Source organism: Pyrgilauda ruficollis, unplaced genomic scaffold, assembly GCF_017590135.1.
Source record: "Pyrgilauda ruficollis isolate IOZ18807 unplaced genomic scaffold, ASM1759013v1 scaffold178, whole genome shotgun sequence".
Classification (NCBI taxonomy): domain Eukaryota; kingdom Metazoa; phylum Chordata; class Aves; order Passeriformes; family Passeridae; genus Pyrgilauda; species Pyrgilauda ruficollis.
This window is the reverse complement of record NW_024516764.1, coordinates 361,602-483,497: the sequence shown is the minus strand read 5'-3', so window position 1 is coordinate 483,497 and position 121,896 is coordinate 361,602. Positions and strand designations below refer to the sequence as shown.

At 39.3% G+C, this 121,896-nt stretch overlaps 1 protein-coding gene across 4 annotated transcripts; it reads right to left on the bottom strand.

Annotated features, from left to right (window-relative positions):
• Nucleotides 1–10,670: 10,670 nt before the first annotated feature.
• On the bottom strand, nucleotides 10,671–104,692 carry CTDP1 (CTD phosphatase subunit 1). 4 transcript variants are annotated; one of them, XM_041464302.1, is made up of 13 exons: nucleotides 104,302–104,692; nucleotides 90,591–90,674; nucleotides 88,028–88,121; nucleotides 86,446–86,574; nucleotides 84,969–85,119; nucleotides 79,658–79,748; nucleotides 78,366–78,532; nucleotides 75,723–76,808; nucleotides 68,540–68,681; nucleotides 66,028–66,258; nucleotides 60,079–60,244; nucleotides 41,112–41,293; nucleotides 10,671–11,706 (listed from the first exon to the last, which is right to left on the bottom strand). In XM_041464302.1, exons 2-13 carry the CDS (start codon nucleotides 90,629–90,631, stop codon nucleotides 11,565–11,567), a joined length of 2,622 nt encoding a protein of 873 aa, XP_041320236.1. In that variant the 5' UTR covers nucleotides 90,632–90,674; nucleotides 104,302–104,692; the 3' UTR covers nucleotides 10,671–11,564. The 4 variants fall into 4 exon arrangements, with proteins under 4 accessions (XP_041320236.1, XP_041320239.1, XP_041320237.1 ...); XM_041464303.1 differs by lacking the exon at nucleotides 10,671–11,706 and adding an exon at nucleotides 54,354–54,429 and having other exon boundaries at nucleotides 41,165–41,293; XM_041464304.1 differs by lacking the exons at nucleotides 10,671–11,706; nucleotides 41,112–41,293 and adding exons at nucleotides 48,134–48,151; nucleotides 54,354–54,429.
• Between the last annotated feature and the right edge of the window lie 17,204 nt (nucleotides 104,693–121,896).

Here is a 121,896-nt window from a genome sequence, read left to right as displayed (position 1 = left end):
GGAGGACGGTCTGCAGCCATGCTACTCAGTCGAGATTTTCATAATTATTCTAATTTATAATTGAAAACCTTTTCATTCTCTAACAACACTGAAGATGTGTGGTGAAAACCAAGAGAAGATGTTTTGCAATGAAAAAGAAAGCTTTGCAGTGAACCATGAAGCATGTTTTGGGGATCCCTGGCGAGTGCAGGCTGCTTCAGGGACCTGACCAGGCACACACTGGCTCTGCTGCATCCCCACACACTGGCCCAGGGCACTCCCCACTCCACACCCACATCTGTGAGACACAGAATCAAAACCCAGTCAGAAACCATGGCAGGACACAAGGTTTGCTGTGCTGGGTACAGCAGCAGTACAGCTAAATGCCTGGAAACATTCTAACATCCCTTAACATCCCCTGTGATGTTAGAATCAAGTGTGGCACAGAGCATCTCTGAAGCAGGGTCCATGTGGGGACAGCTGGGCAGGCCAGTCCCCACGTGTCACAGCAGAGACAGACCCTGCATCATGGAACAAACCCCTCCTGCAGCACAAAGCGACCCCTGCAGTGATGGTGAAGTGAGTCGGTTCATGACTCCTATGGCACCCGAAACCCTTGCAAAGAGGGCAAAAAGAAGGGGCATGAAGCCCAGCAGGAACCCCTCCCCAGTGGAGGGATGCATGGAGCATGGGTGAAGGTACCCACCTAGCAAGGAGGGGCTCCCATGCAAGAAGGCTTTTCCCGTAGGAGACTCAAGCCCATGCCTGGGCTCACTGGCGTTGTGATTCTTAGCGAAAAAAGGGGCTAGAGAAAACAGAATAAAATTCAAATCAATTATGCTGTTCAAAGTCAGTCTCTAAATTAATCCAATTATGCAGCAGCAATCTTTGCTTAATGCCCAGAAGCTAGAAATGATTGTTAGAGCAGTCATTGGGGAAATCAGTTGATAATGACAATAACCAACAATGGAAGACGCTATTCTGAAAGTAAAGTGGTGGGTGAGGGGGGAAGAGGGCAGAGAAAATACTCTATTATTCAACCTTCACTCAAAGTATATTGCTTAGCTATTACAGGATAATGCACCGGAGCTAACCAAGCACAGTGCTGCCTCCAGGTCTCAGCAAGGAAGAAGTTGAAACTTGCTTATCTAAGGAAAGCTCCCAGCACTATTATTATGGAAGTACAGCTCCTAATAACCATTGCACAGCTGTGTTCTGGAACAGTTTGCCCACACAATGTCTCTGCCTCTGTCAGGCAGGCTGCTAAAAGCCTATTTTTATATTTTCAAAATTTATTCTTCAAATCAACTTGGTGCAGAAGCTCAGCTTCAGGGCCTTGATGTTTTTCATAGAATGATAGAATAGTCTGAGTTGGAAGGGACCTTGAAAGCCCATCTAGTCTAATACCCTCCCTGCATTAAGCAGGGACATCTTCAACTAGATCAGGTTCCTCAGAGCCCTGCGCAGCCTGGCCTTGAATGTCCCCCAGGATGCAACATCCACAGCTTCTCTGGGCAACCTGTTCCAGTGTTCCACCTCTCTCTCCATAAGAAATTTTTTCCTTATATCTAGTCTGAATTTATCCCCTTCTAGTTTACAACCACTACCCTTTGTTCTATCCCAGCAGGCCCTGCTAAAAAGTCTGTCTTGACCTTTTATATAAGCCCCCTTTAAGTACTGCAAGGCTGCAATGAGGTCTCCCTGAAGCCTTCCCTTCTCCAGGCTGAACAATCCCAGCTCTATGAGTCTGTCTTCATAGGAGAGATGCTCCATATTTGTGGCGCTCCTCTGGACTTGCTCCAACAGGTGCTGAAGACCCCAGAGCAGGATGCATCATTCCAGGAGGGCTCTCACCAGAGCAGAACATAAGGGCAGAATCCCCTTCCTTGCCCTGCTGCCCATGCTGCTTTTGATGCAGCCCGGGACAGGATTTGTCTTCTAGGTGGCAAGTGCACATTGCTGCTCTCCTTCTCTTCACCCCCAGCCTGTGGTGGTCCTGGGGTTTGCCCTCACACATGCGCAGCACCTCACACAATTTTTAACATGGGTGGCCACACTGGCCTTCTGGCTTAAAGCATGAAAAGACAGAGAAGGAGCAGATGCAAACAAGAATGTAGTCTTGTTCTAATCAGTCTGTTTGCACACAGGCAGCCAGCTGAACCTGGGCCTCTTGAAAGCACGGATGAAGAACTGCATGTTGATAGTTTCAAGATGGCACATTAGAAATATTTTTTAAAATTTGGCCCAAAATGCCAGGATAATGGAAAGGAATAGGACGTGGAAATTCTACTGATTGCCCTAGATGATTTTTCACTCAGTGCCTGCATCTCAGGTAGTCTTTATGGGGGCAAAAATTGTCTGAAACAAAGGATGCTCATGAGTTTTGTGAGGGGCTTGTATTTATGCCATTGCATTAAAGTCACTGGTGTGTGGCATGATTTGTGTCCCTCTCACCCCAAATATTCTGAATCTTGATCTAGCTTTCTTGTTTTGTAAGATACTTCATAACAAGATTTCATCTTTGAGCTGTAGCTCCTCTCTTCAAACTGCATCATTCAGATCCTCTCTGCTGGAAAACATATGCACCCTCCCGTGCCCAATCTCACACATCAGAACATAAAGAATATATTTATAAGATATTCAACTCTGAAAATGATTGCATGTAATTTCTGAGGCAGCATCCTTGTTAACATTGGAAGAATCTGTTCCCAATATTGCAGCCCACGTGCTCCTCAGAAAACGTTTCTTTGAGCTGTGTCAAAATTTCACAAAAGATTTGAAGGAGTTTCATTTCAGCTCAGTGGGAAAATCTCATATTGTTTACCTCATTACACCTCGTTGCCTCAGGACTACTATTATTATTCATAGCCCCTCACATTCAAAATTGTATGTAAACCCCCATGAAGCTGTGAGCTTAGCTTAAAAATCACCAGGTATACTCATGAGCTGAGCTGCTGAGCTTTTTCACAGTGCCGCCAGGATAGGATTTCAAAGTTTGCTTCACAACCTGAAGGAGTAGAGAAGAATATTCACCTTTTTCTAAAGGGCAAATTGAAATTCCTGTAGTTCACAGACTCCACCATTTAAGTGGAAAGAGAGTTGGTAGCAGCCAGTAACAGAAGTGTGTCACAAGAGTGCTGCAGCAATATCTACAGATACAAAGGTATTAAATGATAATGATTAGCTAAACATCTCCCAAGAAAGCCAAGTGAACATCATAAGCATGAGAGCTACAAGCAGTGAGCCTTCAGTGTCATGTTAGGAAACCCTGCATGATGAATGCAGTTTTTCCTTTGTGCTCTCTAGGTTTCCAAATAATTCCCCAATGACCCAGAAGAGGATCCTCGTTAGTGTTAAATTCTTACTTCTGACCTGAAAAGTGGTCCATAATAGCTCCCAGAGATGCCAGAGAGCAGCTCCTCTGCCCTTGTGAGTTTCTTGGAGGGCTCCAGGGTTTCCATCAAGGGAGACAAAGCAGTTTCCACTCGGTAGGAGCTGCCTGTCTGGGAGCTCCATGGTGTCCTACAGCCCTTTGCAGCACAAAGACACCAAGGAATGGGGGGATCTAAGAAAAGCAACACATTTTGTGCTCTTAATACCATGAGCTGGATTCCAGATGAGGTTGCTGGGGGATGGAGCTCGTGCTGACTGTGAGGACCTGCTCCACCCAAACCCAGGCAGAGACCTGCACACAGGGGCTGTCTCATGGAATTATAGAATGGTTTAGGTTGGAAAAGATTTCTTAGCTCATTGAACCTGCTAACCCAGCACTGCCAATCCACCAATGATCAATGTTTCCTGGTGCCTGGACAACATGTTCCAATGCCTGACCACCTTTTTTCGTAAGAATTTTTTCCTAAGATCCAAGTAAACCTCCTCTGGCACAACAAAGTACATTCGTCTTGTCATATCCCTTGCTGCTTGGGAAAGGAAATCATCCTCCACCTGGCTACACCCTCCTTTTAGGCAGCTGTAAAGTGATAAGGTCTCTCCTGAGCCTCCTTTTCTCCAGACTAAATAATCCCAGCTCCCTCAGCCACTCCTCATTGGACTTGTCCTCTGGACCTTTCACCAGATTCACTGCCCTTCTCTGGACACGCTGCAGCACCTCAGTGGCAGTATTGTAGCGCGGGGCCCGAAATGTCCCGCTCCGGGCTGCTCCAGGCTGGCCGCACTCCGGGGCGGGCGAGCTGCAGCCGGGCGGCAGTCTGTCCCTCTCCAGCACGGCCAGCGTTTCTGCGATTTGCTCTCTGAGAGCAGCAGCTGTTTCTGCGCTGCCACTTGTGTCTCAGCCTGCGCTGCCCACAGCAGAGCACCGCGGCCAGGGCTCTTTCGAGCACGGCACATTTTCGGGCAGCAGCTGCTGCGGCCCCGCCGCAGGGCCCTTGGGCCCTCCTCACACCGCCTGGGCGGGCGCGGGGCAGGCCGTGCTGTCTGCGAGGAGAAAGAGCTCGGCGGAGACAGGGACGTGGTACCGAGGCAAGCGAAATCTATTAACCCTGGGGAAGCAGAGAGCAGCTGGAGGCTGCAGGCGGTCCCGTAAAGAGGTAAACGATATAACCTGGGGAATCAAACAGGCATTACTCACGGACTTGTTCCTCAGCGCTTCCACTTCGGCTGTTAGAGCCTCTGCCTCACAGATGTCAAATGCAGGCAATTTAAAGCTACCTAAAGCCACAGCTGAAATTAACTCCTGCTGTGCCCCAGTCTGCACCTGCGGGCACCCTCCTGTAATGAAGCAAGCCAGGGGCTCTGCTCGGTGGCCTGCGCATGGGCTGCGGTTCAAGGAGAGCAGTAGGTGTTGGGCTGATACAGACCTGTGCACATTCTGTAGAGGAGAATTTCTAATCTAACTAACCTCTGTTTTGCCCATTTCTTTCCCCTTATAGACTGAGGACCCTCTCATGCAAGGAAACAGTGTCCAGCCTTTGTTCACCTTTCCTTGCCTGATGGGTATGTTCAGATGGATGCACACCAAGCATTGCCTCTGTAGTGAGAGATGAGCTCTTCTGATAATGCACAGTTTCCAAACTCTTAAGTTTCTTTCTTTCTTTCCCATCCACAGCCCACCAGGGGCCTCCTTTCACCTCCTTAGCTGTCTTAGGAATGTTAGAAAAGAAGACAGATTTAAAGTGCCAAAATCCAAATCACTGAAAAGTGTCTTGGCTTGCTGACAGGAGGAGCCAGCTGCAGGGGAAGATGTGCTTTGTGCCAGCAAGCTGAAAGCCTTTTCCACCACCAAGGGAAAAGTGATGGTCAGTGAAGTAGATGAGTGCTGGAAGATGCACAGCTACTGTTCTGAGGCCGGCTCAGAGGTGACATAGCTTCCAGAGGCAGCCCCTGGAGGGAGGAGACTCCAGGAGGATGTAGCTGATGGCTGTGGCCTGTGGGCTCAGCACATGGCTGCTGTGCATATGGGTCCTATGGTGGGGCTTCCCCTTGGTCTGACAGGATGGCTGAGAACTTGGATCCAAGGACAGAAAGCAAAAAGCAAAGGAATCAGGTGGATTGTTCTTTCTTTGGTATTCAGTATCAAGGAAAAGAAGCTTTTCTCTGGGTTGCAGCTATAAGATTATGAGAGACAAAGCTGAATTACTAAAACATTTATTCACCCAAGGACATGAGCTCTCTGAGGACCAAGCTCATTCACTTAATTAAAACAGAGACTCTCCCAAGCACCATTTGTGTTGGAACTAAGTGACATATTCGCTACTCATGTCCTGAAAGGGTCATGCATATCCATAGCGGTAGATCTGAAAAGATAAGAAGCTTTTCTGACTTCTTGCTGTGCTTCCTGCCGGAAAAGTGCCAGCACCTGGTTTGAAGGCAGCATGAGGAGGAGGAGGCTGTTGCCTGTGGGCTTTGACCCTTACAATTGATCAATAGCAATGGTAGTTTGTGCTTCAGCAAGAACAGCTTGATTGTTGTGAAGGAGCAACAACATCCAAAATCTGACAGTCTTAGAGATGCTGGTCTCGTGCAGAGAAGGGAAAGGAATGAAGGACCCAGCTCTTCTGACAGTCCTTGGTCAAGGTTTCCCCCTCAGGATTACTGTTAGTAGAGGCCTGTCACAGAGATTCACTTTTTCAAGGCTTCCCCTGGCAGATGTAGAAGGGACAGAGGAGAACTGCACTGCTCTAAGAGCAGACTTGGAGAAGGATGAGGTGTTTTGTCATCGCCTATTAAACCCATATGGCTCTGCAATACAGTTACTGTCTGCCAGCTCTGGTGAGAGTTTGGCTCAGGAAGATGGCAGTGGTGCCTCAGAAGGAAGGTCTGTCCCTATTCTGCTTCCCAGTTTCCTGGCACAATGTGTTGACTCATGGAGGACTGCTCAGTGGAAGAGGACAGCACATGGAAGGAACTCGTGGACACAGCTGTCAATTCCACAGATAGGGCAACAAAATGCACTTTTACCTCTGTTGTTTCAGGTTAGCATCTGCTCTACCTGTAAAGTTCCTCTAAGCCCATCTAACGATTAAGTCAGCCCAGGTTCTTCTTGGGATGGAGATCTTTAGAAGTGCCATACACACTTACAGCTACCAGATAGGGCTCCTTGTCTTTTCAGGGAGCAGAGTTAGGATGGAGTGTGGAAAGAAAAGAGAATTAATCATCCTCTGCCAAGGCAGCTCTGACTCATGGGGTGGCAGCACAGGCTCTGTGGGCATGAGACCTGCAGGGATGAGAACTTCAGGGGGTTTAAAAGGGCCCCTGGAAGTCAGCAATGTCAAGTACTGCAAACACATCAAACCCACCCTCTGCTCAGTGCATACGACAGAATGTGAGTCAAAATCAGCCCCCATCTCGCCAAGTAAATGATCTGAGTGCTCTGGGGTTGGGGTCTGTGCCAACCCCACCCTTCCCGGGGATCAGGTCATGGGGCATTTCTACTACTCTCCAGCAAAAAGAGAAAGTCATGAAGAATGAGGAGTGAAAGGAATAATTTGCTGTACCAGAAATAGAGTTTGCACAAGAGAGGGCTTGGCTTATAGTTCATGTCTGTTTCTCCACAGTTTTAGCAATCCTGTGTTCCAGGTGCCTGACATCCTCCTCAAATGCTGTTCCAAAATAAACTCTCAAGTGGCTCAAAAACCCATCACATATTTATTAAAATTCACACTCTCATTAACATGTGGTAGGGGATTCTCCAGTACAGCATCTGGTTCTGGACTTGAAAGAACAACAAGCTTCTGGCAATCATGCATCCTGAAGTTTCAGTTTCAGCTCCTTGAGAAACTTGGGGGTGAGGGCCCCACTCGCTTTATGCCTTCTCTGTCTTAGCCATCAATCATGCTCCTTGTGCTTACTTTTCTCCTTTCCACGTCCCCTAAAAAAAAAAAAAAGTGTTAAAAAAAAGTATCTTTTTAGTGTGAGGTGACTGAGCAAAGGCTATGGACTTTCCATCCTTGTAGACATTCAGACACTGATATGGACACGGACATGAACAGATGAGCCTCCCTGCTTGAGCAGGGAAGATTAGACCAGATGACCTCAAATGGTCCACTCCCACCTCTGCCATTCTGTCGTGCATATATAGGTAACAACAGACTTATTCTTTCCTTGGAGGAGAAAAATAACAGGATTCATGTGGGCCCTGAGGAGATCCAGGAAAGCAGCTGGCCTGGTTCTTGGGGACAATGACTTAACAGCTGCTGGGAATGGTTGAGTTGATCTTCATGGGAGGCCAGACCAGAAGCAAAGATTTTTCCATTTATGGTTATGAACTGTATGACACAGGAATGAATTCCTAGAAGAAAGATATTCCTTTTTCCACACGGAAACACTCACACCCAGCCTACAAAAAGGCAGTATTTTCACTTCTCTGTACTATTTGTTACTGCTGTTACTACAGGTCATCTCTCTGTCTCTCTCTCTCAAAGCCAGGCCAGCAGAAGGAGCACAGGATATGCAGCTGCAGCCTATCAGTACAGGTATGTATGCCTGCTGTAGGTGGTGCTGCCTGGGGGATTGGGTACTGCTGCCTCCTGCTCCTGGAAGAGGGAAGGGGGAGGAGGTGCTAGGCTCCAAACACTTCTGAAATGACAACAGAAGGTGGGATTGGATAGGAAAAACAAATGTATAAAAGCTTGCCTGCAGGAAGTGAGAACTGGGAGTCTTCTCATGCTGAATTTTCAGCTACATGATGAGATCCTCTTCCTTAACAAGACCACTATGTATTTATTCTTCGACTTGTCACCTACTGCAATACTCACTGTGGCAAAACTAGGCAGAACTGTGAAATCTTTAGGTACAGCTCCAGGTTTGTGTATGTGTATTTTCACACTTGTAAGGCAGTCACCTATTCTGCAAGCAGTAGTGCCAAGAAGGAAAATTGAGACTTCCCACTCCTCACAGAGGATGTTACTATCTAACACTGAAAAAACTTTAGGCTTGCTTCATGTATGCACAAAACCCAACAGGGAAAGTGCACGCTTGGAGCTTTCCACATCTCAGTGCTAAGCAATGGCTCCCTCTTCTTCCCATGTCCCCAGCACAGGCACAAGGAGAAAAGCTTGGCCACTATGCGATGCTTTTTGCCTTTATCACAGGTCCCACTACATCCCCAACCCTGGAAACATTTGAGGCTAGGTTGGACCAAGCTCTGAGCAACCTGGTCTAGTTAAAGAGGTCCCTGCTCATTGTAGGGAGAATAGACTACGTGACCTTTAAAGGTCCCTTCCAAACCAAACTATTCTATGATCCTCATCAGAGCTGTGATGTCTTCTCATTCTCTTAAAAACTGGTGAGGGCAAGTCAAGGAGAAAGTACAACTGTTGGTCTTTAAATCAAAATGATGGCTCTTCCCAGTTCTTAAATAACCATGAGCTCTTAGGAGCCATCCTTCCTAGCTAGCAGTGATAGTACATGCTTAGAAAGCTTGATGAGGCCAGGTGCCCTTTCTGTGCTCATTTACACACCTAGCACCCTTTCAGAAACTAGTTCTGCCCAGCGAGTTCAACAGCCTCACTAGAAATCCAGCCTCCACTTCAGCTGTCAGAGTGCCCTCGCTGGTAGCCGGTCCTTGCTAGCAACCGAATGTAAAGAAGTAGGGCAAAAAGGCAGGATGAAACACCCAGTCAAAATATCTAGGTCACTTAATGAAGAGTTAAACTCCTTTCACAAAGCACATTTGTTGCTCTTCCTAGGATGCTACTGCACCTTCAAAAATGTGTAAGCTAGTGGGAGTGAGTGACAACTTCATACATCCAGACTTCTCGCTGCCAGGTTAGAATGGGCATTTAACTTACCATCTATTAAATCTTCGGTTTCCACTTCTCTCTCCCACCTGGGCAGAGACTGGTGACCAGTGCCCTCAGCACAGCCGCCTGAGGCTACTTTTCAGCAGAAAGCAGGCTTGATGCCTTCTGCACTGCTCTGGCAGTGAGCAAGGTGCTGCTCAACCCTCCCTGTGCCAGGTCCCTCCTACTAGAAGGACTGGAGGGCAGAGATTGTTAAAAGATACTGGAGTGCTGATGGCTTTTAGGACTCCTGCCAAGACCACCCCCTCCCACCAGTTAAAACCACCATCCATAAAATAACACTGGGAGACAGATACAGCCTTTCTCACAGGACAGCTTGTCTGCAGAGAATCCCCCCACGAGCACTGGGAGGCAGCTGTGGTGCTAGGGATGCAGCACCCAGCACAGCCTGGCTTTGCTTGCTAGCTGTGTTTACATTCTGAGCTTAAATGCTGCCCCAGAGTTGTGTGACTGGCAAAGACCATCAGCCAGAACAAGTCTCTGCTGAAATCTGCGCTGTCAAGTCATTTGCAGCATCACAGTGACCCAAAAAGCTGATGTTATTTCACATTATTTCAAGTGGGGTTTTAAGAAAACACAAAACACACCCCACAACCCCATGCATTTTAGCCTTTAATTAAGGAGTCATCCTCTGGTAGCTGGGGAGGCTGTATTCAGGTTGCTGAAAGAAAAGAAAATATTTTGACTTCCCATTTTACAAGCATTAGTCTTTTTCTTCTGTTATATGATGAAAAGTCACTTGGAGACATCCTGCTTGTTTTCACGGAGAGCTACAGCAGGCAGGGCATTGTAGCATTCAGCTGTGTGGTACCTGTGTAAATGTCCAGGAAACGGAGCAGTTTCCCACAAAATCCACTATTTTTGTCTGTGGATGCTGACTTTGCATTTTTAAATGGAAAAACAATATTAATCTGAAGAAAGTCTTGTATTTTCTCAATCTTCCATTTACTGTCATTATGAAGCTTTAAAATTAGAGTGCTATTTGTAAAGCAGCTGAGATTCTACTGAAATGTTCTGTTTTACTGCTAAGTGGAAAAATGAAGTATTTCTGCACCAGTATTCCTTTTAACCATGACATACAAACTAACAAGTCTTCTTTTGCAAACACATTGTTAAAAGGATTCAATCTCCAGTTGCTAACAACTGAGAATAAACCATGGTCCTAGTCACAGAAATTCAATACCAGAGTGACAACTCTTATGGTAATTTAAGTGGCCAGTCAAAGACACCTCAGAAAAGTCAGATGTTAAGAGTCCATGAATCTTCTGAGCCAGTGTTTCTCTTCTGTCCTTCAGCTACCTGCCTGAATCTACCAATTTGCATCCGCTTTCAACATTTTTCATTATTTTCGTGCAGAATAAGGGAAAAGATAATACAGAAAAGCACCTTATGTTTGATTGAAGGAAATGAACAGGAAAGAGAAACAAAGCATACAAAATGAACCTTTATTAAATGAAAGAAAATCTGTTTTGTGGGTCAAATATGAAATAGAATATACAAAAACTTTACATTAGATCTCTTGTCAAACCAATTAAATTCTATCTAGAATGAAGTAGCACTTGTTCTTTCCAAGACAACACGAATGGGTGAATATGCATCTTGTGGCAGTACAGGACCACATAGACTGCTGTGCTAAATTTCTGGTTACAAAGAAGAAAAGTTAAAAATCTAAACGATGTCTAAAGAACTCAACTATTCAATAAAGTAACCTAAACATGTCGAATGCTGACCACTATGTATTCTCTTACAAGCAAATGACAGGTGGGTCAAGTGCAGAGTTCACAAAGCTTGCATATCACGCTCTCTGTTTCTATACAAATATAAATAGTTCTTTTTTTATTTCAAAAGTCCTTTTATTTTTGATAGCTTTATTTGTGGAAAAGGATGACCAGTTTGTCAGGTTCCTGCTGTACTACCCAGACAATTCCATCTCCTTTAGCTCCTCCTTTTTTTTTAAGTTTGTAACCCATAAACCACAGCCTGCAGTATTTTTAGAAACTTGATGTATGTTTAATCACAAGTCTTTGTACCACTGTCCTGTACATGAAGGTTCTGCAGAGCTCCTAACATCTTTGGCATAGCACACCATGTCCCATTTAATACTTTTTTTTTTTTTTGCTTACAAAAGTATATTTTGTTTAGTAAAACAACTTAAAAACATCTATTTCTGATTTTGTAAAATAACATATCACCTCTTGAGATGCTTTGCAAAATATACACACACATTTTGGAAAAACACTGAGTACTGACAGGAGGGACTCATCTGAAGTCCGATCTGTTTATGAGAAGTAAATATAATTAAAAATTCTGTCTTCTGCATGAATCTCACATGAAGTCGTTCAGTTCAGCTTCAAGTGCTGCTGCCATTTCATCCGCTTCAGAACTGCTTCCTTCCTCATCTTCATTGCTGGATTCTTTACTGGATTCACTGGCAGCATCATCTTCATCCAGTTTGCGCTTGTGACCCCTGGAAAGACAGACAGAGACAAGGCCCGTGAATGGAGGTGTCTCAGTGTTTACTGAGAGACTCCTATTCAACATCAGAAAATGTGAGGCTAAAGGACTCCTCTTTTTTCAGGCCTAGACAAAAAGTACAGCACTTGCTTTTACATGAACTAACAGTAGCCAGTTCACACAATTAATTTTTTAATTGCTGTTATGTTCTGTCAGCGGTAGGTGCAAAAAACAAAGTAGTGTTAATTTGTTTCTTCCATTCTTCTGAAGAAAGTATGAGACTGTTTGAAAATAATGAGCAGATTTACATTCCTCTTGCATCCCAAAAGAAAGAAGAAAGCCATTGTGTAAAAGAGATATTACCAAAATACAAATGTTGTATGATTTTGAAATATTCAAGTTTCTGCTTTTTTTATAAAAATAAAACCATAACTGACAAACCAAATCTCACTGCACCAGCATGTACACTTTCATGCTTCCAAACTTTGGGGTCCCATCCTTCCCTTTTGTGTCTCTTTGGATTAGTCCTGCCAGGTTGAACAACACATTTCTTTGCATCTCTGGAGAACAAACCAGTTTAAGCAGGAAACTGATGTGCACCATACCCTGCTGAAAGAATCATGTTCTTCGTTCTGAAAGATCTCCAAGGAAAATCTAACGCTTCAACTGGTACATAGCCATAAGCAAAAGAATTTGGATTTGTGGAATCTTAAAATCTCTTTTCCTTGCCAAAGGGAATTATATATCAGACGTGTACTTCTAAGACAAAAATAAAGTTGAGATTTTTGCATTGCACAGATTTCATAATGAGATGTAGAAGCACCTTCAAAATCCTTCTGGATAATTTGTTCAAATTTCAAGCAGAAAAATACATGCAGAGGGGCAGGCATCTCTGAAATAACTTTCCTTGCTGGGTGGGGTTTCATTAAGAGAATGCACCCACTTGCAGTCATGAAAAACTCATAAAATGATCTATTTTAGCTAAAAGCGGTAATTTAACACTAATCCTGCTACTTCTGAGAGCGCAGAGAAATAGCATATAGCAAGAAATAAAGACATTTGATAAATACTAACATGAATTATACATATCCAAAAGAAATAAAGACAAAGATTAATAGTCAAACTTGTGAGCTTGTAAACAATGCTGAAATACAAAGCAAATTTTATTTACACAGACACTTGATTGCTGTTTTCCAAGAAAGAGGGAAGCTCATTAGTCCAAACTGCTTGGTTTGTGGGCTGGTTGACTGACACCTGACCTGCCCTTTCACTTTTCAGGGAGATGGACAAGGTGTCATTAGGTGGCAAGTCAGAAGGGAAGTCCAAATCAAAATGGGAAGTGAGCAGTACTGTGTTCTATCTTCCCTTTCTGCTGCAGCTGTGGGCAAAAAGAGTCACTGCTGGCTGCTTTACAGAGCACTTCCTCCCACTGATGTCATGTGGGTTTTGCTACTGAGCATAGGGTGGTAGAAGTAATATTCCTGGGAGGCAAGGCTGAAACCTGGGATACACTCTGGGCTCTAAATCCCTAACAAGGAAAAATGGGATGAAGTAAAAGTGTTACCAGAATACTTTGCTACTGAAACTCAAATGTGGTGTGCAGAAGCAGTTTCAGGGTACTAAATGTAGCCTAATTCACAATAAAAAGCAGTTTCTCAGGCATAAGAGCGATTATTTCCACACAGCTTCTGTTAACATGCAGTTTGGACAAGGAAGCTCCCATGCTTCAAATGCCCAGTTGAAAGAAATCTCAGCACATTTTCATTAAAAGCTATACAAATGTATGGAGCCTGAGCAACACCTGCTTAGTGATGATTTCAGCTTTCAGAGCTACAGTGCTATTTCAGGCACTAATGATACTATTAGCAAAGAAAAGCTAATTAGGAATTAAATAAACCTGAGTCTTACACAGCAAAAGAAGAAATGAGTAGTGCATCTTTAACAAGTAGAGGACAAGAAGTACACAAGCAGTGCTAACTGAGAAATAAATATAAAGTCATGAAGGAAATCTATACCACAACACTCACAGCTGAAAACATTTGTATTCATCTGTTTGTAAGACTGCATCCATGGAATCTGATGGTATTTGCCCACAGAAAAATGACACTAGCAATCTGACAGCTGTCATTTACACATATGAAAGGTACACACTACTGCAGATAAAAGGTTGTGTCAGGACAAGCAGGTTTTTAGAGACCAAATACTGTAATTTACTGCGACATAAATCAATAGCACAGATCTCATAGAAAAGAAAAAAAAGGGTCTATGAAGAAATACAAGAAATAACAGCCCACTGAAATAATACCTCACTGCCAGTTCATTATTTCTTGAAAGTGCAGAACAGTTATTTACTAAATAGTTACAGCAAAGACTAGCAAAATTATTAATTTATTCAAGAAAATAACTTTTAAAATGTCAATGTACTTCACAGCAACTAGATTTTGGTGAGAACAATCAACTAAATACAGAGCTCTGAAATACTCAATGTGACTAATTAATTAAAGAATGGAGCTCCAGCCCACAAAAAGACTTTCCAGAAACCTTAATGGATGCCTTTCCTATATTTCATCCCTCACTCAGTTGTATTAAACAGTATCTTTGGAAATCCAAAAGCCTGACCATTACCTGTTTTGTCAGTTCTTGTTATTTCAGCAAGGCTAGAATGACAGCTCTGTTCAATCTTAATATGAAACATTAGTCACTTATGGGGATGAAAAAACCATGAAAAAAACAAAAAAGAAAACACAGCTAAGTATCTATAGAAAAACAAAAAAAATTCTCTCCTGAACGTTACCATTTCTTTATTATGATATAAAAATCTTTTAGTATTTGTGTACTGTGATCTACAGCTTCACAGGTATTCAAGAAACATTTAAATGAGTATTATATCAAATAAAAAGCTAACCCTGAGAGAAGTATAGAGGAAGGACATCAGGAACACAGAGCTGCATTTTTAATTTGCAAATTCAGAAAAGAGAGATAACATGCTGTTCATAATTTCTATCTTCAGAGAAAAAGCAGTATGTCCCCATGGTGGCTTATCTATTAGCATAACAAACAATTTAAAATGTATATTTTCCTCACTGTTCTGTGCCCATTCTTTGTCATTTTCAGTTTCAGAGCTGTAGTGTGTAGCACTTTTGAGTGGAAAAGTTAAGCTCATACAGAATTCCTTACTACTATTTAGAGAAAATGATTCAGCAGCGTTGCAGGCTTCCATGCCTGATTTGCATTTTTATAACGAATTTTGCTCGACTGCTATTAAAAGCCAAACACGTTGATAATAACTGAGTATCTTTAACCTCACATACGAACAACTGCCAAAACACTGAATGCAGAACTTTAAATATCTGACAACTCCGTGAAAGAACGATCCAGATTTCCTTTTCCTTTGCACTAAGTATTTTTCCTTTGTAATACCCAGTACTGGGAGGCCCACCAGTTCACGTGCTGGAAAAATCTTTTCAAAAGAGAACTACATTTCATAAAATCTCATATATTTAAATGAATTGTCAAGATATTTAAATAAACTACAAGTGCAATACACAATGACATCAAAAATAAAAAGAAAAAACTATTTGTAATTATATACATATAAAAGTAGTTTTTAGGAAAATTTCATCCACAGAACGCTAATAAGAAATAGAGATATTCCAAATGAAGAGACAGGTTTACAGAGTTGCAATAGCACAAGGTGCATACCTATAAAAATACCACAGAAAAATTTACTGAAAATGAAAATTTATTTAGCTCTTGATCCGTTAAAATGACCACTAAAATCTGATTACAATGTACAAGTTGAATGAAAACTCCATTTTCATAAATTCACTTTAAACGTAGTTCACTACGAGAGCCAGAGGGAACAAAGTGAAAGAAGTCCAGTATTTCTTGCTTCTATTATCTTAATATCTTAATTTATAATTGGCTGAAAATAGTGTTGGAAAAACATTCTTCTTTTCTTAACTGAAAAGCAGACTGTCTCTCTTTCTTTTGCATCCCAATAGCAGCCCTTTAAGAAATACAGTACTACATTAAAATAGAAACATCTAATTAGCAAAGGAACTCAAAGGGCAAAATAACCCTTGCTTTAAACAAAGCAAACTTAAATCTTAAATTCTAAACCTTACTTTAGACTTGTAAATGAAAACTACAGAAAGTATTTAAACACATGTTCACCTAGCCTTTAAACTCCAAATACCCACAATCCCCATCACTATTCTGTTAATGAGTAAAACCTTTATTTTTTGCAAGTTGACCTGACTTTTTTCTACCTCCTAAAATCACTACAATAACAAAGCAGAGTCTGCAGACTAAATATGTTTAGTCTTTTACAAGCAATCAGCTTACAGCACTGACATTATAAATTAGGACTTCAAGTTGCTACCAAATACTTAGCCAAGTTTCTCTCTAATGAGAACACACACAGTAGCCACAAGTAGTTTGGAAAGGGCATTTTGGAACTGCGTGCTGCCTTCTAACATCATCACAGCCCTGCAACACAACCTACACTGCCCCTGGCATGCCTCCAAAGCTCTGTGTGGAAGGTCTGTCCTGGATTCCATACACACCTAGACCACAGCATTCTGTAAACTCCTTCCACAATGGAAAAAGGGTGATGTGGCATTTGGTAATGCAACTAGAATTTGACTGCCTTCCACAGGAATTTGACTGTGGGAACAATGTATTCAGACAAACTAGTTCTCTGGCAATATTCTTTAGTTCTGATGAATTAGGGCTGGTTATCCAGTAAAACTCTTCTTCAACTCATTTTGAAGATGCCAGCCCAGTACTTGGCTAACAAGCTTCAATGCCTTGAGCTTAGAGAACACACAAACTGAAAATTAATGTTGTGAGCATTAGTATGTTACATGGGACAGACCGACAAGATGGTTACATTTTCAGAGAGGTTATGTTTTTTCAACATGGGATACACTGTCTTTAAGGTCCCTTCCAAGCCGAACCACTCTGATTCTATGCCCTTTTATGTACACTTGATACAAGGGTAAGCAATTGTCCACAGCCTGCCTGTAACTCAGGTGTCTACCTTCTGGCAATTTCCCTGGAACATCTGTGCAGGGACACTGGATTTTCTGTCCTGGTGCTCCTCCCTGGCACTAGCACAGCACGCTGCCAGGCACACAGCTGTGGGAGCCACGAACAGCACCACCCCAGCAATACTGGGAAGCTGCACTGTGTGTTTTCACTTTTTGCTCCTGCTGGGACAAACAGGATACTGTTTAGCGCCGCAGGAACAAATGCCAGACACCTCATATATTTCCTCAAGAACTCATCCAGTGCTGTCTGCAGGATTACAGGGTGATCCAGAAATCTAATATGCAGAAAAATTATGCACTGAGAATGTTCCTTGCACAGCCTCGGGGTGCAGAGAGAGCCCCTGCAGTTGGAGGAGCAGTGTGCTTTCAACACTCCTCATAAAAACCTCCTGCAGGCTCCCACCAATTCCAACTGACATCTCCGAAGAGTATTTTAACTAACACAACAGTAAAGTGAGAGCTAATTAAATTCTGTACAGCCCCAGTGCCTTTCTGCCTTAAAATTTAGCGCACCTGTGCACAATTCCAATGGTGAGAAACTATTCTGGAAACTGAAAACATCCTACAACATCTTTATAGGTAGTTCTCTGAACTAAACGCTCAATGCATATCTAAATTTAGAGTATTTTAAGTCAGGAAGTCACAGAAAATTTAAAATAACATACGGTAGCAATTTCTGGATTTAACAAGGATAGTTGGTAAATTTTACTAAAACTGTCCCATTTATGAGCCTGTGTTTTCTTAATATTCAGATCAAGGGGAAAGTTTAATAACAAAAAAATCACCCCAACAGTGGTTTCTTAACAATATTAATGTTTTCTTTAAGAAAATGGTGATTTCTAGTTAAACACTGGGATATTCCAAAACCAAACAGTGTAGGAATAGAACTTTAAAATTAAATGCTGTGTGATTTTATCTGTGCTGACCTAATTTAGATACAGATAACAATTAAATTGGATAATGGAAAACTGAACCTGCAATTTTGCTTCTGTAATTAAATCACAGAAATAGAAAATGTGTCCCTAAAATATTACTTGTTATTAACTTCAAGTTGTTTAAAAATAATCCATGTAGTTATAAGACAAATACAACATGCAATATAATTATTTCTTCAAAAGGTGAAGGTGATGGTGGCAGTTTTATATCAGACAACAAATAATCTTGTCATTGACATATAGAAGACAGCAGAAAATTAAATATACTCTTTTCACTATGTGGATAGCCAGACTGTTACCTGATACTTTCATAAGGGAAAATGCACAGATGCACTCTAGCATATCACTTCTTAATCCTATTTGAAAGCTAAACCAGGCCTTTGTTGTTTGCATCAATTCTCTTTCCAGCTTCTTCTAGATTACAAATATTACCTATTCTGACAATAAAAGTTAGACAGTAGTTCTGTAGCTCTGTAGAGATTCTGGGTAACTCTGGGAGGCTGTAATACCAAGGCTCAGAAGTGAGCAAAGAAAGTTTCAAGCCTTTCTTCCCAGCACCTGGGTGGGCATTGTAAAGCAACTCTATTGGGATTTGGTTTGAAAAATGTCTTTTGAAAATGGACTAATTCCTCAAACTAATTTCTGTATAGGATAGCAATAGTCTCAAATAGTGATAAAGAATAATGCCCTCCTCAGAGATCCAAATATGAGTCATTGTTTTAAAGAATGGTTGTATGCAATAAAAAATTAAGAAGAAAAGTGGGCAAAAAACCTAGGATGTATGGGCAATTTAGAAAATTCAAAGTCATACATCAAGACAAGAAGTTGGGAAAGAAACATAATCTAATTTATCTGAGAAAAGTAAAACTGCCTTCATTTTTCTCACAGAAGCACAATGTGTATGTGGAGGTACCCCCATGCCAATATAAGGGAGAACCAACTCCAGTTTCAAGACCCCCAACACTGCAAAGTAAGGCTTGAAATCCTGACTGGATTTGCCAGCTTAAAAGCACTGAGAATACTCTCCAAAATGCATTCTTTGGCTTCCTAAATTGTTAAGATGGAATTTAGCTGATAACACACTGACTGTGCTAATCAAGGAGGTTGGAAGTAGGATTTGGTATATGGTGGTTTTTTACATAAGACATCCATAGATTATCTTAATCTGTAGGTTCCAAACAACACCAAGTTATATTGAAAGATGATTTTGTCAAAGCCTTCAACTCTGATTTTTATTAACTCTTCTCTTATTTCGTCCTTGTTTTCAATAAATAATTGAGATTAAATTGCAAATAACTAAACCAAACATCCTTCTAGGATGTTCATTCACTGCTTTGCTCACAAGAATATTAACTAAGAATATCTCTGCTTCATCGCAAAATATTGAAAATAAGACAAAACACATCACTGACTCTATATGGATACTGGTAGTACTGTCATTGCCACTGAGGCACAAAAACCAGATCTTCAAATTCCTTTAAAATGTTGTGTTCTATGGACCAAAATACACACCCCCTTTCCACACAGGTATATTCTTTCATGAAATTCACTAGGTCACTCCTGCCAAAAACAGTCCAACCTTTATCCTCCTCACACTGCCGTGTGATTTAACTGGATAACCCCCAGTTTACTGACTCTGCTGCCTGCCTCCCAGTCTGGTAAGCCAGTAGTCCATCACCTCTGTAATCAGCTTCCAATGAGTATTTACTGCACAGCAGTTGGGGAATTGGAGCTGTTGTGAGGCTGTGGGTTACACCACAGTACCTGGGACTGAGATTGCTCCATCTAGCAACAGGCTGCAAGATTTCTTCTCTGTATCATACAGATTCTTCCTGCAATATTACATTTCTCTACTACTTATTTCTTTATCCCAATGGCAAGACATGTTATCTTGGCAATCCTCACTTCTTCCTTCCCCAGATTCCTACCCCTGACAACTTAGATTTTTCTTTATTTATTTGCTGAAACAATACACAATAAATAAATATTTTTTCAATACTTTTTCAGTACAATTTTTTCAAAACAATAAATATTTTTTCATGCATTAAAACAGGTTTTGGAAGACTGTTTTGGAGACACAACTGCATTATAATACAAAGCTACAGAGAACCTAGAAAATAATTTATCAGCATTAAAAGGTCAACACTTGACTTCAGACAGTCCATTTTGCTACAGGGTGTTTTAGAAAAGCTACTAAGTTACAAAATGAAATGACATCAAGACAGGAAGTCACTTCTCAGTAAAAGAAATTTTCAAAAATTTGTTAGACATTTGCTAGGCTTCAATTAGAGCAAAGTAGTGACAAGGCTTGATTTACAAATAAGAAAAATCTGAATTGAGGTTTTAAGAGTATCTGCTAGAACCATGCGACTTTTACATCAGTTTTATAAGGTTAGCATAAATGATATATACAGCATACAAATACGTGCAATAGATTTGAAACAGAATGCCAGCCATCTTTTTTCATTGTGCAATTCCAACAAACTCCCTAAAAAGTGGGCCTGCATTCATTAAATTTGGATCTCTACAATACTGGGTCAGTGAGCATCACCAGTTTAATCTGGATCAAAAGGCATGTGCCAACCCCCAGCCTATGTGCCAAATGGAATCACAGCGCTGAGAATTCCCCGTACCTGTCGTTTTCACACCAGCTATGATGTGACAAACGACCCAGTGCAGGAGATCACAGCTCTCCTGGCTCACAGTCTTGGTCTCCTCTACAGTCTGCTCCACAATTTCTTCTGTTGATATTTCTGGAATAAATTTGAAGTAGCAAAGGCAGTTTATACTTGATCTGTACCTTCTGGTGCAAAACTGAAATTTTTTATGATAGCGCTGTCCAAAACCTAGATTCCAGGTATTGTTCAGCTGTCGTCTCCCCCATACCACTAATGAAGAGGTCATCTGAAGGAGAAGCAACTCATTATCTTTTATCAGTCCAGAGTAAAAGGCAGCTACTGAGCCTCTGTCATGGAGAGTTGCTTTTCTTTCCACTAGCCAGCACAGTGTGATGTTTTGAATTCAGTATGAGACTGATGTTGATAACACACTGATGGCTCAGCTGTTGCTCAGCAGTGCTTACCCTGAGCCGAGGGATTTTCAGGTTCCTGTGCTCTGCCAGTGAGGAGCTGCACAAGCACCTGGGAGGGAGCATGGCCAGGACAGCTGACCTGAACTGGCCAAATGGATATTCCAGACCATAGAACATCATGACCAGCACATAAACTGGGGGTCATTAGGCAGGAGCGGCTGATTGCTAGTGAGAGAGAAGCAGCAAGGTGGTGAGCAGTTGTATCATGCATCACCTGTTTCCCTTAGAGAAATTAAACCTACCTCCTCATTAAAATTATTATGATGCTATTATAATATTTTAGTTTGTTTCTATTATTAAACTGTTCTTATTTCAATCCACAGGTTTACTTTTTTCCTGGTTCTCTGCCACACAGGGCAGGGGGAAGTGAGCGAGTGGCTGTGTGGTTCTTAGTATCTGGAGTTAAGCCACGACAGCCTGGTCTTATCCATGTAATGGTACTGGCCACAGGCTCTGATAAAGTACAATTATCAATTTGCGTGGATATATGGATGTGCACAAGAGGGAAACCTGGAAAGCTGTTTCTCCGGGTGCCAAATGACTAGACAGACACAGCACTTCAAACATGTAACAAAAACTGAGACTGCAACAAGTTGTTCTCCTTCTAATAGCTATCTGAGAATGACATAGCCACGTGGATGCAGGGGCAGGAGCAAGGTCTGAAATGCCAGGCAGAGGATGAGACAGTTCTCTGTTTGACTTTAGCAATAAAAGCATTCTACAGGCTCTCTCACAGACTGCCAGAACACATCTCACAGCTGACCTCACTCAGATATCCCTGTCTCCTTCTCAGCCTGCACAGGTGACTCTCAGGGATGAGGCGCAGGGCCTGTGTGCAGCTCTGGCACAGAGGAGAAGGCCTGCCACCAAGATCTTGCAGGCAGTTCTGGCCCCACTGCTCAGAGGCTGTTTATTCACCCTTGCTAACACCTGGGACACTAAAAACTTTCTGGTATTACCACTCAATGGTCTGAAGCAAACAGCAACATCAGCTGAGTCACACCTTTTTTTGTGTTAATCTGCAAGCTTTACAGATTCTCTACCTAACAGGAACATACTTTGCAAGAACATTTAACGTGATGTGGTTTGTCTGATGGGTTATTTCACTGCAACTGACAAAACATATACTATCATGTATTCAATTGTGTTTTCCAGTAAATATACACTGGGATAGCTAAAGGCACACTCCAGCCACAGTGATAGTCTGAGAAACAGCAAAAGGAGGCTCTGAACAGGAGACTTCCCTCAGCAAACAGGGATCTCTTCTGTGCAGTGGCAATATGCTTGGGTCACACAGTAAAGGACACGTTTGCTGCTTTGACATCTACAGTGGTGTGGGGAATCAAAACATCCCTATTCTGCTTTTCACATGCATGGCTGACAACAACACAGGGGCAGATCTCCATGACCAGCTTGATACAGATACAACAGTCTTCTGAAGAAACTCCAAGGTTTCCAAAATATCTTTGTTCTTCCAATGTAAGAACCTATTAGGAGTGATTAATAAACTACTTGGAAATGGGAATATCTACCCATTTTGATTCCTAGATTTCTCCTGCTTCCATTAAGAAGCAGTACTGCGTCTCTTCTACCGAGCTTTTTAGCACATGCTTCAAGCTGGCATTTTAACTGAAGAAACGCACTGCTGTTCAGTAGCCATTAAAGACTTGCAGTGATCAAGATTAATGCACATTAGTTATTATGTAGAATTTAAAGTACTTTTAGAATTCATTAGGGAAACTAGAGCTATTTTTCTTGATTGGAACAATGTTACCTTACAGTTTCCCGCTGATGTCCTAGGTCTCAACACAATGAAGGATCAAAAACCTTCACTGACACATCTTAATGTACTTCTTAGTTTCCTTTTTATCAAGAGATACTTAGATATCCACATATCTTACTAAGGAAAAACATAAATTGTTTAATAGTTCATAAATTGCAGTGAAGAATTTGGCCTGACTAAAGGAAAAAATGCTGCCTAAATTACCTGAGGGGCAACCCCCTGCTACTCTACAGTTCCCAGTGCAGCTCTTTCACCAACACACAAAGAAAAGTGAGCATGAGGCTTGCCTCACCCTGAACTTCTGCTTTACCTCTTTCTTATCCCACACCATTAGCCACAGATGCAGAACAACATTCATATCTGCAGACTGCTGAAATGCGCGAGTGGTGCTGGGGGAACTGTTGTGTCAGTGGAAGCAGGATACTGGAACCTGGTGTAGTTAATTACTCCTGTGCAGGAACAGAAATACATCCAAAACAATCTGATGCTCCAGTTTCTTACTGGATCTCAGATTTCATCAGAGAAAGGAACTGTCCCCTCTGTGTGTCACAAGTGCTCTGAAGAGGAAGATAGAATGAAATGGTTTTCCTACTCCTCCCTTTGTGAGTGAACACTAGGACCTCAGGTTTTTAAATTCACTCAGGGTTCTAGTTCTCACCCTTTCGCCCTGGCAATCACATGAACCAAGCTGGGGCTGCTCATTCTTCAAGGTGGCAGACCATTAAGCAGATCAAGTCAGTAACTTCCAAATTCTTTTCCCATTATGCTAGTTTATTGCAGCCTTCATTTATTCAAGCAAAAATTTTGGCACGTTTTGGATCTAGGAATGCTGACATTAAATGTTTCACACAACAGCATCTCTCCCAGCTGGGCTAGATGAACCAGCATCAGGTAACTGCCTGTTACCTGGCAGTTAATGAAATCTGTGTGTTGTTCTGAAAACTCTTCACTCCCACAACCTAGAAGCTCAAGGGGTAGCATTATATTATCAAGAGTTCTCCTTGTCTGGAAGCTTCTCATACAGGGTCAGACAGCTCCTAGTACCCTGGGTTAGGGTTAGACTGGAATCTCATCAATACAAGCTCTCTTCTTTCTTCACCACAAGCACCCAACTCTGCTGTAAGCTCCCAGGACTTGCTCAGGGTTATTCTGACTCCCAGGTAGTTAATCCATGCACTTTCTTTCAACTTTGATCTCAGCAATGTGGATTTTACAGAATTGTGATATACTAATTAATGCTACACTCATTCTTGATCCTGAGACAAACTCATCGCTACTGCACAAGCACAAGAAAAACAGAGCTAGATGAAAAGACAAACATATTGGCCTATTTTCTTCTCACTAGTCTTGATCACTGCTTAAGCCTAAGTTTGGGGCCCTGGAAGGGTGCCAGGGTTGTCCCTGCCACATATGGCCTCTTCTCCAAGCTGAAGTGTTGTTTTTCATTGCTTTGTACTTTCTTCTTCAGCTGGCCTCACAGTTAAACAAGAATTCTCTGCTAGAAAGCACATCTCTTTTCTCTGTTCTTTCTTTCCGATTATGTGAATGCCTCTCATCATTTTTCAGCCTTCACTCTTCCCAAAATGATTGTAACAAATGATTTCTGAAGTCTGCTTCTACAAAAATCTAGCTCTTGTAGACTGGTGCTTCTTGCAGATATATTACAGAAAATTATTTTCCCTCAGGCTCTAGTCACTCCACTGTCCCAGGATGGAAGCCATTAGTTAATGGCTCTGCAGTGATAAAAGGCAATGACTGCAGAAAGACTTCTACTTCAAATACATTGAGGCATTACTGAGAAATCAATCTCATTATTCACTCAGAACTCTTAAGTTACAGAAAGAGTCATTGAATCATTATAGACAGCAAAAGTTAGAACAGAGAAATGTAAGAATAACAGCAATTCCTGTAGATACTTTAGCATTTATTAACACATTTAAGGAGACACGGAGAACAAGAACAAATACTCTCCTGCTTGATCACCTATGATTCCAAATTTTTGCCCCTAGAAAAAATGGCAACTTAGATTCCCCAGTTCATTTTACAGATACCAGCACATGTCTATTGAAAAGCACAAGTGAAACCTATTTAGTCCTACAGTGAATTGAGAAAAATAAGGATATATTTTAACAGCACTTTCCTAAGTCTTGTAACATACCAGTAACACAGGGACTTTTAATTGCTTGTGTATCCTCCCCGTGAAGTACCAGAACTGTTAGAACTTAATGTCATGGAGACTTGCACAGTTAATCTACATAGTGCTGAAACAGGAAAACCCATGACCAAAAGTGGTATTGATGACTCAATCTATAGAGAATTTGATAAAAAAACCTATTAATACAAACTAGCTTTCAAATCCAATACTGAAAGCAGTATAATAGAGCTTTATGCTATTTTTCACTTTTCCAAAGACACTTCTTTTCCTGATCTCAACTGCATAATTGCTGTATTAACTAACAGGTATAACCATGGTATCAGTAGTAACAACTGCACACACAGACACAGATGGACTGAATAATATTGTATTATTGCACCTGAACAACTTCTAGGTATTTTCACAGTTATACAGTAAAACAGGCTAAAGGCAGATGTTCACTCTAACCATGCTGTATTTCAAAGCATTTTCAAACTTCCCATCTGATGTGGTCTAACACAAGCACAAGTATTATAACCCATCACTTTGTGAGAAAAGTAGTCTTGTGCAGTTTGTATGTCTTTTGGCAATTTACAAATTGTGGAGGGAAACACGAAGATACCACAGAATTATGTTAAACTATCCTACACAAAGTTCAAATCACCACTGTTCAGATTTTTGGTGAACAATGAAAAAATATCTTTTTAGAACGGTTGTAACATCTTACATTATTCTTAACATAAAGCTTAACAGATTTAGGTGACAGTTTAAGTGGTGAACTCCTCACTCACACCACAAAATGCTAAAGAAAACTGCCAAAAGCAGCAACATATATCCATAGAGAAAGGCTTTGGATAAAATCTCTTACGAAAAGGGAAGAAAGTTAAAAAATTCAACTGCTGCTTATATTTGAAAGGCTTGATGTGAAAAAAAAATCTTATATTCTGTGGATATAAATGTTACTGAGAAACAATTTATTCAAATTGTTTAGGAACACTGTACAAGAAAAATAGTTCAGATATTCTTTCCAAAAAAAGACTCATCCTAGGAGAAATCAGCAGAAGTCATTCAGTCCTACTTAACTTCAGCTATGGCACCTGCTTTATAAGACTTATGAAAAAAACCCTGGTATTTGTGATAATATTGTGATAATTATCAAGGACAAGATCAACACCACTGACCAGGCAACAAGACAGCAGCACACTGGATGTGTTCCATTCTGCTGCTGCAGCAGTGAGAAGAGCCAGCTCTCTTAGACAACTGACATAGACATAATAGGCATACCTACAACTCTGGTCATTTTAGGACTGTGGGAAAGGCCCAGCTACACCTTAAAGCGACACCTTGGGATCAACCCAGGCTCTCCCAGTGCACATTGATTCTGTGCCAAGATTTGCTTGGTTGGAGACTTGAGAACTTTTAGACTGTGCAGTTCACTTTCTAAAAGCTTTTAGGAGAATAAGAATCTCCATTTTAAAAAAGGAAAAAAAGCCTTGCAATGGAAATGTAGCAGCTTGACACTTCAAGCAAACATGCACAAGCTGTGCATTTGCTCCTTGTAGGAAATACTGAAAAATACAAGACCAAGATTGAAGTCTCATGATCGAAATGTGAACCAGCACTTTGGTTAATTTTAGCTGCAGTTAATAGTCTAGATGCGTGAAAGTTCACACTCTCAGTTCTCTCCTGTGATTTTTTTTTTCCTTATCTAGTTAATGATCTGAGGCTTTCAAACTGTCTGTTCCTCTTTAACAGATATTATATTAGACATTCACAGTAACTCCAAGTATTTCTGAACATGTCAGAAGCAGCAATGAAGTGAACAATGTCCTTCTGTGATTTTTCCTAAAGCAATTTCTTATAGCTTTAATTTCCCTCAGAGAATCATAAAGTTTCTAAAGAAACCTAAGGCTACAGGTTGTCAACATTGTTGTTTAATCTCATAAATGTCACCATCAAGAATGAAAATAAAGAAAACTAAAGCAGTGCAAGCTTCCCAAATGGAGCTGCAAGCATAAAGCTTGCTTAATCACACAGCATACTTTCTTACATCTCCTGATTTTAATAATATTCATAATATTTTTCTAAAGCATTAGATAGGCGCACAAAAAATATACAACATTATTCCAGAGAAGCAAATTAAATATATTTTAACAAGAACACACAGTCATTTTCCTACAATGACTTTCACTGATGAGTCTTCAGGGCAAAACTGCCTAGGTTGAACTGCAGACATCTTTCCATTGCACACAGGCTTATCCCTCAGAACTGATGCCTAGGTTTTGGGGAGAGTTATCCATTTCCATCCCCTTTTAAATTTTTATAAGTAACTGTGTAAGATAAAAAGAAGCTATGAATATTTATATCATTAAAAGCTAATCTCTTTAGATCAATATATGTAACTTCCAATATTAAAACTATTGCTTTTAAAATGCTTTCTTCAAAACATATGAGACAGTAATCACAATTTCTTCTTACAGAGATTGTAATTTGATTTTTTTTGCTAGTTGAACACAGCTTTTTGTCCCTGCTGCCCAAGAAATTATGAGTTTCAGTATCTGTCTTATGGTATTTTATGATCCCCAGATAGGAAGGACAGCCAATACATAGGTAAACATACACATATGCCGTAAGAACTTTGATTTCTAAAAGGAAGCCATCTGAAGGGCATAATAGACTTGACAGTCTCCTTTTAAAATCAAGACAGGGTTTTATCAATTGTCCTTTCAGAAATCTTAAGATTATTTAAAAGCTCTTATGTAATGGAAACCGATGACAACCTTCTGAAGCCTAAGGAAAAAAAGAAGACAGATGATGTTGAAGAGAGTGATGAGAGAAGAGAGATGATGTTGAATAAGCATTCAAGGGACTATAAAAGCCTCAGCCAGCCCGTGGGAATTATTCATTCACATTTTTATTTATAGAAAGATACTATGGCATATTCATTTAGAAGAATAGCTTCTTCAGATAATGGGAATACTAACCAATTATAGAGCTGTAAAACACTACCAGCAGGAGCAACTGACAGAATATCTATGACTGGCACTCCTGCACCCAAACTCTTAAGACATTCAAACAGTGTGATTCAGAAACTTCTCTTCCTCCAGACTGGAAGACACTGGAAGACATTGCAATCATTCCATTATCCCTGAAAGGGTTGTACCGTTGACAGAAAGGGTGCACCATGGCAGCAAGAAACTCCAGCAATGACTTTGCCATGCAAGGTATGTGGTGCTTTACACCTAAAGCACCTAATTTTGATTTACAAAAACATATTTTCCTCTCTACTGTCTTCAGGATTTGATTTAGCTGGGTTGTCTTTCCTCTGATCCCCCAGAATTATCCAGTTCCTTATGTCAAGGTATCATCCCGGACATTTAACACCTTTTCTATTAGTTTCCCTAGAATTTCAACTTTCCTTAATTCAAATTCTCCCTCATCCTCACAAGAAAAACCTGCCTTCTTCCTAAGACACTCAGCCATGTAAAAATTGAAAAGTGGTGAAAGGTTCCTCAACTCAAAAGAACTGCGAAGTGTTTTGCTGGAAAAAAAGACATTCCTTGGATAAGCAATATAAACGTCATAGCTATTACACTTTAATATTCATCTTATACTTGTGCTCTAAGCTTCTGCTGTAAAGAATCACCTTCAAGCTCATATTTTCCTTAATGAACAGTGAAGGAGGTTCAATCCATGAAGAGCTGAAAGGAGAACTTCACAAACACAGGCAATAGGAACAGTTTGAGGGGTTATTTTTTAATGTAAAAAGATTTAGCAATGCTAAAACTCAGCAGGAGGTGACAGCAATTATCAAAACTGTTTTAATTGGTACAGTAAAGGAAAACTTTTAAGACTTGTTGGAGGTTATGTCACTGTTGTTGAGATCTTTTGGAAGATAAGCCTTTCTTCTGAGAACATGGTATTTCTCCTTCTTTCTTCCATACTTTGATGCAATGCGTCAATAGTATCTAGAGAAGTTATTTTTAGTGAGAACAGCTTTTGATAGCTAGCTTTATATTAAATATTGTTACAGAAAATTATTACAAAAATGCTCCTTAGTTTTCACACCTGTAACAAAACTGGCAACAAGACTTTGTGGGGAGGATCAGTTCCCTCCCTTTCTTCCCAGCAAGATGTACAGATCAGGTCAGTATCACAGGATAAGCTGGGTTATTCTTGACAACAGAAAACTCATGTTATTTGAGTATTATCAGGTGCAAAATGAGCATATTGCAGGAGACTGCAAGCAAAATTTAGACCCACTGATAGAAGCTAGGGCACTGCAAGACCCAGATTTATGTACTGCAACTCCACATAATATTCCCAGATGGGTGCAAAAGCAGTGGAATAATGGAAAATACACTCAAAAGAAGCCCATTAGAGATAGCACACTGGAAGCACCCATCCTTAGTTCTGGAGGGATTACAAGCTATTCAACAGAAGCTCCCAGTCTGGAAGTTGTGCTGCTCGGAGGTGCTGGACCTGAATTTGTACAAGCTCACCTCCAGCATTTCAGTGTCCATTAGTATGTATCCAGCTCTTAATTACACTACTCAGATATCGCCTCACCTCCAGTGCACAGTATGGCCTCAGCCTGTCTGTCACACCACTGCACAGGGCTGATCCCAATCAACAGAGAAGCCAGGGAGGACAGCTGCTCTGCTGGATCTCAGGCATAAATGAGGCAGAGGCCTGGGGGTGGGAAGGCTGAAGGCAGCCTTAGCTGCAATGACCACGAGATGCTGATGTTGTCAAAGACAACAGGAAGGTCTTGTACCGTAAGTACGAAATGGAAAAATGTGGAAATGGGAAAATATGAGCCTGCTGCTGAATGGGGCAGGGGAGCCAGTGACACAGACATGGAAAAGACTGAGGTAATAGTGCCTCCTTTGCCTCAGTCTTTCTTTACTAGCAAGATAAACCTTCAGAGGTCAGAGAAGATGGTGAAAGACTCCAGCAAGGAAGAGGTACCCTTGGTGGAAGAGGAACAGCACAGGTAAGGACCCTTAAGTAAATGGGTCATACCTGACTCCATGGCCTCTAATGGGATGCACCCACCAGTGCAAAGGGAGGTGGGTGATGCCATTGTGAGGCCACTCCCAGTCTTTAACAGATTAGGGTGGCTGAGAAATGCGCCTGATGACTGGAGGAATGCAAATATGACTCCTACCTTGAACAGGAGCTGGACTGAGTGAAGGACAGCTTCACCTCAGTCCCTGGGAAGCTGAAAGAGCAACTGATCCAAGAAACCATTTCTAGTCACATGAGGGACAAAGTGATTAGCAGTGCTGAACATAGGTTCATCAAGGGGAAACTGACTGACCAACCTGATACACTTCTGCAATGAAATGACTGGTTTGGTAAATGAGGGAAAAGCAGAGGGTACTTCACTAAGACCTTTGGTTATGTGTCTCAAGATCCTCAGAGGCTCTTGATGGAGGAGTGGAGTGTGGATCTAATGAACATGTACAAAATCCTGAATGGATAATGTAAAGAAAATGGAGCCAGGTTCTTCTCAGTGGTGTCCAGTGACAGGACAAGAGGCAACAGGCACAAACTGAAATACGTAAGTTCCCTCTAAACATCAGGGAATAGCTTCTCACTGTGATGGTGATTAAGCACTGGCACAGCTTATCCTCAGAAGTTGTTGAGGCTTCATGTTTGGAGATACTAAAACCTGCAGCACGATAGCTTTGCCTCTATAGCTCTTTTGAGAACTCCTGTCTTACACAAGTAGCACATGCTTCTCCAACACCAGAGAAGTCATCAAACATCAGAAACTTTGATCATGTGAAGAACCTGATGGAGAACAAATGCTAGATTAGGCTTGCAGTGATACGAAATTATTCATCTTCTCTGTTATGGAAGCTGCTTCCAGTGCTGAACACCTGAGCATCCATCTGAGGGCCAGAAGAACTTGAGGAGATACATCTGGCACTCCATTACTCTTGCCTGTTCTCCCCATCTTTCACCTAAATATAATCCAAAACTTTTAGAAAAAACCCAGCAGCATGCTGCTTCTGCCTCCACCACCACAGCACCAGAACGCAGAGATGGGCAGACTTACTATAATGAGACCTACCTTCCACTGTTTTCCTTCTCCATTGCCTCAAGCCCAATCCATTGCTTCCCAGGTGTTTTATTCCAGTGTTTTACATACTGATACATTAGCTCTCAGGGAAAAAAGGGCCACAGCCAAACAAACCCAGGCTATACATGATAAAGACAAGACATTAAGTGAGCTGTCTCTGCAAATCTGCTGAAAATTTGAATTCCTTCTCCCTGGACAACTCATGATACCAGAAAATAGTGGAAAAAACCAGAAAATAGGAACAGATTCCTGTGGATGGAAGACCTTCCAGAATCATCTGTCTTATTATGAATTTGGGAAGAGTGTTCCTTGCAAAATTCTGCAAAAGGAGTAACTTCTCAGGGGCTATACAAGGTTTCTGGAAAAAAAACTATAGAATCCCAGACGTTTGCTTTCTACAACTTCCTTCAATCCATCGGAATGTATCTGGTTTTGTGCCTACCTTTCTGTATGTGGATAAAACAATTTCAAGCAAGAACACACCACATGATCACTGAAAACACTGAGATTATGGAAATTCATGACTAAGACTCTACTAATAACAGAGTGAATACATGAATCACATACATTTTTCTGATTTTCTCAATGCAGCAGAAGCTCATGTATCTAAAGCTGAAGGTGGTACCAAGTGTCTATTAGGCTTTTCCCTGAGTGTGTAAGAAAATGTTTGTACACATTACAGATAATTAAGCTGTTGGACTGCTTGTTTTCCTAGCTAAGTCTTCCTAAGCAGAAGAAAGGACTTGTCACTTCTAAGTCTTGCAGGTTGCAAAGGCAATTTATATATGTAGCCAAGAAGAGACTTTCCAATATAAATTGTATTTTTTCAGTGTAACTAGATGACCGTAGAGTGTTAACAGACAACATTACAGGAGTAAAGCCAACTGAAAAAGAAGACTTCTTTGAAAAAAACAGGAGGCAAACTTTCCCCTACACACTGAATATTCAGATTCCTTATCTCAAGTATTTTTCTTAGTCTTCTTGACAACTGGATGCACTCTGTTTACCAACAAGACTAATCAGCAGCTGGAAACACAACTGTAATTTAGTCTCCAACTTAACTGAAGCTGTAATAGGTATATTTTCAGTAACAGTTTGAAACTTCAGGCCATTAAAATCATTAACAAGCTTGAAGATATGAATGACTCATCTACTTAAGTGCTTTCATAAAGAAACTGAGCCATGCATTCATTTGCTTATACAGCTGTTTTTACCATTTATCAGTGTCATGCTTATAATTTAAGTAATTTAACCACTTGAAATTTTAAAATAGCAAATTGTAAAGTCCCAACCTTTAAATGATCAAGAAATAACTGCAAAATTGTGTTCACTGTCTGGATATATGACTATCAAAAGAGATAAAAAAAGGAATGGAACTCTGTAAGCGTATAAAAGTTTAAACTGGAGTAATTCCAGTGACTTTTTAACTTTTGTCCTATTGACACGGTATGCACTGAGACAACACATTTGGCATTCATGCACGTGCGCCTTACAGCTGATTAAGGCACACATAGGGTCTTATTCTGGACAACCTCTCAGCTCATTCTCTGGATTGAAGGTGCATTAGCGGCTGGCTTACAGCAAGCTCTTGGAAAGAAACCCCAGATTACACTGACATAAAGGAAATGGCGAACCCTGAGATCCCTTTGGGACCCACACCAAAGCATTGCTTCAAAGGCACACTCCTCAGCTGGGCTAAAACACTGCAGGAGATACAACCTCAAAGTACCAAAGGCACCCTCACTGCTACCATTTGCTTCTTGGCTGAGCACTACTTATTTGTACACAGAAACTCCATTTCTCACAATTGCTTTCAAACATTTGCCACTAAATATCCCATAGTTTCCTCTCTGATTAACCTCTGAGGAAATCTGAAATAAATAATATATCCATTTACTTTATGCTTTTGCTGATTGTTTCCTGAACACTTAGAGCAGTTCTAACTATACTTTATGATTTAAAAGCTTTTAGACTTGCCCACATGAATTTTTCTACATGAGATCATAAAGCTTAATTCATTTAAATAAAGAATAAATAAAAAGCTCCTCTACCACAGCAACAGAAGAAAACTAAACACAAAATCTGAAAGTAAAGGATACACAACCAGATGTGGAAGTTTAAGATATAAAGGGAAAGAATTTCTCATCAAAAACCTAACAAATTTACATAGATTTTATCTCAAAAACCCCTCATGGAAACAGTCCACTCTATCAGACAGCACAGAATATCAAATGAAGAAAAACATTTTTCACCACCTCTGAGGGTTTTTTTACTTGTATTTGAGAATTCCATTACATTTTTTGAAAAAGTAGTGCCAACCTCCCTTTCTAACAGCGTTCCCTCTTGCAAGAGATCTCCCAGATACCCTTTTATTTGTAGAAATCAATTATTTTTTCTTTGTTTTACAACAGAAATGTAACATTCCCCTAAACTATCAATTTAGTTAAGCATGTCAGATATTTCTGTCCTCTCTACTATCACATAAAATAGTCTATTGAAAATAGCACCACACTTTTATTTTCCTTAGAGCACACCTACCTGCCAGTAACTTCCAGCATCTTTATACCCTACTGTGCATTTAGGCGTAGAACATCCCTCTACATCTTCATCTTCTCCCGACACCAATGCCACAAAACCATGAAATAACTCTCATACATGCATTTTTCAACCCAATTATTCCCATATGATTTAAAGTTAATCCTCCGGGCTTAACATGCCAGAGATACACCTCATGGCTTTGGAGAAGGAGGAAAAAACACAAGCCCTAATTTTACAGGGCATTCATTATAGCAGAATGCAGACTTAACTAAATTTAATATTGAGATAAAAGCTTGAAAATCACATTTTTGGCATAGAAAAACCTACAGAGACTCTTCCATTAGTAAAGACTTCCTAGGAAGCAGAGCAAATTCGGTAACATCCTTTCATAGCAATGGAATTTTGAATCCTTTGTGAAAAGCTATTTAAGAAGCATCCAACAACATACATCTGAGCAAACTCCTGCAATGCATCCAACAAAGACATATCATCCAGTTCAGACACAGCAAATGAGTAGAATATTACTGCCATTTTCAAAATGCCATTATTTCAAATATTGTGTATAAAAGAGTTGAATATTTCAATCCTAAATTCAAAAATATTCTTTGAAATGTTAAGGAAAGACAATCAGTGCAGTAGCTTTGAAACAGAATGCAACATATTTAAAACCTTAGATAACCTGAAATGTAGACCTAAAGAGAGAATCCCTTGTGACTTTGACCAAATCTGTGTGTTCCTTGTACTCTCTTCTGCTCACAGAAGAACAAACCTCCAGAACAAAAGCAGACTTTAAACAGAAGTGAACAATGCTCTAAATAGCTGAAGGCTGAATACTGTCTGACCACCTGGAAGGCACCTAAGGAGTTAGGGATCCTTCATACTGTTAACCCTGTCCAGTGAGCCTGGCAAACGCCACTGGAGGGCAAATGTTAAGAGGCAGATAAACTGTTTCATAGCTGGTTTAGAAGGTAGGTCTCTCCCCAGTGGAGAACACTGGCATATTAAGCTGAAAAAGAAAGAAGAATTCTGCATTCCCCCTCCAAAGGACACACTCCTTTCCCCATACTTGACAGTGACTTGCCCACAACAGTTCTGCTCTTGAATACAAGATGACTGGTAACTTCTTATATGAGGAGACACTGAAGACCAGCAAGTGGCCAGCATAGTAACTTGCTTTTTGAGCCACAAAAAACAGGCCTCACAGTTCTTCTGGTTGCTGCAGATATAAAAAGTACTTTTCCTCTTAAAAAATTATCTCACGTGGTGGAAAAAAACCTGACTCTTTGCCCTGCACTTTGGTCTGAGAAAACACACAGACAAGCACTGCCTGCAGCTGACAGCTTCCTCAGGGCAGAAGTCATGCTGGATCCCCCATCCTGCTCTAACAAGAAGAAAAGAAAAAAAGGAAGCAGTTTCTCTTATCAGAGAGCTTAAAAACAATACTCTGTAATAGTTTTAAATTAATTACTGAGTAACTCAGCATTTTATAAGAAAACCCAATGATGCTTAACTTCATTAGTGAGAAGAAAAATCTGTCTTCTAGTGGCACTGTTACAGGACTTGCACTGTCAGAGCCATCTGAATGTTTGTGTTCTCTATTGTAAAAGCCTTCAAATACTCCTTCAAAAGAAAGACTGTCCTAGCAATCTACATTACTTCACTTGCAAATGAAGCACTATTCATTATATATAATATTTGAGAGGCCATAGTATAAGAATGACGATTTTTAGAAGTGTGTTTACAGCCAAGTGATATGATTGGCATCTTTAAAAAAAAAGGGATCTAAAGATAATAACTGGCGTGATAAACAAAAACATGTTGGCATGCAGTTTGAATAGTAACATTTCCAGTTCCCAATTCCTCCTATTGCATTTTTAAATTTTCCACTGGTAATTATAAGATGTATCCAATATGATATTGGAACAGACTAGTTTGTCAGTGACTTCTCTAGATATCTGCAATTATATTCTAATACTGTTGTACTTTTCTGATTTAAAAGCCCCTTAATTTTCAGGTTTCAGCTAAAGTTCCACAGATCAATGGGTAAAGACACACTCAGAATAACTCCCCGGTATTTACTGAAGGTTTATGAAAAAGATTGCTATAGGGAAGGAATCACTCAAGAGCTTGGACACTATTTCACTTAAGTCTACTTTTCATTAAGATAAGCTACTCAAATGAAACAAAGCATGGTCTGTAACTACACTTTTCAAGCACAAACATCCTTGGCACAGCTTGCTCTTAAAACCATCTTTTGTGCTTTGTAACGAAGACAAGAACCAAAGGGTGGGATTTAACAGATGCAGAAAGTTCAAGTCAGCAAAACAACCTATCTCCAAACTACTTTTTCTCCAAGGAGAGGAGGGGATGGAATGATTGGTTCAGAAATACAAATTAGGGAAGAGACAAGGACAAAAAAAAGCTGAGAATCAACCTAAACAGAACACAGAAAACAAAACTACCAACTGTCAAAAACCAATGTCTTAATAACCTAAAGAATGTGGTTAAAACTGGATGGGAAGCACCTCAGTTGCCTAAAGCAACCCTAATGAAGCTTTGGAGGTAGTCACTAATCAGATCTTAACCCTATCAGACAAAGAATACAGCTGAAGGACTCCTGGTTTTCAGGACATTTGGACAGCTTTCAAGAGGGCCTGAAAAAGGCACACCCTTGATACAGAAACTATCAACTGAGATTCAGCACGTTTCCATTTATTCAATCCTCTAGAACCTGGACATACAATTTTCTAGCTGGCAAACTGAAAGTAAGTTGATTCAATGTAGCAGAGGGTAGAGTACTTGGGACTACACACACTTGAAAAAAAACCCCTACCTTTGGAGGAAAAAAAAAAGTTAATTAAAACAGCTTCAAATAGCTGTTATTACCTCAGTATTGAATTTCTCATGTGGAAATTTTGGGTAACAAGAGATCTTCCAAATAAAAACATTGCTATATGAAAACTTATATTTAATATATAAGTACAGAAGCAAATTATGCTTTGCCTGCCCAGAATCCTCTTCCACTTTAGAGACTTCATCAAAATCACTTCCAAACAGGAATGACATCTGAATTTTGTAGAACAGCTGGCTCATGTGAAAACAGCAAGATGTGCACAGAAGCACTTCCCTTTAGAGCTGATCCTGGATTTCAATCTGGAGTGTTTCACCATGGCTTCTGGGAAAAAAAGTCTCACTGAAACTGCAGTAATTTTTTATTTGCTTATGTGGACTACATCAAAGAGTTTGTTTACTTCCAAACTGTTAGAAATATAAGGGAATTCAGCCATTTAAACATACTCTCAGCTTGCAGTAACTATAAGAACAATTGTTATGCCAAGGAAAAAAATGTACCAAAAGGAATCAAGTAAAATTTCTACTTTGGAGGTTGAATGCAATCAATAGTTTTGGGGAAAATGAAGGTGGTGAAAGTTTCAGCTCTTAACAAATCATAACATCCCTCTGAATAGCCATTTAATCACAAGAGTACTGTACAGACTTGGAACATGCTGGCCAATCCAGGTGGTGTATTAACCATATAAGTTAAGCTTTAAACCCAAGAAAAAAGTACTTGTAACAACCTTGCAAAAAATCAGTCAGAATTTGGTTATGTATAAAAATATCAATCACACTGTCTTATTACCTGAAGGATGCTTTCTTCTCCCAGATTAATTTAGAATGCTGAACTTACAGGAAATTAATCAAGGGAGACAAATTCTGGTGGTTTTCTGTGAAGCAGACTCAAACAAAATTTGCAACTTTGTACGTGTAATAATCTATAAAACTGGAGCAATCACATCATCTATGTTGAACTTAACTTGCTTCACCTTAGGAGAAGTATTTCCAGGGAAGCACCTTCCAACTGACAAATGCCACCCATCACAGCAAATTCTTAAAGCAAATCAGTCTTTCTCACAACTGGGAGAGGACATGGTTGCCTGTCAGGGATCTCTCATTTTGCAGAGTTTAGGGCTGTTTTTTCCCCCTACTCAATGATTATACATTCTCTTTAAAGGCTGAGTGGGTTTCCTGCTTTGCTAAGGAGACATATTGGATCTCTCCAAAACAGAGTGAGACGCTCATTAAAATGCATTAAATGCACTCAAGTAGGAAAACTGCATTTATTTACCAAATTACATCAAGGAACAACGAGCTGCTGCTCCTATCAAACATACTTCCACTGATTTGGGATTCATTATCTCATTGCCAAAACCAATAAATGGGCCGTATTTGCTTTCTGTAGTTTCCAGCAATCTCAATTCTATGCAGAGATCTTAAACCCCCTGAACAAGCTGCAAGATGCAACCTCATTCATCAGCGCTTAACTGAAGTGCTGCCTCTGCAACAAGATAGATGGAATAAGCTTTGAGTGAACAGTCTTTAAAATGAGACATGTTGCTCTGTAATCCCACGGCCACTGACATGGCAGGCCCAGTGCAGTTTTAGAAATGAACTGATCCTCTAGTTCTGGCCAATTCCAATAATGAACTCTGGTTCTTACTGAGGGAGTCTGAACAAGAGATTTTCAAAAGGACCTCACTATTATGCATGGCAAAACTCTAACGGCTCCAGAAACATAAGTAGTTTAGAATAATGACACAACACAGAATTCAGATTACAAGTTTGAAGCAATTATGTGGGAGAAGCTCTACCAATAAGGGCAAATGAATTTGAATTTTCTTTAGACAAAGAACACTTTCCAATTACCTGCAAATGCAAGCAATTGTTTACTTTAGGATTTGCCCACTCTGGACTTAAGGCTAAATGTTTTCTTGAACATCCAAGCAGTGATCACATACAGAAATTTTGATCCCCTTTCCTTTTGCAGTTAGACATCACTGAGTGTCCCCTTAAATAAAATCTATTCTAAGGGAAAGGAGATAATGAAAGATTTAGTTCTTAGAATTAATTTCAAAGCATATATTTTTTTCTAGGGTGACCCTACACAGAAGCTCTTTACCAGACAGATTGCTTGATGCATGCAACAAATGATCCAGGAGGCAGGAAATGATGACTTCAAATCACCAATATTTCTAAATTTAGACCATCAGCTTTTCTATACCATGAAAATCAAAACAGCATGCTCACATCATCTAGAAAGGAATTTTGGAAGACTGTTCAGTGTAATAACATTATAACTTTACTAGTGAAACAATGCAAATAATTGCCTGGGTAAGAAAACAGAGAAACCATCATTCTTTGGTAAAATGGTTGAATTTTTACTGTTATTTTGTCAGCCATGTTTGAAATGTGCTGCTGGCTATTAAGGGTACTTTCAAGAAGACTTTGACCACATACCAGATAGTTCCTTAATATGTTTTGAATGGTTTGTCACTGAAATTGTTTATAAAAAATATCCCAGACTACAACAAATCTGAGTCTGACAGCTTGGGAAGCACTGAGCTGTAAAAAAACTTAGGTCCCAAGATTCTCAAAGTAGAGTGTCTCAAGACTGGGAACTGGAATAAAGTTACAGTGACATTGAATATACCCATTCAACCGGGATAAAAGATGTCACCGACAACATGCACCAGAGTTTGCAGCAGTCTTTTCTGTCAGTAAGAAAGGAAAACTATAATTTCTGTCTTCTAGAAGAGTGGCTGTTGTAAGGAAGTACTATTATATTTGAAAGAAAACACTTAGGAATCAAAATATGACTGTCCCTTTTAAAATTCTAGTAAATGGGCACAGAAAAGATAGTTGTGGGATTTGAGGCTCTGAGCTCAACTTCCCTTGATTATGAATTAGCAATGGACGTAAGAGAAAGGCTGCATTTCCCCTCCTGTAGGAGCTATCAGTTTTCTCAGATTATTTTTTTGTCCATACTTGAGAATTTCAGAAGTGGCACCAATCGGAGAACTGATCATGGTATTCTGTAAGTTTCAAGACTGAAGACTAACATTAAATGTAAGCGCTAGATTTTTCTGTATGCGCTATGGCTCCAGTGTCAGTAACTACTGGAAAAGTGTAGAGGAGCAGCAGAAACCTGCAGTAGGCCTCATCTCCAATAGGAATGAGCTGAGCCAGATCATAGGAGTATTGGCTCATATGTGGACTGTTTATTGTTCATCTGCTGTTTTTCAGAGACTGTTCTTGCACTTCCCCTCTTATACAGTACTTTTTTAGCACATAAAACACTTACTGAACATGAAAATGTCAATTTAAAGCTTCAAACTTAAAATGTAATTGGAATGATAGGCTCTTTTCTTATCAAGCAGAATTTCCTGCCTAGTAGACACTGGGTCAGCATCTGAACCAGCACTTTGTGAGTACTTTTTCCAGCATGCCTATCAAGTTCAATAGTGAATACAATTTAGCAAACTGACAAGAAAACTCGTAAGAGGTGAAAAGTTATGTAAGAAGCTGCTCAAAGACTTTATCCCAGAAAGAACAATACTATGTCTATATAGTTCCTGAGTGAAGAAGTACTGCCAAGCTTATTTAAAAACCTTTCTGTACATGGAATAAAAATTAATTACAAACGCACTTGCTCTATCTTTTCACACCATACTTGGAGAATAGTTATTTCGCAATGTTCCTTATGTGACTCTTTCTTCCTTTTGGTTTCCAAAAACTGGTATGTCTTCCGCACAATGAAACATCACAGTATTAGGATGACTTAACAGTGACATGCCTTGCTGCTTCAAACTGTGTTCTAAAACATTCGTTATTTGCTTGTCTTTCCTCTTTCAAACTTCATTTGGGAGAAAATTTTTCTTCTATCCATTTGAGACAAATCAAATTCTCATAACTTGGAGACTTTTTTCTGAAGAAGTTCAATGATTAGAAATACTCATATAAACTAAAAAGCCATGCAAGCTTCTCCTGTAGCTCTTTCTACAATAAAGCCAACACACAGCAACATTACTACCCCAATAAAAATCTCTCCATAAACATTTATATATCACAACCTGTGGCTGTTTTTGCGGTTTCTCTCATACCTTTTTTGTGTGCTAGAACAAAGCTCAGAAAAGTTAAAAAAATGTAAGTCACTTGCTTAAGACCTACTACTTATATTATCATCATTAAGGAAATAGTGTTAGAGCTTAAAGTCTTATAGTTGGGAATTGAGTTTGATTAGAAAGGAACTACAACACACATCTCAGTAATCTGAGTCATGTTTTCATTTTCAGCACCCTGTAGTACAGGATGATGACCCCTGTAATTCTAAATTAAATCTTACATCGCTTGCTCTAAATTGTTAAGCTTAAAAAGGTATTAACAGGCTGAAGTTTATTAAGTTCATAGTTTATTAAGTTCTAGATTATTAAATTCTAATACTAGAACTTGGTTGATAGTCATTATCCAGCAGTCAGTGGTGGGACACTAAAATAAATTCTGAAGAAGAGACAAGCAAATTAAAATTTCTAAGTATTTCTAAGTAGAAAAGCATCTAACGACCTCATTGTTATGAATGAACAACATAAAACTATCTCAAAAATTCAGGACAAAAAAAGCATAACTTTACAAACCATGCTTTATTTTACTTACAGTAACATTGCAGAGGACATGGGTCTGTATCTGACAGGATTGAGACAACTTTAAAAGAAGTGCAGTTCAGTTGCCTTCAGTTCTTTCTGAACAGGTAATACCCTGGTTCTCAATATGACATTTACTAAGACCACTTCCTTAAATAAATCCCAAAACATTGCAGAGATAAGCACAACAACTTCACAGACTTACAAGAAAACGTTGTGTATATAGAGTTTAACATCAGATGGCAAATACCAGATTGTAAGAAAGTACAAATGCAGTGAAACATCATGAACACTTCTTACATTTGAAAAATTCATACCTGGGTACACTGCCTGTTAAACTTCTTTCACTTGATGACGATGATGATGATGATCCAGGTCTCTGATCTGCCTTCCTCCCTAGAGTCTCTGTTGCACTAGTCTGAGGTTTTTTACCTTCCTCTTCTGGCTTTTTTTTTTCAGTATCACTTTCGTCACTGCCTTCTCCTAAGATGTCATCCACCTGCCAAAGAGTGGAGGAGCCAGTTTATCTTCCAGCAGACTACTCTGTATTAATCTTTCATAATCATTGAATCACTCTTAAGTCATCATTAAGAATATGCTTCAAGTTTCCTTGCCTTCTCTGTCAAAATCTAAATTAAACCCCAGTGTCTTCGACACAGCTTCTGTAACAATTCTAGCAATATTTTATTCCAATAAAGTATATTTATTCTATGATTAGCTTAAGGCAGATAGACATATACTCACATACAAGATAGTCACACAAGAAACTATTATAAAAAGCGTGCTGTCTTCTGAAATTAAAGGGATAGATTATTTATACTATTGTAACATACTGATGCATACTTTCTACTGGATACATTTTATATTATTATAACATATAGAATCATTTGGGCAAGGCATATTAAAATCTCTAGTAAGAACTCTTATATTTACAGGTATTCCTTGATACATATATAATGGTGAAGAAGTCAACTTCTAAATAATACAGTATGAATGAAACACCATACAAACCGCATTTTAACCCAACTACCTGATTGTGCTGATTAATAAGGACAAATCTATCAAAAGGCTTACATATTTTGTTAAATGATGGTTTGTCTTTTACTTTTGAGCAAGGAAAGGTTTATCAAGAGAGGGACAGAGGAACTGATATTTGTGCAATTAACTTGGAAAGTTTAACTGCTTGACACAAAAGAAGCGCAATTTGGCAAGGAAGAGTAAAAGGCCACGACAGGACTGACAGAGCCCCTGCATGAGCAGGAGGCAGAAAGCGAAGTGCTGGTTCACTTAACTTTTATGGGCAGTCTCTTAATTTCAAATCCCACTGGGCTCTGTGCTAAACAGCACAATACAGATGTTACCCATAGGTCAAACTTAAGCAAGATCAGGTGTTAATTATGCAACTTTACAGGTCAGAGTAAAGTTTCTGTGAGAGCTGCCTATTTTAATGCTATCTTCTACTGAACACTGCATTAATCTAGTTTTTACGTATGTGTTCCATTGTACCCTTGATAAAAACAATAAAAGCAATATATCTATAAAATAGTCTTAATTTCTAGTGAAGCCGAACAGCAAAAAAGCAAAACCAAAGTGTAAAGAAATATAGTAGTACTTAAAGACAGAGTTCAATTGAAATTCCAAAACAGAACAATCCTTTCCTAGAATAAGAATAAATACATGAAGTTAAGTAAATTTGTATTAATGATCATAGATCAGCAGTTATTTACTCTGTGAATAAATTCAACAAAGAATCTGGTTTTAATGGTGTAAAATGGTTTAATGACAAGCTTTCAGAATATCCAAATAGTTTCAAAGTAAGGGAATGGGGAATGTGTTTTTCTTCATAATTTTTTATCACTTAGTGTACTTATATTTATAATAATTTTTGTAGCTACCTTTCAACAAAAAGACACCCCAATGATATTTACCAGTAGCTTCTTCATTTGCAATTTAAGAAACACTAGAACATTTTACTGTCTTTTTGCAATAGAAAAGTAAGACATTACTGCTTTTTTTCCTCAGCAGTTGAAGTGCCAGAATAAGAGATCTTCATGCTCAAAAAGTATAATTTAAAATATTTTGCTTTTCTAAATACCTTATGGTATATTTTTGAGTGGGAGGTGATTGCCTTTTTCCTCTATGAATGGGTACTAAACACCGGTAGCTTTTTTTATTTTAGGCAGTAAACAGATTTCTCAGTTATATTCAAAGTCAGGCCTTTAAAATGAGAGCAAAACCAAACCCGTAACTTGTGTTTCCTAGCACTTGTGGTCTGGAACTATTTTCACCTACTGTTATCAAACTGCACATAGAAATATTAGCAGCTGCTGGTAATAACCTTCCAGTTTCAGGATGAAAGGCAATTATGTGAGAAGAAAAAGCTTTGGCTTGATGCTGAGCACAGTTGCTATGCTCAGACTTGAAAACCAGCAATTTAAAAACACCATGTGGAATTTACTTACAAGGAGTCCCATGGCAATCCCTGGAGGCTGCACAGGGACCCTGATGGGAAATTAAGTGGCAGTGCAGCCCCAATAGCTGGAGTTCCCAACGCTGCTGACAGCAATGGTTACAATGCCATCACAAGTTTTAGTTGCAGCCCTGGGCAATAGACTATGCTCCTAAAAGGCAGATCTGAAGGGACAAAACCAAAACCCACTGCCTCTGATAATTTGACCACTTAACCTCTACGAATGAAAAGGCAAGGTAACTGCAACCACAGCTGCACAATTCACTATATTTGGGCTTTACTACTGCAATTAATACTTTGACTAGAATGAAATAAAATGTCACTTAGAGATTGCATATCAATATTGTAATTAAAAAGCACTAATAACAATCCTGTATCCTTGCTTATGATTGAATGGGATTAATTCTTCAAAGAATGCCATTTAAAACTCTGAATTTCCTACCTGGAGAGCAATGTCTAGATTTGAATGGAAACCTCGTAAACATTCTTAAGATGTCTAGAACAAATATGTGAAACTGCTAAAAGAAGCACAAGATGCAATCCTTCCTTGATAATTAGGGTGCTTTGAGAGCTGACTTAAGGATTCCAAAGTTTTTCTAAAACATAAACTTTATTATGGAACAAGGGGAATGGCTTTCAGCTGAAAGAGGACAGATTTACATTAGATATCAGGAGGAATTCTTCCCTGTGAGGATGGTGAATCACTGAGCAGCCCAGAGAAGCAGTGGATGCCATATCCCTGGAAGTGTTCAACGCCAGGTTGGATGGGGCTCGGCACAACCTGATCTAGAGGAAGGTGCTCCTGGCCATGGCAGGGAAATTGGAACAAGATGATATAAATCCCTTCTAATCCAAACCTTTATATGATTCTCTGATTAATAGTATAATGAAAATTGCTTTCTTTCATTAAATTGGTAACACTTCACTGGTGCTGGAAAGAGGAAAATGCCCATTCCTAACTCCTAATTTGTGAAATTTAAATTAAACTCACATGAACTAGAAGTTACTGATTTTAATATTAACAATTTTTTAATTCAAAGACTCTAAAGAGAAAATGTCTCAAGGGAGATAATACAATCATTTATCCAAATCCTGAGTCAGGGACATCACTGGAGCCTGGAAGCTATGGCTTTTTCTGATTATAAAGCCATCCATAACTCTAATCTTCCTTTCCTTTATTCTGTTTTCAAAAGAAACCCTCTGCCAAAAGACTGTTAAATAGCAATAGGCCTGCAAATCTTCATTGTAATTTTTTTTCAAAGGGTGAAGTCTAAGATACTAATAAAAAAATTAGTAATACCTGTGTGGCCAGAATACAGTTATTCACCTATCCAGGAGGACAGAATCAATGGGAACCACTTGAAAACAAGAACAGCATTTCAACTCCACTTTCCCTGCCCATCAGCTGATGGCTGGGATGGACAGGAGACAGCCTGAGCCCACTGGAGGCAGCAAGTGTGGAACCCTCTGTTCCTTTGGTTGCAGCATTTCTAAAACAATGACACCCTAGCATACATAAGAGCTCCATGGCTGCTAAATGCAATGATTCTTCAATTTAGACTGCTGAAAATATCCATGCCAAAATTCCAGAAAAGGCTCCAACAACGTAAGCTAAGGGCCAGTGAGTAAGAGCACGATCTACAGCTATGCTTCAGAGAAAGAATGTGTTTTTAGTCTGTTACTGACCATTATTTATGAAAAGTTCTGCCCTTAGGTAAGGCAAAAAAGCAAGTAGTTGGAAGAGGTTTGTCCTGGGGTTCTTTGCAGGGAAGCAATCCTCTGCTGACGTGGGGAACAGAACACTGCCTCCTCAGCAGCAAATGACTTTTCAGGTCACTCTCCTAGCTATAAGCAACTGTGGATTGCACCATGACTTTATTGCACAGAAAGGAATCCACTTAATTTTTAAGTGGTTTTTAATTTTTTCCAAATTTGGAAAAAAGCTAATAATTTTTAACTTAGTGACTTAACTTTTTGATCTTAATTTTTTCTTCTGTATATGAAAACTTCATTTCACTTTTTCCCCTCAATGAACTGAAAAGCAAGATATTACCATCCATGTCTTCAAAAAGCTAGCAAGTATTTCAGTATGCTTTTGAGAGGTGATATTAGGGCAAAATACATGTGAACAATTAAACTTTCCTATAATAATAGACACAGTCTGTATTAAGAGATTTGGGCTGAATTTAAGTCACTTCGAAACAAAAAATTTTCTTATTACAAAGATGTCACTGGAAGGACAAGCTGTCTGAATTAGGTTAAGTTGTCCCTCAGTACATAAAATTTAAGGGAGAATCTGTGATGTAACTCAGTCCCATTTCTCCTGTGTAACCTCAGAAGAACTTGTCTTTCACATTCTGTCTCATCTGCTTTTTTTTTTTCTTTAGCATTAGAGCACTTGTTTCTCATTTCAAATTTCTGACTCAATTTTTAGAGTCACACAATGCATTTATTCAAATGTCCAATACCCCTTTGTCTCAACACTTCCAAGGCAGATTTCACTGTTCTCTACCACAATTACCACTGGCTCACTGAAGCAGGTGATGGATCAGAAATATCAGAAATGACTAGTCTTGTTCATGATTAAACAGAAGAAGCACTCTTCCTCTATTTAAATCTCCATACACTGAGAACTACCTTTGTCCTATCTTGATCTTGATAAAGGCATACTTCAGGTTACAATATCAAAGCTGGCAGTATTATTATATTTACTTTGGTAGGCTGAGAAACAGTTGCTCTAAACAGTTTAAGGAATATTACCAAACCTTAGAAAAAAGCTTTTATGAGATTTCTTTCCCATATAGTTAATTTAGAGATTGACTTGTATGTCCTGGATGACTACATGTAAATTAAAATGCATCCTGCTGAAACCAAAGCTGGTCAGAAAAACCTATACATTTATCTCCTTGCTCATTGCGTGACATCTCAGAGACAGCAGCAGCTTAGTGACCTTCAACTGCTTTTTTAAGCTGGGTTACTGCTTAGCTACACCACTTCCCTGTCCCACCTCATTTCATGTCTACACTAACACACAAGCAGTAACAGTACATCACAGCAGGAAAAAGCAGCTGCAAAGAGACTTTGGAGAAGGATCTCTATTAAATGTGTAGCCACAACCCGAGTAGCAGAAGACTGCAACAGACCAGTGGCCTGGAGAAGTTATGTTAAAGTATTACCATATGCTCTTTTGTGACCAATACAGAATTTCATAATCTGATGAACTGAACCATGCACTACTACTGCAGCCTATTGGTTCTATCAGCAAATTCTCTTCTGAAGAGTAAAATTTGTGTCACTGGGCCATCTTTCAAGTTTACCTCTACCTACAAGTCTTAAAAAACAAAACACCCATGCAACAGAACAGAAACTCAAGCTGCATGCTCAAGTTCAAGGGCCACATATTACTAAGTATCCTGATTTCACTTTAGGCAAAACTTCACCTTAAAGAAATGAGGCAGTGAGTGAATCCCCAGGTGATAGTCTGTCGCACTCAAATTCTGTTTGAGTCTTTTTGTAGAAATAAGCACTATCTAAATATCCAGAGACCAGAATACCTAGAGAGTCTGTTGATACTATACAAACAGAATACTAATGTACAGAAACTCCTAGAGGGAAGAGAAAGAAACAAGGAGAAAATTCTTATAAAAATACATCTTTGGTATACTTTAATTCACAGAAACTATCAAGTGTGCAAGATGAACAAAGGCTAACATCACTGTAGTATTTTCCCAACTGACAAAGGCCTGGTAAAGACTAGAAGTATCCATACCTGTTCCCTTTTTATTTAACACAGGTGGACATTTCAGGGATTTCAGATTGCTGCATGCATGCGTCCCTACAGCTCTTATCTTCCAAAACTTTAGAGCAACAGGTTAAAAAGCTGTAGCAGCCTACACCTGTACTGCTCACCTGTTTTAAAACTAGACAGTATCACACTTTTTGTTCTCAAAGCCACCCTTTCTTTTAAGTAGAAAGTATGCTTTGCTGATACACAGCAAAGAACAGCTTTGCCTTATAATTTTACAAGACTTCAAGAACTGTCAGTCCGGCTATTAAACTGAAGAACAGTTTTGCCAGAAGTTGTCATAACTTTCTTATTCCTATGATTTAGTAAGAGACATGCACAATCTAGGTTTCTTTAAAAATAAATTAATCTAATTTGCTAATGAAAGAACACTTGCACAAGTTGTTTAAACACAGTCACAAAATACCACTGACATATTAGGTTAGAAATCCTAACATTCTATTAAAAATGGCACATGGCAATTTAAGAGGGCACAGAGCCTAGGCTCTGAGTGATCTTTTCTGACACTTCAGTGCCAAGGGGAAGCATCAGTAGGAAGCTGCTAATGAAGTGCTGAGGGCATCATGACAGCAGTATGTTACTATCAAGGAATTACACAATTTCCAAGCTCCTAACCTGGTTTTATATTATTTAGGTTATATAAAGACACAAATTTGAGTAAATACAATTTAGCACAAAAATACTTAGTCCACTTGTACTGCTTCTAATCAGTCCCTCAGAGCAAGCCTTTTTTGGACATAAACTTCATTTTACAACTATTTTTTGAACACCAAAATACCATCAAGTGACCTCTTGACAGTATCAGCTCTCATGTAGTTTCACTTAAAAGCACAAAAGAATCTATGGATGCTAAACATATCTACTGCAGTGATCCCTCCATGAGCATTTTGTAGACGACAGCATACTGATGGCCCAAACGCAGTAAGCAATGGGATTCCTAGGTACCTAGCTAGGATGAAGTGTCATCTACTGCTAAAACTCACCTGCACTCTGGCCCAGCTGATACGTTTCTTTCTGACACAGAGAGGCAGCTCTGAATAGGTATGGACAAGTTTCCTCCATCAATGCAACTTGAAGACTGCCTAAATGGTTTTTGAAAGAGAATGGGAGAGTTCTCATCATATACTCCCTATTTTGTCTGGAAATACGTGCTGAACTGGTGGATGGAGTTTAAAATGGTATTTTTTTTCCTAATATGAGCTGTGATCCAGGTTTTTGCAGCCTGCATTTCTAAACAGAAAATCTCAGCTTTTATGAAAGAAGTACTAGGACACTAATCTACATATTCTCTTTCAAGTCATCCTCAAAGGCATTACTTAATAGTGTAGCCAACCTGCAAATACACTTGGTACATTATCCTTGAAAACTGCTGAGAAGCATTTAAGGCTTAACCCATTTGGTTATTCCATTATAATGAGAAAACAGAGTGGGAGGAAACTTGATTTGAACCAATTTCCAAACACTTCAACCTGAATTACAGATTATTTAAACTACCTTTGAGGCGCAAATGTGCTTCAGCTCAGAGGCAAATGCTAAACTTCTGAAATGCTGCAACCAGAAATACACTCTTATTGCACAGTCATGATCAGAAAATGTTGAAGAACAATAGCCATAAATATGGACTTTATTTCAGAAATGAAAAGAACCCAAGCAATCCTCACTCCAAAAAGAAGATACGTAAAAGCATAAAAAGAGATGCTGATATAAAGTGCACGCCACCCTCCCATTTTTTGCATCTCAATTTTCAAAGCTTTTTCCCAATGAATCCTTGTTATCACATGTTTTAACAATATTCTGTCTTAGCGCAGTGCTGGGTTTCACCATCCCAGGGTTAACTGAAAGCATACCTTTTGCTTAGAGAGACTGAATATTCATCACTACATACATATTTCAGAGAAAAATAAGGGGTTTTTTCCTTTTCAGAGGTTGAACTCCTTAACTTATTTTTCAGCAGGATATAAAGCTGTTCAGAAGTCACAGTCTAAGTGAAATTAAAAACATTATGGTGAGAACAAAAGACAGACAAAAAACTGCTTTCATTTACCTGCATGCACAAGCTTTCTGCAGTTATCACAGCTACAAAGGAACTCAAACTATTGATTTGTAGAGCAACTGGAATGCAGTAGAGTTTACTAGCTCAAAACCACTGCTATAAAAACACTAATATGTTGTGTTCAGTACAGATTTATTCACACAGACTATGAACAAACCCACCCCTAAGATGGGTAAGCCAGCTTGGATCTGCCTTGACTTGCTAATTTTAACTTAGCATTGGCAGACATCAGCTGAAGTATGCATGAAGTATTATTTATCAGTGAACTTCCCTCCTCAATAAGCCTGATTAGCTTGGTTTATCATAAGAACCAAGAGATAGTTATCAATGTGCTCAAGCTAACAAAACCACCTCAAATAATAAGCACTGGAGAAAATTATTTCTGGTTTTATAAGAAATTTAAGGATGACAGTGAAGACAGAGCAGTTTTGAAACAGTTTCTACTGAACTGGGCAATTGGACTGCATGAGTCCGTACAGACAAGCATGTAGCTTTTAACTGAAGCAGCGCTGAAATATGAGCACTGTGTATGTGGAAGCATCCTCCATAGCAAGCCTACTCAGTAGCAAGAACTAGGCATGGAGTAAGTTAAGGAAAAAAACCCAGAAGCAATCCATAATACAGTGAAAGATAAGCCCAGCAGCTGAAGAGTAGTCTGTTTCTACAACAAGCTCAATATTAAGGTGACTGAATACCATACAGGTTCTGATATGATCTCTGTATCATGGTATGATAGCTATACCCAGTCCTCAATACCTCCGGGATGAAGCAAGTTTGACGTTGGAGCATTGAAGTATCTGGGATAGGCAGCTGTCTGCGTTCATCTCAGAGAAAGCAGTATCATCATATTTACTACAAGGAGTGACAGGGAATATTGTCCAGAGCTGACTGTGACCCATGGCAATTAGAAAGTGCAAGCTCATATACAAACCCTACAAGAATACAGAGTAACAATGGTGTTCTCTCAAGATCTCAAATTAATGCCACTACTGTAGCCATGAAAAAATTACTGCAGCACAGCCATTCGGGTAATTATTTGTTTCGCAACTCATTGCTGCAGAGAGTTTTGTACATCAATAGGGGCTCTAGTTTTGCAGCTTTTCCTAACCTCTGTTAAAGTTGTACATGGAATGGAAATAGTGGTGCTGACACAGGAGCTAGAACACTCAGAGCTGAAGGACTACCACGCAGAGTAGCTGTATTCAGTGTGCCTGAAGATGGTACCTAAAAGAAAAAAGACTACCGAAGCAGAGATGTTTTCCCTTGAAAACGTCTCTGAAGCAAGCAAATGCAATTAAGCATAAGTTAAATTTAACAGTAAGTCACCTTATGGTAACTGATCAAGATCAGCTGATCAAAAAGTAATGGTACAAACAGGACTGTCCTTCAATGCTATATATAGAAATAACCCTGCCTTTGTGCTACCAAAATGGACTTGTATTTCTATCACCCCAGAATTTCAACCACAAATTAAGTTTACTAGCAGACTAGCATTATATAAATGCTTGCAAAGATTCTTCACAGCATTTAACATACATTATTCTATACTGCATATCTATATTTCTTTGTACATTGAAATACAAGTATCAGAAGATCTTGATAAAACAAAAAAAAAAAAAACAACCAGCTATGACAAAAACAGTTCAGACTTGAGCAGACACCTTTAAATATCCCTCATGGAGAGTAACAGCTCAAATTTAAATGTTAAAACATGTCAGACTTGTGATGAGGCTCAATCAGGCCCTCTATGCAGCTGCTCAGAATTATGAGGGATCAGCTTGCAAATTGTTTAACATGGCTCACACAACTCGTTTTTAACTGTGGCCAATTAGTGTTGACAGCCTAGCTGCATTTCATTTAGCATATGCAGGTAGATGTATATGTTAAAATAAGGTTATTGAACTCTATTTGAAGAGGTTTTGTGCCATTTTGTTGAGTAAACAAACAGCTGAAAAAGGCTTTCAGCTTCTCCTTACTAAGGCCGGGCAGAGACATTATGTACTACCAGAGTCGGTTGAAAAACCTTCACAGAATGTATGAAAAAGCATTCTTCCCTGCAGAATAAACCAACACCTTGTATATACATTCTAGAGGTGGAAGTTTTATAGAACTACTTTCCATTTCATATGGAGTAACATTAGAATAACACATTTGCTATAAAATCAGGCATATTTTAAAAGCCAGAAGTCATTCATATCTTTCATATCTGCAGAATCACAGAGCTCAGGATTTATCCTTATTTGCATAATAATTTTTATTTCATGCTTAACAGAATGATAGCAACATGGAAAAAGAAGCAATTCTCCTGAAAACCCAAGCTTACAATGAAATAATGCTGTGAACACCTTTGGGAGAATGGCCGAGGATCTGAATCAACTGTTGACTGAATCAGGAAAGTATGAAGACTATGTAAGATGGCAGAGGCATCAGACCAATCTTGGACTAAGTTTCCCCTGTTTTTTTACTGACAATCCATCAATCTGATTGAGTTTTATCAGATTCCTCAAAAAGAAGTTAGTGCTGAAGCAAGCATGGCTACTTCTTTAGTTGATGTCCACTTGGTGCAGCCCATTACTAATATCTATTGTAGCACAAATATTTGTACTTAGCTTATGAATAAAGTAGGCATAATAGAAGTGAAGTCTCAATAAAAAGGAGGTAATGGCCTGAAGTCATGCCAGGGGAGGTTTGGGTTGGATATCCGAAAAGGGTTCTTCACCCCAAAGGGAGGTTGGGCACTGGAACAGTCTCTCCAGGGAAGTGGTCAGAGCACCAAGCTTGATAGAGTTCAAGGAGTGTTTAGACAACATTCTTGAGTACATGGTGTGACTCTTAGGGATGGTGCTGTGCAGGGCCAGGAGCTGGACTTGATGATTCTTGTGGGTCCTTTTCCACTCAGCTTATTCTGTGATATGTTTTCTTTTATTTTCCCCCTAACAGCCTCACCAGCCAAGAACTTGATTGATCATGTTCATTTTGCTCAAAAGTCTTATATTTTAATTAACAACTTGTCATGACTGCCATTAAACTAATTCTTACATATACAGGTAGTATCCATTTTTATCTACAAAATGCAGCTATTTATACCATGTGTCATCTGAATGCCAAAAGGTTACAGTATGTTTCCCATATTTTCTCATGACACACAAATTCAAAAAAATAACTCTAAAATGAAAATAAGACATCCAAGTACATAAAAAAATTGTGTTTAAATAGTACTTTCTAAGCAACCTGTGCAGAAAAACAGAAGTGATCCACAATTGATTGCCTACTTGAGATAATATCAACTTTGATAAAAATCCTTTTCCTATTTAGGTAATGACTTGTCTCCTTGTAAAACATGGTATTACATAAAAAGCCTCTTTCCAAACACTTCTAGAAAGTGCTAAGCAAGCTTGAACCATGATGCCCTCTTAAAACTAGCATCCAATCAGCTCTATGCAATTAGTCCATAAACTAATGGTCGGTAGAGAAATATCAGACCGAAAAAATAGGCAAATGTATGTTTCACATTTTGATAATCCATTTGAATCTCACTAGCCTTATCTACACTACATATATTTTAGTGTTCTTTCTATTAGGTGAATAACAATCAGAGTGTCAATGTTTCTGGTCAGGATGATTTACAATTTAAGCATGACCAATACCAATTTCCTAAAAAAAAAAAAAAAAAAAAAGGTGTTGACATCTTCTGCATAGCTGCTTTTCAGAGTAGTTCCCATTTTCTGGTAGAAAATTCTTCAAAGCAAAACATAGGCATAAACAAACTACTGATGGCCAGCTTCTTTTAAGTGCTCATCTTCTTTCTCTCCAATGCACTGTACCTGTATCTTAACTCTATCCTGCTGATTCTCACTGTCAAACTATTAAAAATAGTATTGGAAAACTTTACTCGGTTTTCTCTACTAATCCGATGAGATATGGGTGAAATAATTGCTTTAACATTAATGCTCAATTACTTCTGTATTATTTAACCATATTAGAGAACAGTGAATGTCAAAATTGTAAAACAGGGGAGCAGCAATAAATATACTTTCCTTCTTATACAACTGTTTTAAGCGATGTTCTTTAAAAAACCACATCACATTTCTTGATTCATCAGCCAGCCATCACTTGTTCATGAAGACAAACCAGCAACCTGATTCCTAGCATTGCACCCTCACCATTTCCCTCCAGAAAATTCATCTCCCAGTGAAAGAATGCAAGCAGCACATGTAGTCTGGCTGGGTTAAGCCATTTGGTAATAAGCACTCCACAGAGAAAACAAAAATCTGTTGAACATGGGGGCTAGCAGGGATGTGAGAGTCAGCATGTGCAGGAAGGTGACAATAGGGCTGTCATTAAGGAAACAACATGAGGAAGCACCAATGGACTGAGACCAGCCAATCTGAGTCTCCTCAGGTCTGCTGATATCAGAAGATGCTTTAGCAAATCCTTTTCACAACAGTCTCTTACTGTCTCAATGAAGAGCAGCACTAATACTTTCACTAATAGTTTTTAATTGTTTTTACAAGTCCAGTTAGAGTGAAAGCTGTCTGACAACTGCAAAGCAAGACCTCATCACTTCCAAGGGTCAAGGGACTTGGATGATAAGCACTAACAATAGCAAGCACACACACAGGCTTTTTTTTTTTCCTTCAAAAAAAGGTACAATTTATAAGAAGCTAACCAAATGTAGCATCTGTACAATTTATGACACAGTACGTGCTAAGGTGTCAAACAAGAAAATCTGTATGAGAAACGTAGTTGTGGAAATTCAAAGAACCATTAATGTGGAAGATAATTTTCCAAGGGAGCCTAGGCAGCTATTATTTGCTCTAGAGACCACATCCTCCACATTAAATTAGTACTTTTTAACTAACCAAGAGGCTAACCACTTACTGAGATAATAGTTTTCAACAATCTGAAGAAGAAAAATACTCCCTCCTAATTTACTGCATGGTACAGTTACTAATGTGAAATAAAAACCAGAAATTAAGGGATAAATTTGCTTAGATAAAAGCAAAATGCAAAGTGACAAAATGTAAGAGCATAAGTGGCCTTATGTAAGAGCAGAATGTTGCAATTTCAGTCTTTGTATATGACATATAAATTACAATTCAGTTAAAGGAAAAGAATGCGCAGAATACGTCCCAAATCAACAGAACCATGTTAATGAGAAAGTAGCTCATTAGGCAATTCCCACTCAAGAAAAATCTTTATACCTAAATGCACTCATGCACAGAACATACCTTTGCAATGTGGTCACTTTGCAGCTGCTGACCACATGTCCCAACCAGATGGTAGGAATCTCTGCAGCTCCACTAACTGAAGTGAGAGATGGGAAAACTAGAGGTCGGACTGGTATCAGATTCACTCCCTCTCTTCCCCTGTCCCAAGTCCCAAACTGAGAGGAATTTAAACCAGCAAAATATTTTACCTTAGATGGCAGAGACAATGACACTTGACAAGACACAGATGCTATTCTCAAACACCACGACCAAACCACAGCAACAAACACAAAAGCTTAAGCATCGTACAGCTAGTAAACTATGCGTGCACAGCTGTTCCAGAACATTAGTAATCCTGGGCCATCCCGGATGGGAAGGTACTGCAAAACAGACAGAAATCTTTCTGCCTTACTCAACTTGTTTAATTTTACTGCCTTACTGAAAATTCCTTTTCAACTTTCTTCCCACTGGTGAAACCCCTACTGGCATCTGTCGAGGACTGGTCCTGAAAGCACTGACACATATGAAGACCTATGGCTATCTGCCTTCTACTGTTACCATGGTTGTAGCAGCAGCTGAGATAAGAGCAATTGAGAGCAGGATCTTGAGCTCAGCTCAGGGTAATTTCTTTTTTCTTCATCACTGACATTTTACAAATGGAGCATCTTAGATTCTTGCTATGCATTTCTACTATTTACATGGACTGGTGAATTAGAAAGGACCTGAAAAATAACAGAAGGGAACTGTACTGACAGCCATTGCTCTAGAAGGAACAGATTAAAATAATTTGTAGCCAAAAGGAAGAGAGGAATGAAAATTCTTGACCTTGTTTACTTATTTCATGGTCAAGTCATTTATCATACACAAGAATGTCAATGTAATTATGAAAGGGACATTTATTAAAAAAGGGGAAATCTTTAAGACTACATAAAGCTGACTCCATTTTTAAAAGAAGCTAGCATGATGCATGAGGCTAAAAATCACCTTTTGAGTCTGCAACAAATACTCATGAAGAAAGAATGCATTTTCCAGAAAAGCAAAGTCAACGTCCATCAGGAAGCAACGGTATGTAAAAACAAACAGCTTATTTATAACACATAGGACACAACACTGTTGGGATTAGATCAACCTCACTAAATAACTGTGCATAATGCTACCCCAGTCGTAAGGTTCTCTCCAAATATAATTTAGTTATACAAATTTCAAAGAAAATGATTCCTAATGAAAAGGAACTAGCAATCAGCTCTGAAGAAATAAGCTCACAAGATGATCCATGAGTAACCTCTGGGAATGAGAGCTGCATGGCATCCTGTTATGAATGGAAAGACACGTGTACGCCTTCATGTGGTTTGCATATCATTCCCTTCCTTTGCGCAACTTGGTTTAGCTAATACATCTTATTTTTGGAAACAAATAAGAGTCATTTGAAGCCTGGATTCCACTTTCTGGTTTTTTTTTTTTTTTCCTTAGTAAACTACAGCAGATCCACACAACATTGTAGTGACTGGTAGGTCAGGAGCTTCCAACTATCCCTGGCAAAGGATGACAATGACACACAGTCCCCCCCGCAAGCAAATCACAAAGGCTCCTGCAGGTGAGTGAATCCATTCCTGCTGAAATGGGGAAAAAGAAGAGCTGCAGACAACCCAACTCCCAAGAAGGAGTTTCTTCTCCCTACAGGACAGGCTTCTGCTACAGAACTGAAAGCACCTTAGCTATCTACCTTTGCTACTGAAAGCAAAGGTAGACAACTTCCTGTAAAGTGATAGAATTGATCCTGAGAAAACAAAAATCATCCTGGAACAACTATTAGGGACAAGAGGCTTCTAGTTAGTTACTGACTGCATTTAATTGAATGGAAACCATTTCTTTAAGGATTTTTCTTTGGTGAAGATTACAGCATATTAGATACAATTCTATATAAATAGCATTTTTATGGAATGATCTTTTGCAGGTTATATAGGAGATAGCCAGTTATTTAGAAGAAAAATTATCCAGTCCTGTATAAGTGACTATAAACAAGCTAATCTGACTGGCAGCTTTTAATTCTGCTGCCTTTACCATCCCATAATGGAGACAAACAGCAGCAATCAGCTGGAAAGCACCTTTGTCAGGCTAGTACAGAAAAAGGGGAAAACATTCTCTCGACTGTGAGGCAGCAGCACCAGGAGGCTGCACATTTCCCAAGTAGGGATACATTCATTATGCACGTACTCTGATTTGGCAATTGCCCTTTGAATGGCAATTCTATTACACTGAACACTTTTGTGCTTCCATTTTTCTAAAATTCTAACAGTCCTTCATGTCAGAGGGAAAAGAAGCTACCATTGGACCTGAGCTCCCAGATCTTTGGCACTGAAAAAGATACAAAAGGCTAAGTGACCTTAAACTGCAACCCAACAGCTGAAATGCTATTAATTTCCTTTGATTTACTTGGTATGCATAGCACAACTGCAACTGAAAAAATAGAAGACAAAAAAATTTATGTAAGATCAAATTTTAAGAGATGCTTATCCACAGTGGTTCTTCCCAATGGAACAGTAGAAGAGCTACAGCTTTTTTACTAGGAAAAGTGACAAACACACTTTCAAATGGTTAAGGAAAGAGAGGGATTTAATTTGGGAATATATAATAATTAAATTCTTTTTATCAGCTTCCATTTTGATACTTTCAACAAAACTCTCCCACATATAAACTACCTGGGGTTGTATGGCCTTTCACAGATTTTTGCAGAGAAAAAGCAAGACTTTCTTCAGATGTTAACTGCAAAGGAGTTATTTATTGCTAGTTATACCCATAGAAACAGTATATATGAATGCCTGCATTTCCTACTTAATTAAAAAAAAAAAATCCCAGTCCCTAAAGCTAAAAGACTGCTTTTGATCTTATCTGAATTTGTCAGAGAATTCAGTAAAAATACTGAGGATGCAGTTTTAAAGCATCAGCCTTCACTCTTATTCCCAGCTCTTCCCATCATCTGCCTGCTCCTGGCACTAGCACTCATGCAGCAGCAATAGCGGGTTATTTCTGGAAGCTGGAAATGGTCTTTCTTGTCCCAACCAGCTCCCTGATCTGGCTTGCCATAGGGTCCCATGATTACCAACAGTGGCTAAGGGCAGAGACAGCTGAGCCTGGAGTGGCTGCAGTGGACTGCAGCGAAGTCCCACTGCAACTTGCTTTCCCTCTCCTTGGACCACATACTCCTAACCCAAACAGCCTCAGCATGAGCACCCGAGAAGTGGAGCAAGAAATTACTGCTGTGACTGGAACAGACTCCCTTGCTCTGTCCAGGTAGTCTGCAGTCAGCTGCAGCTCTTGTGGCTGCCATAGCCACTTGAATACATACAAACGAAGCAAAAGCATTTCTGTGGCAAAAGCAGAAATTTCAGATCTCCTAGTGACAATCTGATTCCACATCTCCTAGTGACAATCTGATTCCAGAAAGGTTCTTACCTTTTAACACGTTTTGATAAGAATGAGGTGGGGGCAAACACCTTTCTATGGAAGTTAAAGCAGTCACAGTGCAACCAAAGTGAACTGGGTCCCCATTAGCAAGGCTTACTAAGTTTATTTTCACTTTATTTGATAATGTTCCTGACAGCAGACTCTACTGTGTACACTCCACTAAACTTTTATATTCTATAGACTACATTACCACACGTTATCTGTTTCCTAAGTGTACTCCCACACAACGCCATAAAATCCTGCTTAATTACTTGTATTACATTTCTTCTATGTGAACACAACACCTTTGCTAAGGTGATGCTAGCAGTCCCAAGTTTTCCTTGCCTTTTATAGTCAGCTTCCAGGAGACAATGGTCTGCTGGCACTACCATGTACAGTTCAACTTGCCTGATATATGCTCTGTGTGCACCCTTCCTCCATGTCTCAGTGCTAATATTTAATCCCTGATAAAATCATACTGGGAAGCTAAAATACCAGAAAAATCCCATCCTGCTTCTGCAACAAACAAACCCCAAAAGTACCCCCCTACTGGTTCAGCCGCCCAAGGAACAGAGACTTGGCACAAGGGAAAACTTTTGGCAGCAACTTTTACCTCAAATCGTACTCCCGGAACCAAAGCTAATCCAACAATGAAAAAAAGAGTCACTGGAATTTGGGCTTATTTTTTCTGAAGTTCATGTAGTCTAGTTTCCAAGCACAATATGTTGCTTAAGCAAAAGCATAATTTAAGAACAAATCATTGTAATTTAAGATGTTTCTAGTTGTAAGAGAAGTAGAAAAACTTTAATTTATTTAGTCGTAAACGTAGCAGCAGAGAACAACCAACCACAAAACCAATGGTGCCAAAAGATTCAGACTTTTTAGAAGGTTCCTAAATAGTATCTTTAAAAACAGAACAGTAAATACTTTATGCAGTGATCTGAAAAACATGCACACTTCTTTTTGACTCAGTGCACACACTGCATCAGTACTTCATTAATATTTTTCAAAAGCCACATGATTAGAAAAAAAATGTTAGTACATAAAATCATAAAGGTGACCCATAATATCAATTGTCTTTAAGTATTATTGACAATAGAGATGGAAGGCACAGATGGATTCAGAGACTGGGTATCATGACAAGGAGAAATACTGTTTCTGTGAAAGTCTGAGATAAAATGGGCAAAATACTTCAGAACAAAAAGCAACAGAAATCAAAAGTTGTCAACTCCAAGGTAAGTTTACCAGGTAAAGTTAAAAGCCTGAAGTTACCTGAAATTCAAAGGAGATCATCCCAGCAGTTGCAAGTTATGGGACATTTCCCCAGAATACCAGCTTAAAGTTCATTCCAAAGTCCATCACAAATTTACCCTGTACTGTATATATAAAGTCTCTTTCTTTTGTTGGTGAAATATGCAGTTCCCTTTTCATACTTTTATTAAATTTTCTGAAGATAGCTCAAAGCCTTTTATAGCTAGAACCTTGGGATGAACTTACTGCCAAGAACATGGCAAGTTATATGCTCCTGTCCCCACCCCAATGAACTATCTAAGCTTGAAGACGAATTCAAGCACCAGGGTCACTAGATTTTATACTGAAGTCACATAAAGGATAACATGAAAACATGGTGCACAGTGATAGGTAATTTTTCTTCTATGTATCATTTAATATTATGTAAGATGGTGGCTCATTCGAAAAAAGTACATATAATGTTAAGTGAAAAGGAGATTCACAATGAATTTCAAATAATGTGCTTTTGTATGAAAGACATGCAGCTCACTCTGTAACAGAAAGCTCCCTTCACCTGCAAAACAATTATACCTCTGACTTAACAACACTGCAATTACATGTCTGTAGAAAATGAGGCCCCATGCTGTCATTTGTCTCCCCAATCTTCCATACAGTTTGTGCGTTTTACATCTGCAGACCCCTTCTCTCCCATCCCACCACTGATTTTTGTCCACATTGTTTTTTGAGATTTGTTGTAAAAACGAAGCAAAGCAAAACAACTCTAAAGTGACACATGGCAAAGCTATTTACAGAGCAAATTCGATAACATGTTTAATGTGAAAAAGCTATTCTTAAATGAAGTTCTACTGTAAAGGTGTACTTACACACCACAGTATTCTGATCTGCTTTGTAGAACATAACTGCATTTTAGCCTGAGCTGCACTTTTGTCTGCTGTGGCTTTTATTTAAAGTTACTGTAGTGGCATACAAGGTCAGTTCACATACATGCATAATTTAATGAAAGTCAGAACTTATGTCATGTTAAAAATTTGTCAGAATTACTTAAGCTTACCTCTTTATCCATACTCTCTAAATCCTCTTTACACAGAGTGTACAGGGGCATTGTTTCAGACATACTTGGCTGGCGTTTCCTCTTAGATGGACCAGGCTGCTCTTCATTTTCACCTGCTGGTAGGTCATCTTCTTCAAACATCTGCTGTTGATGTGGCTGAACAACTCTGAAAAAATTTAGGGGTCTCACATCAGATAGATTTACTTGGTTCACAGCTACAAATAAAATCCTATAAACAATTTATGACTGCCATGTATCTACAACTTCCCTTAATAAAGCTCTGCATTCATCAACAGGTCAGTCAAGTCTCCTGATTAATGCTTTTATTTCCAGTCTGACAGCTAAAGATTTTATTTTACCTTTGACAAGGCACTCACTCTCTTGCCTTCGCATTGTTCTTTTACATAACCACCGAACCTTTCTTGCTGCCAAGAGCTCCAGTAGTTGCAGATGCGTTGTCCTTAAAATACATTAATATTTCTGCACAAGTGGAGTTTCTCCACCACTTGACAAATTTATTATTACAAAGCAATGCTGACATTCTATTTCTCAACCCTACAGACAAGAGTTCTGCATGTAGAAAGCACTTCTGCAGTGCCAGTCTTCAGACATTTCCCACATGCTAAGCCTGGATAAGATGCAAACAATCAATATTTCTTTTTGGCTAGTGTATTGAAATATGGTAGCTTTTTCTTTTAGTCTGTATTCTGTTACATTGTTAATTACTGTACTTAATTAAAACAAAAAGGAATATCAAAATCTTCATTAAAATGGATAAAATAATCATAGCTTCATGGAAATTGCTTTATGATAGTAATAAAAAGAGAGACTACATGTATAACAACAGCAGGAGACTTCTACCCTCCTTGGGTAAATTTTTCTGTGACTATTATTTTAAGTACTAAAGACTTCTAGAAGCTAAAATTACTATACAATACAGATCAACTACAGTACTGGTCTGTTATATTAGCCTCCTGGAACAAATTACAGCAGCTCAGTACCACCCAGCATCCAATTCAAAGGTCATAAAGCTCATGGGCCACAAAATATTTATGTTAGCCATAAGACTGTGTGTTTGGAGAATGACTATGAAAAGCAGGTATAAAAGCAACTGTATTTGAAATCACAGTTTCAAGATGCAACTATCAGGTAAGAGACCATCAACCTGTTTTTGAGAATGACTGTGACTGAAAAAAGGTACAGTGTAGTCTCTGCAGACAAGAGTTTTTATGCAGAATGGCTAATTTTCATCAAGCCAGGATTTACAAGAATCAGCTTTAGAGCAACAGTCCCCATTAAAAAAGCAACTACTAACTTATGCAAATCCAGTCAGCCATAGGTAATGTCCTAAAAAATTGTTTCTCCTTTGGTGAACTTGACAACTTCCTAAGAAGGTTATCTAAATATCAAGTGTTTTTTTTTATCTCAGTACTTAAATTCCAGAATGCATGAAAACTGAAAGCCCTACAAAGCTGTCAATTTTCCTCATTTTGACAGCCTGTATTTAGGAAATACACATCTCTCTTCTCAGATCCCACGGACAGGTGTAGGAAACTTGAAATCTTGTTTTGAATGGGAGGTTGCGAGGGAAAAGAGCCGAGCCACTGCTACGATACCCAGACCTGCACTATCTGCTGCAGAATACCCCCAGCAGCACAGCACAACTTAGCAGTACAGTAGACATGTGCCCCTTTGTAGTCTCTTACTCCTGTACAGAAGAATTTCTTGTGAAGCTTAAACAATTTGGATGCTGTGAAAATGAACTACGCAAACTGGCTTTTTGCTGTTTTCTCACCACTGCTAACAGCTTTTGGGTTGGGTTTTTTCTCCCCTCTACTATGTTTTCTATTTTAAAGATCACACTATTTTCTTTTGCTAATTAATTGCTCTCAGACAGTAATTTTCATAGGTAGATGACAAAAATAATATGGCATTGCACTATATTTTCCAAAAGGTTATTTTAAAGTATGATTTCTCCTTGCCTTTTTAATATATAACCTAGGCAGGAAAGGTGGCGATGCCATTCACAGTCTTAGCAAAACAGAGATTGGCAAAACAAAAGCTATAGACATCTTACACAACTTTAATAAAAACATGACAAGCTTGACCAGTCCAAGAATTGCCGAGAAGTTATATGTAGCATGACAGCCAAGCAGATTTTCTTAGACTAGAAATAAATCCAGCATATTTTTTAAGAATACATTGTCACATGGTTGATGAGAACATCTCCTTTTGTAGAATAGAGTGTGAAATCATACTTGACTACATTACACACAAGTATTAGCCGGAAAATAATTGTATAAATAACTTTTAAAGGTTTCTGTCAGATGTTTTTTCCAGTATTTTCCCACTGCTACTAGATAAGAAACACTGGGCCTTCTCATGAAAGCATTCCAAAAGCAATGTGAAATAAATTCTTCTTAAAGGTTTGTAAGCCATTCTTATTTTGTCAAAAACATTTTTTAGGCTTTTACATTTTCAGCTGTCTATGTTGAATAAAAATTAAAGACATGAAAATGCAGGAATTTACATTTATTTCTAATTATATATGATTCATAAATACTTTTTAAAAAATAACACCATCTTCAACCTTGCAGAGGTTCGTTGGTGCTTGCCAGTCTTAGATGCTCAAGGATGTATATGCAGGGTAGGTCCAACACTGCTAGAAGCAACAAGCACCTTCCTTGATACATCAGGGTAAAAGCTAAAATAACATTATCATCATGGAAGCGTTAAAAATATTTAAATACCAGTCACATGTTCAATTTGGCACTTCATATTTTTGCTGTCATAATAACACTGATAACACTAAGTAGGAAAAACAGTAATTATGAGCACATAAATTCAGACAAAAATGTTGTAAGTGAAATTAATTTCTACAGATCTTCAAGTATGGCTTAAGCCACCAACATCTGCTTGACACACCTCTTCAAACTGAGCATTTGGTGCATCTTAGCATTATTGTAAACCAGGGTGCCACTTTTAACTTCTCACATGTAAATGACACCCATATTTTAAGCCTTGCCTCATCTGTTAGCATATTACTAGTGTACACTAAAATGTAATTTGCAGTATAACTTTTTCTTTATTCTAGTCCAAGCTGCCATTAGCTTTTACATTACTTTGAACAACACTACAATACGTGTCACATGATCCATTACAACTTTAGTGTTTACTGCAGTGTTTGTAGAATACTGTTTCTGTATGAAAATACAAATCCTTGAGATACATAAGGCATGTCAAAGTTCTGACACGTAGGTTATTTTTAGAGACGAATCCTTCCTGTTCTCAGACAAAGAAGAGCTGCTGGCCACCACCAGCCCCTGAGCAGCGTTGCATTCCCTTTCCTTTTACTACAGCTGCAAACTTTTTGCACTCTTCTGCAACAGCCATGATAAAAAAGCGGGTACTCAAGTCTCAGAGCTGCGCACAATGGCAAAACCTGTTACTTGAAATGTTAACTACATTAACTGAACCATCTGTAACTCACTGGTGACAGTTTCACTGCAGATTGCATGTAAAAATTTAAACTAATTGTATCCAATTTTAAATCATGTTTCAAGCTAAATCCCATAAAGAAACAAAAAATGTTGAAACCCAAGACAGTGAGAACTGAAACTGTTCTTATGAAATGGTATTCAGATAACTTGAAGCCCTTTGCAATAACCAGCCCTGCAAGGAAGAGGTTCTCTCCTAAGCACAAGGAGGTCTCCTCTTAGACTAAGACATCAAGAACTATTGCTATGCCATGTGCAGCTACCACATCCCCAAGGGCTTTCACTCATAGCAGTGCAATTCTGTTTCCCACTATCTGAAATTCAGAATCAGATGAAGATTTGAGAAACTATCAAAGAAAATTATTGGAGGCTTTGACTACACCCACCCACAACTGGAGCAGTTGTGAGTGCCAACAACTTTAACTCTTTTAAAAATCAGTGGTTTAGCGACAAATATTCCCCTCCTTCTGTAGAATGTGAACAAGGCAGCACATTAAGTCTGTCAGGACAAAAAAAACTATAGTCCTCCACCAATAAATTGCTGCACTAATGCAGTTTTTTCTTAAGACAGGTATTATATCAAATTTTAAAGCAGATGTGAAGCTTTTCTACAAAGCTATCATTGACGTATGCATTAAGATAAAGCTCACAGTATTGCCTCAGCTCTTCCTCAGTGAAGACACAGCAGAGCTGCTTCTATTCAGCTTTTTGTTACTTCTTCACAGCCTTCCTGCTCTGTCTGCACTGTGGTATTTAAACGGCCTTGCTTTTCTCCTACATTCTGCCAAAATGCTCCTCAGGATCTTAAGAAGTTGGAACTGCCCTGAGGAATAGACATGCGTCCCAATTAAGAGATTAGCATTTACAGGTCACCAACTTCACCACTAGAATAAAATCAACAGGAAACATGAATGAAAATAATTTTTCTCAGCATAGACCTTATGCTCATCTCTTTTCTTACAGCTGCTTAGTTGTGGGGTAAAGTTGCAGCACGGAGTAATTGGATTCACAGTCAGATTAAAACATCTCCATTCTGAGCACTGAGTCAGAAAAAATCCCCACTGAATTGAAATAAAAGATAGGAGTAGAAAGGACACACAGCCTCACTCCACCCTCAAAACCTGTCAGAAGCTCTATGAAACTCAACTAAGGGGACACCTAAAGTATAATTTTTCCTTTTCAATAAGATACTCAAGTGAAGAAGCACCTCAGTATTATGGAAAAATAGGCTTAGGCGTGGACAAACTCTTAATCAAATTGTTGACAAAGGTAGGGGAACCCTTCAAACCTCTTCTTTTGAAAGCATTCAATGATGTCTTAATATCAACATAACCCATCACACTGAAGCACCTTACAAGTGTCACAACAATTATATACAGGTAAAGCCTTCCCAGCTTTATTTCTAGAAAAATTCCTTTCCACAATAACTGACCAAAAAACCCAAAAACTTTTTTCAGCTCCTTTCTGGATACATGCTGTGTTGATTATTTAAAGATTCTAATGCTCATTTACCATGTCACAGTAAACTAAAACAGACTTTGAAAGACACAGTTAAAAAGGAACTGAAAACAGGACATCTTCACAAACAAGAGAGACTCAAAAAACCTGCGTTGAGAACAAGAGGAAAGCTGAAGTAAGAAAAAGGCTACAAACAGATAGCACTTCACAAAGAAAAGCTTTGCCTTTAACTGGATGCTTCTTCACCAGTGGAATGAACAAGCCTTGCTGAGCTTGTTAGAATTCCAAAAAGTCAGATCTTTTATTTAGATAACTGGGGATTAATTCTAGATATTTCAAACATCCTTAAGAGACAAGGGGTGTTTTTGCAGCTTAACACAAATTTTGACAAAATTCAGATAGATACTAGCCTTTGTACTTCAAAAAGCAGACTGCCTCTTTCTCCTCCACAATTAGTGCCTTGCCTTAGTGGTCTAAGGATTAGTAATGAGCACTCAGCCATATGGCCTTATTTCACAATGCTCAGTTAGCTACACACCTCTTCCATCACTTCTGATATTCTTCAAAAACAAAGTCAATGACCCATTTGAAGGAATTAGGTGAAAAGGAAAACTTTATAAGGAAGAACTAAATGCTATCAGGTATATTTTATTAACAAAAAAGGTCCAGTATTCTAAGACTCCTTAAGAAACATCAAGCTGCCTCACTTAACCAATCAGTTACTGTAACATTCTTTAGACTACACAAACTACACACTGAATTTATTTGGTCTAAGGTTTCCAGTTCCACTTCAGTGAGGCACAAAGCATCTGGAGTTGTAGCATCCTGACTTCACTTCAGCTGATTATTCACTTTTGCTTATTTTCTTGACTTTTTATAAAGCAAGCAAAGTAAAGCAAAAATACCAATTTAATAAAATGAAAGGTAATAACAGTAAGTTTACTACAGAATCTAAAAATGTAGACAGTGTGACTCCTGGCTATGCTTTAGGTACCTGAAGGATGAGTGTTCACCGTGGACTGGCAAAGTGATGGGAGGAGCTGGAGACTGGATGTACATTGACTGCCCAGATGTTTGCGTGCCTTTCCTGATCAGCTTTCCAGTGTTAGGATCATAAATTCGAACTTCAGGACCAGCTTGAGACTTTGGATGGATGGGTGTTGGGTGAAACAGAGCAGTTTGAAATGTGCTGGGTGTATCAGGAAACGTGGCAGGGCTATTTTCTCTGTTAGATGGAGTTCAGAAAAAAAAACAAAACTGCATTAGAAATTTAAATGAACTATCTAACCAGAACAACATTCCCCTTTCTTCTAAAGCAGAAGAGGGAAATGGTTTGGAAAATCTTGAAAGAAACGTTTCTTCTCCTCCACCTCATTAAAGTCCACTGAATTTAAAAACAGAAAACTGCAAATACAAGATCATGTCATGTTTAAATTACTAAAATATTAATAAGCGTGCCTTAGAATCTGTCTAAACACAAAGTTACTGAAATTATTTCCAGGTAGTAACAACAGCACAATTAGCAAAGCATGATAATCTGCATATCTGCAACAAAGAGAAAAGCAGCCTATTGTACCAATCTTTCTATTTGCTCTGAGAGAAGATAAACACATAGTATTAACTTGCAAGCCATCCTAACTAATTTTTTAAAATACTAAACTGCCTATGATCACCCTGATGCATTTTAAAAACATAACTTTAGAAGTGCCAGCAGAAACATTCAAAAATCAGTCTGCAGGAATCACCATTATAGCATACTATATAATTGTGATGAAGTTCCACAAAAAAAAGCAACCAAATTGAATAATTAAAAAAAATTATCAACTAAACCAGCATGTTATGCCCCATGAAAGCAATGCTATGTTAAAAAAAATTAAACTAATTTTTAACAAATACTAGAAGTGACACAAAACTGGAGTTTTTACCAGATGCTTTTAAGGATGTTTCTGAAGTAGTCTTGTAGCAATAACACGGTAAACCAATTCTAAGTTTACCTATTCTCTTCTTGGTATCTTAAGTTCATTTTACATGCAAATGTTTTCTCAGGTTTCTCCCCTCCCCTAGTCTGTATGTGCTTTGGACCTGCAATCACTATTTCAAGCAGCTTCATTAAAGAGAAAATCTCTTCCAAAGTAGCTATACATATTGGGTTAAAGTAAAGGTACTTGCATCAAGATAGAGATCTTACTGACTGAAGCTTGTGTGGGGGGGAAGTATGAAATTAAGAGGTATTGTATTTGAAACACAGAAGAAGGAAAAATTATCATCATGTTTCAGTAAAATGGAACAGTAAATTAAGAGAGGGAGGAAGACTAACACTCATGCAGACCTCAAAAAAAAACCATTCACAAGCTACTGCCCAGGTTTCTACTGCAAACTTAGCAGTGTCAATTTAATCATCCCACACAAATATTCCAAAGTTCGATTTAAAACGCAAATATTCCAAAGTTTGATTTAAAACCATTTGATAGTACTTTTTAAATACTAAGTATCCTAGTCAAGCCATAAGCAGGCTACATGTCATTTCCCAACTTACAGGATCCTGTGTCTCAACCTAGTGTCGCATTTGATAAATGACCTCACTTCCACATGTTTCTTCTTCTGGTATCTTCAAAGCCTAACACACCCATGTTCTGCTCTCAAAGGGCATCTTGTAAGTAGAATGTAAATCTCTAAACAGTCAGTCATACCAGTATCACTTTAATACAGAAATCCCATTATGCTATGCTGCTTCCTGTCTAATCATGGAAGGGAAGATCCTCTGTTAGGCTTGCAAGATGTGGGTATATCCAAACAGGTAAGTCAAGAAGCAGAAGCTGGCTTGAGAGTAGCTTGTCATGAGTTACTTTAGCCAGTCCACTATCCTGCAGGGGACTGTTGTCCAACAGTCCAACTTCCTCTTTACTGATAATGTTTTTGGCTGCCTCTTCTATTTACTGTCACCCTATAGTGCACTAATTTTTTACCTTTTCTCTTTCAGTACTTTCTTATCATCCCAAAACCACCTCTCACTAGTCCCTTTCTTCCAGTTTTTGCTCCTGTCTTCATGCCTTCCATTTCTTCTTGGAATTTTCTATGGTATTTTTCTGTTTCTCTCTTTCCCATCACTACCAAATTTTACCAAAAAATGCCATACTTTACTAGTTCTTCATGCAGTCAAATACGTAATCTTTTTGGCAGCATGAATGATCCCATGCTTTGGTGGCATTCCCTCCATTTGGAGGCTTATAGATGAACTGAAAAGGGCAACTTCTCCAAAGTAAAAGAGCTAGCAACAGTAACTGCTAAAGAAAGTAATGTTACCACAAGTTTTCTCCTGACTGTGCTAGTTACTGAACTGCCTCCTGACCCCTTGACAGTCTTCTGTTTAAGCAAAAGAGAAATGGAAAAAACAGGGAGTTCTTCCATAGAATCTATAAGCATCTGAACTTGTCAGAAACCAATTTATTAACAAATCAGAATAACCTGTTTTCATAGCCCCTATTCTTTCAAGGCATAGCACTTACCTGTGTGTTTTGATGTAGTCATCCTTTAAGGGAAAGAGCTGCTCCTCAACCTTGTCCCAGCGCTCCAGGCAGCTCCACAGCCAATCAGGGTTTACAACATGGAGATCCTTGCAGTCCTGAGCTTGCCGTACTTTCTCTGTGCCTATTACAAAGTCAAACACAACACAACAGTGTTCCCAGAAACACAGAAGATAAACCAGTGTATAGTTAAAACTAAGAACATTTTATCATCAATTGTACAGAAAAAAAAGCTCCTCCCCAGCCCAACAAAACAATCACATCTAATAAAAGGGAGAATGTGAGTAAGATGCAGTATCTCAGACTCAAGCTGGAAGAAGGTAACTTTCTGAAAAACTGGCACCATGGAAGTAGCCCACTAAGATTTGTACGGAAAATCTCTGCATCTTCTCTACATGTTAGCCCAACAAACAACACAAGTGCACTTTTGCATAACATCTCCTTCACTTGTATTTGTTAGTAGTCCAAGAAGCCCAAGCATTTTCAATGCTGTTGAAGACTGACTAACTTATCATACTAACTTTTTTACACATGGCCCTCTGTTCTACCTTTTAACAGGCTGTCACCCACCCAACCTCCATCTACCAAAGACGGAGGCAAAGGGGATAGAATTCCTTTGTGCTGAAACAGGAACAAAGAATGTGAAGTTAAACACGGCAAGCTAGCATGCAGTCCAGATGAAACCAGTAACAGTGCAGCTTGCAAGTAACAGCTGATCTCCAGTTCTGTTCTCTGGGGATGCCAGAACAAGAGAGAAACTCAGTAAAGTTGCTATAAAGTTGCCAAAAAGCACCAAAATCAGCACTGTGGTTTAATCCCAGCCACTTGTTGACTCCTCCAACCACACCAGTGGCATGGGGAGGAGGATCAGGGAAAAAAAACATTAACACTAGTGAGTTAACAACAGCTAAAGAAACAAAGTAAAATATAATAATCCTAATAATATGAGCCCTTGTCTGTTTTCACACATGTGAGAACAATGAAGCAATGAAGCCTCCAGAAGAAAAAAAAAATCAAGCTTCAGAACAATTCTGACAAGCAAGCAAGAACAGTAAATTAATTTGATGTTTTCATCACAGTTCCCTGGAGTTTCATCTTCATGATTGTCATTTAACAATATGATTTTACTTGTTTCAATTTAGATTAAAATCTTGAAGTACCCATGCTTCTTCACATAATTTGAAGATGAGACAAAGCAGCTAATCTCAAATATTTAATACCCTTTGTACAACCTGAACTACAATCCACTGGGATAGACAGATGAACTGAAATGCACTTGAGGACTGACCTAACTAGTTGGTTAAACAGCTCAGTTTAAGTCATCTGTAAGATTAAATGACTAAATAAACAGAAAGGGCAGGAGATAATTGTCCTTTATGAAACTCTTGAAAGCCTCTGTTTCCCTACCTTTTGTACCCCAAACCCAATAGATACAGGAGTAGGGCTACATTTTTCTCTAGATACACATACGCTTTTTCCTTGGATTTAGATTAGCAGAAAACAATGTTGTGTGGACAAATATATCTCTTCTTTTTTCAGGTATAAATGCAACCAGTTGCATAGTTCAGGATGTAAGAGCTGTACATAAAAAGCTTTACTCCACACTAGTATAATTGAAAAAAAGTTAACTTAAGAATCCGAGATAAACACAAACACAAAAAAAAAATACTTCAAGATACCGTCCTGTCCAAACCTCTAATGATTTGAATGTCATATTTTAATTTATGCCACGTAATAAAAATAAAACCACTGTCCAACAAAGATTCAGTGAAAACAATTTTAGAACTGCAACTGTGTTAAACCCAGCACACCTCTGCAGTCCAAGAGGTTTTAACTGGCTAAAACATAAAACCCTAATAAAGGAGGTCAATGTACTCCCTGAAATCATACATGCCCTGATTTAAGTAATCTGTTTTCCAATTAATTATCAGTTACAAAAGCAACTGAGAGGAATTTCATGCAACAGTTGCTGGAAATGAGCCAGTTTACAGTGCCAGAAGGAGCTTTGACTGGAGATATTAATATTTAATTAACCTCAATAGGAATTGCAGAAATACCTCCAGTTAGAAATAGTAATGTACAATCCTGTATTTAAGTTATACACAGGGTATATTTCAGAAGAAATAAAGCAAAGGTTCTGAAAGAGAATCAGTTTAGGAGATCTGGGAGAAAAAGGATTGAAGAAGTTTAAGGCTTAGCTTGGACATGCTTTCTTTTGAGAATAAAGGAGAAAAGGAATGAAAACATCAGAAAAACAAATCAGCAAGAAGACAGCTGTTATAAACAGGATGCTAAAATCAGGTTCATAAGCATAAGAGTTTCAGAGCAAAAAAAAGCAACAAGAGCAAGAAGTCTGACAGAAGTTTAGTTATCTGTGCCTGTTATTAAATACTGAATCAGATATCAGACACAGCTGGCAATACTGTGCTGCACATAACAGCTCTGGAGCTGACTGAATGCCACACGCAATAGCAGTGGTTTCACTAGTAAGCACACGCAACAGTTAACCAGAGGTAGTGATGCTGTTGGATAGATGGGACTGTGCTTCTCCTTTTGGACTTCATCAGGGGGAAACATGGACAAAACTGTAAAATTGCACCTTCACCTCATGTTAAATCTGTGAAGTTACATGAGGAGATGACTTTCTCCAACTGTTTTTCAAACTCATGTTTCTGCACTGATGTCAGGTGTTTCATCTTGCTGCCACTTCCTCCCCACCCCCACATTCTGCATTCACACATACCTGATTGTTTCATACTGGATGTATGCTGAGGAGCTATACAAATTCTTCTATAGTCGACAGGATTGTGACAGGAAACTTAAACATGAAAGCCAAAATAGCACAATTTTGTATGAAATTGCTACTGGAACTAGATGGTTTTTAAGGTCCCTAACAACCTAAATGTTCTAGGATTCTGTGAAAGCTGGTGACACAAGACTGGTGTGTAACCAAACCCACCTCCAAGAGTCAAAAGTCTTACCTTTCTCACCTCCACGACAACAAGGCTTCTGCCTCCTCCCCATTTCTAAAGTGCAGTGGCACACTTCAGCATACTGAAAACTACATGAGCAAACACAAGTGTGTCCTATTGGGGAGAGCTTTCTATTTCTAGCTGACATCTTCACAAATCAAGATTTCACATGTACAATCTACTTAAAGCAACATTTGGTGAAACACAGATTTAACTGGGAGGAGAAATAGCACTGTGATAATATGTTTGCTATCTCCTCCCCCTTTCCCCAGTGTAACTTCTTTTTGAATTACACTTATTAAGACAAAACAGCAAAAAGATTTTAATCCATCCAAGCAACAGTACTTCTGATGCAGCTAAAAACACCTGAATTACCCAGCTGAGCTGAAAATCACTTAGAGAAAAACTGATCTTCCAGACTACTTTTTTGCATTGTTCTCATCTAATCACCTTCCCCTACTTCAAATTCTAAAATAGTTCCAAAAAGTTAAAAAGGCACAGAAGTTTTTCCACATGAAGCAACTGGGGGCCAAATTTATCACATCTATTCTGTGATGGATACTGTCTGAAGCAAATAATATCAGAAAATGTTATTTCAAAGTTGGGGAAGGTGTTCATCAATTCTACTTCTGAACTTGTTGAAAACAGTGCTCAGCCGACTGTGGCCTCTGATTCAACCTCACCCATGCAGAACTCAGTGTGAGTGCTCAAGGCTGTGTCACGACTAACCAAAGCACACGATGGGGAGAGATCACCAGCAGCACTTGCAGAACTTTCTCCTAATTCCAACACACCAAAATCAACATATCCTTATGGCAGTTTACAACTAGGCTGCCAGACACTGCTCGGAAAATCTGATCACTAAAAGTTTATTTCTCTTCAGATAATTTTTATATCTAGATGTTGATTTATAATCAAATCCTGTTCTTCAAGAACACTGACCTAAGATAAGTGACAGACGTGTTGTTCTGAAGCTATGCCTGAAGTTCAGGTTTAACTCTGCACAACAGGCTTACCTGGAGAGTGGCCAAGCTTAGAGCAATGCTTAACCCATTTTTTTTTTAAAGACACAGCCCCTGAACATATTTTTCAGGAAAAATGGCTGTTGACACATCACAGGAGTAGGAAATAGCAAGGACTCAAATATATTTTGAAAAATAAAAGAAAAACTCGTCGCCTAAATGGATGTATTTCCATTCCTACCACACTACAATAATTTTTGAGAGATCTGAACAGCTTTATCTGCTCCACCAGCAAAAACTCAATACAAGAATCAACTACAGTGTCTTTCATCTGTTCAGGAAGGAACATAACAAGGTTTATGAAATAGTGTGATAACTGCTTAGCCAAGTGTGTACACAGCTATAAAAACTCATCCTACAGTGGTTTACTGATGCTTAAAGCAAACAGCAGATGTTTCAAAAACTGAAGCAAGATTTATGCAGCCCATAGATAAGTGGAAATGACTATAGGACAGCCTTCTCAGTCACTCAGATTTATGAAAGCTGATTAGATGATGAAAAGATCCTGTATTTACAGTAATTCAGGCAGTAATTTCTGCCCTGTGTAATGAAAGAAGCCCTAACTTTGTCCACAAACAAGGATTTATTTAATTTCAGAAATCAGAGTACCTGTCTTTATAGGGAAACAAACAGCCTATCTGCAGAGAAAGAGACAAGTATATATAAAGAAGAAAAAAATTAAATTAGTTACCCTAATAGGCTGGGAAGAATGCCATAAAAACAACATAAAACATTTTTCAGTAGCTCATTTCAATGCACCAAGCTATGATGAGGTCACTTCGCAGGGGAAACCCCATCACTTCAAGACCTAAGGGGTAACTGTTTCACACTGACTTCTTCCCTTTTATGTCCTCTGCCAAATTCTTCCATTGCCTTCAAAATGAGAAAGCTAAAAGTATTTACTCCTAAACACTGCTGCAGATTAAGTATCTGTCTTTCTTTACATCTCAGCTAGTAAAAAGTAAACATACACATTCAGCTGCTTGTCAGAGCCCCAAGTCTGCCGCTGTTAGTGGCGTCACCCAGAAGACTGAACGAAAGGTATTTTACAATCACTTTTCATAGACATGCTAAAAAAAGAAAAAAAGATAAAAGTACAGATAACAATGTTGCCTGGTCTCACATCACTGACTTCTGAAAAAAACTCAAGAAGGGACATGCTTTTGTTTCCCCTTTTCACCAGCAATTGCATGTCAAGCAGTGCTTCAGATGTTTGCCACAGGAGCCAAAGATGCAATATTTGTATGGCTTACTGTCAGCAAGAGGCTTGTAACAATTTGCTCTCTAACCATAAAAGAATCACTATGAAAATCACATTGACAGATGAATTACCACAAATCCAGCGGTGACAGGACAGAATTTATATCCTTAAAATCTCTGATTAAGAAGTTCCCTTCATGAAATTAGAACGATGCAGCCTAAATACTCCCACCTTCCAGGAGAGAATAATAGTCTCCAGTTGAAAAAAAAACCAAAACCCCATCACAAAACCAGAACCAGTCAATCCAGAAGGATCTTACAAAGGGTTATTGGATAATACTGTTTTATTCACTCTAAATCCCTCTATTTCATTGCCATTGTTACAGAAATAATTATTAAGTGATGATGAAAGATGACAACAGTATTGCCCATTAGGCAGATACGACTGCCAATTTACCTCAACTAGAACTAGCGCAATATGCAATTTAATCAAAAAACAAAGTCAAAATAGTTTTTCATATTCAGATGTACTTTCGTATGATTCACTAGGAATGTACAGGTGGCAAATTATTTATGAAAAAAGAATATAAGGATGCATACATGCATCTACAGAAACACACAACCCTCAACCAGTATATTAAAAAAAATCCAGATAAAAAGTCAACTGCTTCTCATTATCACATGATGTCTACCTTAATGTATTTTTCAACACTTCACTCTAGAAAAATGTGTATGTTTGGGAGAGTCTCATTTACACTTATCTTATCAATTTTACCCCATCACAACAGATGCATCTGATGTGTAACTACATTCAGAAGTCATCTAGTTGAAGATAAACAAAGCAACTTTGAAATGAAACATTTTAAGATTTAAAATTGGAAAATCATCTCTTATACTGATGGCTATTATGTCTCCAATGAAGTATGATGAACTTGCATAATTCCTTGCTGAAATAATTATTCCTATTTATGAAGTTTTAAAACAGCTGTTCAGCAACAGTAGTAAAACAATGGAGTCCCAAACTGATGCATCCATTGATTTCAAAACTTCACATTCACTGCTGCAATTATCAGATCTTCACAACCCAGAATCCCAGCTAATCTCAATGCATCTAATTCCATCTCCTGAGTTTTAGGTTGTTTTTACTATTAAAGTCTATCTCAATTTATCATATGCTTTTACTACTTAAATGCCTCTTGACATACAGAATTTTGAGGAAAGTACCCTCTCTTTAAAATACAAGCCAATGAAACCAAGCTGCTACTAAAACCCCAAATGAATAGTAGTTGAAAAAAAAAAATCCAGCAGGTGGCAGATAATGTGTTTCTTCACTTATGTCATCCAAGTGTGCCCTAAAAGTATGTGTGAGTTTTAGGTAATATAAAACATGCAGTTTTACTTTTGGATTTCATGGATTTGACTATCAGATATTTAGATTCCATGTAATTTCAAAAAGCCAGTAATGAGGGAACCAAGCCCCAGGCTGCACCCATAAAAAGCTAGAAGCTAGAGCTGCTGACTGGTAGCTCCTCTATGACAGCTACCAATGGTACATTGCTATCCATTACAGCTACAAAAAAACCAGGCAGCTTTGTCAAAGACAACCTAAAAGTTATGCTAAACTCTTACATTCTCTTTGACAAAACTAGCAAGATGATAATAAACTTTTCTTTGACACAAATATTAAGGGTTTCTATTCAACAACTCCGAGTCTTTGACCATTAGTATCAACAATTCTTAACAAAAAACTGAGACATGACACATTGCATCAGAGGGTATTTAGTGAGTCTACTTTTAACAATTAAAGGTAGCTTTTGAGCAAAAGAAGAGAAAGAATACTTTTAAAAAGGTTGCTAAATTGTTTTAGGAAGAATCCTTTGATTCTAATCTCAGTTACATTAAAGTCTGTAAATTATACAAAACACCTCAAGGCATGAACTCTAACAGACTAAAAGCTGCTTAAATACCTACCTGTCCTTGCTGCAATGAGATGCGTTGCTTTATCAGGATCATCAGCACTAAGTACGAGATTCTTCACAATTTTAGCTCCAAGTGCTGTGGCGTGATAGTGTTCCCGTGTCTTTTCAATAGGGAAGTTTGTTGGGTAAAGTCCGCTAAATATTATGGTTACGTCTGCCAAGACTTTACTTTTTAGTTCTGGTACTATTTTTCTGATGTCTGGAATTTCCTCAATCTCTTTTTTCAGATATTTATCATACTTTGTGTAATAATCAGTGTGAACTCGCACAAGGATCTCCTCAAGGTATATTAAATGGTCGTCGTCATCTGTATCATCTTCCTCCTCTTCCTCCTCCATACTCTGGTCTAAGGACTCACCCATTGTAATTCCAGACTGCTCACTAATCTGAGATTCTGTTTCAGCTTCTTTCTTATCTCCAGACCCATTTCCTAAATCACAAAGGCTTTCCTGTTCACTTTCCTCTTGTGCTTCATTATCAATTTTGTCCTGGATATTTTCACTAGGTAAAGACTGTGTGTCCCCAGAATGGTTCACCACACCATCTTTTTTCTCACTTACATCAGTGCAACTCTCTTGGTGTAAATTTTCATCCTGCAGAGGTTGTTTGGATTTCTTCCAACTTCTCTTTTCCTCATTCTCACTGTCTGATACAGAAGTGGATGACTTTTTGGTATCCAATCCATCATCGCTTTCACTGTCACTAGACAGTTCAAAGTCCAAGTCATTTGTTACCTTCTCTTGGGTTTGCTGCTTCTCTATAACTGTTGTATCAACTTGTTCTGAAGAAATCTGATATTCTTTTGCATTTGCCAAATCATCAGTGACCTCACTGTCCATTTTGTGACCAGTGCTATCATTTAAGGAGTCCTGGGCATTAACTTTGTTATGAGAGTTCACATCCCCATCAGATGTTTCACTGCTTAACGAAGTACTCCCATTTGCAGTGCAAGTGTTCTTTGCAGTTTTCTTGAGACCATTACTGTGCTCTTCTACACATATAACGTTCTTTATTTCTTCAACATCTTTTGCTGAAATCACTGCTGAATCCAATGCCTCAGGTTTAGAAGAATGGTTTGCTAAGACACGGGCAAGAAAGAAAACATATTTTCCCTTTTTTCTTCTTTTCAGATTAACCAAAATTTAATTTTCATTGACCTTAAACACAGTTTACATATGGACTTAGATTTAATTATGCTTGGAAGTGATCACTAGGCTTTTTAAAGTTGTTAAAGTTCTCTAGGTCTCAATGATTACTAGAAAGGACTCTCAAACACAATAAACATTACTTTTGTAAAGAAGTTACATAAGCAGCTTTTTTTTCTTTAAATCACAGGTCATAAGTAATTATTTGTTAATTCTGCAAGCATTAAAGGATTTATCTTGTACTGTAAGTTTTATGTTTACAACTTAGAGCAATAAAAATAAACAAATTGGGGACAGATGGGCAGAATTTGCTTCATGCAGTCCTAATCCATAACTACAGTACAAGAACTTCATTTATAAACAGCCATGTCTTTCATAGTATCTAATTTTCATAACAAAACACCTGAACTTTAGTCCTTGAAAAGACATATATTTTAGCAACACAAAGATGCCATTCAAGCTCAATTTATGACTGATGGAATGCAAATAAAAGGGTCATATAGTCAAAACCAGAAGAATCATTTTAGGATGTGTCCACAGATGTCCACAGAAGTAGAGAGACAATTAAAGAAACTGCAGACTTCCAAACTGTTGCACACAAACATTCACTGGGAACACTGTATGAAATCATACTATTTTATCGCCCTTTTGTGTGCATGTTCCTGCCCTGCAAGTACTGACAGTAGTCAAGTGTAGAGGTCCCACATCACAGTGACCCGATTCAGGCTGATCATACTATTTCTATTGTTGTATTGGACACTTTATCAGCAAGGGAAAGCGAGCAATGTCACAAGTATTAAACTAAAAAAAAACCCAAACCCTTGGGTGAACTGGAAAAAGCCAGACAATTCTTTCTTATGGCATTATGTTGCAAATATATTTTGCCCCCAAATAATTATCAATCCAGTAATATGTTCGTTCTAAATCCATTATGTGTATTACACTGCTGAGCCTGTTGAACATAGGGTTCTTGTGTCAAATGCTAAAACACCATGTTCAGTAGGTGCTAAAAATTCACACTAATTTTATTAGCACGATTTAAACTGGGAGACAAGCAGATTTCAACATTCACTATCAGCAGTGTGTTGAGGCCAGAGTTTATTACCTATTCCTCCAAGTCCCACGGGCAAGTAAAGGAACGGAAGAGGTAAAACCGACAGAGAAGAAAAAGTCAGCATGTTTTACATGGGGGTGTGAGGGAGAAAGTGTCGCCCTCTACACATTCTTGAAGAGTTTGGTGTATTTCCACCTCTCAGCCACAACACTTATTACTGCTTCACTTCTGCTCTGGTTGATGCCAGAAGTAAGGCTCTCAGTAAGAACAGTCCAGTTTTACCAAGCTAATCACATCTGTACTGTCAACTTCAATAGTCTGGGATTGCCCATCTGAGCACAAATGCAGTATTACTAAGACCATCTCAATGACTTACATCTATCATGTTTGAACAGTGGACAAAGTTATAAACATGGTTTAAAAACAATCTAATTACCTTTCTTCTTCATTTGCATTTCTCTTGATCCAGGAGGTGCATTAATATCTCCTATCCCCTGAAAGTATACATATTTCTTCACAGTTATCAAATTAGGTGCAAACTTCCAAACATCCTCTCTATCATCAATGATGCAAACCATGGAATCTCCACAAGGAAAGAGATCTCTAAGAGACAAATAGTTGATAAATTAAGCCAGTTTTAGAAATTTATATAGAAGTGAAATAATTTCTATTGATGCTCTTGTTTATTATGAGCATATCTGCAGAACATGGAACTTACAAAAGAAACTTACAAAAAGCCAGCAATATTAAAATTATGGAATTCAAAATACAAGCTTTGAACAAATTAACGTTAGTGGATAAAAAGGAAACAGCTTTTTTAAAATCTGTGTTCCAAAGGCTAAAAGCAGAAAACAAGAAACATCCGTAAGAACAAACCATTACATTTTAATCTGGTTTTCTTTGGTTTTTGTCAACCAATAGCCCAAAGTCAACTTTCACAAGGTTAATACACTACCTATATATAGATAGGTAAAAGACACAAGGAAGGTTTTAAAGAGTAGATTCATTCAAACCAAGATAAAGGAAACAGAATTACTAATATCACCTAGGAGGAGGAAGAGGTAGAGTAATTAAGATGCATATAAAAAAACATCAAGAAAAGAAAAAAAAGCTTCTCATTTGCTACAGTCAGGTGTAGACGGGCAATAAATTTTAATATTTCATAAAGCTGCATTAAACAGATCTGTCTTAGAAAAAAATCTTTGCTTTATACTCTAAAAAACAAGAAATACTCTGAAAAAGATCAGAATGTGAATTTAGACTAGAATATGAATTCGAGGCTCTAGATGACATAATTTCAAGAAACACTAGGAACAGAAGGTGCTTTTAGCACATTTGAAAGCCAGAACACTAGGTATTCAATTATGAATTGAACTCAAACTGAGAATTTCGGTTTAATTAAAAACCCCACAACGTAAAAGTCACTATACAAAATCACAAGACAAAGTGGAAATATGGTTATTACAAGAATAAGAAGTGTAAGTGAAAATATGATGCCATAGCATCACACTCTTACTGTTCTGCTACCACAGAACCCATTAAGTAGAGGAAATGCTGCAATGCCCAACACCTCAGTTTTACTGAGATGGTGTTTAAAATGATATTTAAGAGGCAGACAAAGAAGGATATGAACACGTTAAATGCAGAGGGAGTAATTTTTATTTTATTTAGCCTATTTTCTCTGTTTGTTGTCATGTTTTGTATAATGCCTAAGACCCACATACATACCTAAGGTTCCCAGTTTTAGAAAATGGATCGATACACTCATCCCTTGACAATATCCGATGGGAAAAAAGCTTCTTTTCAGGGTCCAAAAATCCTTTTGGAAAAAGAAATTAAGAAGTTAATGTTCAAGATGTTTGTTCCTTGTTTATATTTTATATACTACTGGTATTTTAATTTGTGCAACAGCAGTTTAACAAACAACTTAAAGGCATGAGATCATATGGGAGAAAGTACTGTGGATGAAGTATTAGTAGCTAATTCAGGGAGACTGATTTTAAAAATTCCACCTAATTTTCTTTCAAGATGGCAACAAAACTGAATTTGTGACAGCCAAATAAATAAGGCTGAAAGAGATACAGCAGGTGATAGACACACGATTATTGCAACTTACATTTATCTCTATAATTGGTTCTTTAAAGCTAAATGCCCTCCTTAGCTCATTATGCCTAGGGACTGCAGAGAAGTCTCACAAGAGTCGGCAATGTGCTGCAATATTTAAGCACAGTAGGAAATTAAGAGACAGTTCCAGCCGGAGCTCTTGCATTTGTAGGTTTTAAGTTGTACCTCTAACAACTACTTCAGTACATTTACACATAATGAATATATCCTGGGACTTCTAGAAATATCCAGGCCCAGTTTTAGTAACTTTTCTGACTGCACTCTTTAAAAAAAAACAAATGAACAAACAAAAAAAAACCCTAAAAACAAAACAGAAGCTGTGCTAGCTGATCTACAAGCAAGATAAAGTGCTATTATTTAGGCAAATGATGACTTGAGTGTACAAACACACATGCACATGCTTCTGAACCTAGTCTCTAGTAATGAAGTTCACCTTCATGAGCAGATCACAGCCACATAATTGCTTAGAAAGAAACTGGCATATTACATGCTAACCTGTATTTTTTGTTTTACTGAATTCATACTGAAACTAGTATCAACTTCTCATTATTTTTACGAATAATACAAAGCAGTCAATACTTACTTGGGAACCATCTTTTCAAGTTTTTCTGTATTTTACTTTAAATGATGGCCATATTATAAACAGAAACAGAATTCAAAATGACTACATAGTTGTTCTATGGACCAACTTTAATTTTCTTTCAAGGAGCTCAGATTTGCACAGAACATATGTTCAACTCCTTTTAACAGTCTAGCTCCCAAGAGTACCTTAAATTGGGACTTCAAAAACAAAGTTTAAAAAAAACCCTAAAAATCAGTCATCACTTCTGAAGGTTGATCCTGTATGTAATTAATATTGATGTGTAATTGGAATAACTTAAAACCCATAAAAGCAAGAAAATTCTGAGTTAAGGACAGAGGTTCAACCTTAACTCACCCGACTATGCTTAAGAATTGCTGCAAACTCGTAGAATCATCCCCTGTAGTGAGACCCTTGCAGTACCTAGGCATAATGAATTGAGAGAATTAGCTACAAAGATTTATTGCTGTACACACATATACTTTGACAAACTACAAAAGCTGTCACACAAGTTGCTATTCTCCTCAACAAAATTCTCTTCTGCTAATTGTCTGAATACACAGGAACTCTCTACACTGAATTAGACAGAAGTCTAATTCATGGCAAAACTTCAGTGAGGCACTCAGCTGCAATGTTGCCGAGCTAAAACTGTAAGAAAAATTGAACTAAATTAAACTTCAATTGAAGTTGAACTAAAAAAGTCCAAATGCAGAAAGCCTGGCTGCCAGAGATTAGAGATAAGGTAGGATTCCTCAAGCTCCACAGTAATACTTCACCACTAAACTAAAAATACACTGAGGATAGAGCTCATCAAAGATCCATCTGCAAAGATACAAGCCCACCTTAGGAGAGTCCAAGGGTAAGCTACCTGAGTAACAACACAGAAAACAGCACTGGTCTCTTTTTAAAAAGTTCTTTCCAGGTCAAACTTGTTTCTTTTAGATGTTCCCTAGTCAACTAAATCAACATAAACAATTTGATGTTTTCACATCTCAGGGAAAGGGCAGGTAACATTTCACTAATTTCATCATTTGTTTTCTTCAACACACCAAGCACCCACCACAGCCACTCTCTCACTCTCCTCTGCAGCTGGACAGAGGAGAGAAAATATAATGAAGGGTTTGTGGGTTGAGACAGGGACCAAGAGAGACTGGGACCAACTGAACTGACAAACTGAGCTTCCATTTAGTCCCATAAATTAGACACTGTGCTAGGTATGCCCCCAAGTTTCTTGAACAAACTGAAGACACTATAATTATCGTTTGCCACATTAGGAAAGACTATCGAGTAGACTCACCCAGCAGAGACTATTGCCCCAATTGCTTGTTTCCCATCTCAGACACAGACTTACCAAATCGTATTGCCTGCTCTTATATAGACTCTCTTAAAAAATAAAATTCATAAATAAATAAAAACTAAGGTAAAATAATCAGAAGATACAATGTTGAGAACTAACTCATATTTGGGATGTCTCAAATCTTAGAGAAAAATTGAGTTAAATAGCAGTTCCCAGGAGAAGTTATATAACAGTTGGAAACAACATGAATTTAAATAAGTCCTTTTATAAATAAAACTAAAATTGAATTTCTGAAGAATCAAGTTACCTTCAGTTCTACTTGAGATTCTACTTTGTAATCTGGAAAGAGCTGTTGACCCAATCTTTCAAAAGCTGGGACAATTTCAGACACTGGTGATTATACATACACACTGCATACATTCTGTAATATACTTGCTATAACAAACCATATATATGAATGCTATCAACTCGGTCCTACTTTCTAAATTTCATTGTAAATCTGCAGTGATTTCACATTGCTTTATTGTTGCTTAATAGCTCCTGAACTTAAAATTCTGTGGCATTTTACAACTAGCTTTTAAGCTGACATCTGTTTTAAATATACCAAACTTCTCTTATAGGGAGCAGAAAAAGAAATTAAGAAACAATTGCTCAAAATAATTATTTAGTAGAGAAATACTTCAGGGAGCTCTAGGTAATAAAATCCAAAGCTCATCTTCATAAACATACTACCAGATATCACTTTGTAAACATGCCAAACAAAAAAAGGGTTTAATATAAATTATTTCAGCAGATATAAATGGTGTTTACAAATATCAGCTAATCCTACTTAACAGCTAACAGGAATCAGCTGAGATGAGAGAAAAGGACTGACAAGATGTCATCTCTTTTCAAAAGCCTTCTAGGACATGAAAGGAGCAGCTCAGAGTTCAGAATTCACAAAGCTACATAGGATGTCTACAGAGGACTTAAGCAAACAACCTTTTTCTTATCAAAAAGGGTGAAAAAACCTTTTTCTTATCCCCAGCATTTTATTACAAGTTCTTTCTTTATGTAACATAGGGATAACAAAGTATCAAACTGACAGCTCTGCGAGAACCCATTTAAGCAATACTGCCATCAAGTGTTCTCTATATGTATCAGCTATGCATTTCTCTAGTACTGCATCTTGGCTGCACAGGTGGACCAGGCTGCAGCCAGTGCTTGTCCACAGACTTCAGCTGAAATGATCACCAGCACTGCACAAATAACCCACTTGCAGTTTGAATGCTTTTGATGAGGTTAAACAGCTTCAGGCAGAAATCTAGAAGTCTGTCGGTGACAGGAAGCAGCAATACCCTAATAGGTGACCCTTCCCTCTATGGAATAAACAGGGTAGCTTGAGCATGATGACCTCAATAAGTGCTGCCTGTGGCAGCACAGGCACTACACAGTAATCCACATTGGGGCTCAGAGACTAAAATGGGCAGAGGACAAATCACACATTGAGAGAAGACAGGGAAAGCACTTCAACATTGTGAGTTAACTACCTCTGCAACTCCTCCCTGGCTCTGAAGGCCATTTGCTACACATCTTCTGACCTTAGGCCAGATCATGGCACACAGATCCAAGTGAGTAAGACTATCCCCTCACTTGTATTTAAACCTAGTGATAAAAAAACTATTCCTCTTTTGGCACAGAAAATAAAAATGCATTCTAAGAAGGACAGAAAGACACAGAATTGTTCATGCACTAGCAGTACATAACACTTAATCCAACAGCAAGACTGACAAAGCTTTAGGAAGATTCTTCAAACTATGATCAAAGACTAAGCAACACAGAAACATTCACTTGCATTGGCAGGACAGGACATGCCTTAAACCTTTCAACGAGTATTAGCTGGAGACAACAAATAAACATCGTATTTTGATTACAGAAATATTGTATGTTGTCATTCAGAAATCTCTTGTCATTACAAGTCTCTTCTGTGGCATTGAACATGTATAAAGAATTGTTTGATTTATTTTTTTTAAAGTGTTTCAGAGCTAGCTAGGATAGCTAGCTCTAACTATTTTGGGATCATCCTTTCTTGCCAAGAAGTGGGATTACTGGGACATTGTTGTTCAAAACACTCCTGGCAATATGGCACAAAAAAAAGCAAATGTGAAAGACAACTTAAAAAAAGCTAGGAGACATGGAACAGCAGTACGGATAGTTTGACAGAGTCATAACCAAAAATATTGTTAATTATATTATCTTAGACCCACAGACTTGATAAAGGCAAGTTTGAGGAGAAAATGCTCTTCCAACAGAGAAAACTAAAATTGGCTTTTACCCCATCTTGATAGTTTAAACTCATGGTGTCCTTCCTAACATTATTCAGACCCATACACTCGCATATCCAGGGCAGGTTTCTTTTATGCTTCTCACAAAAAAGAAAACATTTCAACCAGTGACCCACGCAACAGTCTACTACTGTTATAATTCAAATAAAAATATTTTCTCGAAGTGAAAACTTGTAAGTTCTTGAGAAAAAGACATGAAAATATTGCTAGATTTCTGTTTTTCATTAATTAAGTGTTATCTCAGCTCCAGGACACAAAACTGCTGTAAACAGATTTAAAGCAGCAGAACTTCCTTTGGTGAAAGGAAACCATATGGGGGCGGTGTTCCTCACAGGATGAGATGATGTCACATTACTGAATTTTACACAACACTTACATTAGATTTGTAAGACAAGTGAAGTTGCAGATCATTGTTAGGGTCCATCAACATAATTTCTTACTTAATAAGAAGGCACTAGTTAACAATCTGATTCTCTAACCATCAGTGAAACAAAGCAGATCTGATGGGGGAAAAAAAAGGATTATATCTAAAATTACAGGCCATACAGGCACTGCCTAGTCAACAAGCTAAGAATTCTACCCACAGGACTATTTAGGAGGTGGCTTTGCACAAAACAAAGAACAAATACTTGAAAACAACTGCATAAAGAAAATTAGTTATATGAGTATGAAGGCAAGGTAGGTAAATATTGTTAAATGCAACACACTACTCACCTGCAATTGTATGTGCATACAGTCTGCTGCCAAAAGTAAAAACATGTAATTCATAGAGCTTGGCAATTTTTTCCAGGAATTCCTTACAATGAGGACGCAAACGTGTGTGCAACATAGGCTCACCTCGACCTAACTGGAAATGAAATATTCCCTAGAAGAAAAACCATGTTGAGTATTATCAATATAGCAAACAAAAAAGTGAGCATTCCAGAGCTACCTTCTTCCCTCACTTCAACTTTATTTGGTCCTACTAGATCAAAGTGGTTTTTGGCCACAAGATTATAGGGATGGATAAAATCCAAAGCACATTTTTGCTCTGCACCAGGCAGTCCAACAATAATGCTTTAAAATGCAGGAAGCTGTACTGTTGAAAAATTTATGATGCAGGTGGCTTTCATTCCAATCTTTACTTATGGCAAACCAATCTGAGAAACTTCTCAATGTGCTTGTTTCAGACAAGGTCAGGATCTCACTACAATCAATACCTCACAGTGAACTTTTGAGAGACTCATTTCAATATGCATTGAGCTCAGAGGTAGTATTTTCTTCATCCAACAAAGTCTGCCTATGAAAACATAGCAACAGAGAGCAAACCAGGAAGGAAGCTTACAGATAAAGATCCCTGTTAAAAACCTCACAATACTTTAAAAAATTTTTTTTTTTTTAAACCATGAATTTGTACTGATAGAGGCATAGCCTTTCAGACACTCAAGATTTTTTAATCCTTAAGTTGAATATTCGTGGTTCCCTTTCCTCTTAATTGCAATGTACATTTCTAGATTGCTTTTTCCTAGCAATTGTGAACATATGCTTAGCCTACTGGACATGCAAGAATGGCAAGAGGAAAGAAAAGAAATAAGCAATCACAGTTTGCATGATATTGATCTTTGAGTTTGCATTCTCTTGCTCCAGACAATGTACACATTTCAACAAGTTTTAGAGCTTCCAAATTAGAAATGTTACAAGTCAATGCACCTTGTCAGTTCAATAACAAGTGTTTCATGAAGAATTAAACCACAACACACAAGCTCTCCCCTCCTCACTCCCCCAAAAAAGATTTTAAAAAAATCCCTACACATACTCATGGAATGACAGACATAGGAACACACAGGATTGCTCAAAAAGGGACTTTGAACAGTAATTCACTGTATCTGCCTCAAGACTTGGTAGTCACATTACTAAGTACTCAGCTTGAGAATTGCAGAGGAAGGAAAGCAGAGATTAAAATTTGCTACCTGAAACCTCTCTCAAAATGATTATAAAGGAAAAGTGCATGAAGGCATGAATGGAAGAAAGAAAAACGTCCATTTAAATGTAGAGAAAAAGGACCATATTACAGAAGACTTGTTTCTCATTTTCTCTTATTCTTCAACTATAATTTTACCTAACCACAGAGTGTTTTGTTAGAGAACCATCATTTAAATATTGTTAGAAACATTTCTGTTGTTACATTGGATTGAAAGGTAACCCCAAATACCTTATTGGACATTTGCTGGCAGTGCTGTTCTGTAGTATGGATCAATGTCTGGTCCAAATCTACCATGAGCACCAGTTTTCTGTTTCGATGTAGTCGCTGTTGATCTTCTCTTCCCAGCTGCTCAGCTTGCTGTAACAGAATATTCACTGCTAAGCTTAGCTTCATAGAAATACATTAGGTTTATCACCTTTTGTGTACACCTGAGAAGCCCTTCTGCTACAAACTAACAGCACAAGAAATGATGCCTCAACATAACTGTAGCAATGCCAGCTGTGGAACAATTTCTTTAAAAAGAAAAAAAAGCTCTAGAAGTCTACTCTCAGATCTTTGTGACACTATTAACTTTTAAAATACAAGAACTCAACACAAAAGTTTCAAATGTAACAAGTAACCACTGATTTAATTTAAGGCCCAATGTCCTGATAGGAAATAGCAGTAGCTTTGAACACAAAGAAAAACTCATCAGTAGGTGTGAGAACTTTTCACTGCCACGTGCAGCAATTTTGCATTATTAAGTACAATATGTCTGAAAACCCCACACTAAGTATAAAGCTGACGCTCTTGGTGACCAAAATGACACCTATGAACTTCAAATTACAGAATGTATGCCTTCAGACATAAAAAGCTATGATTATGCAGCGCCACACGGGCACTAACATTAAGACTTTATAATCCAGTAAATATTTACTCCTCCTGCACATATTTACAAACTTTCTAAGTACCACATGAAGCTCTGTGCTCACCTGATTAACTTCTGATAGCAAGTTGCAGGGTTACCCGCAAGAGAGCTGAACTTAAAAGTAAAGTTAGAGCACTACAGAGCAGCAAGGATCAAGTGCAAACTGCCCTTTGAAACACTGCTCTATGATGGGGACACCTCTATCTGCTTACATCTTCACAGTTCCCCTCACTGGTGTTCTTTGACGAATTACCAGGAAAAAAAAAAAATCCAGTAGTAACAAAAAAAAGTAAAAAGAGACCAGGTTGATAAAGAAGAAAAACAGAACGTTCATCTTCAAAATAAACATGCTCCTGCCCCCTACACAAACTGAGGGATAAACAAGCCTATTTTGATAACTCAGACAAATGCTTTAACTATTAATGGATTTGGAATACTTGGGAGTATTTGAAAAATAATGAAGTAAGTTTACCATCCAGGTAAGTTGCAGCAAACTTAGCTTCACTATATCTAGAGGGCCAGTTTCAAGGTGAAGGTTACAGCTAGGTTTCAGAGACATTGCAAGTTTTGAACAGATGTCAGCTAATGGAACTTTTCACTAACTCTTCACTCTTGGTGTCAAAAATGTCACACTGTTAAGTTTACAGGCTGCTGTCAAATTGACATCTTCGCAGTATACAGCTCTAAAAAACACCAGTAAAAACCATGAGAAAAATCAATCTACACTAAGATAAACTCACAAAATCCTGGGGCCACTGATGTTCAACCCCAAATTCCTCTTCAAAGGGACACCAAACTTCCTGTATCAAGTACATACAACATTTACAAAACTACTGTAATTAAGTTTCTCAACTGTGGAGCTATTGTGAAAGGTATGAACAAAGAAAGCATGATGGTACTTACCTCAGAGCTAACTTTCAGTTCTGGGACACTGTGAACCATTGATACAGTTGCTGTGGATAACGGCACACTCTGTTTTCCATTCTTGCTTCGTATCCTAATCACATAGGGAAAAGAAACATCACATGAGAGAATAATAGTTTAGTGAAATGTTAAACAGACAAAAATGTGTAGCCTCAAACTAATCACCACCAAAAAAACTATTAAAAAGAGCATTTTAACTAACACACTCTTTTACAATTCATGCTAATGCAAGTGACTAGACAAAATGGATTGAGATCAAAGAAGCTCACCAGAAAAAACTGTGTGAAAGTCACTGCAGTAAGTTATACTTTGATACAATTGTTTCATAACACATTTTCACTAAGGTGAAACACATCTATGTATTGATTTGCATCAAAAAACAAGCTATAAACTAGGGAAAACTACCAAACCACTCAAATATAAAACTAATCTGCTGCTTCAAAAATACCATTGGAAAAAAATGATGTGTGCATATACAGGTATCAACACAGAATAGGTGTGACCCTTGTGTGCATACATATGTGAGACAGAGTGTGTGTGACTGCACACACAAGTACAAAATTGCTTGAAAACTGAGCAAATAACCCTGTATAGGATTCCTTTCACTAGCTTACATCAATCAATTTCTTGGGAATTTTGACATCTCATTGATCAACAATATTAAAAAAACCTGCCATACAAATTTTGACCTAGGTGGCACATGCACATCTTTTAATTCTCCCATGTTCCAGTCCCGTCAAGGACAAGATTTGGTATCAGATTTACAACAAGAGTTAAACCAGGTTTCACTTTGTGACAAGCAAACTAGTGAAGATCAACTGTACTCAGCTGAGCTGAGGCAGACACAACCACAGAGAGGTATCTTTCCCCACACCATAATGTATGGCAGCATTGATGTCCAGGTACAGAAGTATTTATTTGGTCTGAAGTCTGTACATTTTAGCGTCTTGCATCCTTTGCTTCAGAGTTCAGAAAAATTAATCTTTAACCCTAAATGGCATTTTAAATGAGCCTTTAAAAATTATTGACCATTTTCAGACCATTAGTTGTATGACTACTAAGAACACTGTACTTGCTTTTCTCCAAGCAAGAAAAGCATCAATGCTTTTGAATTGTCTTCTGATGTAGGCTCAGCAGTCATAACACAGTATTTCTGATGCATAAGCCATTTTGTGTAAAATTAAGACACAGACATAAGACACAGCAAAAAGTATTAAGTAAATAAAACTTAATTTGCTGGATAGCTTGAATTTGTCTGGATTTATTATATGAAACGGTAACAGTAGAGCAATATTTAGGTGTGACTGTATTCAAACCTCAAATCAAGTATTCATTCTGGACAGACAAAGCCCTATTTATGATTGTCCTAACTTTGCTAGGTTTGCCAAATAATGCTTGTTTACAAAATATTAATATTTAACTTTAAATAAAAAGTTATATCCAAACATTAACCAGGCTACATCTTGCACTCTCAATATTCAGTTCACTTGCACTGGTTTGTGGGATAATGTTCACAAAATAATTCTTAACAATGAGCATGAATTAAAATGAAACCAAAGTATTTCCAGTCAAATGAAATGAGTATGCAACATTAATTTATAAAACCCAGGCAACTATACAGCTTGTTTTGGAACAGCTGTTGAATTAGTAATTTGCTATGCATAAGAAATATACTCTTTACCAAGCAATGAGACACAGCAAAAGAGAAATACAATCATCTTTTGAATTTGCTTTCTTTTTTTGCCTAAGGCTTAAATTCCTTTAGTTCCATGGCAGAGTATTTCACAAAAATTGAAAACAGTTAAGAAGCCTTAAACTGAAAGAACTGGAGACAGCTACCTCCCATTCAACCACAGTACAAATGAAGCAAGGTCATATGCATGAAACTGCTATTACCTCTCAGCTATTTGCACCTGCAGAGATAAAGCTCTCAGGCTTACTAAGCACGCCACTGTTGATACACCATACAACTCTCAGTCTCTGGTGAGTACATGGAAAAACAGTGGGATGAGAATTTACCTCTCTACACATGCTCCTTATATTTTCTACCTAAATTACCCTACATTACCTCAATGAAAAAAGAGCATGCACAGTTCTTAAATCCTAAATGAGCAGAGACCTCAGAGCAGCCTTCTCTTTACAACCTTTAGCAACATGAAGGGCCTAAGAGAGACCTGGAGAGGAACTATTTACAAGGATGTGTAGAAACAGGACAAGGGGGAATGGCTTTAAACAAAAAAGGGTACGTTTCATTAGCTGTAAGAATGAAATTGTTCTCCGTGAGGATGATGAGGCACAGGAACACCTTGCCCAGAGAAGCTGCAGATGTCCCATCCCTGTTTAAGGCCAGACTGGATAGGACCCTGAGCAACTCTGTTGAGTGGAAGGCATCCCTGCTCATAGCAAGGGGGTTGGAAGCAGATGACCTCCAAGTCCCTTCCAGCCCAGGATATTTTATGACTCTATTAGATGAGAGAAGGAAGAGCTTGAATTCCTAATGAGAAGCAAGGAGAAGTTGGAAAAAAAAGCTGACAATACTTACTGAGTTAAATCCTGGCCACATTCTGCACACAAGCCTTTCATAACAACAGGATGGCTGCAACCTTCCAGTCTCACCAAGACAGTCCTGAAAAAGACGTAGGCATTCCATTTACAGAAGGCAGATTACAGACATGTAGATTAGTAACGCACAGATTGAATTAATTCAAGGAATAAATTCTGGCTATGACTTGAGTGTCAGCCCCTTAAGATATAGGCTTTTGCCACAACATGGTGAAAGAGACAATAATCTATTTTCAAATTATTAATTTTCAAATCATTAATTTTCAAAACTTTAGAAGTCACTGAATCATCTACTAAGGTGAGTTTCTAACCATGGTTTAGCAAGGAAGTTCAATGAGAACAAGTATTGCTGGTCCAGAAACAGTTTACATTCACTTACATACAACGCCCCACTAATACCCTACTGAGCTACACAGTAATGAAAACCAAATGCGGAAACTTCAACATCACCGAACAGCTCAGGCTGTCTTTTAAAATCACTGAGTCCAACCATTAACCTAACACTGCCAAGCCCACCACCAAACCATGTCCCTAAGTACCACATCTGCATGTCTTAAATTCACCCAGGGATGGTATCTTGACCCCTTCCCTGGGCAGCCCATTCCATTGCTTGAGAACCCTTCCTGTGAAGAAATTTTTCCTCATATCCAGTATAAATCAACCCTAGCACAACTTGAGGTAATTTCCTCTCCTTCTATTGCTTGATACTTGGAAGAAGCAACTCCCATCTGGCTACAGCCTCCTTTCAGGCAGTTGCAGACAGTGATAAGGTTCTCCCTTGAACCTACTTTTCTCCAGACTAAACACCCCCAGCTCCCTCACGTGCTCCTCATCAGACATGTGCTCTAGATTCCTTACCAGCTTTACTGCCCTTCTCTGGACATGCTCCAGGACTTCAACGTCCTTTTTGTTCTGAGAAGTCCAAAATTTAACACAGGATTTGAGGTGCCTCACCAGTGCCGAACACAGGGGCAGACAAGTTCTATACCAACTACCAACTTAATCTGAAGTTTATTATTTTCATGGCAGACATATATTGCTTCAATCTTCTCATAAAAATATTTTAATTTCTGATCCTTAAGCCTTGAGTCACCACATCTTAAAATAAAGGCACAGGAACTGATATTTTATTATTTCTTTTAAACAATGGCTAAACCAAACCAGAAATTAGAGCTGGAAATAGAGAAGTGTGACATTCGCTATTCCAAACTCTTTAGAAGACAAACTCTACTTTTCAGCTGAATAGTCCAACTAAACTATTCCTCATCCAGTTATCAAAATTCCTAGTCTTGAAAATATTGTTATTTATTTCTCTCAAACACTTAGCAATCACTGTAAGAGACTTGTTTCCTTCCTTACAGATGGAGAAACTGATCTTTCAGACCTCCTATTTTAAAAAAATTCTAAGAAGTAGATAGCAGTAGTTCAGCTACTACAAAATTTCACCAACTCTGTGATAATGAACTACAGCATCTCCCCTAATATTTAAAAAAAAATTAAAAGTCAAGTAGCTAAAAAAAAAACCCAACCAAAAAGCAAAAAACCCATAAAAATCTGAGCTCTTTCATAAACTGACTGTAGTGTTTGAAGTGCGGCTTGAAACCTGTACTGCAATAAGCAGACTGCAACACGAAGAAAAGTGTTTTGCATGACCAAATCTCTCATTCATATATCTGACTACTAAGCATTTGGTAATTCTAAGCAGAAATTCAATTTCTAAATAATGACTGCAAATCCTTACTTGTGTGTCCCTTGTTCTTCAGAACCAGAAGAATGATGACTCTACTAACAAAACTGCAGTTCATGCCCACAGTGAGGATTATTTTCCTCTTTGTGAGCAAAAACTAGATTCAGGTCAGGTTTATTTCAAAAGAAGTCTTCACAAGCCATTATACTACCACTATTCCCATTTACAAACACGCAGGCCTACGCCCTTCTCACTGGCAGCCATTTTCTGCTTGGAAATTACACCTCCTCTTCCTGTGTAGTCATCTTAGATCTCCTTTTTTTAAAACATGGTATGTATTTCACAGAAAACAAATTGCCAGAAAACAAAGAAAAACGGAAAACAAAGCCAAGACTCTTGGCTTTTTAAAAGAACTGCACAAAACAAAGTATTTTAGTGGCCCTTCACTAGTGGCAATACACTGTGTGATTATTTCACAAAATTTACAGAATTCTGGTCTCCTCTCATCCCCCTATGTTTGCATTATTTCATTGGACTCTTCTCCCCGCTCCCTTTGACAATATCTCTATCTTTCTGTCTTTTACCTTGATTCACTGCTAAGCTCCTTTTTAGGCTACCAATGCACACTAATGACCATGTCACAATTTTTCATTCTCACCACGTCTTCCGTGTATAAATCAGAAATTACAGACACACCTAAAAGGCCAAAAAACGTGCCCCACGGTACAAGGTACAGAAACAAGCTTAAGAGATTACAGTGCCTGAGTTTATACCCCAAATGAATTGGTTTTCAATAGTTCAGAAGAAAAAAAGCCTTTCAATACCATCTTAGAAGCCACAATATCTCTAGACTTTCTCTACTTCGCAGTCAAGGTAACCTCACGCTCCAGGTATGCAACAGGTGAAGCTGGCATACTCCTGGGCCAAGATGCGATTCAAAACTGGACAGGCAAGAGCAATGATTTTTGTAAGAAAATTAAGAGTTCTAATTTACTCATTGATACTGTTCCTAAACAGCACTTCTGTACCTTATCTCGTATCAAGCATGACCACTAAATAGCAGTTTTGCCCCTGCAAAATCTAAACATAAACAGAACTCCTGGATATGTTTAGATCATCTCCAGCACTTACAGGTGCTGGAGATAAAACAAAAAGCACATGATAGCAAAAGACAAAGTTCTCTGTCTTGTTCTCTGTGATGCTTAACCCAAAGGACAGAGGAAGAACTCCAGAGCCCTGATAAACTTCTGAGCAACATACAACCAAAGGGTCAAATTTCAATTACAAGTGTCAGGATCTTAGGCAGACTTCTCTCAGGAAAAAAGTCCAACACTACTTAGTGCTGCAGAACGAAAGCCTGAACTCTGCTAAGGCCTAGGCATACTTTAATTTTAGCACATGTGTTTTAATTACTAAAAAGGAACAAACACAGACCTCAAGTAGAATGACTTTTTTAAATTTCACACCTGGAAGCTCTCCTTTTATTGTTGAAGTGAGGGATTTTCAAAATGGCCAAGATCGAAGCCAATTATCAGACAAAAGTGAGCTGAATCAAAGTGTGCCTGTCTGGTTTTAAATGGCTGCATACACCAAACAAAGGTTCAGGTTTCTGCCTGTTCTCTTCTCCAGGTTGTAAGTGAAACCCACTTAGAACAGAGCCCTTTCCTACTCCATTCCTACAAAGAATAAACAAATTTTCCCTCCCACCCCCTCCAAATAAGAGGAAGTAGGGCACACTTTACTGCTGGCAACATTAACAGCATCTTCATCTTCTTCAGGATCCCCAAGGTGATAAGCAGAGCTAATTGGCTACTTCAACAATACCATTCCACAGAAACCACCACAAAACATGCAAAATCTTTTTCTAGTTTTACAAACTTTCCCAACTGCGCAGATGAGCTGGGTGAAGCAACTGGGTAAGAACCACTGTGCTATGACAAGCAAACTCTTTTTTCTGAGCAACCATTGGGGTGGTAGATCATTCCAATACCCAGTCTGATAGCTAAATGACTGCAACAGAACCACTAACTACCCATGTTGTTTCTTTAGTACAATGAAACTTGAACTAGTAAATAAGGAAACCCACTCTGGGCCCTTACTCACATTCCTTCCAGATGTACTTGCAAACAACATAGAAATTAGGTGTGCCATTAAGGTAAAATTTTTACTTTTTGTGGCCACAATCATGAATAGATATTTACCAACAGCCTCAGGATGCAGCTGATCATAAGCTCATCACTGTTCTCCCAGTACTTACACACACCCTATTTCTAAACCAAGTCTTTTAATAATATCTGCTTTAAGTAAGCAGCATGGTAAAGAAAAAACACCAAGGGGGAAAGCTTTCATGAAATCCAACGTGAATGTTTTGCTTTTATTAACAAAGGAAGTCAATCCCTGTGCTAATCCTAAGGTCTGGTCATTACTTTTGACTCCAAATGGAAGAACTTTGTATTATGCATAACCATGGCACTGGTTCCTGGTAACTGAATTACACTGGAAAGCCAAAACAGAGTTCTTCTATTTGTGCTACACCTCAGTTGTAGCAACCAGTTTACTGGATAAAGGGAACCCAATGCAAACAAAAAGCATTCCCCTAAACATTTTATTATTGCTTAAATTTTTTTGTTGGTTGGTTGGTTTTTTTCACCATGATCTAACACTTCCAGCAGCAAGTGCAGGAGTTACAGAAGAACAGGAACAGGAACTTCTTGAGATTTTTTCCATAAGTTTACTCCCTGTATTAGGAGGGACTAGCCAGCTGCAGCACACGAGTACAATGGCCACAAGATGTCTTCACAGTTGTCTTCAGTAAAGCTCTGTATCTTAAGGATACTCAGCACAACACAGGAAGAGAGAGGCTCCCTCTCAGAACAAGTCTAACTTGACTGTACATTAACCATGGCCTTCTATTACAGCTTGGCTTCACTTCCAGAGGCAACAGTTCCAATGTCATACTGCTAGAGAAAGGCAATGGCCTACGCTCTTTACTCCCCACCCTTGTGTTTCCTCTGAAAGCCCACCCCCTCCTCTGGCACTACCAGAAAAGACGATTTCAGTACCCTGCAAGGTAGAACTCATCAGTCCTAATCAGGTTTTCTGCTGGTTTTAGAGTCAAGCAGCTGGTATGACCAGTCCAGCAAGGGTGACAGATCAAAGCTGCAAATGTTTTACAAACAGGGCTAAGACTGGCAAAAGACAAGACTCACATTTTATCTCCACAGTAACCAGGCCACTTCTTTTAGCATTTATCTTGCCTACCTCTAAAGACTAGCTTTGACAACTCCAAGTCATGGAAACATAAGTTTTATTTATTATCTTAAAGTCTGCTTCAAGGTACCATGCATTGGCATTGAAAATGTAGAGCAAATTTACAAGATGAAGGTACTGCCCTGCACTGACTGGCATCTCATGCGAGTGTTGGCTCACTGGGTTTCTTCAGGTCTCTTTGGTATAAAGAGAGATGTCAAATACCACAAGAAACACAGAGACCAAGCTGTCACTGTGATCCCTTAAAGCTGCTGCCCTCAATCTGATGCCATATGCCCTTCCAATTTGCATTAGAAGATGTCCAAGAGTACTAGCGCAGCAAAAGGAGATGGTGGTGTGCAAGTGAATGGAAGTCTCTGCCCTGGTTTGGCAGAATGCCCAAGGGGGTGTTACTGGCAAACTGTCAAGGGGTAAAAATACCAAATGAACACATCTTCAGATCAATTATTATTAATATCAACCATTACTGAATCAACCAACTGATCTACAACAAATATGAGCACAAAATCCTTTTAGTTGTCAGATGAAGTTAAAATCAACCTAAAGCCTGCTTCTACAGTTTCGTTAGTCAGATTTGGAAACGCTGACATTTTTGTTTGCTTATACCAGAACAGTATTTTGTGGTGTGTCTGCAGCATTTAGAACCCCTACTAAAGGCCCTTATGACCAATTTACATCAAACCACAGCCTTCATTACACAGGACTCCAGTTTTGTAGCAAGGATATTTCCAAAGCCTGAATCACCTTAGTCTCACCATGTAACAGTATTTAAAAACTGGATTTACATATTTAACTCTCATTAATATCTGTGAAGAAGCAAAAAGAGTCCTTGAATAATTGATTAAAAATACCAAGGATTTACAAAGACACATGGCCCTTGTTACTCCAGGCAACACATGGCCTACAGCTTCTTCAAGCTGTTGGAGGAAATGTCCACTACAGCAGCCACTTGACTTACACTCAAGGACAGCAAACACACAGAGCTGCATTTCAAATATGCATGAACTCCAAACGCCTCACCAAAACAAGTCAGGCCTTTTGATAAAATCCCCCAAAACCTAAACAAATACCCTATACCCAAATCCCCCATACCCTAGCCTAGACAACTAGGCTGTGAGGAGTACAACTGCTGTAAGCAGCAGCTCACAGAAAGCACAGCTCACACTTGAAGGCATCATCTCAGTTCTCCAAAGATAATGGGGAAATTACTGGTCTTGAGATTATTTTTCCTCTGTTAAATACAGACTATTCACAACTAGGAGTTAACATGTTGTGAACTCTTTTCCTTCTACTTTTCAGGCAAAATACCTATTCAGGTCGAGACTAAAGTCATAAATGCCAAGAGAAACACGGGCCTGGAGTTTCTGGGTGTTATTTATAATCCAAAAAACATCTTAAGCTAGAAGTAAGTCTACTTCCATGATTTGCAAGGCTTTAAGTATTTCCATTTACTTCTGGAGAAGAGTCTGCATTACAAGCAAGGAGGTAACCCCTCTTTTACCTTCTATGGAGGCATCTGTGAGCAGCTTCTTGCACATTTCCAAAAGCTACTTCTATGACTTAGAAATGAATAATAGAAAGTACCAAAAAACCCAAACAAATGGGCTTGCAATGCCCTTTACATAAGATCTAGTAAATCTTTCAAAGATTATTTACAATGTGTTTTTTATTTAGAACATTTTAAACCAGAAGTATTATTACTTATGAGAATTCAAGACTAATTTTTTTAAAGGGAGCTGTAACTCTGTAACTTGCATCACTAGCAATAAGTACTTCGAATAATGACAGAAGAAAACAGGCTGTCATATCTCACCAATTCATTTAAGCAATAAACATTTCTGCAGCCCACTCTCCCCATTATTGTTGTCAAATGCTGACACTACCTTTATGAATTTGCTTTTCTATTTCCACTTCTCTCTGACTGCAGTATTAGTCATGCAGCAGTTCTCAAATATCTGCTGCAAAACTCCACCTGGGAGTTGAGGAACATCCATCTGACAGAAGGATCAATCCAAATCTATGCGATGAACCCTGGCAATCTAAGTGGCACTTATTCAAAAATTTGAACTGACTGAGTAGTGACTGCATAGCCTTCTAATTGGCAGAACAACAATTAATCTAAATCTACAGTTTTCTCAAACCACACTTGAACTTTCACATCAGTTACTAAAGAATGGTACTCGCAGATGAACGGCTACAAATCCAGACAACGATCTTGGACTAATTCCAATGCTGACTAATTTTTGGTTTTTTTTCAGGCACACACCTCTCTCTCAGATAAAGGAACTAATTTCCCCTTATCTCAGACCAACTTACCACTGCATTCCTCCTACGCCCAGTCAAGATCACCTGCAATTACCAGAACAAATCTGGTTTGCCTCCTGCACCTGTAGGTTCACATCTAGACAAACAGCAATAGATGAACACCAACACAGCCTGGACACCAAAGCAGAGAAAGGTGACTGAGAGTTTCAAACACAAACACACACATACAGAGCTGACATCAAAGCTACAAACATGGGCTTTACATCTTCCTGTGCAAAGAAAGGTCTGGGAAGATCCTGTGATCTCTCCCCCTCTGCCTTGGAAAGCTGCATCTATTAATAGAGTATTACACCTTCTCCAAGCATTTTATTACTTTTCCCACTAAAACCACGCACTTCTACAATCACAGTCCCTTTGTCTGTTAATTCCAAACAGCAAATAAGATAGGAAAAGGCTTACTGCAGGATGCACAATCCTCAAGTATAAAAGCTTCCTCCTATCCTTTTCCTTAGTAGATACTGTGGCAAACTGAGCTGGACGCTACATCCTGCATGCTCTCCTCCGGGGACTTGCTGTTAAACCAGATGAACACAGTTACACAGGAAAAATTAACAACTCTTAATACCCTAAGAGCAATTATGAACCAAACTGTCCTAAGTTACACCACAGTGCTCAAACAAGGAGCAGCAGCCCCACATTTGACAACAACCATTTAACAACAGCATCTCGTGAGCCCAGAAATCCAACACACTCTGAAAGCAGAGGACAACAGCTTAGAAAGCTGCTCAGCTTATAAAAGGTAAGTGTGATAAATAGTTGTAAAGTTGATGAAGTTCTCTCCTTGAGCAATGCTTTCCTTGGTTAAGGCTACTTGCCCCCCCTCGGCCCTTCTGTAAATGAGAATCCACAGCATTCACTCCACTAAGCTTGGACCACGACCATTTGCCTTTCACACCTTTTCAAATACTGCCAAATCTTAGATGCCATTTTCAAACTAGAAAACACTAGATAGCAAACAAATAGGCATTATTCAATTCTACTGTATCAAAATCATTGCCTTATGCTACACTGTTTCTTAGAACAGTTGTAGAAAAGCCATTTGGGTTTTTTTTTAAAAGATATTAGTGCAATAGTGACCTGGCAATATCCCATCTCTTGTCTTAAAAAAGTAAGCATTTCCTTTAACATAACACTGTGTTAAAGAAAACCAGGGGAGCCTTTCCATCTTCCAAAGACTTTATAAGACCAACAGTCTCTCCTGCTGGTGAGAGACTGTCCTTCCCTCTTCTGCTGGTGAGAGACTATCCTTGCACTATTTCCAATTCCATAGGTCTAACTTCAGCATAACCAAACTTAGACAAAATGTATAATCAAGATCCTTAAACTGTATCCTGTAATGCATTACCTGCTCTCCAGGAAGTCATTTCATGCTCCACTATTTGCTTTAAAATGCAACTACTGCCAATTCAACCATCCATACATAGCAAAAGACCTTAAATTAACCTTTGATTTTTAACTACACAAAATAGATAACCATAAGAATATTTTATAAATGACAACTTGCAATGAATTGCCTATTATCATTTTCCGAAAGAGGACCCAAAAATTAAAGGCTGGCCGCTCTTTACTGAACCTTGAGGCTAGTATGTCAAGACAAACTTTCAGAACAATTCAAAGCTGAAGTCTTGTTGCTCTCTTCCTTCCTCAAACTCCTCCAACCCTTCCCAGGACAAACATTATGTACTGTGCAACATAAAAATTAAAGGTCTCATTGCAGTCTCCCTGTGAGAATTTTTATCCATACATTTTCTCTTCAGAAGAGAAAAACTACAGAAAACCACGTCACAGTTGCTGAGAAGAAACAACATGCACACTTGCCTTTGAAAAAGACTGGTTTTCTAAACAACTCTAGTATTAAAGTAAAGCTCAAAAATACCCTAAAGAAACTAGACAGCAATAACTAAGAAAGAAAATCTATTACCATTTGGGTAAAAATACAATCTATTTCCAGCACAGACATCTACAAACCAAAATTTTTTAAAAACTGCTATAACCCACTTGTAGTTCTACAATGGGATGCATAAAACAGTACCATGAGCTTTCTCATTCTGTCTGCTGGCCCATACACTCACACACAGCATAAAGTCCTTGAGCTTAAGTAAGATGAGGAACTCATAGTACAAACTAAGAGAGCAGAAAATTCCCTCGTTTGGGAGAAACCTTTGAAAGATAAGAATGTTACAAAAGACAACATACAAAATGCCGAATGGAACATACACAACCTCAAAAATGTTATTCCCCAGTGCTGACATGCCATTTATTCCCTTGCTGACTCTACTCTTGTAGCATTTGCACAATCACTTTAATCTGACCCATCTATCGGCAACTGCTGCAAGGATAAATTACTCTCTCTTTCCCTATACCACACTCCTGTTGAAACAACTGAACAAAATGAGGGAATTGATTACTATGGACCATTTTACAGGAGACTGGGCAGGAAGGATGAAAAACCAAGCCATCTTTAACTACATGTTTTCCAACACCCTACTCAATGCAAGCCGAAGGCACTCAAGTTTGAGCATCCCTTCCAGCCAACTCTCATATTAGCATGAAGCAATCAGGAAACCATGGTCTAAGAAAGCCACACTGAGAGAAACTGCATACATGAGGCTGCTACAACCACACTACTGGTAAATTCCAAGCCTGATGCCTGTTTCCAACCAAACCTGACTGAGAAGCTTGATCCTCTTAGATACAGAAGCTCCTACAAGTTTTGTGAAATGTGGCCATGTAAAGAAAAGGAACTTCGTCCTCTGCCATTCAGTACAATGAACTATCTTGTGAGCTTCCAACTTGTTAGGTGCCTAGGAACAGGCAAAAGAGAAGGCAATGAAAGACAAAAGCCCTCATTTAGAACTTGCATCTTTTTCACTATCCAGTTCAACCAAACACCAGAGAGAAAGACTTCTTTTAATGTTTCTTGGTATCACAGTATAAGGCAGAAAGGAGAAGAGGAAAACTTAAAAAAAAATCACTCAAGTCAGAAAGATGCATACTGAAACTTACTATAAAAATAATGGGATGAATTCAGGCATAAAAAGGAATTAGACAAGACATATAGTAAGTTAGGACTGTTAAGTATTATTCAACAATCCTCAATGTTTGGCACTGAGGGGTTTTTAAGACTCAAACTTCATTAAATATTTGCCAGGATATTATGAAAACATCTGAAAAATCTACAGTTTTAGAGAACAAATCCCCACCTCTTTCCTGCTATCTTCCCTAAAATCAAAAAACGTCAAGTTTTGCTTCATTCGGATCCATATAGTTTAAACAAGGTTTTATTACAACACAAATATACTCTGTAGAAGAATGTGAATTTTCGCTATTAAAGGTATGTGGGGTAAGACACAAAGATACCCAGGTTAAATATACGGGTAATAAATATTTCAGAATACTCTTCTAATGTGAACCAAACAAGACCCTTGCAATAGTCTGTCCCATCAGTAGGGCAATCATTTTATATTAGAAATACTTATGTAAATATTTGCATAAAGCATTAATACTGACCCAAGCCAGAATCCTGCCATACCTGTAGCACCTTCAGAATGACTAACTCTGATGGGTAACTGGCACCAGTCATACACGGAGCAGTGCAGGATTTTTGGCATTTTATATGTTGCTCCTGCTACCCATCAAAATTACGCTTCATTAACATCAAAGGCCTTTCATTAACTGCTTCCTGTACTCCCTGTTATTTACAGTCCTAAAAGGTTAGACACCTTTCTCTCACAAGTTCCAGTCTGACATGTGGTGCAAGCCTACCTCTGTAAGAATAAGCAAAAGCTACCTACTGCCTGCATGCCTTAGGCTCTTCCCTCGGGAAAGCTTCCATCCCTGTCAGTGCTATAAAGTGGTTAATAACACTACAAAAAATTAAGTGCTGTAAATGTGCAAAATTACTTTCACGCAGCAAAAGATTCCATCTCATGCTTGATATGAAAAAAAAAAAAAAGTTAGAAATGTGTCTTCTTAATTGGTAGAGACTTCTGCTAAATGATGTCTTTATTTCCAGAAATATTAAGACCTGACAAAGAAGGAAATTCAGCCACTCATATTGTTTATCCTCAAATGAAAAGGTTTGATCAACTTATGTTCTCATGAAAAGGAAAAACATTTTGAATAGAAACAGTACTTCCACAGTGTTTTAGGGTCTGACAAATACTTGCAAGTATCTTCGGTTCAAAGAGAATTCAGTGCTAAATTGGTCAAGTTCATTTTTCTAAGGGCAGCATGGCACCTACCATTCTGGATAGTCTGGATTACAAAAGGGGCATCTTCTGCAAATGATGACTAAATTTCAGCTGTTATTTACTTTAATCACACCTGTGTTTTAATAATGCAAAATCTTAACATATATTGAAATATTGTTAGTGAAAGATTATTTCAATGCCACAAAATGGGAAGCCACAGGCAAGAGATTAAATGTTTGCTAAAAAAAAACTTTTAAGGGACCAAAGAAATGCAGTTACGTCTTCAACTGCTGAACAGCTCTACTACCCTTAGGTCATGCTTATTCTACCTCTTCACTTGAACTTTTCCCTTGCACTCACCCAGTAAATATCACTGCAACAAGCAACAGAGAAACCTGAATGAAAAGTCAGAATTCCAGAAGCGTAACGCCTAGCAATGGTCAATATCAACTACAATTTTTCAGTTGTGTAAGATACAAATATTCCAGAAGCCAAGAACAATGGTAATAAAGAATACCATTTATTTTCTCATTGTCTCAAAGCAAGGACGTACTAATTATAATCAAGTGACTCATGACTAGACAAATCCAGTAAGAACAATGTATAAAAACTGGTGCATTCCAGCCCATGAAGTTAACATTGAACAAAGCTAAAACTAAAATGCTGCTAAATCAGCAGCAGACCCAGACTACTTTAAATCAACCATATTTTTCACTTAGTGAAAATATTTTAGTTTGGTTTTCCTTCCAAGTGCTTAGCTAACACAATGAAAAAAAGCAGATAGTTATCTCCCCTTTTATTCAGTGCTAGCAACATGAATTTCATCATGCATATGACATTTTAAAATTTCAGTCTGTACTTTTAAGATCTTTTTTAGTCTGACCTAGCATTTACAGCACCTTTGTTCTACATCAGGTATTAAAGATTGCCCATACTGCACCAGATGCAATAGCAGAATGCTGATGGAGCACAAAAGGAAAGCCACCATCTTATCTCAGAAAAAGTTATCTCTATAGCAAGAAACACACAGCTTGCATGTCCTCAATAGCACATTACATGATTGACTGATATAAAAATGCATCACACTGGCTTTTTCTTGAACCTTTCAGAGCACCCCCATACACAGATGTCTTGCATATACTAGTGAATTTCAATCAAAAAAGTTCAGGCCTGGCTGCTCCAACCTAAAAATCAAGAGAACGGCAACCAAAGTAAATAGCTCGCTGTCATAAAACAGAAAAAGTAGATTGTTTAACTAGTTTCCTGCTGAGAAAGAATAAATCTGCTTAAAGTACAGGGTAGCAGGCTATTCACCCAACTTAACCTAGAAATCTGAGCGCTCCACTATAAGGCATTTAAGAATTCAGAAGTCAATGAACATTCAGCTTTATCAAGACAAACCCATTGCTAAACTATAGGAAAAAGAAGTCTTTTCTAGTCCCTTACTCTTCTGAAAGATAAAATCTTGGTTGTATTTGTGAAGTCTTATACTTTAAAACAGCGACAGAATTAAAAACATTTAGACCGCCAATATTATGTGTAAGGTACTTAATAATTTTAAAATGCCTTGCCGCACTGTTGGTTCCCATTAAAACTCCTTCTATGGAGCACAAAATGATCTGTTTGCTCCCCGAGTTTTGCATCAACCTAACTGCCAAACGAAGAAGACTACATTACGAGAAGAGGCAGTAGGCAGAAACTGATGCACAGGAAGTTCCACATGAACACGGGAAACAACACCTTTTTTGTGCTGGTGACTGTACACTAGAAAAGGTTCCCCAGACTGTGGAGCCTCCCTCACTGCAGACATCCCAGAACCATCTGGATGCAATCCCGTTCAACATGCCGTAGGGCGACCCTGCATGAGCAGCGAGGTTGGACCGGATGACCCACTGTGGTCCCTTTCAACCTGACTCATTCTGTGATTTCCAAGTAGTGGTTCCAGTAAGCGCAGCGTTTAGAGAACCCCGATGCAGCAGGAGGGACGCACCGCTGTCTGAGACAGAGCTCACAGCAATGGACTCAGCTCCGAAACACGGGAGCGGAGCACGATCCCCCGGCACCTTCCTCCTCCTCCTCCCCCTCGCACGGCAGGCTCCCTGCGCACGGCCCCGGAGGAAGGCCCTTTGTGAGCAGGGCCCGGCCCGGCCCCCTCGGAAGAAGCGCGAAAGCCGCGTCCCGCCAAGGCCGCGCGCGCCGCCTCGGCCCGCACTCACCCGGGCGCGATGACCTGGCCGGGCCGCGCGCAGAGCTCGCGCACCACGCCGGGCCGCTCCGGGGCCGGCGGGGCGCGGGCCGGGCGGCGGCGGCAGTGGGGCACAGAGCGCCAGCACCGACCCGATCTGCACCGCCGCCCCCACCGACACCTTCCACTCCAGCAGACGCAGCGGACGCGGGCCGGGAGCGCGGATCTCCGCCACCGACGCCGGGCCCTCCGCGCCAGGTCCTCCACCCCGCTCCGGCCGCTCCTCCATCGCCCCGGCCGGCGGCGGAGGGTGGGTCGGGGGTGCGCGGCAGAAGGCCGGACCTGGCGGTGTTCGGGGCGCCGTGGGGGGTTCGGGGCGCCCCGATAGTCAGCGGTGGCGCCGACAGCGGCTCCGCGCAGGCGCCGCGCCGTGCGTCCGGCCGCACTTAAAGGCACAGGCGCGGGCGGCCCGGCCCGCGGGGCGGTGCGGAGAGGAACTACTGCTCCCGGCAGCCCCCGCGACCCCGCCCGCCGGCTTTCAGTGGCGTCACAGAACCGGAATTGGGGTATATCCCGAGTTCGGACCCGCGGGGATTGTCGGGTCCGACTCGTGGCCCTCCACAGTATATCCCCAGAATTACATCGTGTGCCTGAGAGAGTTGTCCGAGTCCTCTTGAACTCTGTCAGGCTTGGTGCTGTGACGACTTCCCTGGGGAGCCTGTTCCAGTGCCCAACCACCCTCTGGGTGAAGAACCTTTTATTTTCCTATTATCCGACTGTCTTGGTTTAGCCTCAGTCAGCAGCCACACCCTAGACAGCCACTTTCTCACTGTTCTACCGGCAGAACTGGGGAGAGACTTGGAAGAGTAAAAGCTGAAAAACTCATGGGTTAAAATGAAGACAGTTTATTAGGAAAACCAAAAGCCATGTGCACAAACAAAGCAAAACAAGTGATTCAGTGCTTCACCTGGGCAGGCAGGTGTTCAGCCATCCCCAGGAGAGCAGGGCCCCATCACATGTAACAAGTTGGGAATACAAACACCATCACTCCAAATGTCCCCCCTTCCTCCTTCCTCCCTCCACTTTATTTACTGACCATGATGTTGTGTGGTCTGGAATATCTCTCTGGTCAGTTTGGGTCACTTCACCTTTCCTGGCTGTGTCTCCTCCCAAGCACCCCCACATTCACTGCCGGCATGGCAGTGTGGAAAGCAGAAGAGGTCTTGGCTCTGTGCAAGTCCTGCTCAGCAATAACAAAACCATCTCTAAATTATCAGCCCTGTGCTCAGCACAAATCTAAAACAGTCCCATTCAGCCACTGTGAATGAAGTTGACTCTACCCTAGCAAAATCCAGAGCACCAATCTAAACCTCCCCTGACACAGCTTCAGGCCATTCCCTTGGGTCCTGTCACTGGTCACCACAGAGAAGAGATTAATGCCTGCCCCTCCTTTTCATGTTGTGAGGAAACTAAGGACTGAGTCCCCCCTCAGTCTCCTCTAGGCTGAAGAGACCAAGTGACCTCAGCTTCTCCTCATACAGCTGCCCCTCAAGACCCTCCACCATCCTCGTGGACTTCCTTTGGACACTCCCAAAGAGCTTTATATATATTTTTATATTGTGGTGCCCAAAACTGCACAAAGCACACGAGGTGAGGCTGCACCTTTGCAGAACACACTTGGACAGTCACCTCACTCTGCTCTGTGCTGGTGCTGCCCAAGGCCTGGACCCTGAGGAGCCTGTGGAAGCTCTGCAGCACCCTCCAGGTCTCCCCTGGGTCAGAGGGCAGGTGGAAAAGGAAAGCGGCCTTGCCTGGTAGAGCAGCCACCTCCCTGTGGCACTGGCCGCACACCACAGTACACTGGCAGGGCACGGAGGAGGATTAGGGATGTCCAGCAGAGAGGAGCTTGGATGTGGACATATCCACAGAAGAGCTTGGACATGGACATGGTCCAGCAGAGACACAGCCTAACAAGGCCAGCAGGGCTGACTGGAGCAGAGGTCAGAGATGTCCCTAAGGGCATGTGTTCTCCACCAAAAGATGCCATGGACATGCTTCCCACTCATGTCAGCCACTCGGCAGGGTACTTTTATCTCTTCAGCCACATGCCAAGGATGCAGGCCTCGTGCCATGTGCCAAATTTTGTGCAGCCTGCTGTGGAGCAATGAGATGCTCTGAGCTTCCATGGGAATGCTCAACTACCTCAGCATCTCTAGTGCTTGTGTAGCAAGTGCACCGAACCTTTTTACCTCATTGGTGTTTCCTGAATGAATGTCTTAACCTAAGAGCTCAGAGCAGCAGATCCCAGGGGCTTCCACAAGAAGTCTTTTCCAGAGAGTGACAGGCTTGCTAGTGGATAGAATTTTGATAGGGATGTTGAAGAATACGTGTAGTGCCCATAGATCAGTATGCAGGTGCAGTGTGAGCTGCAGGTGGAGCACTGGAGGGTCAGGAACCTGAACCCGAGCCCAAGGCGAGAGGCCATGACCTGCCAACCCTTTGCATAACAAAGGGCAGGGGGACCTGTGGCTCACCCAGGGGACGTGGGCAACCCAGAGACGCAGGAGGAGCTGGTGACTCCAGACTTTTCCATACTTGAACTTTGAGGGTATAAAAGCCCAGGGTTTCATTTGTCGCCCCTTAGAGGCACCCACCTCAAGCTCAAGTTATTTTGATATTGCACCATGATTAAATCATTTTAAGGATCAGGATGTCTGAGATTCTGCTAAGGAAAACCTGGGGTTGAACCCATAAGGAAACCTGGTCTCACTGGGAGTATGGAGGATGTAGCTGCCAAAGTGGCCTTGGTCCCAGATTAAGTGATGCCGGAGTGGCTCCTGGATGGTCAGAAAGGGAAGTTTCCTTAACAAGGAGAAGCCTGTCAGCATACAGTCTACAGGCAGTCTCCAAACAGTAGATACTCCTGAGTTGTTCCCTCTTAACATTAGTTAATAGAGACCTTAAGACAAGGGAACTGGACCTTCAAGACATTGCTGTGATCAGTTGAGCTTGGGTTTTGAGGCAGCCACCATCACCAACAACCAGAAACTGGAAATTTTGGAGTGAAAGTTGCTGTGCCTCTATTATCAGCTCCTTGTACACAGGCACAATGGTATATTGTATTGTGTATTATTCTTAATGTCTTTTTCATGCTGTCCTGCACATGTGGTAAAGCTACTTCATAAAAGGTGAGTACTTTTTGCATAAGATTCCATCTCTCTACTACTTGTGTTGCTTTATTTGCTCTTTCATAATCTGAAATAAATCAAATCTGAAATGAAAATAAAAATAATCAGCACTGAAGCAATATGCCCTTGTCCTCTTGCACATGAAAACTGAACTTTGAATCCCCAGTGATCTCTGATGAGGCCAACTTCAAACTCTACCAGGAAGTGCTGACTTGCAGCATTTCTCCTCAACTCTCATCTCAGTGTTTTTAGCTCACACCCAGCCTTCTTTCTTTTGTAGAGTGGATTGATACTGTTTAGCTCAGAGACAGACTACCTTGAGAGTGCAAAGAAAAAAGATAGCCTCAAGGATCAGGAGAATTCATCAGGAATTCCACTATTAAAACATTTAGACTTCCAAATCTAGCAAAATCTGGTTCCATCAAGACTGGTACTCATAACAGTCAAGGAAAGGCTAAAGTAATAGCTGAGGTGGGAAGGGACCTTTGGAGATCATCTAGTCCTAGCTCCCCATCTCAAAGCAGGGGCAACTAGCAGGTTGCTCAGGGTCACGTACAGTTGGGTTTTGACTGTCTCCGAGGATGGAGACTCTAGAGCCTCTCTGAGCAACCTGTGCCACCGTACAAACAACCTTACAGTGAAAAAAACTTTTTCTTGTGTTTAAGTGGAATTTTGCATGCTTCGGTTCATGTCAGTTGCCTCTTGTCCTTTTACAGGGCACCATTGACAAGAGCCTGTCTTTGTCTTCTTTATCAACCCTCCCCCATCTCTATCAAATGTTTATACACATTGGTAAGATCCCTCTGGAGCCTTCTGTTCTCCAGGCTGAACCATCCCAGCTCTTTCAACCTCTTCTCACGTGACTGATGCTCCAAACATTTTAGTAGTGTTGTGCTCCTTTGTTCCTGTTGTTCCAGTATGTCCATGCCTCTCTTGCACTGGATCCAGCACACCAGTGTGGAGTCACCAGTGCTGAGTGTAGGAGAAGGATCACCTCCCTTAAACTTATTGGCAGTGCTCTTCCTAGTGCAGCATGTTGGAATGCTGTTGTCTTCTTTGCTGCAAAGTTTACCTTTGTTGGTTCAAGGGAAGTCCATCAGGGTCCTCAGGCCTTCACTGCAGAGCTGCTTTCCAGACACTTGGCCTCCAGCCTGTCCAGGTGCCTGGGGTTGTTCCTCCCCACAGGCAGGACATGGCATTTCCTTTTCTTGAATTTCATGAGGTTCCTCTCTGCCCATTTCTCCAGGGTGTCAAAGTCCCTCTGGATGGCAGCACAGCCATTTAGCGTGTCACCCACTCCTCCCAGCTTGGTATGACCTGCAGACTTGCTGAATGTGCACTCTGCACCATGGTCAAGGTCATTAATGAAGACGTTAAAGAGTATTGTTACTGGTGTTGTCCCCTGGGCAAAACACCAGTGAGTGGGAAACTAATGACAGGGCATTCCTAGCACAGCATGAAGCACCAGGGACAAGATTCATATTCATAGGCATCTTTGTTTTTTGTTTTCTATTTTTCCATTTCTGCCCTAGAGAATAACCTCTTTAAGAAAACCAGGAAAGACTCTCAATTTTATCCAGATTCCCTAAGTGTAATCTTGCCTTGTGTTTGAAGATTAGCTCAGGTAAACAAACTTTGTTGGTACTGAATGTCCCATTATTGTTACGTGGAGAAGATAATCTTGGCAGCAGAGCAGAACCATGGCACAAAAATGGTCTGGCTTTGTTTGCCCTACACATACCTCAAACTGATGGTTACTCTGTTTTCCTTTTGCCTGCTAATCCCCCTCACTCAAAGACACACATTTAAGGTCATGCAGCTTTAACACTTGTCATTTTCTTGAAAGCTGGCCTACCACACAGCTTCTATATATTCCAATGTCATATCTGTCTTACCAGACCTCCTTGGAGGAGTAAGGATAGACAATATTTGATCCCTCACTGGTGGGTTTGATGGAGTGACTGAATTCTGACAATTCAAGTAAGGGATGAAGTAAAAAGAGCTCACCTCCCCTAACCAATTCTGTTATGTTAACTCTTATCTCTGGAACAAACTAAAGATGTGTTGCAGCTTCTGCAGTACTGCTGACCTCAGGAAGCCTCTGCATCCCCTCCTTCACAGTAACTATTTTGTGATTTTCTGTGCACCTGTAATTGTGCAGATGAACAGCTCAGATGGGAGAATTAACAAAAAAATCTACATAATAATTATTATTGTTGTTTCTTGTTATTTTGATTGCCCTGAGACAAAAGGTTACAAAATAATTGCACCAATCAATCCTAGGTAGGTGCAAGGGAAAATCCCTGAGATGGCATGTGATGAGAGCATTAGGGGAAGAATCTGTAATTCTATTAAGCTAGTAGAATCCTAAGGAGTGCACCGTATTAGAATGCTTGACTTCATGTCTGGTTATACCAGATGGCTTCCATCAAAAGGCAGATGTTTTTCCCAGTCTTCCCCTCAAAAAGGACACCAGAATTTAACTATGCCTTTGTATTTGAATACATAAGTATGAACAAAAGCATATGGTGTAGATATCAGCTTCACAGAACTGTTGGGTGAACGCACTGGGGTGGTAGATACAGTCTGGTGGCAAAGCACTTCTTGAAAATTATTGATTTTTAAAAATACATACATTGTAAAAATACAGCTGACTTCTAAGAAGATAAACAAGATAATCTGCAGTGTAGTTACTTAAGGTTAAGCATGTTAAAAACATGCTTAGCTAAGACTTCTTTTAAAATAAAAGACACGTTATTCTGCTTTATGTGTTGTAGCTTTAATGAAAATTCAAAATGTATTATATAACGCCTCTTAAAGATGACTTGGCTGAGTGTTTTCCTATTCAGACTGATGACTGATGCTGTAAGCCTGTCACAGCATACCTAATCCTCATTAATACCTGTTCCATAGTAATTCTTGGGAGTGTGTAGAGTACAAGGTGGTCATCCTCCCAAAATCTCCAAGTGGCTTACAGAGCTCTGCAGTGGGGGAGAGGCATGAGGCTCTCGCTCCATACCTCAGCACTCCCGGAGAGCTGTGGGTGGTTTGCAGGCAGGCCATGACAGCAGCTCAGCAGCGGCCCTTGGACCCTGCTCCATCCTGAAGCGCAGGCATGCAGCTGCAGCGCAGGGTGCCTGGGCAAAGTCACTCTTGGCTTCTCCTGTGCTTGGGGATTTGAATAGACCAACTGCCCTGGTGCTAAACAGCCCCATTGCCAATTACATGATATAATGTTATTATGGGAGCTGTTGCTGAGCTATTCAGAAGTGGTGCAGAAGTTGTTTAGGAGTCACAGACTGGACAGTCCCTGTGGCAGGGAGTTTATAGCTGTTTATATATAATTCCTCAGTACAAGAAGTCTGCAAGGTGGTATCACTTTTAAATATTTTGATAAAATATGAACGCATTCAAAAGGCCTCACAGCTCTTCTGTGCCTAGACACCTTATTGTATCCCCTGTGATAACCAGTGACAGATTCCAGTTAGGGAAGCTACATAACCTCATCCTGTATTTTGAGCAATTCCAGTAGGAAGGGTAGCTTTACCCTCCTCAAAAGCTGGCACGGCTTACTACCAGAAACTAAGGCAGCTTGTGCTGGATGTGAGCACCCTGTGTGAAAGAGGTTTGGGTAGTTTCCATTGTGGCAATCCTTTTCTGACTCTAGATTCTTGAATTCTTAGCCAAGGACCTTCTGCCAGGGTTTCTCCTGGCTTTTACAGAAGCAACCCAGGGAATGACTTTAACACACAGAATACAATAAAATGCATATCTGAAGCTTGATCCTACTCCCACTGAACTATCAGAAATGTTGTCAATTGCCTTCAAATGGAGATAATGCAAATTCTTAGCATTGCAATAATCAATTAGCAGGCAGTTTAAATTACACTGTCACTGACAGCTTTTCCATCAGCTGTCTCAGTGTCTGAAAATGTGATCTTCATACTCTGTTAACAGAGCATTTTTTTTTTTCCAGAAAATATCTTTGGCAAAGCTCTGTGCTCCTCAGTGGAAATACAGCAGAGACTAATTTAGCTTCTCAATTTTTGTTTTTCTTGGGCAACCTGAAAGAAAAAGATATAAAAAATGAACCATTTGTGAATGTTAGTGTTACATTTTCCACACAGTTCTTTTTCTGTGAGTGGGGTTAGTATTGCATTGATGGATCTGTACAGGTGTATGTTCAGCAGTGCAAATACTTGTGCTTGGAAGTTTTTCTGTACAGCAGCATCAAGAGTGGCTCATGCCAGATCAGCTGTACAGGAGATTACTGCATGCACGTCATCAGGTATGTGGCTGTCTACCCATACACACCCCAGCACAGACATGTCCTTTTGGTCCTGCCCTTGAAAACCCTAGAGGTTGCTGTCTTTAGTCATAAAGTAAACCATTATTTACTTAGGTTAGGGCTACTCCCACAATGCCTTCACAGTCATGCTTCACATCTTGAAGCCCACATAATTTTGAAATGCATGACTCGGAAGCATGAATGAACACTTCTCCCTTTCCTTAGCTGGGATGCATACAGCTTAACGTCCCTTCCTCCTCTGCAGAAGAGAGACATGTCTAAACATTTTCATTTCAGAAGAGAAGGTGATGACAGAGTTTCCTGTGCCATCACAACAGAAGTTCATTCAAGTGCTAGACTGGGCCATCGACTAGACAGGATGGGGAATTTTTATAACCTAGGCTGTTTGTGACTGCAAAATGTTAGAGCAGTGATTTCCAGCCTGCACTGTGTAGGCTTTTGGGACTGGTGAGCCCATGGATGGTGATTAAGAAAGACACTTTGCTGTCTAGTAGTTTACAGCTGGGAAAATTTCTTTTCCCCTCACATCCCCTGGAAAATGTATAGAGATGAAAACCAGCCAAAAACCCTGCCATGATGAAACATCTGCTCTTCTTATCAGACTTGTGTGAAAGGTTTATTGAGTCCAAATTTTTCAACTTTCACCCTGCCCCTCTCTTTATGGCAGGCCAAAATTGGGGGAAAAAAAAAAAAAAAAAGAGAAAGAAAAAGGGAGGGAAAGGAGAAAGTGGGAAGAGGAAGGGAAGGAAAAAAAAAAGAAAAGAGAAAAAGAGGAGAAAAAAAAGAGTAAAGTTTTTATCAGATCTCAGTTTTTGCACTATCCCTGGCAGGTGGTGGGGCTGAAGTGCTCCCCCAGCCCAGAAGGACTTGCCTTTCTCCACCGTCTTTTTCTAGCAGAGTGCCATAGGATGGTTCTTAAGAAAAAACAAATATTGAAAATACCGAGTAAGATAACTCTTAAACAAGAAAAAAATGTTTATTTAGAGCAATGGAGAAAAAAGATCTATTAAAATGGGAAAAAAAGTCATACTGTTTCTTCTATACAGGCAAAATGGGACAGATAAATTCAAAGTTCAGAACAGGATTGAAGGTAATACTTCCCTGCTTATTGTGTATCAGGAAAAGTTCAGAAAACTAAGCAGTTATGTAGGGGGGGCAAGAACGAAGCTGACAATTGTGATTTTTAAGCAAAGAAAAAAGTCATAGCACTGCAAAGAAGATAAGCAGACTCAAAAGTGATCAATCAGGAAGCTGCTGATTGAAGGGACAACAAAAAAGTAATTTGGTCTGATGGCTTGCTGAAGTAGGACATTCTGGATACAGAAGTCATTACCAGGTGAGGAGAGTGAGGTAAGCACCATTTTCTTTTATTCAAAGCAGGGATGAAAAGAAGAACATCTGAAGAAGAAGGGGGAAGACAGGACAATAAATGATCAAAGAAGACATAGCATATACTATGTAAGAGACAAGCATGGAAGCTTCATAAGCTGATCTTAAAAACCAGAAATTATGGCAGTAGCATTGGTTGTGAGCCTCTGAACTGGGAAAAGTGGGGTCTGTACACATTACTAATAAACCCATAATCATATAATGAAACATGTAGAAGCCATGTGGGTGTCTGCACAAGCTGAGAGGTAAATCTTTTTCCCCTCTCTTACTTCATCTGAAAATTTGGATGGTATGTATGGTACTGAGGGTTTTTTTTTTCCTCATTCAGAGATATTTTGCAGGAGACATTTTTACAATCTGTTCCCAGGAAGGCAAAGTTTGGACTCCCCCTGATCTTGCCCCTGATGGGCACTTTTAAAACACAGGAGAGAAACCTTTATCAATGATCTTCAGTCAGGATCTTCTCTGCTCCAGGTGCCAGCGTTTTATGGCTTTTGATGCATCACACAGGTGGAGAGGCCAGCTCTTGTTGTGTACAGTCCTAGACTATGAAAATGTTTATGATCTCCCTGATGGAGATATACATGAAGCCACAGTGTACTGATGAACCACTCAGTCAATGGTTCTTGGAGAAATGTATGTGTTCTATTCTTCTTGGTTTGACAAAAATGCTCCTGTCTTAGAAAAGCAAGCGAATGCATCTGGGGCAATGTTCAGTATACTAAATGCACATTTTTATAGGTGCAAAATCATAGTCTAGTAGAAAAGCTAGCATCAGGTGCAATAGCACAAATCAGTACTATCCTCACACAGAATTCAATTGTGGTCGAGATCTGGTAAACATTTTACTTTTCAACTGCATACTTTGCACGCTATTTGTATGACATCTCCTTTTCTCTCTTTCCCTTGTTGGCTGACTTTGTGCCCTTTTGGCTTGTCGTACCACCCCCCCCCCCCCCCCCCCCTTTTTTTTTTTCTGCTTAAGCTTAGTGGTGATTCACTGGAAAAAAATTCATTTAGCCAGTGAGTAGGAATTTCTGACCTATTTACAAGTGAACTTCACTATACTTTTCTTAGGTCAAAGTCAAGCCCAAAGTACTCCCAGACTGCCAGTTAAAGCCCTGTCAAGTTCTCAGGGACATCTGATGTTTCCTCTCCAGCCCATCTGTGTTTACTTCACCTGGCCTGCTGTGTCACAGGTGCTGTTCACTGCTAATCCAGAATGCTTTCCTTTAAAAGTACCTGTATTCTTGGGGATGGGTTGTGTGTCTTCCAAAAGGTCTCTAGAAGATACTGCATCGCTGGAGGAATAATGAGAAATAATGGCATTGGAGATTCTACTCTGCTTTCGGGGGTAACACGGAGCTAACTCGGTGCTTGAGCTGTTGCTGGCTCTGCTGTGCAGCCTCCGCATTTCCGAGAGGATCATCCGCGTTTCTATAGGCAGAGCAACCTCCTGTTTTACTGGCATTCACCACAGGATGGCAGTGCAAGATTTTCATTGTCAGTCTGTTTCACTAGTATGTGGATGTGCCTTGTGCGTGTGACAGCATAGTTAGACAGAAAATTAAAACCAGTACTGCTTTTTTCCGTTTTCAAAACAAAGATATAATGGTTTCCTTTGAAATAGAGTGGATTGTGAAAACACAGAACCAATAAGGAAACAATGCTGCTGCTGCACGTGAGGTGCTGCCACATTTCAGAAATGTACCTTGGCTTTCTTTGTATGCTGACTTTGCATTTAATTAATTCACACCTCCTCCCTCAGAGTAAAACCTGTATTGCAAAGGTATATGATGTACTCTAAGTGGCTTTTGAATTTACGAAGCTTTTGTCCTGACATTGCATCTTTGGCCTGCGTGATAAGGCACACTCCCTGCCAGTGTGGTCCCAGAGCACATCCTGCCAACAGAGCTGCAAATGATGTTCAGAAGGTCAGTTCAGCCTTCCTTCTCTCTCTCCAGTTTCACCTTCCCATTTTCTTTTTGCATGTCGAATCAGGAAAAGTTTCATCTGAAAATGTACCTGACAAAACCAAACAGTTGTTACTTAGGTCCTGTCTGGCTTGCAGCTTGGATGCCAGCACAGGCAAGAGGAGGCAGCAGGGAGCCTGGGATCATCATTCTGGCTGCACCTCATGCCCAAGATGTTTCAGGTGGTGGCAGAGTTGAAGAAAGCTCTCAGGCCTAGGCTCTGCTGGTTGTTGATTCAACTGGCTTGCCATCACTGGTGCTATTTTCTGGTTTGGTCTTCACAGTGAGATGCTGATGGTGTTTCTTGCTCCATGGCATTTTTGTCAGGATGCAATACAGTAAAGTCTTATCAGGTCTATATCATTGCCATATGCAATTCAAGTTTTTCAAGTTCCTGCTTTGAACTGCTGCTCACACACACACACAAACACACACACTCACTGATAATTTCCGTGCTAGGGCATTACTGCATGGCTAAATCTGTACAAAGAGTGTAGCTCTTGCTGGAGACAGTTTGATAAACAAAAGCTAAAGGATTCTTTAAGCAGTACCTATCAGTTAGTGATGCCACTTTTTAAAAGCTTATGTACATGGGTTTAGTAGTCCCAGTAGTCCACTGACAGATAAACAAAGAGTAGAGTTCAACAGTGCTGCTGGAGGTGTGATAAAGTCTGCAGAGCAGCAGTTCTGTTTTCTCCCCTTCCCAATAAAGGGCAGTTTTATGTTTCAGGAGGTTTCTGGAATGACTAATATGATTTGATGCAGAATCAGCCTGCACTAGAAGACTTAATGGAGGAAAAATGCATTTCTATAGTTAGCACCCAGCACTCTTAGCTGTATCTGAGAGAAGTAGCCTCTTACACTGAGTATTAGACTTCAACCTATATCTGCAACCTGGTATTTTTCTTTGTGGTGTAATATCAGGAAAATATCCATTTTATCTGAAGAGAAGATTATTTTAATTCTTACAGAACATACCTCTCTCTGTCAGTTCTAGTGATATAGTGGTAACTGAAAAGTGGACAGAAACACCTATTTAGTAGGAGATGTAGCTACATTTTCTAAATCAAACTGAGAAAAAACATCTACCTCTTCACTCAGAACTATACAAAAGTTCTTTAATCTTTTCCAGACGTATAATCTGGGTTTTCTTCTTGCACAGATAGAAACAGTAATATATATTAAATGTGTCTGTCTAACTGCAGTAACAAACTGCAGAACAAGAACAAACCCCTTCAAGAACAAACCTTGCAGCTAATATTCAGGTAATATTCTCATATGTTTCCAGATGTAATCAGAGGTACTGCAAGTTCACAACTGCATAGACTCTGAGCATGTCACAAACGCACATTCCTCATTAAGGAATTAAACTTTGCCAAACCCCTGTGGCACAGGGATAGTGATAATCTCTATTTCCATGGCAGGAAGTGGTTGGGTCCAACTGCAGCCTTGGTATGAGCTGTGGGCTGGTGTGACGTGCTGTGTGGCAGGGGAATTAGGGACAGAAGGGGAAGGGGACAGCATCCCTGTAGGCTTGTTGTCCTACAAGGCATGTAAGAGCAGTCATTTTTTCCTCATGAGAGTTTGCAATATGACGAGATCTGACCAGTAGCACAGCTGCAGCACAGTTATCAGAGCACAGATCCTGTACTGGTGTGTTCATCCATATGCATGCACTTCACAGTGCCACACTCTGAATGCATTCCTGTGGCAGGGGCATTTTTGGGGATGGAGAGGGGAAGGGAAGAGATGGTCAAAACCAGAACGGAAAATGTGCTAAGGGAAGAGGAGTATGGGAAGGAGGAAGAAAAAGGGAGGAGGGCAGGAAACACAGAGGGCATTGAGAGACTTAAGGTAGCAGCTGAGAACCTACAATGGTGGGAGAGATTATCAAGAGCAACAGTAATAAGAGAGCAACAGACGAAGTGGTATTGTTTGTATACAAACACATGCTTACACATATGTCAGAATTGACATAAAATTTGTGTTAGGAGGAGAGGAACTGCCTCACACAGAAAAAGGCAGGGTTTAGATATCTGTGGCTGTCCTGGTTACAAGGAGTCCCCAGACGCCTCCTGCTCTACATGCAGCGGAGCTGCTGTGGAAACCCTGAGGCTGTGGAGGTGCCCACAGCTGCTCTCCCAGGGCATGTCTCTGAGGGCAGCCTTCAGCCCAGCAGCAGGGCAGGTGTCTAGACGGCAGCAGGGCTCTTCCTGTGTGCTGGCAAGCAGATGGGTCAAGCTGTGCATCTGCAGGAGCTGGGCAGAGCTGAGAATAAACCCCAGATTTCCTGCGCCTCGGCTCCATCCATGAGGCCGCTGCTTCCCCACGCACTAATCTGACATTACAGAACGTATGGCAATGCAAAGCCACAAAGAAACTAAATTAGGAGAGTAGTAGGCGTATGACTTGCATGCAATGTTTCCCTTTCACTGCAAATTTCTCGTTTACTGTTATTTTTGCATCGGCCCGTGTGACTGAATTCCCATAAAGTGGTCTCCCACTCCTCAGGCAGTTGATAGAGCAGGTGGCAGTCACTGGGCTGATCTGTGCCTGAAAATTAGAGAGACACAGACCAGGCATCTGAGAAAGAGATGCTGGTGTGGGAAGGGATGTACGAACCGCTCTGGCACAATTCATTTATTAGGCAAATGATTAAAGCTAAAATGGAGGAAAAATTAACTGCTTTCCTGGTTGTATATATAAGCTGGACATTTGTGGGGAGTGAGCAAGTGGAGTGGTTATCAACAATAAAAGAGTAATAAAAAGATAAGATCTTTGCATTCCAATTAAAAGAAAAATCATTGCAACAGGATCAGATGTTTTCCCTGGCAAAGAGGCAAAGAATTTCTCTCCAGGCAGGAGACAAATACCTACCTCTTTCCTTTTATCAAGTATTAACCCATAGGCCTCTGACAGGAAAAGGCAGAGAACTAGTACAGGGATTTCTATTGGAAATGGGAAAATACTTTTTTTTTTTTTCTTTCTCTTTGTTGAAATTTGAAGAAAGATTGGACCAATGAATCAATGGGGTGGAGGAAAACCAAGCTATTAGGAGATTAAAATCAGGGAAACCTTTGAGCAAGATGGCTTCTCTGATGGAACTGGGTAAGAAATGAAAGAAACAAATATCAGCTTCGCTTCCCTTTCCTGTCGCCTGCACATTAGCCACACGTTTGCAAAACACACCATGCAGCATATGCTGATCCAATGGCAAGGCTCTCTTCTGCAAGAAAGCTTTTTCTTACTGAGACTTTCAGCTCCAACCAATGAAAAACAAGTATCAGATGAAGTGATCTAATGACAAATTCACAATATTCAGTGCTGAGGTAGCATATGTGCAAATGCTTGAGTCAATGGAACAAGTAGGTTTGCCTTTTCTGTACTGTTTTTTCAAGATTGTTCCAAAGTGGCTGGAGTGATGCCTAAGGGTTAAGTACATGATTTACTGAAGGCATTCAGAGGCCACATTCTGGCTTGTCTTCTTTCTGTCAATGCCAGGCAGGTAGATAGATAATCAAGGAGAAAGCTGGTTTCACTGATTAACCTTAAAGATCCATGGTGGAGATTGCAGTTTTTTATAAAGTCAAGAAATGTCATTGAGTCAACTGCCCAAGAAGCCTGCTACCTCCGTAAACAAAATTTTAGAAATTATTTCAAAAATTGAAGTGCTTAATTATTTACTACTGAGTATAGTTTTTAAATCTGGTTCTTGTTTTATTTTAAAAAATCTGTTTGCAGTGGAAGACAGAGTTTTTTTTTGTTTTGTGCATGTGCAGTGTAGACCTGAGAAGAAAATCTGTTTATTACTATGGAAAATGCTGACTGTAAAGAATGCCTGAAAAAATAAGAAAATATATCTGAAAACATAAGGGAATACAATATTTCAGCCAGTATATTCCAGGCAAAATCATTTGAAATGCGGCACAGTGGTATCTCTTAGAAAATGTAATGCAGTGACTTGGTTTCCCTGTTCTATGAGCAAGTTTCTCATCCTGGCTTCAGCTCCCACAGTGCTGGAGGAGTCCTGTTCATGTGAGGGGCAGCTGTACTGTGCCATAGGAGGTGGAGGGTGATGGGGAGACTTCCTCAGGGAGATGGGACTTCTGGCCCAAAACGAGATACTGAAGTCATATTTATAGATCACAGTTTTGAAGCTATTGCTCTTCTGTTGAAAGATGCCACTTTTCCAGTGGGAAATCTATCCTCCAGATTTTCTGACCAGAACTTATGTTTATCAGTCTCCTAATTCCAAAACCTCTTCTCCAGCACTTCCTTTTCTTTGACAATCCACTAACAGCTTCATTCCCTTCCCTATCATTGGCTCATCTTTCTTCTTATGTGGAAGTGTAGATCAGTTGAACATGTATATTTCTTGTCTCCTTCCAATAGCAATTTGATTCTTCACATTAACCTTAAATTTCAAACACATTGAGGAGAAAGATAGGAGACTTCTGTACCTGTCATTTGTTTCATTATTGGGATCTAAAAATAACTTCATTACATCCCCCACTTTTGTGCTTTACATACATTATAGAAAATGTTTTAACAGCATTTGGCAGGACACAATTAACCAGTGAGCAGACCTTCCTGATAAATATTCACAGGTTCAAATCTGCATGTTGTAGGCTGAATTAATATCTACACCTACTGCATATGCTAAGTATGATGTCATGGAAGGACTTCAGTGAGTTTCTAATTCTTAGTGGATGTATATATCTATATAGATATATATATCTATATAGATGCATGTATCTATCTCAAGCTGCAGTTCCAGATAAAGATTCCTCATATGGGTACCCGAGTGGTATCTGTGGTCAGTGAGTACGATGGATACATCCTTAGTGGCAAGATACAGTTACTTCCTCATGCCAGGGGAATACCCAGAACAGCATTAATAGGTGTCAGCTGCAGGAAAATTGTCTGACCCATTGAACTTTTATTTTTTGCAGAGTAGAGAATTTCTATTTATTTAAGCATTTTTAATGTTGCATATATTTAATGAAATATATGTTTTAAAAAGTGGGTTTCTAGAACTGCACAATTTGTTTAAGTAACATTTTCCTAGTTAACAATTGTTTAGGAAAACACTAAGATCTATCTTAATATAAGCCAACAGATGAACTTCTTAAGGGTACCTTCTAACCTAGGTTTTTCTAATTTAGCCATAACTCAGGACTTATACTTAGTCTCTTGTATTCTAGGTGACTGCCTGAGTGACCAGTCTACTGGCTAATATAGGAAGAATCTCTCATTCTCTCTTCTGAGGGCTTAATATCAGAAATTAAATACTTATTTGAGAAGGTCTTTGGACTCTGAACTTTGCTGTGTTTCCTGATTAGTGGGCTAGAGATTCAAAGTCTTTTCTCTCCCTGCTATCTTCCCTTTACTTTGATTTCCAGACCAGTAGTAGCTAATAATTTATAAGAAACTGAACATTTCCAAAAGTAAAGATGGAAAGAAACCAACCCCTTGGTAGCTATATCATCCCCAAGTTATGCCACTAAGGAGTGATTTGGGAGAAAGTGTTTGGATGAAAGAACTATCTTTAGACAGACAAGAGTTTGGATCAAACACAATTTTTTTGATTGAATTGAACTTAATACATTTTGGGTTTAATCTTTATCTGTCAGCACCCTTATACTGCCCTGACTCTTCCCCATATGCTGAATTTGGGAGAAAATGAGAAAGACTGAGCCATAAGAAAAACTATTAAAAATATTTTTAAAAAATGCAATACTGAGATACATACTGCAACTCCATTGACTTTACAGTGTCTTTGAAAGATATTACTAAATCCACTTTCTTTAGTTAATTTTAAATGTTATATTCCCCTGGTTATTTCTGTTAGCTGTGTTTCCCTAGTTTTGCTTTTAAAATACAGAATTAAATATTAAAAGGTTAAGGTTTCTTTTTTATGCTTTCCTCCCCCCACCTCTTCTGGTCTAGCCTAAATGCCAGGAGGAGAAAATGCATTCTCAGACTTAACTCAGCTGCTAGCTTTAAATATTCTGTACTAAATTAGGTACAGAAACATGGTAAGATATATGGTACTCTGGAAATATGGCTTTGAGCAACAGAATTGTGATAGCTCAGGAAACTGCACTGACAATCAGCAAGAGCTCTATCCTGATGAGTAATGGGGGAGATTTGTCATTGTCTTCTCACACCACATATTTACATATGAACTCTAATTTCAGAACCAATTAGGTGTCATATACTTTTGCACATGGGCACATTTTCCTGAACAATATGGGAAGAACAAACTTTGAATTTAAAAAAAAAAAAAAAGAGAGAAGTTCAGATCAATCATACTCTTATTTTAATCTTGCTTTAAAGTGCTGTTTCCTTTTTTTCCCTAAATAGTTTTTTATGTGGTTGCTGAAACATCTTTGTAAGAAAAGCTACAATACTCATACAAGGAAAGTCCCTGGTGGTTTTTCAACACCATTTTTATTAAGATTTTTTAATTTTAAAAGGGAGGATCTAATAAGCACACCAGCCATAGAAACCCCTTATCATCATGGCTACTGTTTAAGTTTTATGAAGAGTAACAAAAATGACATCTATGCCATGGGTTGTCTATGGAGGTATTTAAAGTGGTTTGGGAAGGTACATTCTGAAGGAAACGTTTTTATATGCAGAAAAATTAGGTCTGAAAGTGTATTGATTGAGCAAGGAGATCAGCCATACAGATGAGCATTTAGGTGTGTTTGAATTGTTTAATGTCCACAGTTATCACAGGAAATGAAGATACACACATTCAA

What these genes read in the sequence shown, in the direction of transcription:
- CTDP1 (XM_041464302.1), bottom strand. Translation starts at nt 90,631, where the DNA reads ATGAAAGGCTTGTGTGCAGAATGTGGCCAGGATTTAACTCA. An exon ending in AACTGAAAGTTAGCTCTGAG is followed by an intron (nt 86,575 to 88,027) that starts GTAAGTACCATC and finishes ATTCTGTTACAG; the next exon opens with CAAGCTGAGCAGCTGGGAAG. An exon ending in GGTGAACACTCATCCTTCAG is followed by an intron (nt 60,245 to 66,027) that starts GTACCTAAAGCA and finishes AAATTTTTTCAG; the next exon opens with AGTTGTTCAGCCACATCAAC.